The 138,053-nt window shown below is 40.0% G+C and overlaps 6 protein-coding genes across 8 annotated transcripts; 3 read left to right on the top strand and 3 right to left on the bottom strand.

Annotated features, from left to right (window-relative positions):
• The first annotated feature begins 32,844 nt into the window (after nt 1–32,844).
• metrnla (meteorin like, glial cell differentiation regulator a) lies at nt 32,845–42,691 on the top strand. Of its 2 annotated transcripts, XM_079455581.1 has the most exons (5): nt 33,143–33,300; nt 33,380–33,529; nt 36,560–36,948; nt 40,105–40,164; nt 40,334–42,690. In XM_079455581.1, exons 2-5 carry the CDS (start codon nt 33,432–33,434, stop codon nt 40,645–40,647), a joined length of 861 nt encoding a protein of 286 aa, XP_079311707.1. In that variant the 5' UTR covers nt 33,143–33,300; nt 33,380–33,431; the 3' UTR covers nt 40,648–42,690. The 2 variants fall into 2 exon arrangements, with proteins under 2 accessions (XP_079311706.1, XP_079311707.1); XM_079455580.1 differs by having other exon boundaries at nt 32,845–33,529; nt 40,334–42,691.
• Nucleotides 42,692–51,362: 8,671 nt separating this feature from the next.
• Nucleotides 51,363–56,415, bottom strand: atp5pd (ATP synthase peripheral stalk subunit d). 2 transcript variants are annotated; one of them, XM_079457463.1, is made up of 6 exons: nt 56,348–56,415; nt 55,566–55,697; nt 55,258–55,354; nt 55,089–55,160; nt 54,605–54,667; nt 51,363–54,293 (listed from the first exon to the last, which is right to left on the bottom strand). In XM_079457463.1, the coding sequence occupies exons 2-6, from the start codon at nt 55,685–55,687 to the stop codon at nt 54,162–54,164; spliced, it is 486 nt and encodes a 161-aa protein (XP_079313589.1). In that variant the 5' UTR covers nt 55,688–55,697; nt 56,348–56,415; the 3' UTR covers nt 51,363–54,161. The 2 variants fall into 2 exon arrangements, with proteins under 2 accessions (XP_079313589.1, XP_079313590.1); XM_079457464.1 differs by having other exon boundaries at nt 52,421–54,293; nt 56,352–56,394.
• Nucleotides 56,416–58,398: 1,983 nt separating this feature from the next.
• slc16a5b (solute carrier family 16 member 5b) lies at nt 58,399–66,833 on the top strand. The gene is made up of 5 exons (XM_079457676.1): nt 58,399–58,515; nt 59,863–60,325; nt 62,242–62,385; nt 62,485–63,330; nt 65,948–66,833. The coding sequence occupies exons 2-5, from the start codon at nt 59,899–59,901 to the stop codon at nt 66,193–66,195; spliced, it is 1,665 nt and encodes a 554-aa protein (XP_079313802.1). The 5' UTR covers nt 58,399–58,515; nt 59,863–59,898; the 3' UTR covers nt 66,196–66,833.
• Nucleotides 66,834–69,777: 2,944 nt separating this feature from the next.
• ndel1b (nudE neurodevelopment protein 1-like 1b) lies at nt 69,778–79,503 on the bottom strand. The gene is made up of 9 exons (XM_079456223.1): nt 79,348–79,503; nt 77,528–77,622; nt 75,568–75,721; nt 74,080–74,228; nt 73,754–73,890; nt 73,510–73,680; nt 71,835–71,926; nt 71,567–71,712; nt 69,778–71,094 (listed from the first exon to the last, which is right to left on the bottom strand). The coding sequence occupies exons 2-9, from the start codon at nt 77,611–77,613 to the stop codon at nt 71,004–71,006; spliced, it is 1,026 nt and encodes a 341-aa protein (XP_079312349.1). The 5' UTR covers nt 77,614–77,622; nt 79,348–79,503; the 3' UTR covers nt 69,778–71,003.
• Nucleotides 79,504–80,620: 1,117 nt separating this feature from the next.
• LOC306894566 (RING finger protein 222) lies at nt 80,621–81,214 on the top strand (the record flags this gene model as incomplete). Its single annotated transcript, XM_079457225.1, has 1 exon — nt 80,621–81,214. The coding sequence occupies one exon, from the start codon at nt 80,621–80,623 to the stop codon at nt 81,212–81,214; it is 594 nt and encodes a 197-aa protein (XP_079313351.1).
• Nucleotides 81,215–87,226: 6,012 nt separating this feature from the next.
• On the bottom strand, nt 87,227–135,086 carry arhgap44a (Rho GTPase activating protein 44a; the record flags this gene model as incomplete). The annotated part of the gene is made up of 22 exons (XM_079457409.1): nt 87,227–87,378; nt 90,673–91,050; nt 91,577–91,722; nt 99,303–99,821; nt 102,786–102,974; nt 103,853–103,873; nt 105,719–105,902; nt 105,986–106,077; nt 106,554–106,667; nt 107,371–107,451; nt 108,884–108,965; nt 109,239–109,350; nt 110,712–110,839; nt 110,989–111,070; nt 111,202–111,270; nt 112,502–112,619; nt 112,704–112,780; nt 112,958–113,069; nt 114,576–114,652; nt 115,820–115,939; nt 116,185–116,224; nt 135,034–135,086. The coding sequence occupies 22 exons, from the start codon at nt 135,084–135,086 to the stop codon at nt 87,227–87,229; spliced, it is 2,946 nt and encodes a 981-aa protein (XP_079313535.1).
• Nucleotides 135,087–138,053: the final 2,967 nt, after the last annotated feature.

The raw sequence follows: 138,053 nt of genomic DNA, 5'->3' as shown, positions 1-138,053 counted from the left end.
ATCTTTCTCTGTGTTCATCAAACAATTCAACTTATACAGTTTTGGAAGAACTACCGAGTGAGGAATTCGTGAGGAATTCGTTCTTTGGGTCCTTTACGCTTTCAAACAATAATGTAAAACATGAAGGTATCTCTGTGATGGGATTATAAATGCCAGTTAAGCCGATTACGTTCATAAATGACACCTGCGCACAGAGAGGTACTATGACCAGTTATAAAGAGCCTTTGTTGGTACTGCCCTCCTAAAATAAAGGGAAATTGAGTTTAAAGAGATCGTCTGGGACACGATTACATCATCCTTAATGTGTCTCTAAATTACATCCATTAAATGCACAAGACAGTGTAATGGAAAACAATGTACACCGTCTCCCACAACGCCATATGACAAACGTCTTTCCATGGGCTACAATGGCACACACATAGAACCCAGTCGACGGACATGTTCCTTCACCGCTAAACAAGATTTGCAAGGAACAAATAGCTTTTATAATTTCTTATAACATCGCATCTGCTTTGAATTCGGTACTGGGCACTACTGCTTTTTAATAAATGGTGCGTTTATTAAATAGCTTCTGTGCAGGCAATCTCGGCGCACCTTACCCAAACCTTAGATGTTTAGTTAGTATGAGATTTCAGCCTCTCTTCTCCTCTAACCTTTTGTAATTCGAATTTAATTAATTTTGGAGGGAGAGACGGAAAGTTCTGTTAGTAATTCTTGTGTTTTTATCCGGCTGGATTACCCAAATACCAAGGGGCTCTGCTACAGTGCCGAGAGTCAAGAAGAATGCTAATAATTCTGAAAGGCTTACAGTTGGCCGACAGTAGTCATGGCAATGCTTCACGTACAATGGAGGTCTTTAAAAGAGGCCGATGGCGGGGGGGGGTCTCGTTCACTCAGCTCTCTTGTGATATTGCGAAATGGCAGATTGGGCTCTCTCCTGAGCTGTTTGTTATGGGATTAGGTGCCGCCCATAGTGATCTACACCATTACAGGCGCTCTTTTAATGACGCTTTAATAAAGTACAAACTATAAACCCTCTGTCTTTACAAGAGGGGAATTTAACCAGCTTAGTTTGAGGGACTGTTTAAATGTCTCAAGATGCTCTGTCTCTTCACTGAAATGAGTTTTGCTTTGGCATATAGAAAAAAAAACGAATGCGAGGAGTGGATTTGCCAGCCAGGCCACTGTTCTCTTCATAAGCATATAAGTAGTTGAGTATTGTAAACGTATCCAGAAAAACTGCAGCTCCCGCATTCACATTGTAGTGTTTTGAGGACAATCTGGACCTCTGTGATATGGTGGCACAGTGGTGTAGATGGACCAAAACGCTTGTTGCATCGTCTCTGCGTGTACAGATGAACTGTAGCTGTCATCTCTGCGCTAAGGAAAGAGCTCAGTTGTCTCATATATATTTTTAGGGGCTTTTGCCTTTAATTTGAAAGGACAGTGGAGAACAGGCAGAAAAGCTGATGGATAGAGACAGGGGAGTGGGACCGGCAAAGGACCCTCGAGACGGGAATCGAAAACGGGTCGGGCCACAAGTGCACTGGCACTTTGTTGCCGCATTAACCACATGGGTATTGGCGCCGACCTCATTGAGGTTTCTTCTTTACTCTTCTATACTTTACATCTTCTTTACTTACGCAGGTCTTGTGATTTTGATTATTATCTATTTCCATTCAATTTTCTTTTTGTGGAGAACAACAAGTCATCTTGTCACAGGAGCATTTGTGTTCTGTGTCTCAGAACCAGTATTCCAAGCAGTGGCCTTGTTAAAACATTAAAGGACAAGAGGTCTAATTGAATTTCATTATCTCACTTATCTATACAATTAAATCTGTAAACACACCTTACCCTGGTAGGTAGGGATGGGCAGTAAGAACAAAATAATATATATTATGTAATGCCGAATGTTGCATGGCACCATGTGATATACCAAAATTAAGAGACAATTTCAAACTCATTTCAAGTTTTTTGTTTCGTTCTGTGAACTACTAACAACATTTCTGCCAAATTTCAATTGAACAAATATACAATTTGCATGTATTTGAAGAAAGTGAAAAGTGGAGAAGCAGGTGAAAATAACAGAAAAGATGCTCTGTATATTTTTCAGACTTTAAATAATTCAAAGACAAGTTCAAATTCACTTTTAAGCAATACAACAGTGATATTTCAACATTTAGGAAAAGTTCTGAATTTTTGTCATAACCGTTTCCATGTGTCTTTCACGTTGCTGTTGGATGACTTTGTCACTCCTGAGTTTTGATTTTGTCCAACTTCAACAGACACTGGACTGGAATGACCACAATACATCTAGAAATTCGCAATGGTCTCTTTTTTCTGCGGCTGTATATCAAACCTTTTAATGCACAATATGCATATTACACATCATGCTTTTGCTCTCCTTATCTCCTATTGCTCCATAATCAATAAACAGTTTAGGGACTGAACTTTTTAGGTAATGTGTTTATTTTAAGAGCCAAGGTTAAACAGCAAAACTTATATAGACCACCAAACCCTAGTTGCCACCAACCAGCAAAAGCAAAGAACCGTTAGTCTCTGTTTCTACCAAGGTGCGCAGTTAACTTTATCTAAACAAGACTGCAAGACGACATGCAAAAACAGTTTTCACCACATGTTCCCATTGTGTGGCTTGCGTGTGTAATGATTTTCCAGCACATACCCAAACCACGAATCCCACACGGAACATTAATTTGTAATTTTCCTGTTTATTTCTGCAGCTTCTAACAAGAATGGTCTCTACTGTATCTCATTAAAAAAGGGGTTGGACAGTGCTTCATAAATTCATCCCTGCTGGACACAGCTCTTGGTATGTGGAGGCCTTTGTGTGTTGGTATAAATATTGAGGTGTTTAACTGTGTCCAAGTGGTGTCCCGAAGCTCTTAACACCCGGTGGGAGGGAAATGACACCCTGAATCTTAATGATGATGAGCAGGATTTCACGAAGAGAGATCCTGTGGAGGGTTGGCACATATTGGAGCATAAGTCTTGTTAAAGATGCATTGTGTACTTTTTTCAAAGTCCAGACAGTGTCTTTCTCAGCTTGAAAAAGTGTAGAAACTGCAACGGTGTGGTGCTTACCGATCATTGTTTGTTTGTTTGAGTAACCTGATACAGGAACACGGGGTGGGACTTTTGTTATGTTTAACCAAAAACAGGAAACCTTTTCGAGAAAAGTCATTAATTCCATTTGTTGATGCTAATGCAAAATAAACGAAACACTTCTTCATGTTAAAAGTAGTTGCTTTGCGTGAAGGGATTGTTTGTATGTGTTTAAGGGTACACGGTATGTTGGTGGGGACCAGTCCAAACAAATATAAATGTAACGTTAAATGTAAAACTACAGAAAGTGTTATGTGAGGGTGAGCTTTAGGGGTCAGGGATACAATAGAAGCCATTATAGAAAGTGTGTGTGTGGTAAATGAAATGAAATGAAACAGTTTTTATCATTGACTTTCATTGGTTTTGCACGCACAACAGAAGTGGATTAGTCCCGCCGTTGTTGGCAACATTCTTAAAAAAATCAACTTTTGTGTTCTGCGGAAGAAGGAAAGGTTTGATATGAGTGAAAGATGACAGGATTTTCATTTTTGGGTGAACGATCACTGTAAATAATCGTTTTGTGTGTTGGTGGGCGCATCTGAGGTTTTAAAGTATTGCCTTGGCTCAGGCTCAGCACATCATTTTGATAAAACACAGCAGTTGTCTCCTCTCTTAACTTAAAAAAAACAATAAAAGAGACAAACAACAGTATTATCTCGCGAAGTGGAAGACACCACTTTATTAAAGTGACCATTTTTTCCATAAACATGAAAGCTATCCGAGACAACTGTGAGAGAACTGTGATTTCATAACACTGCTCTTGTAAAACTAATGGGCTATTGTTTGTTTTGAGATAGGGATTTCGGTTTCAAAAAGAATCTGGCTGTAAGATCTCATGCCCTGTGTAGTGGGACGAGAATCCACAGGAAATGTTTTTCTCTCATAAGCTGTAGGAAAATAGATATATGAACCCCCGAGCCTGTTCATCATCATGTTATCATGTATCGGGGCTTGCGGCCTCTGCTTGGAACCAGAGGGCCAACTCAACATTTGTCAAGCGAGAGGTCCGGATGCCAAACGCGTGGCTCTCTCCCAGATAAACATCTGTGGACATCCACAGATATTTCATTTTCGAAAAACACAGAGGCTTGCGAAAGGGAATCTTTCCGTAACAAATAACCAAATAATGTAATTATAGGATTGAAAGGCCAGATATACTGTAACTATATGATTACAGTAGAAATAGCCGGGATGCTATAATTATGAATATGACAGCTGATGTGGTCATTCTCCAGGAAACCACAATCCTTATGTCTTTCCAGAAGGCTTTAATGAACAGTTCGAGAGGCATGCGCTCCCTGCCTCAGAAATTGCCACGTTGTTGTTAGGAATTATAGTCATTTGGGGATGGAGGCTGCTGGATCCCGTGGGGAATGTGCTTTTATAGACCACAGGTTAATGGGCAGGCTGTTTTGATATAGCGCGTGGAGGGACGCCTGTAGATTATCTCATTAATCGAATGGAGAGGTCACGTTCAGTTACTGACTTCGAACCTAAACTACGTAATGATGTCATACATTAGCATAATTGTCATTTTTAGATTCACAGTTTTTTTGGTGTATAGCATTGCAACATCTTTTTGGTGAGACAATTAAAAAAAAAACATATTGAAGAACATTAAAGAGATACTTCAACAGAAGAATATATTTTTACAAACACAGATGAAGATATTTTTAGAAACGTATCAGCAATTTGATTGACAGGCGATCTGATCAATCATAAAGCCGATATTATGTGCCCCCCGTGACAGACCGCCATTTCGTCCGACAAACAAACTAGTCTAACACCTGTCGTAGAGCTTTGCTGATGAATATAAAAAAATAGCTTTTTAATTATTGTAAGTCTCTTGAATAAGGGGTTAGGTTTGTACATTTTATATGATTATGCTGAGGTGGATGTTGCGTATTGTATTGTTATGTATTGTGGTGCTGTATTTGTTAATTGTATCGTTGATGGTATAGAAAGACCAAAGGCAAATTTTCATCCAAGGCTGTATAATAAAGTATAACTGAACATTTCAAATCCTGAGCCCACATTGACTGCTGGCATTGACATATTGAGATGAATAATTATTTGGAGGACCGATCTGTGGATCGTAATGGAACAATCACTTTGAGAACTTTTCCTGCAAGCACCCTGAACTAGACAAGTGGAAAACGTATTTTGAATAACACCACGTTATAACCTAAATATGTGTTGAGCGCTTTTCTCTCAATAACATAAACACACAACAATAATGACAGCGGGGTAAAAAAAAGGAAAAAAAGAAAGCGTCTGGTCTAATCACAGTGATGTTGTTCGATATGTTTATACCAGCTCTTTATTTCAGCACTATAAGTCACGTCACGTTTATTGTTTTTAAACAATATAGCATATTGCTTTTAAGCCACAAAAAAAACTGTAAAATAGCCTATCATGACTTTCTATAAGCCTACTGTATAATTGAGACAGAAGGCAGAAAGACATAGGCAGCGGAAACAAGGTCCTATAGTGGGTTTGTTTGTACGCACTTCAATCCACACCCGACATTCTTGGTTTGCTTCTTATTTATTTAAGCGAGGAAATTGTTTGATTAAACATTGATTAAAATTAAGATACAATTTAAACAAAACGAAATTCACTTTCTTTCTAAACAAACCTATGACGTGGTCATAATCATGTCTGACATGTCATATTGCGCCTCTTAAAATGCTGTTCAGTGTTTACTTTTCATAACCAAAATAGTTATTATAATAGTGAACATATATATATGAACCTAAATATGTTTTCTTTAATGGAAATAGTTGAAATTGCATGTATTAGGATGTTTTTATAGACTTATTATCGTTTCTTATTCAAAAGTGATATACGATAAGATACCCATCTGTCACGTTCTGCATCCGCCACTGTCTGTATATACAGTACTTTACTGTGTTTTGCAAATACTTGGTCAACACAATCCAAGCATGAAGTGTATATACATAAGTGTGTCTTTTTGTGTGTAACAAACCTCAATATTCAAGCGTGTGATAGAGTAACCTTCATGTTTTAACTATTACACCTGACAAGTCTGACCTGTTCCACGTTGATCTGTTCCACGTTGAGCGTTCTGCAACATCGTTGACTAGTTCATTAGTTCTCACTACATTTCTACTCTAATTTTTTTTTATTCTGGCCCATTGTACCAAAAAATATAGTTCCAAGTTTGTGCCTGAGACGACAAGTCTTGTCAGCTCTCTTCAAAGCCAAAAATATGCAGAGATTGACACTGAAAATGTTTTTGTATCTTCCCTTGACTTTCTTATGGGACCTTCGTCATTCATGTAACGTGACCAGGGTCTTTCATCAACTCCAGTCCCCTTGGCCCGGTCTCTGTGTGTTTCAGCGGTGACCTCATAAGGACAACTCGAGCTCTGTCTGGCACGTGTCCAAAATGATCTCATCACAGTTAGAGCAGCCAGCTGGTGATGGGGCCGTTGCTCCCCTGACCCCGGTCTGCTCTGCTTGTCTTCTGGTTGTCCTCCCACCACCTACTAGGTCCTGCTTCTCCGTGGGCCAACGGCTGCCGCATGGCCCTTCGGCGCCTGGATGAGCGGCAGTAGAACCGTATGTCACATAGAGAGAGCGAAACAAGTTTGGACTGGCCGCACTCCAGCACCGAGCAGCCAGACACTGGGGTCAACCCGTCTTACGGGTGGTCTGCTAAGGAACGGGAGTCTGTTGTCCTCCATTAGATGCACATAATAGAAGACTGTTATGCTTTTCTTTCTAGGTTGCAGCGAAGCCCCTTTCATGGTCAGTTCGCTCTATCTGTCTAGACTTTCTCAGCGTTTTGGGACCACGGATGCAGACGGAATGCCATGCATCATGGACGTGATCGCAACACATCCAATGAAGATGAATGAGGCTGGTCTGGTATTATGTTGTATGTGGATTTGACAGTGTCCTGCGGTACGTCTACTGCTGAGCACTATTGAATTACCGCTATTATGTCTCAACCACCAAAAGTTGGACTTTTGTGCACATCTCCGTTCACGTGAAGTTCTGTGACCAAATCAGTGTGAGTTCAAAGGTCGGTACTCTCAGGATCAACGCACCGAATTGCAGAGATATGGTCTGAGGCGTCGGATAACGCCGTTAGGGTCAATGTGATTCCATCGACCTAAATGTTATTCTGGATCTCAGCTCGCAGTAACCCGCTTAACCTGGAGCCAGTCTGCTGGAGGCGTGCACACATGCGCGGGGCCAGCCAGAGGTCAGACTTCACCACAGAGCTATATCTTCTTTCTCCCTGCTGCCCTTTTCCAGCCTGCACCCTGCATTTGGATCTCATTATGCAATTCCCTCAAAATTCTCCAATAATTAAAAAGACGTTCTCGAGTAGATTAACAGCTGCTCCCTTGGATCCGACTGAGCCAATCCAAACACGTACAGAGAGGCCTTCGCAGAGCCGAGTGGGGTCAGTGACAGGACTCATACACTGGGACTGTTTGCCAGCTCCGGACACCTCTAGGTCCCAAGCACAGCTGGTTACTGTATAGGGTTAAACACAAAAATGGATAAAAAATAGTCTCTCATGCTCATACCGCTTGTCTGATTCATTTTGCAGCACTCCATAAAACGAACTATGACAAGGTTAACTTTTTACTTTAGCGTTCATGGCAGAAACCTTTGTTTATGTATGGTCTTTTATTTCGTTCACTGTTTATTTAGGTTGAAATGTTTTTATAGGCTTCCATTAGAAAGACAAAAATAATAAATCAAAAGGAATCACATCATATTTATCAGATGTCATTAGTTTAATAGTTTTGAATCGTAAATCATTGAAATAAAACTCCGGGTGGTTAAAGGGGATTTTCGAGAAATGTAGTCTTCTCATAAAAACCTTTGCATTTAAAGTTAGTATTGTCTTATTAGGGTAGTAAATGTATGCCTGGTGATCTAATTCTTTCTCAAAAAATTTCAGATTTCTATGCTATTGTTTGACAATACGTTTTCAGCAATTCATTTAATAAAGCATTTCAGTAGCTCAGCTGGTTTATTACTAGAGAACACAGGAATTCATTGGATTTACAATATTGTGAAAAGTTATTTTACGACAACCTGCTTTTAAAGCTACCTTAAAGGGATAGTTCACCCAAAATAACAATTCTGTCATGAATCACTCACTCTCTAGTGGTGTGGTTGGCTTGTGACCAAACAGTTCTTGGCAAACCCATTGACTACCATAGTAGGAAAAAATATTTTATAATATCTTTGTTCTGTTGAACACAAAAAAATATATTTTCAAGAATGCAGGACTGCAAACTGTTCTGAGGCACTTTTGACTGCCATTGTCATTTTTTCTACTATAGCAGTCAATGGGGTCCAAGAACTGTTTGGTCACAAGCATTCTTCCAAATATCTTTCTTTGTGTTCAACCAAACAAAGATATTTATACAGATTTGAAACAACTAGAGTGAGTAATTCATGACAGAATTGTTATTATTTAAACATTGTTTGCAAGTTGTACAAAAGCTTTCTTTATCTGTAATCGCATATGGACTTGATGATGGTGAGATCAGATATCATATAGGAGCCCATATAGCCCATATATACAAAGGGTGACAATAGTGCTGTAAAGCATGTGTTGAGTAGGTGCAAAAAAGGACACCAAGTTTTTCAGAAGGATGAGGGCTGTTTCAAGCCCTAAACTTGTGATCGTAACAAACGGAAAGACGCACCCTCCACTGATTCAAATGCACATCACAGGACACCCAAATTAAATGATGTCCCTAGTGTTTCACTCTTTCTCCGTGTTTATACTTTATGAAGTTATCATTTTCTGTCATTTGATGCAGGCGGGAGGGAGGGTTTATAATTTAACATTTTCTGAGGGATCTACATTGCACGAGTTGTGAATTTCAGTGAAACCAAATACCTCTTTAGTGCAGTGCCTCATTATTATTGTTTTGCTGATAACAGGAAGTGATGTCCAACCACACAAATGACCAAATGGAAAGCAGAGAAAGCATCTGTTCTCCACACTTTCCTTCTTTGAACATTAGAGGTTGATACGAGCTCTCTGCTGATTTACTTTTATTGTATGTGGTTCGAGTAAACATTTTAATAACGTGAAGGGAATTTTGTCTTGTCTGGTTAACCTCTGATGACTGGATGTGTGTCAAAGACACTTATAATTACCCGAACTGACTCGGCTGTGTGCATTCGGCTCTCTGGGTGATGTGTTATGTGGTCTTTAACAGCAGACTAGATTGTAGCGTAAAGGTATTTATTTTCAGCTAATGGCTTACTAAAATAAGTAAGTTCTTTTAAAGTAAGTACAGTAGTGTTCAAACGGGATTATGAAAATTAACTTGAAGATTTATTGGATCTTTGTGGCAAAATGATTAACTAAATACATTTTTTATTCAAAAATAGCAAAATCTTCAATCGGATTGGCTGGATTATATATATTTTACATTTAAAAAAAGGCGCTTAAAAGGTTCTTCACAGTGATGCCATAGAAGAAGCACAAAGAACCTTTCAGATCTCTTTCTTACCCTTATATAATCTGAAGAACCATTTTTTCTTCGCTATAAATATATTTTTTGATGATTTTTCATGTTAAAAGTTCGAAACCCCTTAAAAAAGTTTCTTGGCATCACTGAAAAGCAGCTTTCCTTTTAAGAGCGTATCCGTCTGCTGCAAATCGATCCACTGGTCTTTTAAGGTCCACTGTTTACATTGTAAGGATATGAAGAAATATTTAGGAAAGGAAAGTTTGCAGGGCTGGATGGCATGTGTGTATGGCCTCAGGGGGTGGGTTGCGTGTGGGGGTAGGTGGTTGGGCATGCAGCCATGCTCGTGTGGTCCCAGCCCCCACATAAGAGCGCAGGAACAGCCACATCCGCTCAACCCCTCCATCACACTATTTTAAGAACCGAGACTTGGGGAGTTGAATTAGACCCAGACATTTATAATCACTTCCATCAGCGGGCCCGTGTAGAGGAGGGTCTCCTTCTTTAAAACAAACCCTGATTATGGACAACAACTTCCAAAAAGCCAACAGCTGAGTCAGCCATGCTTCAGTTTGAGTCACTGTCACGGGTTGATGCTATTCAAGAGGTGTTGTTCATGTTTTTTGAATGCTGGCATTGTTCTGTCTCCAGCCGGGCTGCAATGCGTTCTTATTATTGTGTGTGAGGGACTGTCATTGAGAATCAATGTTGAACTCGACAACAGGCTTGTGGCTGTGGTTTCTGTGGACATCCATACTCTGTCATTGTTGTGGAAAGCAATGATCCCTCTTCAGAAGGAACTGCGGGATCTCCATCCCAACCACTTCCTCGTTGTCATTAGTGTTTCATCTGAACTCCTTCATGTTACATCTCGATGTGTCAAACCGGGTTATTGTGTTTTCTAATCTCTCAGGGCTCAAAAGTTTTTAAGTTTGATGACAAGTGGATCTTTGTATGCCAGTTTACTTTTGACCAAATGAGCAATGTTTTGTTTAAATTAGCAGCAGTTATGAGAACCTGACACAGTCTTATCCCTGTGCTTTCCAAGGCCTGTTTGTGTGGTTCTTTAAAGGAAGGAAGGACAGGGCAACGGGCTCAAATCAGAGACTGTGTACATGCTGTCTTGTGTAAAGGGAAGCCAGAGCCGTGTGTGATGTGGTTAGCCTCGTGCACATGGAGACCATCCTTTGTCCGCTGACTGTTGAGATCAGAGCAGCGCTAGCCGGAAACAGGCCTGTCCCGCTCTGCCCGCCACAAAGAGGCTTTGAATTCTGTGGTTATTTGCTGCGTGCCTGGCAAACAGCTTTATTGTGAGCCCGCCGTCTCCATTCAACAGCTCGCAATTCACATCATTATGATGCATACTACGCATATTGCTATATATTAAAACTAAATAATATATAGTCTCTATGAAAATCCTCTTTTAAGTTTGACTGACAACCTTACATTTTTAAGGCTCATGAAAGTAACATCTGCACTGTAAAAAAGTTTTGCTTAATCACGTTTCGTTTTGTGCCGCGTCAAGGTGCGGAAATGTCCCAGCAGGATCAGACCGGTGTACATTCACGAATGTGTCAAAAGTTAACAGCAACAACAATGATTATCAGTTTATGCCGTGAAACTTGCATACTTTTAAGAATTACACATTTAGTCGAGCATGATGAATTCTTATTGCTACTGTCGTAAACACCTACAGCCTACTTCTTAGATCAGACGACTTTGTGTTGTTTCCAGTCGGACCTCAAAAGAACGCGACAGGCACGTCTCCCGGGAATACTGTGAAATTCAACCAATCAGATGACGACTTTGAACGTGCTGAAGTGTTTCCAGAAACGTGTGCCTTATGCATCAGACGTTCAGCCAACGGTCCTTGGGCGTGACGTCTGAGGCTGAGACTACCTTCCAGTAACAAGCTGTTTTTTTCAAAAGGTACAGCTGAAGCATGACAAATTGTTACATCATTGTTTATCAGCATTGCTTTGTTCAGACAGGTCAATTCTGATGTTTTTCATAAATTTGCAAGTACTTTGGTTTTAATAGTATGATGTAAATGTATTGGTTTAATCTTAAAGCACTTAAAACACATTTTGTGTTCGGTTACGGACAACACACAAAAATGTTCCCGCATTAGTTTTAAAGTACTTTTACACAAGACGGATGGAAGAGAAAACAGAAAGGTTAATTTGTGGCTGTTTTAAAAAGCATGTACACAACAACGTTGTCAAAACGTGTAACATAACTAGACATCTAGTCCTGTGGCAGCTGCCGTAGGGCCTTGAAAGGGAGCGGTGGAGTGAGCCGATGGTTGTGATTCGCAACCTCACTGCTAGATGCCGCTACATTTCATACACTGGACCTTTAACTGAAAAACAACAGCATCTAATATAATTGAAAACGTATTATATACAGCAACTTTGTTTTGTGAAAGGATGGTTGAGTGTTGTCCACTTTTAAATTATGAGTAGTTTGTACAGATTGACAGGATTTCCTCTACCAGTTATGTAGTCTATGGTGAATTACAGTCCACATATACACGGATGACAGAGGTTATTAGAGGAACAAAGATCCACATTTTGACTGCAGCTCATGTACACTTTATCTAAAGACATTATTTATGATGCATTTTCTCGAAGTGCTACAGTATGCCCATTCAGAAAAGCTTTTGTATATCTGCAGGCATCACTACACATTTACAATAGAGGCATGTGTACACATAAAAGAAGAGTATTATGAATAGCGAATAAGATACTTGATGATAACAGTTCAGTTATTCTGATCAGCACCCACGACAAACATACACGCACGCCCCTGCGCCTCTGCTCGTGTTTACTAAGAAGGGGTGGCCGAAATTTAGGAACAATGACATGTGTGAATGTTGTGGTGGGCAGAGATCCATAGTGATAAACAGTGACACAATGGTTTAGGCCACAGACAGGGTGCTCTTCCCTCCGTGCCTGCCTGACCTGTTGTTTCAGGACCAGGATGTGCGGCGGACCCCCGTGCGTGAGTGGCCCTCAGGGGTCAGTGTGGTCCCGCTGAGCTCTTTAGAAACAGGATGTATACCCTGTGCTTACGGCCCTCCATCAGGACAAAAGAGCAGAAAAACACTTACCGTCTCCTACCGCAGCTGCAGGTTCAAACTCGTACGGTGCAGTAACAGCTCACAGCCTTTCTGTGCCGCAGGTGTGGGGGTTGATGTTCTGTGTCAGTCATGAGGTGAATACAGCTTACTGAAAGTTTGTGTTTTTAATAGGAGACGCCTTGGCCGAAACCCAGCCTTGTCTGGGTCGTATTCTCCCAAGATTTGAGCCTGTCGACAGGTCACATCACTCCTCGAGAGAGATAAACTGTGAGCATGGCTGTTCAAAGCCAAAACATAATCCTGTGTTATCTCTGTCACCTTATGAATACAATGACACACTTTGATATAAGGTTACTTTCATTAAAACGTCAGATTCAAGCATTAGACATCATGCGCTATATTTGTACATAATTTCAATATATGCTATAATTTACATAAATATGCATGTACTGTAACTAACACATTTAACATTGTAGTTATTGTATTATGAAAGTCATGTGGACTTTGCCATACTTGATAGAACCTTGACACATTGAGTTACTACAAACTGTGTCCTTGATAAATCCTTGATATTTATTAAATATCTACAATAATTCAAATATTTCACAAATATTTCAAAATCTTCACGGATTTTTTAAATGTGTTTGAAATTACTTTTTTATGGGATTTTTACAGTGTGTCGGAAAATTACTATTTTTCACATCATATGCTTTTCATAAACTTAATATATTTCTAGAGGAATATTTATTATTTTCACTTGCCAGGCTAGATTAACATGGATGTACCAGTGGTATACTGTAAATTTAAGATGTACAGTTTGATCAATGTCTAATGGGGGGTAACCAAGAAACATGCATACAAAAATGTTAACGCATCTTTAATATTCATTGAATAAAGAGCGACCAATAAGATCCACCGAAAAGAGTCATATATCAACCATGGAAACAGGAAAGTTTTTTTGTTTGACACTAGTTGTATATTTTGCTTCCTGGCTGTAGGTTTATCCATAAGACACTTTAATGAACTTGTCACTGAGACAAATCAACAGACCAGTGCGTGTACCAGAGCTTCTCAGATCGATCTATAGTTAGCAGCGAGCCATCGCTCCTCAGTTGAACAGAAGTAATGTTATGACTGGCTGTATTCTGTGTTTACATTGAGTTTAAGCTTCATACGCTATCTCTTTCAGTCAAGATCATTTATTTATTAAACACTTCAACACGTGTCCCCGAGGAGTGGACAGACCGTATAGCTGCACATTTCCTCAATTGTCTCAATGACCACTGAGTGTCCTCCTCTGAAGACACAGAGCTGACGCGAGGCAACAGTACCACAGCTCGTCTCTCTCTCGAGTCTAGATTTGTGGTATTGCTATTATTCGTCACACATTTCAGTTTTTGTTTCATTGGAGGTGTTTGTGGTCTCTGGACTTGGTCAAGTACTAAAATAGCTCTTGATTTTATGTCTTTCTCTAATTTCATTTGACTCATCCAGTCAAAATTCCCATTTCAGCCACAGCTGGAGCAGAAATCTCCCTTCTCTCTCGCCCAACTCTATCTCCACTCAAATTCCCCTCTTTCTCTCTCTTCCTCCCCTGTTTTTCACTTCATCTCTGTCTTTCTTTCAGCCTGTCTTTTTCCAGCATCAGTATTTCTCCTCAAATCATTAAATCTCTCTTTCCAGCTTTTTTTCATCTAAACTCCCACAATCCCCCTTCCTCCGTGTTCTTTTTCTCCTCCCTTGTCTTATAAAATCATCTTGTGGGGGTGAAAAAGGGGAAGTTTTATCAAAAGTAGGAATCGGCTGGTGCCAAAGCCCACAGTCTTATTCCACAGCGCACAAAGAGTTGCTGTGGAGATTGGATTACAGCATCACATACAACTAAAATTAAGTTTGCTCTCCTGCTTTTATTTTCCTTGTGAGGGCCTCTCCTCCTTAGGACTGTCTGTCTGTATTTTGGGCCCTAGTTTTGTTTTTACTCTCCCACAGAATACTCTCCCAGATTTGCTTGTGCTGTAGGCATTTTTGTCTCATTGTTTCTTACAATTACTGGTCCAGTGACCAACATCTACGCAGACAGAGAGTTCACCCACTGGTCTGACCTTGTATAGTATTATTCATAAATAATAAGAATCACAGTGAAGCAGATAGAGAGAGAGAGAGAATAACTGTTTTTTAGAATTACGAAGAAAGCTCATTTCTAAACCCGATCTTGCAGGAAAATTTTACAATTTTTTTAACTAGGTAGCCATTTCATGAATGCATATGATGTAAATAATGCAAAAACACCCAATTATAAGAAGAAAGCAAGAATAAGTCCCCTTGCATTAATTTACTTCATGTTCCTTTTATCAAGTATACTTTATGTAGTAACATTTTGAATATCGAAGTGCAGTGTACTTGTAAGTGTACTGTTTTAACACTTATTAGGACTAAATTATTCTTGGGTGAACTAACATTTTCAAGAATAAAATATATATTTTTAATAATTAAAAGTAGTACATCAAAAAAACTTAGTTTTATTTAAAATTTTAAGAAGTATACTAAAAGCACACTAGTGTGAACTATTGTAAGGGGACCCCATCCCTATCAGTGGCCAAAAGAAGATCACAATTCACAATCTGAGATCATTCTGGGATATTCATGGGGTTGTAGCCTTAGATGAATGCTAACACATTCACTCACCATCTGATCTGATAAAAGAGCTTTCCAAAATCATGAGCTCAAATGTACTTGATATTCATTTGAAGGTATAGTCCGGTTCCCAGTTTGTATGAGAAAAACAAGTAAACAATAATCGTGCATGATGCTTCTGATGAGCAACTGGATCTGCAAGTTTACAAGGTTTGTGCCATCAAATCTTTCAAAGATATTGTTCTGTTTAAGACAAAAGGTAAACAACAAGCTTGTGCAATATATATTTTCTTTTGTTTTAAGCGTCACGTCAAGTACGTCAGCATGAAAAGAAATTCTGACGGCATTAGACTTACATTTTCACTACTTTCCATAACAGGGTTCACATAAACTACTGTGCAAATATTTGAATATTTACTTAATTACACGTCAACCTATAATTATGGCACCCTTTCAATATTTACCCAAAGTGTCAAAGTGAATTGGGGTTGCCTGCTGTACCACCCCTTACTGTTTCAGATCTTGACCAGAATAAACTACAATAAATGGCATACGTATGCAATTAAACGTCTGCTGTTTTCAGGCAAAATCAAACGTTTGAGCTAAAAATGTCTGCGTTTCATCTCCAAAGACCAGCACAGCTGTAAAGTAATTGAGAGGCGGGTTTAGATTTATCTGAGTACTGTATTGAGCACAAGATGAAATAGAAACTTTATGTAATCCAGGAACGAGGCTCAGCTACTGTCCACACAGCGCACATTTGGTTTCAGAGCAGCGCACCAACTATAAAAACCCCAGAGACTGATATCCCATAAGCCCAAGAGGTAAAACTGCACCCAAATCTGTGACCCATCTGCGTGGATTGATTTACAGCATGGAACAGTAATACTGCCGTTTTTCCTTGGAATTACCAGTGGAACAAAGAAATCTCTGTTTCGTTCAGTGAAATGGTACAGCGAGCAGGGTTTTAGCAGTCCTTGCTCTGCCTATGGGACTCCTTTAAAGGTGAACCTCAATGTTTTACATGCGTTTGGAGGGCTGCTCCTGGTTTGACAGAGTACATACACAGACCTGGCATTGGCTGAGGCTTTGGCATTTCTTTTCACCTTCTGCTGCCTGAAATTGAAATATACACTTTGGCTTTGACAATCTTAACCGAGTGTGACTATAAACACCATATGCATTCCTTTCCTGTTTTTCTCTGATCTCGCTGTTTCACACTTTCTTCTCCCCTCTGCTCAGTTGCTGTCAAATATACACTAAGGTTGAACTGTGTTGTACCAAATGTTGTTTCAAGGTTATTCTGTGGATCTACAAATCAAAACAGAAATGTTTAATGCTTGTATTTGTTGAATTGGTATGCCTGGTATTATTTCATCAGTTGTGAGGTTGTACATATGTTGAATGTAAAGTGCTCATTTCAAACCATATCCCAAGTTTACCTTTGCAAAACGGTTTCTCACTGCAGTACCTCCTTCTTAAACAAAACTATCTTACACATAATTGCCGTGAGTGTCTTGATCTGCGCTTTGCATTTTGGAGCTAGAAAAGGTTTGAAGCGGTACGTTCCAGCTGCACCGAGTCACATTATGTAGAAAACATTCAAGAAAATTCATCACGAGTTCCTGTTTTATTGCCGGCTTGGATCACAGTCCACAACCCCATTTGGAGGAGCACTTGAGTGCATGAAAGTAACATGAGGTCTAAATAGTGAAACTGGGCTATTCCTGTTCCTTCAATAAATATGGATAGTCATTTCATTGATAAATAAAACATTAGCCCTTAAACCTAAAAAATAATACAATAAGGTAAGCGTATTCATTTAATCTATTGCAACACACTCCCTGCGCATCTAATTCGCTGTGTTGCAGTGCATGTGTGTGTGTGCATGTGTGTGCATGCTTCTGGAGGTTAAAGCTCACTGGGATGCTGGAGCTAAAGTGAACCAGATGTAGTGAATGGAACACACTGCGTTTTTGCGCGCTGAGGTAACTCTCTGGTTTATGGCAGAACGATATATCCACGCTCGCACTTGTTCGCTTATGCAAAGCGGCGTTCAGGCAATCGTGTACCACAGAACAGCCTTAGAGCAAAACATCATAGTTTAACAGTAGTCCAGATGACCATCTGGCAATCCTTATTCAACCCCACTGCCGAAGACCAATATTCAACATTTCCATATGCAACATTTGCTTATAGTTTCACATATATGGTACAGACACACAAAAGTAATGGACAAGAATTCGAACGTACTTATGTGTAATGTATTGTACATGTGGGCAAATGGCAATACACTTAACCAATCTAAACTAAACGTGGTCGTTCTACAAAACAAGTTTATGAGGTAGCTTATGTGTATGATGTGAAGCCCCGCCCCAAAACCTTGACCTTCTAAAACTACAACCTACAAATAAGATTGTACGAATGCGTACAAATTAGCCACCTCGTAAAATATGTATGAATCCCTGTGAGGTTGTGTTTGCCATTTGTTAAATATGGTGTTTTAAGCTTAATTCATTTTCATACATGTTGACAGTTATGGCTTAGCAGGGTCAGTTCCCGTTGAACTTGCCATTTCAAGCCATTTGATCACAAAGAAGAAGGAGGGTTGCCCAACTGAAAAGGATTGACATTTTAGGTCCCTAACTGACAAACATAATAAACTCTCTTTTAAAAAAAAGCATTTTAGTTTAAATTAAAATCTCATCCAGCTAAGCCACGTCCGCTCTCATACAGCTAAGGTAATTTTCCACCAAGTGATAATGTGGTGTTTAGTAAGAAAATGATTGCATTTCAGCGAACCGACAGCACTACAAATAAATAAAAGTACTGTTTTAAAAGTACAAAATGATCACTTTTAATAGAAGATGGCTGCAGAGCTCGACCATTTGATGTGTGCTATTAAACCAACTGGAAGATCTTTTTTTCAGTTGGATTCAAATTATAGATTAGATTCACATTATTCATACATATTATGAAATCACAATTGTACCCAAAAATTACTTTTTGTCAAAGTTTAGCATTTCTTTACTGAAAAAGATCATTCTTTCAATAATGTTACATTATGATTAGAATCAAACCTGAGCAAGATGTTACAAAGAGAAAAGTTGGAGTCTTCAGAGTTTATCATCTGATTTCCATCTAAAATTATATTTATTAAATTTGATCTGTTTGATCTAAATAATCATTACTAACTGTAAGAGAACTGTGTGTCTGTGCAAAATTCATCCTTATCTCTCTCTCTCTCTCTCTCTCTCTCTCTCTCTCTCTCTCTCTCTCTCTCTCTCTCTCTATGTGTGTGCCCGTGTGAGCCTGATCATTTAGCATTTGAAATGCTTCTCCTTGTTGGTTGTCAGTGTATGACATAGTGTATGGATAATTTGATTCACGAGGCGACCTGGTAAAAAAAACGCCATTGTTCCCTATGGATGCCACGAGCGCATGATGTTACCTAGCTAGTTGAGATTTAAGCAGAAATAGGTCATTGCTCCGTGTGCATATACCCCATTTGTTTTAACTTAAAAATTAAAAGACAGATGAAATTGGAGAATTATTTACAGTGTTGGTAAAAGTTGCCAGTTTTGGAGCATATACTCCCCTTATTCAAGTGGAATAATTCACGGTATAAACCAGCACTTCCTTCTTCAACGCCCCATTCCTATCCTTATGAAAAGCCTCTGTCATTCACCTATCTGCCACCCTCAGTCACAAGATATAAATAACTTCCTTTTAAAATTATACGTTTTAACTTGATTTATACTGACTGAAATTGTCTCGAGAGACAGTAATTGGGTAATGGAGATGAAGTGCTTGTTAACGGAACATTTTGGCAGATCTTGTATCTGTTGGCCTTAGAGTATGATTGAACCCATTGGAGCCCAAATGAATAGTCACCAATCTAGAATCACTCCTTCTATTTTCTCTCCATCCATTTCATTTTCCATCGTTTTCTTTCCCTTGGCCCTTTTGCAGCCATGTACCACTTGGCGGGACTGCGCTGTATCAGCTTCTCCAATTTTGAACCCAACATTTTTCCGAGACTTGTGAGCGAGCTTGTTTTGGCTTCAGAACAGAGGCAAATGGTCTTGGGACCAGATCAGCAGAAAAAATATGCTCTCCACACCTCAGTCTCTTCATCCGTGTGGGCCTTCTCGCCTGAGGCTGTTGGGTCACAGAAAGAATCGCTTGGTGAGTAAAATCCTGCTCGCTATACCGTGTACGATGGGTGGAGGGCAAAACAAAGAAAAGAAGTAATCCTTTAGGTTCAGCGGGCAAGAAAAGCCAACAGTGGCGTTACGCTGGGGCCGTGTCATTCAGAGTGCACAGCTTCATTCAGCACTCTCAAAACAAACACACAAAGACCTAGTCAGCGACCGACCTTAGGGGAGCAAGCTGTTGGAACTTGTTGTTTCCGCACACGGACGTATTAACACCGTGAACACAGACACATTCCATCGTCGTCACACTACACAGAAATTTCTACCCTCTATCTATTGGACTCTAACCACATGCAAATCACGAGGGCAGTTGTTTTGCATTTCCTAACGTTTCCAGAGACAGTGGGTGAAATCAGAGATTGGAAAGACAGCTAACGTGCATTTTCAAGTCCACTTCATAGTTTACATAGTTCATACAGAGCTGTTCACCTGAAAGTCTTCTGTTAGGAAATAACAACATGTAAAATCTTGGTCAGATTAAAAGTCAATGCTAACTGAACCCATGAAAACAACATGGTTTCATGCTTTAGCTAGCCAGACCTGAACTAGAGGTCAGTGGCACGAGGTATGAATACGGCTTTTGATCGCCCATCTCCTCCCACTTCATGCCAACCACATCCAGATTCTTCCAAGTACTCCATCAGCAGCAAGTAGTGCATGTGTCCTGGATGAACCCACTTCTTGCAACCTGACTTTTTAGACCTTACTCAGAGCAGATGACAAGTTAAAAGGATGCTAATGAAAGAAAGTCTATGGGGGATAGATGTACAATCAGTCCGTGTTATATTGTTGTGTACCCGGAAGTCAGTTCAGCTGACAAAACATGAGCTTTAGCAGAACACTGACTGGAACTGTTGGTCAGTGGTAAGTGACATGAATGGGGCTTTCAGTCGCCCAGCCCGTGCCACGTAAAGCCAACCACATCCCAAATGTTCCATCAGCAACAAGTAGAGTCTTGAAAGAAATTGTGAAAACCTCTTGTAAGAGGTCAACAGCTCCAACTCAAGACTTTAGTCAAAGTAAATGTCATGTTTCTTTCCTGTTGCTCAGTAGTATGAGCATTGCGTTAACAACGCAAGGTTGTGTGTTCGAACCCAGGGGATTGCAGATACCTATGTAAAATGTATAGGATAATGCAATGCAAGTCGCTTTGGATAAAAGCGTCTGCCAAATGCCTAAATGTAAATAGTAAATGACGTAAGCTGTCAAAACGTACGCTTTTTCACAAATTTGCAGAAGTAAAAAAACTTGAAAACACTTTGAGTTATTAGACTGTGACATACGGTACATCACATGAAATGAACTGCACAGCTACTCAAAATCTAGTATTCATTCACATCAAATTAAATATTGTCTACTTAAACGGTGGTTTGTATAAGATGGGAAAGAAAACTGCTGATTGGGATTTGGGCATTTCTATGGAATTTCTTTGCAAACATGTTTCGCTTTATATTCTAACCTCTCGCTCTGATCTGGTCACGTAACTGAATTGTCAGAAGAACAGCTGGCTATGTCTGCATGATTGTGGGATGTAGACTCATACCCGTAAGAATCTAAGGCTGCATTTACAGTGGGAGGCATAATGTACAGATAAGATATTTTGACACATATCAAATTTTCTGTCCCACCTGTTTACATTTACTTCGGACATAACTAACTTTCACTAAAACCCCACCAGACAGTGCTACGCTGTTCTGGACAAATTGATCTGCGCTGTGCTATCAGTGGAACATGGATTTGCTAAGCACTGTCTACCAGGTTCTCACAGATATACTTTATGTGTGTATCATTATATTCAGCTGACCTATTTTAGACCTATATTTTCGTGAGTACTTGCTGTGCTGATTCATCTGCTTAAACATTATTGACATTAATAACATAACAGACACTCAATCTTGACAATAATTGGTAGCACACGTGTATGTGTAGAAATGAATCAGATGAATCAGTTAAAGTTGAATTGAATGTCTAGATGTAGGCTAAATGATATGTGATATATACAGCATCACCACATCGAAGCATCCCAAATCATATCTTATAGATGTTTTGATTTTTAAACGCATGCAACAAGGTCCCATGCATGCTTGACGCCTTTGATGTAGGTGGCGTTTCCACATGGGTTAAAATAAAAATCTCATGACCATTCAGACACGCTGGGCATGCACAAACAAATGTAAATCATTGTATTGGCATACAAAAGTTGGCTGTTGATGACAGTTGGTTGGAGGACAGTACACTAACTCTCTCTCTTTCTCTCAACAGGTAGTGGTTTAGCTTTTGTTAAAACTAGTAACTTTGTTTTAGCACCGATCATACTATGTCATATCGCTTACTGCTTCCTGAATTCTTTGTAAGTCGCTTTGGATAAAATGACTAAATGTAGTCACAGACCCTCCAGTACAAAATGTACATAATGGCGGGGAAAAGCAAGGACGTTTTCGCATGGATAACGTAAAATGATGTAATCCATGTTATTGAGCTTGTTTTGTTTTCATCCAGGGCCACTGAGTGAGCTATTTAAAAGCATTACAGCCCTCGATTCTCTCTCGCGTAGCGATAATGTCCACGTTTTTTCGTGTACACAGTGCAGCTTGAAGTTAAACAAGCCTGAGTTTTCAAACTAAAACGTTTCCAAAAGTCTCAGTTTTCACGGGTAGAAAACTCAAGAGTAGCGTAAATGCCAGGCGTAACCTTAGCAAGAGCTATGCGTTTTTAAAGGATAATGCACTAGTATAAACGTCGCCTTAGTTGGCGCCTTAATGTGGCCTAAGAAAAAGACAAAAGCCTTGTCTTTTTTCCAGGCCTCTGTCAACAGTGGGTCTGCTGGAGCGTCGGTTGGGGATCAGGCAGGGCTGAGATCCACAGCACCCATTGACTTCAAAGTGTGGGGTGTCAAGTCGCATTAGAGGAGATGAGAGACAGTGGACGCAGAGAATAGCAGCAGTGAACAGAGGAGCTCAGGAAAGCAGAGCTGTTGTCTTAACTGGCAAATCAGTCATGCAGTACTATGAAAACATCTCACACGCGGCACAGAGATACAGTATAGTGAGGGAAAGATGGAAAGTGGGAACGTGGTCTGGCTGCAGGTAGAGAGGATGGACTGGGTCAGAAGTCGACTCGCAGGAAGCAAAACATCCTGCCAGCAGCTCAGAAAAATCATGTCTCCACTTCTGCTGTGTAGGGATTGTTCGATTGGTTATTTTAATGATCTTGTTTTGTAACTTGTTGGGAGGTCTGATCAAGGTTTGGAAGCGTTAATCAATTATTCACAACTGTGTCGACTGGCTCTTCTTTAAAACCCAGATTTATGCACAATAAAACCACCAGTGTTAAATGAACACTCACAGTGTACAGTGTACTGTAAATTTAATCCACACTCTGAGCGTGTGGATTACATATAGACTGTCAGAGTTCATTTGACCTATTTTAACACTGGTGATTTTGCATACCTCAAATGTATGTTATTGTACAAAAGAAAAGAAAAAAATAGCTTGAAGTCAAACCGAAACCGACAATTCTTATTGTAGGAATGTGAGGAATATGGAGTGTATTCTAAATTATTTATCATTATTATTATCTCTTTTCTGAATGGTGTATGTGTTATCAAAACACACCCGGGACCACTGATTTAAAACCTCTGATTTGAAATATCATGAATTTTAAGGTTAACTCGATAAAGAACAGGTGTTGTTTTGTCATTTCTCGGCTTGTCTTTGTCCATACATCCATGAGGGAGAATTGTCTGTTCAGACGGGTGAATTATCAGCAGGTGTGACCTTTGATCCCAGTCTATCTCACCTCTGTCAACACACCGTGCCGTTATTCTTCACTCAGACACAAGGTTGAACGCTACAACTCTTCTTTGTCTCCTTCACCTGCTGGTGGACAGACAGGCCGTGTTTCTTCTTAAAAACAACCCAACCCTTGTCTCTGCACATCCAGCGATCAGCATCAGTAGATCTGTCTGCGGTGACAGACAGGTGAGACAGAGACACTGGTGATGAACGATCCACAGAAATTGGATAACATGCATCTACTACAGTAGTTGAAAGTTGAAACCAAGGGTGTTTTTCAACCTGGAAAAAAGTAACCACAGTATAGGCTAAATATTACTAGATTTCTAGTCATTGTCATCAATTATTAATCAACAATCAAACATTGAGGACAGCACAGGAATGTTTATTAATATAAAGTTATACATTTTCAGTTTTTTTGGGGGGTGTGGCAAAATTCACAAACACAAGGTGTTCTCATTAATCTATGAAAAAATTCCATAAACTCTATCCTTACTACTGAGGGATGCATGCCTTAACATTCCACTGACCGCCTCTTCATCCACAGGCACGCAGCCATGCGTCTCCATACACACACACTTTCACTCACACAAATACTGTACATCAGACCAGGCCATTGGGTGTCCAGATGTTTCCTTAACGGATAAAAGTTAGAGAAGCTCCCTCGACGGGACGCTGGGGTCAGGCTGAACTCGCACCAGAAACCATCCACGCTTCCAAAGGGTTTTCCGGCCACTCCACGACACGCTTTGCCAATATTTGTGATTTACTCCCTCAGGATGTTGTGAGGGACTCTTAGAGGAAGTGTGAGCTCACATGCATGTCATTAGGTGTGCTCCTCTCTGATAAGAACCTGGGTGGAGAATAATAAATCTCATAACACCACAATTTCAAATGTGATGGATGGTAAAGCTCAAAAGATGTGGATGTCAAGAGCTTCGAGGGATGATTTGCAAATGTTCACGCTGAAAAGTAAAACACTACGTTGATATTAAAGGGGCCGATATTCTACATTTTTAACCGTTTATGTTTTTTTCCCTTAAGTCTACTTATAACGGTATATGTTAATATGTGTATGTCTGACCTAAAAACGAATTTAGTTGTAAATTACTTTTTCGACCCTTGACTATTTTAGCTGTTGTTTATTTAAAACTCATTTAGTACTTGAATGTTTTTATGGAATTTTTTTATATATATATATATACATTAATAAAGCTATGGTAAAGTCAGTCTCAAGTTCAATTGTTTGTTGGCAATATGTTGTTTAATTCTGATAATTTTAAAGGCATTTTTATTCCCCCTTGAAACTTGGTCCTGTATGACTAAAAAAACTGCCTGGAGTTTGCTTATATAATGTTTTGATGAGTTTTTTTAAGTTTGAACTTTGGTTTATATTCACATGAAAACATCATTGATAAAATATGATTGAGTGGTTTAAAACACTATTTAGTCCAAGATGTCTGTCTGTGCCTGCAGGTGTAATCTGTGTAATGTTATCCTATATAGATTTTTTTTGCTTTCTGTCTCCTCACATCTGAAGGAAAATAAATAATAAACTGTGGAAAGCTTTCCACCTGAGAGTGAGAGAATAAGTGAAAAATGACCTCAATGTGAACAAAGAGTCCATTATCGGCTGTGATGGGTTTATGTAAGCGGGGATGCTAGACAGGAGAGAGACAAGAGCGCAGAAAATGGGGAATGAGGTGATAGTAAGGTGATGAGCACTTCTGAATTATTGGCTTTGTTTAAAGATATATATCCTGGGATTTTGATTACACGCTTGAGGTAACGGAAGAAAAAGCCTCTTGGCGCTGCCCATGTGATGTTTTACATGCTTTTACAAGTATGCAACAGGGCAGAGCACAAACATCTTAAAGGGACAGTTCACCCAAGAATCTAAATTGACTCATCATGCCATGCCAGTGTCATCACTTTACATGTATAAATTGCATTAAAGCAGTTTTAAGTATGATTTTATTTCGATAGTACGTTGCTCACTGGCTCTGAAACGTACAGACCATGGCTCACAGAAGCGGTGGGATGTTGATCGGTAGTGGTTGGGGATTGGCGTGCCCACGCGTCTCAACCAATGAGAGCATTTGGGGTTGTCCTAAGACTGCTGAAGCGCGCACATGAACCAGGAACACTAGAATTGAATTGAAAGGTACCCAACTCTTAAATCTCATCATGATGACAGAGTTGATAGAACAAAGCACTCCATTTCATCTCCCTTCCTTCAGCCATGCGCTTATCAACCGGTGCCCTCACCCACACTAAGACTTAATATGCACGGTTTAAAGAGGTTTATTTAATGCTATTAATGACAAAGGGGAAGGAAATCCATAGCCTGCAGAATGCAAAAATTCCCCCGCTTAGCTACAAAATCGGCAATGATTATGAATTGTGTTGCATGTATTGTGTGCAGTGTGAGGCTAATGCAGAAAACGTGCTTAAACACAGTCAGAGCGTAAACTACTAAACTGAGTTCACTTTCACAACTGAAACCCAAATAAACACAAAATTACATTGGTTTTTATATAAACATTATATTACATTAATGTTTGGAGTGAACTATTCTTTTATTATCTGCACTTCTTTCCAGATTCTTTCATATCTTTAGTGCTAGGAAAGCAGAAATGTTTTTTATGATATATAATAATCTTAAACAATTTACTATTGCTTATATCATTTATATTGATCCAAACACTTTTTTTCAGAACAATATCTGTTAGCATCTTAAAGAGGCTGTAGAATTAAAGTCGAACACATGGATGAACAAATTTGATTAATGAACCAAACACATTCAAATAAAAAATATAAAGCATTGGGATGAAAGGCAAGTATCGTTTCTTATTTCTTAAAGGGCGAGTTCAACCAAAAATCTCCACGTTCCACATTCTTCTAAATATCTCCTATTGTGTATCTCTTTGCTGAAGATATAAAGTCATACGGGTTTGAAATGACAAGAGGATAAGTAAATGATGATTTTTGGGTGAACTATCACTTTAACGGGGAACAGGCATGCAGAGTTGTTGTGTGAAGATTTTGTTTTGTCAAAGTTGGAAAAAATTGAAAACTTGACTGCCTGATAAACTTCACCAGCTGAACGAAATAAATGACATAAATTACATTGTCACTGTTTTTAGTTATTTAAGGAAAATTTAAGCAAACAGCCTGAGCCCTCCTCCGGCACACGTCTGTTTTGAGGCACCTGTCAGCTGTCTCTGTCTTTCTTCTTCACAGTTCACCTGCGCTTACTCATGTCTGGTCTTGCATTGATGCCTCCGGTGATTAATGCGATCCAACAGGTGTTTGCAAAAACAAACCTCTCCACACGCTGCAATAGAAATGAGCCTCTTAAGGCCAGCGGGCATTGTGCTGTCACTATTCATCAGCATGCAGGTTTCCAAAAGCTCACCTGAAGGAGCACCTCTCTTCATTTTTTCAAGAGCACTGTATAGTACTAACACCGGTGTGATCATCCTGTGAGTTTGTGAAGTTTTGCTTGTGGCTGTGTGTGTGACTTGAAGCATGACGGCGTGTGGCTGCGGGCGTGCGTGTGCCCGTCTGACGACGTCAGTGTGTAAGGAGTGTGACTTCGTGTGCACGAGGCGGAGCAAAGTCCCGAGGCACTGCAGCCCACAAACTAGCTAAGCGACTTTTTAATTTGTTTAACGCTGTGATGATCCTCATGTCCTCATCATGCAGCATTGAATCAGACCTGCTGCGGTCTAAACATTGTCAGCACATGAACCTACAGTATTTTACCAAAACAGCAGAGCAGCTGCCTTCATTTTACATTTTACATTTATTCATTTGGCAGACGCTTTTATCCAAAGCGACTTACAAGTAGTTTTATACAGTGGCACATTACTGCAGAGCAATCAGGGGTAAGGTGCCTTGCTCAAGGGCCCTTCAGTCATGACCTGCTGGCACTGAGATTAGAACCGGCAACCTTCTGATCACAAGCCCAACGCTCTAACCATTAGGCCACAGACTCTTTTTTTCAGACTCTTTAGCTGTCCTTCATGTCACACACACATGTTAATGTTTATATAAAGCATCAATGCCATTTTTTACTTCACTGAACACTGGAAACTTAAAATAGCTAATTTTGCCGAGGTCTGTCTTGGCACAGATTCCTTCCATGACAAATCCTCTCCGGTATAGTCTCCACAGGTTATGCATTTGTCACTTTGATATTTAATGATCCAGGCCTTGGCATATCACACTTGTTTTTCTGTGGGACAGCATAACGGCAAATGAAGTATTTTGCAAGGGCTTGGCAGTGATTGGCTCAACCTCCGCCTAGTATTTGTTCACTCAGATTTCATTAGAAAGACAATCCCTGCACTGACGCCAACACATGAAATGATACGAAAATGTGGTTACATTCTATGTAAGGCTGACAGAGTTTACCCCTTCCACAGAGTTCTGAAAAACTTCTATAAACCTCTGAGGAATGCCCATTTTCAAGTGACTGCTGAGGGATTCTGTCAAAATCTCAGAAAAAAGCCCTGCTATTTTCTGCACTCTTGGGATTTTTCTGCTTATGTTAAATATGAATGATAAAAAGAAACTTGCAGAATTGTTTTTTGTGGCGTTAAACACTGTGATAATCCCATTGAAATGCCATGTCTGTTTATGTGAGAAATCAGCACTGTTGTGCAACAGTCAATTGAAACCAGAAAGAAAATAAGTAGGCCTTGTAAAATAATAGCTTATTTCTTTACTGAAATGACAATTTGGAGTAATGTGGAGGAATTAATTTGAGTAAATCACACCAGCAGGTACCAGTAATACAGTCATAAATTATAGTCAAACTGTAGATAATTTAGTCATTTAGCATTATTTAATCTGAATAAAGATAACACATTAAGTACTTACCCACAGATATTTTTAAGGTGTTTTAACTTTTAATCATAAAACATATTAATCTTAATACTAAATTAATACAAATTAAAAAATGCTTTGAAAACGTTTTATTACTTTTTTATTTCCTTTTATATCTACTTAAAAAATATACCTACTGTTTTGAATCTTCGTGGCCAAGCATGCCAAAATATCTTTAAGACACAATTGGATTCATATACACATGGACAAATGGGCTACAAGACAATGAACAGGATAAAAATCGGGGTTATGTCAAAACATTTCATTTTGAAAGCAGAAAGTTGAAGTGAATCTTTGAACTTGTATTTAGTCGACCTTGATCAATACCATTTGCTTCTGTCTTTCTGCTGCAAATGAGGCGATTCTGTAATTTCACATCAAGAAACTATGATCTAGTTTCATTGCATGGATCCTTGATGTCAGTGATGAGTAAAAAGCCGCTCAGCCAATCTCAGTTCGCTCTTTTCAAATGAGACAGGTGTTCAGCCACCTGCATGACAGCAGCAGACTCACGGTGAGTTGAAAGCATTGCAGCATATGATCTTTAAAACAGGAAAATAATTGTTTACATTGAAAAACCCAAGGAGGAGAAACTTTCACTTCTATTCGATATGGATCCGTCTCACAGAGCTGCTTCTTTAGATGTAAAACATCCCTCAAGCTACATATCTGATGCAGTATTCTGTTGTATTCAACTACATGAACCGACACTCTCTGATTTTTGTAAATTGTAAAAGGTAAAGTTGACAGCTTCCTTCTGACAAACAATCTTGAAAGCGTTATAAGAAATTACAGACCTAGAGCACCAAGCTGGCTCTGGAGTCCTGTTTGTGATCTAAATCCATTTGTTTACAGTTCCTAAGACTGAACCCTGAATGTACAATGAAATCACTGTTCTCCAAAATGTGTGCATGTGTGTGTGTGTTTATCTGTCATCTGCTCTTCAGGAGGGCAGGCCGCAGTAACAGATAGAATAAAGTACCAGTTGGAAAGAATGATGCATTTTTATGTTGGTGTACATATACACTCTTGAAAAACGTGGTACTTCGACTATACCATAAAGAACCTTTAACATCCTTTCTGTTTCACAAAAGGTTATATGTGGCAAAATTGATCTTCTATGGCATCGCTGTGAAGAACCTTTCAGCACCTTTATTTTTAAGAGTGTACAGTGGCACCAAAATGTAGTAGATTTATTTCAACTTTATTTTATTTTTAAACCCTCTGACGGAATTTCCAGTCCACAACAGTATGACTTCATCAGGTACTTGCAACGTATTCTGTGGTGACGGATCAAAGCATCATTTGAGAACATCTGCTTCAGTGTTTTGAAGGAACACTGCATCTCTTGTTTATGGTTAAGTTGTCTTCACTTCTTTTAAAGTCAAACTGTTGAAAATGACCATAGACAGAAACCAGACATTGTTATACCTTTATCTTCAAGTTCTTATTTCCTCAAATTGAAGATGTTCTGCCCAAGTATCAAAATGAAAACACACACATCATCTGTTAAGCCAAGAACGCCTAGGGACTTTACAAGGAACTCCCACATGGTACTAAGATATCCACACTTGTCTGCTGCCATCATCTGCACCAATGGCTATTTCTTTTCATGCTCTGCCCACTTTGCAGTTCAAGCATATCTAAAATTATTCTTCAACAATCAAATTCTGATCTCTCTTCCCACACCAGGGTTGAAATGCCGGCCAAGAGGTCTACACAAGCTCCGTATCAAATTGAGCCTGTTGATAGTGATCTGAAAAAGAGGAAGAGCCCCTCCTAAAGATGATGAGTCAAACTTAGATTACTGATGTTCCCCCATTAGCTTAAAACCCTCCTACACCCAGATGTTACTAATGTAGTGTTCTTTCTCTTAAGACACGTCAAATATCTGGAGCAAAAATGACATAAGTTGGAACTCGAAATCGATGACTTGTGCCAAGAGTGTTTGATTCTGTTTGATTTCCTTCGGAGACTTAAGCCATAGGTTCGACTGAATGTATTTTATCAGTATTTTTGCTATAGAGACAGCTGTGACTAATGTGGCACTACCACCATAAAACAAAACACCTGCTAGAGCGAGTCTCTCATTGGCAGTGAATTCCTCTGGAGAGGGGGTTTATGGAAAAGAGGGGAGCTTGCTAATGGATGACTGACAGCTTGAAAGCATTTAAAGTCTGAGGGCGAGTGATATACAGCATACACACACATACACATCCACGCATGCAAAATGTCACCTCAGACGGTTCCTGTACGATGCAGCCATCTTGCATTGTTTAGATTGGTGAGCGATAGAAACTTCTTTCGGTTCATTTCATTCTTAAAGTATTATCTTCCGTCCTGGCAAAAACACACAAATACCTATTTGCACATTCTTCCGCGTCGGCCCACTTAATGGCAGTTTCACCAGAAGCAGTAACAGACAAAGCTGCGTCATGTACTGCACTCTTCCAATGAAATACTAAGAAAGCTCTTAGTTTCTCCCTTACAAAAGGTAAACAGCTGTTTTTGAAGAATTGCTGAAGCATGTCAGGTATCTGCTTATAGATACTGGCTAAGTGTCTGGGATATGCCAGGTATGCAACGCTTCTGTCCGGGTTCTATCAGCGAGCTTCTAGCAACGCTTTATCAAACGCAGCTGACATTGACTGTGATTGCTGGTATTGTGAAACTTCGCTAACAACACCACCTGCGAACACATTTGAATAGGACAGCTGGTTGGTTTATTCCCTCCCTCATTGTGTTGGTATGTTTATGTCCAAGAGGGCTTGGTTCTCCTTTTACAGAGTTTCTTGTTACTTGGAAAAGTGAATCAGTGATGATGTCACACTATGATGCAAGACTCTCTCCCTCGCTGATTTCCGTCTTCACGCAAACACGCAAACACACAAACACATGCATGCACGGCACACGTATACACTTTGACTGACAGCTCCACCTTTGCATTAGTTATTCACCTCAGGGACTGGCCGCGCACAGCTCGTGACTCATTCCCTTCATGCTATTAGGAAATAACTCAGAACCGAAAACAGCCTGAACAACGTACACCTACTCTAACATGACCAACCTGATTTGTTTGTTTGTTTTTACTTAAGACACTAAAGTATAGCTAAAGGGAGTCATCATGTTTTGTTCAAATAATTTAATATAAACACGCTTGATATTCAGAGACAAGTGTCAGTATGATTTCCTTAAATCCGTAAACACTGGTATGCTGTAGGAAAATCATAATATTGCTTTTTTTTGACGTTGTGTAGCATCACTAAATGTGTTTTGTTTTTCTGACCAATGAAAGAAATGTTAAAGGGCTCATACCACATATACGACAGAGAAAGTTCTGGCATGAAACTCTAGATGGTGCAGTCCTGTAGTCTCCACTTTCTTAACTTACGTTGTTGGATCACGTATAAACATTTTCTGGGTTAATTTAACCAAACGGTTGGGTTTGTCTCTTTTTGACCCAACACTAGGTTAAAAAGAACCCAGCATTTGTAAGAGTAATGATTGGGTGACACTTAGCAGATGAACTATAGCAACCAAAACATGTTATGTGTGACCTAGAGACTGATCCCAAATCTGGTATACATTCTATCCAAACACTGACGTAAACAGGTACATCTCTCAAAGGAATAAAGCGAAATTCAAGTAAAAAAACAGAGGGGACTAGCCGTCAGCCAAACCCCCAAATAACCCAATGTGCTATACAGAAATCAAAGTGAGATGTTTTGAGTTTTGCTTGGGGATTATGTAAACTGAGATGACCTGTATGTATTAATTGTTTACACATATTATTGTCTGTATGGAAATGGTGATCTGCTTGTCCTCTTACAAGACATATATATACTGTGTGTAAACTGACATGGACAGGGCATAATACGGGAAACATCTGCAGGTGGCTCTGCAGGACTTGTGCTCCACTTGTCCTGACATGCACACTGTTCTTGAGGAGGAGATGTATTATTATCCTGTGAGCCAGCAGTGTGCCTGTATCATAACAATACCTACATCATTTGTTGTGAAACCAGTGTAACTGTCTCTGAGATCTCTAGTCTCTCCTGTCTAACGGGTTTTTACATCGCAATGGAGGATGAACGAAGAATACAATAATACATTTTATGTAAAAAAAAGTAGATGATTGTAACATTGGGGATATGTTACATACCTCATTTTAACATTAAAGGATGAAAGAGCGTTGGCTTCTATTGGTCACATTATAGATTAAAATGGTCTCAATGTCAAATGAATAGATTGAGATATAAAACGTGCCCCTGTATTCATGAATTCATTCTAGCACAGAATTAAGTTTAATAAGACAAAAAGTCAAATGAATGCAAACGTGCCACAGCGTAACAGCTCGTCTCAGTGAGCTTTTGAAGAACTGATATGAATATAAAGTACAATAGTTTTACAAAACGATAAGGTGCTATTGTAGTACTTGAGTAAAACCATGCCACAAAAGAACCATGGTTTTATGGAAAAACCCATGCACATAACCATGATTTTATAATAAATAAAAAATAAATAAACCAAAAGACATTGTTACAGCACTTTTACTACAAAAACATGTTTACTTTTCGTATCATTTTACATGGTCTCTTGCGTTTGCGCATGCGTCAAGCGTCAGACAGCTGTGGCCGTGAAACCCTACAGTTTCCCTCACAGAGAGCTTTCATCAATACTTTGCTCTTTTTCTGTTTATATTGAGATGTGTATATAGATAATTGTAAACTTTTATTAAATTTTAATTAATCTGTATTTGTGTATGTCTATATGTAATTTTCCTGTGCTTTTGCAATTTTTGCAATTTGTTGTATCATGCCAATAAATATTCTTTGAATCTTGAATCGCTAAAGAGTCCGAGCAGCAAAATCGCTCTGCGGCGTCTCCGCGGTCAAATAAGAGCCGACGCTTCTTCAATGCGCATGCGCGTTCTTTAAAGTTCAGCGCGGCTCTACTCGGATTCCTCGGCGCGTCACCGCCGTCTTCACTTCACTGAGCCGCTCGCGCTGAGCTGAACATGGAGTGAGCGAACGCGCGTCTCGGACTTTCGGCACTTGAGTAAATTCCGACCGTATAAAGTGAGTCGATACTGAAGAAAAACACGATGTAGTGAAAAGAGCGACAACTGGACTGTTTGATTTCGTGCCTGTGAAGCAGATCTTTATAGTTTCGTGCCGGGGAGAGGCAGACAGCGCCCGGACGGACAAACATGCTCTCGCCGCTCGTGGCGTGCTTGCTGTCGGTTCTGGTTCTGTGTCGGATCGCGCGCTCCCAGTACTCGAGCGACCAGTGCAGCTGGAGGGGAAGGTGAGACGTGTCTTATTATATCGAGTTTGTTCAAATGCATTGACCTTAACATTTTGGTTAATGAGTTAGAGTCTTAAAATGAAAAGTAAACATGTTCTCATAACCACCTGCAATATCCAATAACTTGTTGTTGTAATATTGGTAACGTTACTTGGAGTATAATTGTAAACGTCTAATGTGCTTTTTTATTTTTGCATTAATATTAAGGTTAGTCTTGTTGTTGTTATTATAGTACCCAGTTTAGGCAGTTTTCTATATTATGGGTGGTGGTCGTTTTTTATTCGTAGCGTTTGTCTACAGTAATACATGTTATTTTGACCTGCTAAAATGAACTTTTCTTAGTTAGAAAAGTTTACTAGTTTAGATTTGCAGTACACTTATTTCAATTTTTGTGTCTAACATCACTCTGGCGTTCCCTTAAAGTAAAACACACACACACACACACACACATATATGTATATATATATGAGCAATGATTTATTTTCTGCTTGTTGGTTGTTTTAAATAGCCCAAGCTTATAACAATAAAAACAGCTCATTTTTTATAGTTATAAAAATATGGGTACAACACTTTACAATAAGGTGTTATGTGTTAACATGAGCAATACTTCTATTGCATTTATTAATAATATTTCATGTTAATTTCAGCATTTACTAAGTCATTGTTTAAAAATGTTTTTGTCACTGTTAACGTTAGTTGAGGCACCGTGAACTAACATGAATAACTATTGAGATAAACTAACATTGATAAGGATTAATACATGCTGAAAAAATAAATTGTTCACTGTTGGCTAATGTTCACTGAAGCATTTACTAATGTTGACTAATAGCACTTTATTGTAAAGTGTCATCAAAATATGTTTGAATAAACAAATAAGAAGAAATAAGCCAATACACTGCAATGCTGCTGACACCATTTCAAGGCTTTTTAACAGTTTGGTGACACCAGCAAATATATAGAGCTTTTTAAGTCCAATAACAACCTTAAAGTTCAAGGAAGCTTTAGACCCTCCTACTATAATGGTCAATTGTATTTGAAGGCTCTGTTGTTAGTCTGGGTTGGTGATAAATCTTTAACTAATGAGGAGTTTTGTTGATGCTACCACATAACTTCGTCCTTGTTATTATTCCTCTACAATGCCTCCCTTCCTGCAAAAAAAATCCTTAAACGTTACATATTTCTGGCGTCTGTAGTCTCTTCACAAAAACAAGGGCAAGCGTGCTGTATTCTGGGTGTGCGGCTATATAATCTGGTGTTGATTTGCCAAGTCTGAGTTCAGCCTCTCATTACAGCTGAATTTCAAATGCTCTTATTTAAAGAGGAGTCATTATAAATGGGGAGCCTTCTGCATGCGAGTCTGCTCCGCACATGTGTCACCCCGGGTCTGTTACCCCGGCTGCACGTGATTTTTCAGTCCTCACCTCTCATTTTGGTAAGCTTTGAACCGGGAGTCTGCCCGGCCCGAAATCATCTCTGATTGAAGGACCGCTGCAGGGTTTATGGGCAGATGGCTCATTTTCTGCCTAACTGACTGGGAGCCACAGTCTCGAGGCACAGAACCGCAAATGATGTCTAAAAGTAGAGGAGAGAGGCTTTTGTGCGGCCAGTGGACAGCAACGGGGCTGCCGCCCGGACATGCAGCTCCTCGTCTTTTTGAGGAGTTGAAAGCGATGGGAGGGGCAGTGCGTGACCTGCATTTGCACTTGCATGCTCCCGGTTCGGCTACTGTCTTTTCTCCTGCGAGGCCTGTGTGTCCAAGAAACCATTGACTTAATTTTCAAAAATCCTGCTCGAGGCAGTATGCCAGTGTCGGATGTTGCCAGAGAGTTGGAAAGAAGGAAAAAGTAGACGGTTGATGTTTGAATATGTGTGTGTGCGTGCGTGTGCACGTGACGGGTCACGCAGCAAGCCTTGCGCGTGGGTCTTAACACCTTGTGTGAAAGGACATTAACTTCATTCTTGAGAATCTGAGAAAAGCTTTTCTTTGATATGGGCTTCGGCTTTGGACTCGACTCTGGCGCGCTAACTGTTCTGAACAATTGCCCCAATGTTTGAAGTTTCCTTCACTGTGTTTTGCATTAAAAGGCCACTAAAGTGAAGCTGAAAGGATATCCAACCGCTATTATTAAGGGGATTAGCCTAGTGTTAAAAGTTGTAGAATATACGTTAAAAACTAAAAATCTGAGTTGCTTTGACTAAGCAAAAGAAAAAAACAACCTGTTATTTCATCCAGATGCAAAATACTGAGTAGGCGACTATATCTAAATTATGTACCAATTATCAGTCAATAATCGGTATCGTTAAAAGCAATTTTTCACACAGTTATATATAGAAAATGTTAAGAAAAATCACCAGTTTGGTGTTCATTATACGAATTATTAACCTTCCAAAAAATTAAGTAATATTAATTTAATCTCCAGAATCGGCATCGCAGATATCGCTCTAAATAATCCGTATTGAAGGAGATATTTTGTATCGTGCATCTTTAATCTGAATCGCTACCTAGTTCGGCGCCCATAAATAGAAAAGAAACCCCTCATTCATTCATTGTTAGTGTTAAATATTTTTGCAAATCCCAGAGTACATTGCGATTGAAAAAATTATTTAAGGTCAAATCAAGGTAACATTGAGTTTGAATACATTTGGTGTAGTTATAAAAAATATATCAATTAAAATTTTACTTTATTATTATATTGGTTAGGCTATTAAATTATATTGGTTTATTTTAAGATGTTTGACATTGGCTGGTTAATGCGCCCACTTGGCCCATGTGACATCTGTCCTTTAGAAGCCTAAACCAGAGATATTTTTGCTTGGAAGTATTACGTTGTCAGCTGTGTGAAACCACATTTTGAAATCCTCAATGTATGGAGTTCCGTCCTTTATGTGCTACTTCAGTATTTGTACATTTCTGCCATTTCAGTCTAATTTCTTAAGTGGATTTATTTTTGACTAGCATGTTGGCAGCTCCTAATATCCCAGCTTTAACTTCTAATATCTTTATTTCTCCCCCTCTTTGTCTTCTTTTAGTGGGCTGACCCATGAAGGACACACCCGGGATGTGGAACAGGTGTATCTCCGCTGCGCCCAGGGTTACCTGGAATGGCTTTACCCCACAGGGGCCATCATCATCAACCTACGGCCCAACACTGTATCCCCTGCGGCCTCTCTTCTCTCCGTCTGCATCAAGCCTACCAAGGAGTCCAGTGGAGCCCACATCTACCTGGACCGGCTGGGAAAACTTAGATTGCTCCTCCGTGAAGAAGATCAGGCCGAGGGGAAGGTGCATTGTTTCAGCATCCAGGACGGGGCACTTTTCATCGAGGCCGTGCCTCAAAGAGACATCAGCCGAAAAATCACAGCCTTCCAGTATGAGCTGGTTAACCACAGACCAGGAGCAGATCCACATTCATTGTCTGGTACGAGTTTATGGAGTTTATCTATGAAGAATTGACAAAATAAAATATACAATATTGTTAATAAAAGACACACAACTATGATGATTGATATGAAAAATTAAAAACCATGAATGTACACATTTCTTAAACTGTGTTTTTTTTGTTTTTGTGAAATACAAAACAAGTGTTATATAGCGTAACACCAAAATTGTAAAAAAAATACCACATATAATCTTTATGATTTGTTCAAAGCTTTCTAAAGCCATATGTTAGCTTAGTGTGAGGACCAGACCAACACTTAAGTCTTTAACTCAACCCGCATGTATCGCATATTCAATTGCATAAATCGCAATAAGTATTATTATTAACTTTCCGTGATTCCACTGGTCTTGGGGATAAATGGTTATTTGTGCACGCCATGGTGAGGGTTTGTTTATTTTAAATAGCGTGCTGTAGCCAATATTTTCATGCCCGCCAACAGATGATATCTTCACCTCAGGAAACATCCACCCCTCTGCGATGCTTCGAGCGGTGGATCTCCGTTCATATTTGCACTGGAAAGCGATACTGATTTAAACCTTGTTTGCCATGTGATAAACATTGGCTTTTCCAGGACGTGTGGCACAGTTCCATATGTTTCATGCTGGGACACCATGAACGCCCCGTTTGCTTATATGTGATTTACTCTGGAAAAGCCTGTTAACAGTCGACCTTTTAGAAATTAATTTTCAAGCGTTGCACCTGCCAACAACGAATAACTGAATGGCCTCAAGCAATGTAGATGCGGCTCATAACGGGCGTGTTTTTCACCTCCCAGACAAAGCTGAGGTATTATTCGCTGCGTCTTTTCCTTTCGGGGGGTGTGCGTTCATAGCTGGCATGAAAATCTGGCTTGGATAAACAAGAGCGTGTATTTTTGAGGTTTAAAGCTGCGTAACTTTAAACAGTTTCTGAGTTCGGCGTCTGTGTGGCATTAACATGTGGTTTGATGAGGCCAGTGATGTGTGCGCGGATTGCTCTGAAGAGCTTGTGTGTTTGAAAGGATGTTGTGAGTTCAGCAATCCGAGCAGGCAAATCTGTAAGTTGACCAGTTTTTTTTTCATTTCACCTCGAGAACGCTGACCTGCTGTGCTGGAATTGAGTTGCTTTCCATCATCGTGGAATGTGTCTTAGACCAGCTGTTGGGAGGACATATTATCTCCATCTTTTTTCCGACTCCCTTCCTCTTCCTTTATTTCACAGTCTCTCTGGCTTTCCCTCCCTCACTTTTTCCTTCATTACTTTTCTCTCCGTGTCTCTGAAGTGGTTGGGATGCAAGCGAAGTGGCATATGAATCTTTCCTCCATTAGCGTGGAACGCTGAGGGGACCAGATGTAGCCGGGACACTATCTTCCCCTTTGGCCCTGCCAGCGTGTGAAGTGGTCGCGATCCCAGCCGCGTTGCATTAATTTTGAGGTTGCTGACTCAGATGCCAGTCTATTTCTGCGGTTCTGTTTCAACTTTTGCATGTGAGCCGCCAAAAGCGCTTGAAAAACCCATCTGCAATTCAAGTCTGGCTTTTGAGTTGGGGACGTGTCGTGAACGCTAGCAGTTAACATTCGCACCGATTTGTTCTGAAGAATCACCAGCTTTGAAGCGTAGGCTTGTGCCAGCTGTTGCTAAGTCAACTTTTTTGGATGACCTATGGCCCCGCTGGTGGTGCATTGCTCATTGTGTTGCAATAGCGGTTGACCTCTGGTCTGTACTTCTCGCACACAACTTTTACAACAGTTTGACTAGATCCACCCAAATGTGAAGGGTCAGAGTCTACAGTTTTTTCCAAGACATTTTCTTAATGTACTTTTGTGCCAATATTGGATGATGGATATTTAAAGGAATGATTCAACAAACAAAAAGACATAATTTATTCACCTTCATGTTGTTTAAAATCTGTACATGACTCTTTCTTTGTGTTCTGCAGAACAAAGAAACTCATACCGGTTAGAAATGGAATGAGGGTGTAAATGATGAATCAATTTTCTTTATTGGGTAAACGATCACTTTTACAAATTTAATCTTTTAAGATGGCAACACTACAAGGACAGAGGATTGCGTTTATAGCAAAGAAAACCTTTCACATGTGAGATGACGTGTTGAGCCATGTCAGTCTTTCATTGGTGCTATAAGAATTAATCCGGTTCACAGTATTCCCTGATCAAATGTTCACCTCTTTAACTTTGAATGTTAAAGTTCAGATTTTTCACATGATTGGGAAAATATTCAATTAATTTTTTCTGGGAAACGTTTACAAGTCCTTAACCAGACAGAGTAAACATTTTGGCTAGTAGCTCCAAATCACACCCAAACAGGAGCGTCGTCCTCACCTTACCTTTCCCACCCCCATAAACCCATAAAAACACCCATAAACCCTTTCACCCACCCAGCTGAATCAACCAATCACACACTCAGCTACGGATTTGCACGAGTCCAATGAGCTTGAGAGCCTCCAGACAAACCGATTGCTGGATTGCATCTGAACGGTGGCCTAAATGACCCTCAAGCTGCGAGACCGCGTCCTGATTTATTTGGAGAGAAAACCCACAGATCAAAGCCGACACGCTTCTGCCAGTGTTTGGGTTACACTGATTGCCTTGAAAGTCAGTGCATGTTTTTTCTCTTGTCATGTGTCGCTATGGGTTGTAAAATAGTACAAAGTGTTCGTCTCACCATAGGATGTTGGCACAGGTGGAAGTGTGCAGTGGGTGAGGAGGTTTTTTTTACAGGCATAATAGTCCCTGGAGTTTCTGGTTCGTGTTTGTTTTTATCTCAGATGGTTCTCATTTGTGTTGGGGTGTGAGGACACTGTGTAGGTTGGGTAATTTTTGTAAGGGGGAGAAGGTCGCGATGTGTCCCCCACTCTCCACTAATGCAATGTCTGACGAGGCATGACTGTTATGTCAATGCGGTCAATAAATACCCATCTTTAGCAGAAATGACAAATGTGCCTTTGATGGTTTAATGTGTCTTGGGAACACGTGGCGGGTTTAGATGGATCAGTCTCCTTTAGGGAGCATTAGGGAGATAACTATAGATAACATGCTGTTTTATTCACAAAGCATGCAGTCGGTTCTTGTTTTGTTGCATTTGCGTGAGTGTTAAGTGTGTTTGGTCTGATCTGGTATTCTGATTTTTTTACAGGAGCCTGCCAACCCTGTACAGATGCTGAGGTCCTCCTGTCTGTTTGCACAAGTGACTTTGGTAAGAAAAGCTACATCTGTATTTGTATAGGAGCCTATGCAGAACTCTCTTTGCTAAAATAAAAACAGTTTGAGGATCTGTTATGGTTATAAAGAACTTACCAATGTTTCGAAATAATGCTATTAATAATAATAAACATAATTTAATGGCTCTCTCTGCTCTTCTACAGTGGCTCGAGGAGGCATTCTTAGTGTGTCACAAGAAGAAGATCAGACCTCTGTCACAGTGTCCTTGAGTCGCCTCTACAGACAGAAAACGCAGGTGTTTGTGTCAGGGGGCGGCCGAGCCAAACGCTGGACGGGCTTCGTGAAGATGCCCAGCCAATGCAGAGTTAAGCCAGGGGACGGTGCGTTCCTCTTTACTGGAACCGTGCGTTTCGGGGAGGCCTGGCTCAGCTGCGCTCCGCGGTACAAGGACTTCCTTAGGGTGTATCAAGACGCTCTGCAGCAAGGGACCAACCCATGTCATTTGGACACAGACTGAATTCTTTCCAAGAACCCGCACGGTCCACCCTATCGAGAGGAACTGTGACCTCGCGAGCAGCTGTCTGTCTTTGTCAATCTGCCTGTTTTTACAGACAGTTGCGATTTATAGATCTGTAGACTGCAATAGCGCTTCAGAATCTGCTCATGTGCTGTCCCAGCATTTCTTGAGACAGCGACTCCCGCTCTTAAAACAAGCAGCAGAGACAACTGAAGTCAAATTGGACTTGAGAAGCCAACGACGATTGACTGGTCTTAAGACATTTTCTTGTGTTGTTTCTCTAACGTCGCGACTCGCAATGTAGCAAACCTCGCTGTTGAATGTGTAAAAATGTGAAAAGAAAATTCTAAAATGGAAGTCCCTGATGCTTTGTAAAAAGCTTGTTGTACAGTTTTGCAGTTGTTTCTATGACAGAAATATATTGAAGAAAAGCCTGCTTTTTATTTTTTAAGGACATTTTAAAGTGCAATTCCTGCCTGTGTTTTGTCTTCAGGCTGTTCAATTGCAATTGTGTCTTTCCAAGGATTAAAAAGATTTTTTTCTCTTTGGAACCAAATCATGTGCCCGTTGTTTATGTAAATGAGGTCACACTGCAGATCTCTGCCATTCGCTTTTAACTATTTCCATGGTGAACTTGTATCGTTGTAATGATTTGAGGTACTAGATTCACTACAAAGTGGATTATTATCGAACAGTTTTCGTTCGCACATTTCCAAACGTTTTACACATTTCACAAACGCTTCCTGAAACACTTCCTTCTTGGACAAAATGCTTTTGTCAGTGTTCAGCCTCATGTTTGTCATTATCTTGCCATCCTCCCCCCTTCCAGTTATTATTAAATCAAGAGAATAATGCACAACAAGTTTTACTCGTTCCGCATTGAGCTTGATTCACTTCCGTACAGATTCCCTCCGAGATACACCGGGTTTTGTCAGTGGTTGGTCTATTGGCCCGTTCCATATGAAATGCATTACTTGTGGTTTTCCAGGCGTACAGGAGAGTTATCATTCATTGGAGGCAGACTGGGGCAGATTCCTCTCCACGGGTTGCTGTGGTGCCCAGGGAGGCGCTCAGTCAAGGTCAGAGTGAAAGGACTCTTTGTGTGCGGCGCGCTGGGCTCCGGTCTGAGAGTGTGAGACTGCTTCAATAGAGCCCTGTGATGCCACACAAAATGAAGCAACGGACCACGTGGGCTATGAATGTGACCGCTTCAGATGCTTGTGGCTTACTCTGAGGGCGTTGATTTATTTTAATGTATCACATTTGTAAAAAGTATTTATTTCAGTTTCCTTTCCAATTCAACATTTTGCTTCGCTGCTCCTCGTCGCTCTGACTGAAATACACCCATAACGTCTCTCGGTGAGTGGCCACGAATAGACAATTGCTTTTCCAGGCCAATCTGTGAGCTGAATGGAGAGTCTGAATTCCAATGGCAGCAGCTCTGGAATCGCTCACTGGGAAATGCAAACAATGTTCCCATGACGACGGCGCCGTGCGGCAAACCCTCGTATGAGGTGAATGAGAAAGAAAGCAAAAGAAGCGGTCGGCCATTCGCACCGGGACTTTACGAGCGCCTCGTTGGCGGCGCGCTGTCTGGGTACATTCTGACCACATTTGGCATGCTGACCGACTAAGTTTGGATCTTGGAAGAGGGTTCATGGATAAGATAATCCCTCGGAAAGAGACACTGACCCCGATGCAAGGCCGTATTGGCACTATTGTTGATGCAGACTTGTTTATAAATTGGGGAAGTGGAACCTTGTTTCCATAGTCACCGAGATAAAGTTGCTATGTCTTGCTGTGTGACCTTCCCCAAAACTGAGACTTCATCAGACTTATCAGTTCTCCTGAATTTAAACTCGAGTAAAACTTGCAAACAGTTCTCGTGGCCCAACATTCATTTTGAAGTTCCACGATACGTTTTGAAAGATTTTAGATAGTTTGACTGACTTGGTTTTGCAAGGGAAAAACATTCATGTGCATTCACATGCAAAAATATCTACAAATCACTAATAACAAAAATAAAATGCATTTAGAGTTTAGTAAAAGTTGGGTTTCAATTCGCCTACTTATTCTATGTCCTTAATGTATATACTCTGTTTTTGTAATGGGAAAGTACGTACATTTTAGTGCGTAACAAAAGAGTAAGCAAATACATACTGACATGTACCTGACACTCATCAAAATATCCCTTACGTTCCAACTTTTCCTCATTGATTTCATTACATTTATTATTCATGAAGGCAATTGATTTATTAATTACTAAAGTACTCAGTTTTGCAGTAAGTTTGGCGAAATATCCGTTGCGAGTGTTCGTGATTCTGCACCTTGAATTTGCACTGTAAGACTATACGGGTACTTTAGGAGTAATCATTTCAACATACTATGATTTGGGACGTACTAATTGGACTGTTAAATACTATTTAGGACGGAAAGTATGCGAACTGGGACATAGGATGGATTTACTTTAAGGTGAATAAGAAATGGCTGTGAGGAATACACATATTCTGTTCAATGGGATGTATCATTTTAACACCCCATCATATTTCTTTATAAAAAAATTGTCAATATTGACAGGTGAGCAAAAATGTGTCTCTCTCACAGCTCCAACTTGCTTTCGGACCACTGGGTGAACATCAAGTCCCCAAGCAATATGCATATAGTCATTGGTAACCGTTCATACTCATCATTCTTATGGCCGTGACTATAACTGCCCTGGCTCGCCTGCTTCAGTCCAAGGTTGAGGTTTCTGTAGGCAACCCACACACACTGCTTCCTGCTGCCCAAATGCTTATAATCACAATAAATGGTCCGAGTCATGTTAAAACATACATCAAACCATTTTCATAATGAAAATACGGGAAACTATTCATTGAGGACATCCTTGGGGTGGACCGAATAAACGAAGATATTTGCAGTAACAGAAAATTGCACAGAGTCTTGGCTGCAACCGGGGTAGGAGAAAGAGCCGGGGGTCCCGGGGGAGAGAAGATGGGCAAACGAACAAAGCGAGTGATTGGTGCTCTGCAGACCAGTGACATCTCTCCTGGAGGGGAAGTGGAGGAATGCTGGGAATGTGTTGACTTCACTCACGTGCGCCCCCCACAGAAGCCAGGCCTTGGTGAGGGAGAATCAATAGGAGCTCTGTGGCGGCTGCACGTGGCGCTTCCTCCAGCACAAACACTACGCCTCGGCCGGAGGACACCCACCAGCAAATCTGACAAAAAAACACACATCTCTCTCATCCGCATGCTTGCAAACATCCCGAAGGCTTCGTGAACTATTTCTTTTTTGCTGAAAGTTGGCTGAGCGTTTAACACACGTATACTGTGCACAGCTGGGGTTTTTTTTTTGCTTCCGCTTTTTTGATGACTCGATGCTAAAATGTGCAGTATACTAGTATATGGGGAAAAGTACAATGCTTGGTATGGCTCTCTAGCAAACAGAAGCCCCGCCTTTTCACTGAACCAGCCAATCATCAAACATGAAATACAGAACAGCCCAGCACCACCAAAACAGGTTTGAAATGACAAGAGGGTGAGTAAATGAATCCTTTAACATTGTTGTTGAATTTGTTGTTTCACTATCCATCTGCTTACATCTTTCATGAATGAGGTCGATAGCCATGGTACAGTAGTAGGCTTACATATAATATAGCCTATACTGTAACATATCGTACTATGAAAAGAAATACATTTTATCAACCAAAACAAGTGGATGGACATTCAGATGAGACTCTGGAAAAGCCTTAGACGTTGATTTTATTTCAATGACAATGTGGTATAAATTATAAATGGTTCCTTGAGTCGTGTGCACACAGTAAATGACAGACCTAAGGGATACAATGTTCTGTAACATTCAAAGACAAGTACTCTGAGACCTCTCGCTCCAAATCCTCTGATTTTATGAGAAATATTTATTTGTATACAATCTGGAAGTTTCATTTGTCGATTGTAAAACACACACCGAATGCAGTTGCCTTGTAGTAGTTAAATTAAGTTCAAGGCCTTAAACAGTGAATTAGAAAAGCCAAAACCTAAAATAGAACTGTGTGGTGATGACTGACCAACAATTTTATGAAACTTCGGATGAAATTGCACAATTTGTACAAACAAAGCTTGTATTCAAGATAGACTCTTAATTGTCCCATATTGTCATTAAACCGGTTTATTTCTGTCAGAATAACCTGGAATACATAGCGCACGTATACTGACAAAAGTTTCTTTAGATCATGATAACTGGCTGCTGTATAATTTCTTCTATTATTAGGCTTATATGGATATAAGCCACTTTAATTTGCATACATGTTTATATGTACACATTCATGTATGTAGTGAACATTATTTAAAGACCCATGAGATGTAAACAGGTTGGACGTATCAAAAACGGTGTTTCTCTTAAAATTTTATATCGGCGTGTTTCATAAAAGATTCACAGTCATTCATTCACAGGTTTATCAGTTCACACCTGATATTTGCACCAGTCTGTATATCAGTGATGTTTTTATTGGGACCGACCGAGTTCCCAAAGATTTGATGATAAATATGTACAGGACTATATGAAATCAAACAAAGACCATATTATGGCATGAGACTGGATTTACAGTCTTCCCCTTCTGTCATTCTCTCGCAGCAAATCTCACTGTGTGTTTAGCGTCTGTCAGTTCACATGACTGAATGAAGCCGTATACATGGGATCAGTGAGTAAATACACACAGGGACCTTCAGAATAGCCCACTCGACGCCCCCAAAAGAGGCCATGTCTCGCTGCGAGAAGAGGAAGATGTTGGACAAACACGCTACCAAAGGCATTTCTGTTTACCCACCCCCACCTCCCCCAGTCACCATTTGCAAAAAGTTGGCATTGCCATTTCAGTGGCCGGGCCCCATGGCAACAGGAGAATATGTCACTGGGGTAAGTACTTTCTCATGATGTCATGAATTCATTATCATGGCACAATGAAATACTGCATTGTCCGATCCTTTAATAAGACGACCAGTAAATAGGATAAATGTATAAATGCTGGAATGATGCGTCTTTAAATCAAGATGGATTTGTCAAAGACAATTATACCGTTTACTGAAGATGAACAGAAGTCTAACGTGGAACCAAGTTTAACTAAAGAACATAGTTAGGAAAAGGGTGAGGAGACATGTCTTGAACTGGGACACACTGGGTGGAGGATTACCCATGTGATTCTTTTGTGGGAGGTCATGTATATCCTCATCCTCAAGATTAGTAGGTGATTTTGGTAACACGTTACAACAAGGTTCTTTTCGTTAAAATACACAGGCCTAAGATCTCATCACGTTTTCACTTCTTTGCCGAAGGAGATAACTTATGAAATGAACTAGATCAGTTTAGCAGTTTGTCTGTATAGGGCTACTGTAGTCGATTTTCATGCACTGAGATCCGCGATGTATGTAGATAGAAGTAGTTCATTCTAAGGTAATAAAGGGTTTTATACACCTTTGAACACATAGTTAGCTATATTATATTGCATTTCTGTCAACAGATCCTCCTAAATATTGCACATTGGATCTTTATTTCAAGCCTTGGCTATAGCTAGCTAACTCATAGAGCAACTTGCAATGAATTACAAACTATAGCCTGTAGTTGTTTTTCTAAAAGATCAATTGTTAGCTGAATCGCAGAAAGGCATTTTAGATTTAAGCATCTGTAAATCAACGTAAGAGACAGCTTTACCTCCCTGCAATTTCCTGAGAACCACAAATAAGCTGAACAGCTAAAACCGTGACATTTGTTCGTAAATTGGCAAGTCACACCTTGTGAAACTGGGAGTGTACTGTGGTAGGTAATGCTTTCCAATTAGATGTGATTTAGTCATTTTAAGACAAATTAAACCGGTTTCTTAGTTCAACTGTTCAACAGAACTCATAGATAGAGATAAACAGATAGAGGCCTACAGATATAGTATATACATATATATATATATATATATATATGCAAGTCTGAAGTGAATTAACAATGGCTATTTGTTACTATTTTATGCAGTTGTTCATACAATCTCATTCGCACCTTTTCTGCTTATTTCCTAGTTACGTTACGCTTCATTTAAGCTTTTTTCTTATGCATTCCCATGAGATCAGGTTGATACATTTTCATTTACTTCTAATTCTACCACTAAACAGTGCAGTGGTGCCGGGCTTGAGCTAGTAAATCTGATGAGTGAACAGACATTAGCATTTGTAGAGGAGCCATATCTTCATTAATTCAGAAGCAGGCCTCCATTGATTCATCTCCCTGGCCTCTTCCACTCTTATATATCAGTATCCCAGTCTAGCTGCAAAGCGTCTGTTTGTTCAGAGTGAAGGGCGTCTGTGGTGTTAGTGGAATCCCTGGCAACCATAGCGGCCCACCCTGACCCAGACCGCTTCATAGAGGCTGTGAGCGGACCTGAACTAACCCGGGGTAAATTGAGTCATTGGAATGAGGGCAGACAGGGTCGTTCTCCTGACACAGCAGAGTCCTGCAGACAACAGCCATTGTGAACTGACAATGTTAGTTTGGTCTCAGCAGGAAACAGCAGGCGGACGGGCTGTGATGATGGATGGACCTCTCTGGGGCACAATGGACGAGGAGATTGATAGATGGGAAATGCTATTGGACGACCACACAGAGGCGGATGTGAGCTGTTTACTGGAGGACAAAGTGAATATGATGGCGGAGAGGGGGTTGAAGTCATTGCCAGAGACATTGATTATGTTTCACAGATGTGTAAGCATGATAGTCGTGGAATGGGTAATATTGGGAATCTATATTTTCAAAAAATATATTTTTAATGTATGCGTATTTGTTTTGGTGCAGATATTGGGGGAATAGGTACAGCCATAACCAACTAAAAGCTTACATTTAGCTTACATGCCACGATGAAGGGTTAATGTGAGACCAGAGGAGATGCAATAAAAGACACAGTGTTTAATACATAACTACTATTCTCTACTACTACTGCTACTATTAGTATATATTACAATTAAACAAATATATATAACATATATTAATAATAGGTAATTTATTATACAATTTGTTACTAATAATAATAAATGTTCGTTCTAAATTACTAATAATTAACTGCTAATTATTATGTCATATAAAAAATGTGATTTTTTATGCTTATTAATTCATTAATAAACTTAATATGAATTATTATTAATTATTAATTAATAAAAATTATATTGTCTTTTTTATACAAAATGTTGATATTTTGGAGAATGTAAGAAGGCAAACAGTTCTGGGGAACCTTTGACTATAACATTTAAAATTTTCCTACTATTTTTTCCTATTTATTCAGGTTTGGAACAATTGGGGAAGAGTAATTCTTGACAGAATTTTCATTTTTGGAGGAGTATCCCTTTAAAAATGATCAATTTAACCTTGATTTAACGTGAACTCAATAATCTTTGCTGGTATCTGGGTGTGACTGTGGGTCTGTTCATATTTCTCAGTTTGTTTGTTCATACTTAACCAGCTGACATACACTGTGGGTTGAACCAACATTGCTAAGTTTAAACCGGAACATTGTTCTGTCCAATGGTAAATGCATTCGGGAAACTAGTTTGAGAACTTGTTTTTGCAATCCGTTTGGTGATACTGGTGGCACAAAATTACAATCCCAACTATTGGCTACACCACATCCACGTTCTAGATAACTGGACAATAGCCAATTCAGAACATGCACACCTTGAACCTCACATACAGTAAGCTCGATTCCATATGAATGAAATATGAATCATATTAATAAAGAACTATTTGTATGACTTGTCCCCATGTGTCATGCCGATGAATTTATCAACACATGGTCGCTTATGGGTGTTGATTTTTTTACAAACGTTGTTCAGTTGTGTCTCAGCTACAGACAGACAAACAAAAAGGGTGTCATCTCATACAGGAAACTACTCTTTCACTGCCTCACCTCACTGCCAGGAAAGATTACAAATTACTCCTGTTAGTGAGTAGGCCAGAAGCCAAACGCAAACAGGTTCATTGACCTGTGTGTCTAATCGCTTGATCACCTGATGGAATTCAGGCTACAACAAAAGAACTCTGTCTGTAGAAACTGTGAATCCAGCCTTATGAAACTTATGCAAGAAATGAGACAGGGACAGGGTTACAGAACAGATACATTTCTGTACATTTCTGTTGTAAACAACATCAAAAGAATATAAAATATATATATAGATTTTATTGAATTGATGAATGTAGTTTTTTATTATGTTATTTACAAGAATTTGTAACTACTTTGGCACTAGAGACGGGGGCGGGGGGGCATGACCCCGTCAGATTCATACTGTCCCTACGAAAGGCAACAAACATCGGTAAAACTGAGGATTAATCAGGGTTTCCGCTATGTACATTAGCCTAAGTACTGGTGGACAGGCCCACCACTCATGAATTATTTTGCCATCACTGTTTCAGATAGGTAGGCTTATGTTCATTGTTGTTTATCCATGATTTCAAACAAGAATCCTCCAATGGCTTTTTGGTGCCAACCATTAGCCCAAATTATGCAAAGTAATTACTTGCACGCTAGTTAAAGACCAAATTACGCAAAATAACTAACTGGGTTGAAATCATTTGCTGACCGCTTGGTCCCCTCCAGTAAAAAAATCCCATTTGCGCCCCTGGGTCTCAAATAGAGCCTGCTGGTGAGGCTAAGTCTCGAAGCGTGGCAGAACTGCTACCACTGACAAGAGAAAGAGCGAAGGCAAGTCGAGTAGATGGGACTTGTCAGCCTGGGAAGGCCACCCGTCTAGGGCAAGGTAAACCTTGATTCCAAACCTCTGCTGCCTTGCGGACACCCGGTCACAGGAAGACTTCGGGAATAAACCCTAAAGGAGGAAAACTATAGCTTCTTTTGGCAAGGGAAAAGTGCAGATAAACCCAGAGAACATGGAGTAGGCATTGCTGTGAGGAACACACTGCTACAGAGGATAGAACCACCAACAGATGGCACAGAGAGAATCCTCAAGTTGCGCCTCTCAACAGAGGAGGGACCAGTCAACATCATCTGTGTTTACGCTCCAACATTTCAGGCTACAGCAGAAACAAAAGACCAGTTCTACGAGGCATAATATACAAATGCTCTAGGTCATCGTGGCGTTGGCAAAATGAATGACAATGGTCAGAGACTCTACGCAACCTATGCATGACCAACACCTTTTCCAGAACACGGCGTGCCATAAAGTATCCTGGAGACACACCAGGTTAAAACTCTGGCATCAGCTGGACCTGGTCATCACCAGGCTCGACTCTTCGAACAGTATCTGCAACACCAGAGCACGACACAAAGCCCAGAAAACAGCACACCGCTGCGCAAACAACTACTGGCTTCAGCTGTCAGGCAACATCCAACAAGCCTCAGACACCGGCAACATCAGACGCAAGTACGGGCATCAAGCAAGCAACAGGAAAACAGTTGAAGAAGAGCACGACCCTGAAATTAAATGAAATCCCTCATTCTTGAGTGAGTCAAAAAGGCCGTGGAGAATAGGAACCTTCAGCTGGAGAACAAACGACAATGGAGGAAACAGAGGCAGCAGAACAAGACCTCCTACCAGCCATTCGATTTCGTGTGCAACATCTGTGGCAGAGACTGCCAGGCTAGAATCAGTCTGCTGAGCCACATCAGACGCTGCTCTCAACAAGATTGAACAAACCAGACAGGGCGCTACCATTGTGACAGACGGACTACTAATAAAACTTTATACTAATAAGATTGTATTTATGATATTGAATGATAAACCTGTGTCTAAAAATGTAAAAGGTTAAAGTTTGAGAAGGCGAATAGATAGATGTACCAGACAGGACATGAGTAAAATGTGTTAGAAAGCGGCAGTACTGAAATGTGTCACTTAACAGGAACTTCTCTGCAACATAAAGTCAAATCATTAAAATGACATTATCTATGGATTGCACCGGAGTGATGACAACCCTATGAGCAGAGACAAGTGTGTGTGACAGCTGTATAGGAAAGAGCTGAACACAGGGAAAGTAGATATTAAACAACAGTCACACACACGTGTGCAGACACACAAACTGTCCACATTGGTTGCTGCACAAATGCACATAGCTGACGTTAATATTTTTCATGCAGGCAACACTATGGTCTCTGTAGGGTCAGGTCCCTTGCCCCTGAGCACGAGGTCGAGCAATGAAAACAAAGAAAGAAAGCAAACGGGGATGACTCAAACACAATAATGAGTATGAACAAGGTAAATAAGTTGTACTATGTTGAGTTCACATAAATGTCAGTGTTGTGCACTCTTATGACAAGATAATTCACCTTCTGTATTTTGAGTGTTTTGTTTGCACTTCATAAATCATTTCTAGGAAGCATGTGGGTCTTTTGGAAATGAGAGAAAAAAACGAACCCGCTCTCTTTCTCTCAACAGGTATTGTTCTGGCTTTTGTTGTAACTAGTAACTTTCTATTAGCACCTATTGCATTATCGCTCTTGTATGACATATAGATTTATTGCTACCTGAACTCTCTGTAAGTCGCTTTGGATAAAAGCGTCTGCTAAATGACTAAATGTAAATGTAAAAAGGACATTGCAAACCCACGTGAGGGCTGTTTTCTTCTAAGCTTTTCATAAAAGAGAATAAACAACAAAGAGCATGAAAAGATCTGCATTTAAGGGGACAAAGGTTAGTTGAATTCAAGTTGTTGGCAGTCAAGACACAACAATAATAAATGTAATTAAATACATATTTTTTTTATTTGAGAAAACCACATATTTGTAGTTGAACAAAAATTGTGCCTCGTAACAGCTACGATAAACTAAAATGATACATACTATTACAGTGAAATATTCTGTACACTACTTTTATTTTATAGTTTTGATTTGAACTTTATTCTTTACATAGTGTTTCTGGGTTTGTGGTAACACTTTACAATAAGGTATTTGTCAACATTGATTAATGTATAAGCTTACATGAGCTGACAATAACAACACTTCTACAGCACTTATTTTTTCAAAAACTCTTAGTTCATGTTGATTTATAACATTAGTTTTTGCACGAACAAAGAAAATCTATATTGTTCATTTTTAGTTCATTTTTTTAACTGATCGTCTCGCAGATAACAAGGAATCTGTCCATATTTCTAATGGTGTTGACTGGGGGTCATGGTCTTGCACAATGAAGTCAGCGTCATATATATTAAAAGACATTCCATCCGTTAAGGCTTCATGCCTGCCTGCGAAACAGTTGTTGCTGTTTGCTGCTGTGAGCACTCAGATCAATGATGGGTGGACAGACGTGCTCTCTTGACCCGAAAAGTGCTGACAATAAATTCCCTCCACTTCTGCTATCTATAACATGTAAGGCTGCTGAGGATTGTCGAACGCCATGAATACCACACATGGAAGTACATGGAAATGATCTCTTAGTAAAAGCTTTTAAGAGGGTAGCAAGAAACCCCCCGAGGTCACAAAATCCTTTTTTTAAGAAGGGTTTTCTTAACTTGGCATTCTCGTAACTGGACCCTTACTCTCAAAGTAAATGGTTCCTGTTTGGTTATTTTAGAAACCGATGTTTCCAAAGTATCCTTTTCACTCTCAAACGTTTATGACCACAAACCTAACCTCGACATTCACTCTCAAAACCTGTATATGACTCTTTCCTCCATGGTAAACAAAGGATGATATTTTGAGATAAGTCAATGGGGGCCAATGTTGTTTGGTTTGCAACATTCTTCAAAATATCTTATTTTGTGTTCTGCTAAAGAAAGAAAGCCAGGTTTGAAAAGACATGAGGGTCCAACATTTTTATTTTTGGGTGAATTAAACAGGATTTACACATTTCCATGTGTTTAATGGTATTTTTGTGTTGTCTGTTGTGTTAACTTTCACAGACCGTACTGTTGCCATCTATTAGAATTGATGTGCCTGTTCAGACACAGCACTGTGAATCATTATTGGATATAAAGCAGGATTACTTTAGTGGTAGGCAAGGTTGAATTATAATTTACTGTAGATTTGGGTTCATATAATGCAAAACCTTTATGAGTTATGTCAGTGAGTCAAATTAAATCTCGTTTTTAGGTTTAACGCATCTTGTGTTCCAGGACTTTGCATGCATTCACCTCAATAGTAATATATAGATGCACTGCGACCTCTAGTGGATAAGGGCGCACAAGACCAGCTCTGATGTTATACCGTAGCTTTGGAAATTACAGTGATCAGACACAAAGCAAAACTCTTTATCATATTGAGCATTAAATCTTGATATTTAAGTCTTGAGCATGAAAAGCACAAGTGAAAGTGACTTACGCACACATATACACAGAGGGCATGGGCTTTCTCAAGTTTCTGAGCATGACGAATGAAGGTTTATGATGTGGTCCTGAAGATACCAGCCGTGACTAAATCTAAGCATCACATAAAAGACACTTACTGTGAAGCTTAAATTACAGCCATCCCACATGAAAAGACACTGTAGTGTACTTTAGTATTTATAACAGTAAACTGTAGTAACATTCCTAGATGCTTGTTACAAAAGCATAGAAATAAACTACCCTTTTTACTAGATCATCAATCCACAGTAGTGTCTCAAACTACTTTAGTATACTTTCATGAAGTGCAACAATTCTTGTAATATACAATGTATTACAGTTTGCTATATTCAGGGCGAAGGACTTTTTTGTAACAGACTGCAGAAATCCAACGATGTGTATTTATAAAGTTGTGTTCAAAAGATCGGTTTTGATCTTGAGTGTTTGCTGCTAAGAATTTATTTTTTATCTGGCTAGTGATTTGGCATTGTTAACACAACATCTACACATGATTCTCAAAACTTCACTCACCGCGACCCGGTCCAAAGACTCATAGACCCCCCTTAGCCCCCATGTTCAGAAACTCATAGAAATCACAATAATGACCCATTTTGGATCCAAAACAGCAGATTTTGCCAAAAGCTGACAAGTTTGCATCACTGGAATAATGATTTGAATTGCTTTCATCTTTTAGATTGGAAAGCTAGTTGAGTAATGCATGCACTGTGCTTTGTTGTATACTAAACAATTTAGCTTTTCCGTGCATAACGAAAACTTAAACAAAAAAGGCCAATGCTACATAAAGCAATGACACCAATCCATGAATATTTTGTCTGATATACTGTATGTGGAGTAAACATAGATAAAAAAATTGTAAAATGATACTCTACAACATTACAGCATGCAATAAAAACACAACAGACAAATTATTTTTTTTTACACTGAAATACAGACCATCTTTGCTGGTGTTATAGTCAATGAATGAAATTATTTTAAACTTACTGCCTGAAACCAAAGAAACTTATACATTATGCAGCATTTGCCGATTCGAATGAAGTCGATAAGTCATTATTTAAACAATTTATTTTTATTTTAACCCACATAAAATTGTGATGTGTCATTTCACAATTGGAATCAATTCTGTGGTAGAAGCATTTAGACTATACAGAAGAAGCATTCAGACTCATGGAGATGCATTACATTGAAGCTCTGGGCATAAATTACAGGTCAGCAATAGGCTTGTGTGGCCAGTATGGATGTTTGACCTTGTCCAGCTTGGTCTCTGGGAAGGTGTTGTTGAGATCTTCTATGGTCATCTGATCGAAAGGAATCATGTTCCTGAACTTCTCCAGCTGCCAAGGATACATAATTGTTAATGTAATATATTGTGAATTTCTTTATCAATGGAAAACTTTGGGGGGCAAGGATTTGGAGATAAGGTGTGTTAATAGAAGAAAATCGGGGTCATCCAATATCTTTAACTTGAATAAATGGCTCACTAAACACTAGAATGTTTGGCAAGTGTGCATTTCTGTATAGCCAAAAGCTGATACACTGGACACAAGTTCCAGACCATCTGCAAAAAATTTACTGTCCAGATTGGCTGTTACACAATAAAATGACTTTTATTCATGCTCATAATACAATTGTTTACTTTACGTACCCCCTTCTCGTACTCTGCAATACGAGCTTTAGATGCTTCCAAATATACTGCTGCATTTTTGTTCTGTAAGAGGACAAGAAAACATAAATGTGTGACACACAAGTGTGCTATCATTAATTCATACAAGAAAAACAAACTGAAACTTTGAATTAAATCCTCATTGATCGACATTACACAGAGATTTATTTAATAACCATTTGTAAAGAGATGAAAATAACCGAAATCACCATTCCTTTGCATTGAACCTGAACTTTAGTTGAATATTTTGTATTCAAAATTATTTCATCTAATTGGCAGAGTATCTACTGTAAGTTTTTGCAGCACCAGCCCTAAAACTTCTATGATGCAAAGAGTAATTCAGTTTCTCAAAGGTTCATAGCTCCTGCAAACATTTGAGGAGATTGTTTGCAAGAAGATCGCTTTTAACTCATGGATGGCACAGTCAGAGCGACGTGTGAGCTTTGATATATTGTAAATAACTCACAGCTTCCTGCTCCTGTGAATCAATCTTTGCAGTCTGAGTGTCTGCTGGTTCAGGGACCTTCAATACAGAAAACTGCAGAGGAAAAGACAGGCAGACAAACAGAAAGAGAACACTATAAGACACAATGCAACAGAAGAAACCCAGTCAAAGACAAATGACCACATCTCACCTTCTTCTCAAACTCATCTACCATTCCTGCTTTGGCTACAACACTTCTGTAGAAACTCCAGTCAATGGTAGCTGGCTTCTCTGGCAAAGATGCAAGTCTGTAAGTACAAAAATACATGATTTAAACATCAACATCCTGCAGCAAAAGCTACACTGCCTAATAAGCTTTAACGTGACATACAGCGGATTTATCTAGGGACCATTTTAGATTTTATGCTCAAGAAAGTATTGACACCTATTTTATATTTCAAAGACGACACGCAGTAACAACATCAGTAGTATTCTTCTATGTATAGAAAGTAGACGCACTTTGCTGCGATGGCATCGCCGCGGGTCTTCAGGCTGTTGAACATGGCTCTCTGGTTCGGTGGGACCCTCTCTGCAAAAGCCACCCAATCAATGGCCTTAACAGCTGCACGTCGTCCTGCCATCTTTATTTTCCTGTCAAAACATTTAGAATGACACCTAAATCACACCTAACTCCTACATTTTGCTACGAGGATTAAATACATGCACATTGATTGCATTTTTTTAAATATATTAGTACATCAAAAATAAGATCTGCAAAACTTATATAATATTATTATAATATAGCTTAATCTAACTTATACTGCAGAATTCATTGACTACAAGTGATTCATTCATTACAGTTAATAATGATGAACAGATAAACAAATGATATTAATTACAAAAACCTACTACAGTTTACTACAACTTAATTATTAAGAGTAGTATAGGATTGATTTCATGTTAGATGTCACATAACCATTATAAAAACTATCCACATCGAGTAATTAAGGCCACATCGAATGTTTGGATTCTTAATTTAAAACAACTATTTAAACTTTGACAGTTAAATAAAATAATTAAACAATATTAAGTTAAACGGGTAAAATAGACGAAATATCTTGTGCTTTTTCACAGAAGTCAACGAGACAAGGTCAGGATATGACTTTTATAAGCTAAATCTGTTTATAACCACCCGAATAAAGCATCGTTTCACATTAACAACAACTAGTTTTACTATTTAATTTAGGTTAAAACGAGTAGACGCCGAAATATATAAGATAATACTGTATGTCCATACGTACTTACTGTCCGAGGATCAAGCCGATGCAATGACAGAAGCGTGATGGCCGCCGGAGAGCGGAAGCGCTGTTATGAGCGCGGCGTCTCTTTACTGACACCCAGCGGACTGGAGACGCACTGCGACACATTCAAATATACGGAGACTGCAGCGCGTCTTCTGTACACTGGATGTCAAGAGCCACAGCTTCTTATTTTTGCTCATAGGCAGTTTGCATGAAACTTTATATTTCAACAATACACATAGGTGTCTAGAGAAAGCTGTTACGTAACTGTTTAAACATTGCAAATATTAATGCGTTTGAGTTTGACATCAATCAAATACCTTAATGTACGTAAACTATCTTAAAATGTTGAACACAGTGTACTAAGCATTCAAAGGATGTTACTATAATACGATTTTGAGGTGAAGTTGTAATATAGATAATCCAGTGGCTTGCGAGTTCATTTTCTAGTTTCATGTCAGCACAACCCAATGGTTACTTAAAACCATAGTGTGGTGTACAAAGTCAAACATCTCACTACGGCAGGCGTCTCCAACCTTTTTGTAAGCGAGGGCTACCAAAATATCTAAAATCCTCTTTAGGGCTCCTTGTCGATAACATACTTTCAAACTTTAAACATGTGATGCCTTATTTTTACGCTCACAGAACCAAATTCAGTTTTCTTTCAGATATTTTTGCATTTGAATATAGTAAAGCTTATAACACTTGCAATAATAAATGAATTTGTCAACTGTCTTGAGCATTATTGGTGAGCCCTGTGTTTAGCGGGCACCTTACAGAGTTCATGCGGGCTACCAGGTGCCCACGGGCACCACGTTGGAGACCCCTGCACTGCGGCCTCTAGACAAAAAAACAGACATTTGTAAGGACAGAAAAGACTTTAAGAAAGTCTTTAATCTGTCAGGTCATGTCGTACGCCAGACAGAAACCTTTTTAAAGCATCAAATAAATATATGATCATTAGAAATGCTAAATGGCATCAGTTCCAAAATATTTACAAACAGCCCATAGATGAAGACCTTACACCGTTGCACTGTCCTTGTTGACATGTTTTCTTGCCTAATTTGTTTTCTCTGTTTAAGTATGATGATGCAAAGGTTCCTCTCTGCGTGTTTACTATTTTAGGCACTGCCATTTTGATCTGTGTGTTCTGGTCTTGAATTTCATCTGTGGCCATCTGCCTGTCTGTGACTCATGTTTTGATGATTTGTGTCACTGTGATGTTATGAAACGTGTGTTTTTTTATTCTGATCATGTGATGTTGAGACAAATTATTTAAGGAATTCTGGCATGTAGGGAAAAAATATCTATCGAATAGCCTAATGCTTGACTTATTTATATAAATGTAGTGGCTCAGTTTGTTAAAACGTTTAAAAAAATGATCAACTTTTAAATATTGTCAACAATAACAACCTCAAACCAATCTATGACCTCGACCGTCACAAATAAAGGATGCCATGCTTTGCTGTAAACTACTGTATTGACGTGGGAGGGGTGGACGACCCACACACTGCACCCCTTATTCCTCGCTCAGTCCACGTCACACCTCAGTAGCTTGCGGTGTTGGGTTTAACTAGTTACTAAGTAATTAGTTACTGTTATTTCATTACTTTTCCCCCTAAAAAAGTAAAGTAAGGGATTACTCTTATTAGTTCTGTAATTTAGTGGATGTAATTGAACTAAACATTGTGTGAAGGATACAATAGTGGAATTCACATTAAAATTCAGTCTAACTTTAGAAACGCATGCATTAATGTATCTTTCTCACATTTGTCAGTTAAAACTTAGTGTAGTTTATATTATTTATTTAAATGAAGAGTGGTTTGGTGTCTATCCTTGATTTAATGGAAATAAGTGGTTAAATCATTCTCGGAGAGGAGTAACATGTGCATTCATTTCATTTCATTTATTTATGTTGTATTTGTAGTACAGTAATCTAACACTATTGAATATGTAATGAGTAACTAGTAATTCATTACTGTTTTCCTCCCCGACACAGGTCGCTCCTTTCACTGTTAGCGCGTTGACGTCATCTGTTCTCTACGCTCAGGGAGGCTCGCCGTGCTGTTCACTCACCCGGGTCACGCAAGGGGCAGCGGGTGATCAGCATCCTTACAGACGAAGGGCCATTTAACGTCAAGCACAGATGTCAACTGCGCACGCTGAAGGTAGGAAAAACATTTTATTCCGCTGAAAAAAAGCGCAATAACCTGCCGGGTGCCTCATTGAGATTAGAGTGTGACTGCAAGAGATTGATGCATTAAACTGTTTTTCTTTCTTCATTAATGTGGGCAGCATGGGTTGTGTCAGGAGATGCCAATGTACAAGTTTGATGTAGTTTTACGCGCTCCAAATGATGAACTAACTTCGATAACTTGTGCCGCGCGCAGGTGCAGGAGAGTCAAACCGTGGAGATGAGCGAGAAAAAATGAAATAATGAATTAAAACTTCATCTTTGTGCAAAATTTCTGTGCTGTTATGCAGTTACTGCCTAGAGAGGATTACTGTGTGGTGTTATGAGCATGATGGGAAGATTACGAAATAATGAATCGTATTTCCTATAATAAATCCCATTTCAAAGATAAACTGCAGGCTACTGAAAGAAAGGTATTTCCGAATAACATTCTCGATCATAATTCTGCCTCCAATACATTGCATTGTTATAGAGACATTAGATAAAGAAATAAACGAGATAAAACGTGTAAGAAAATTCTTTCCCACACTTTCCTTGTTATTATTTGATATAACTATGATTTTATGTGTGTGCTAAATTGGTGAGGAAGAATAGATTTAGTCAAGTGGATAAACCCAGGCAGAGGGGTGCACATATACACCCAAACACTCATAATGTAATGTTATATTTAACGTATAATGTAAAATAAATATTGCTTTCTAATTATTATTCGTATTACAATAATGTGTATTATATATATGGTAAATATTCTAATTATTTTTTATTGTATTTGTTTTCTCTTCTTTTTGCTGGGCCTCAGGAGATTATGGCTTTTCAGCACAAACAAGGTTCTAAAGAGTATCAGGTTTCTCAACATTCATTCCCACAATACTCAGCAAATAAGGTTGTCTGCAAGTGACAATTTCTATTGTGTACATTAAAAAAATGTTTACAGCTGGTGAGGACCATCTGCAGTTTAAATAAATTTATATTAATAAACAAATTATTAATCAATTCTCTTCAGTGAGCTATATATTTACTATGCGCTCTGGGAAACATTATGATGTTTATTCATCCAGTGTGCTCTAAATGTAGTTTTTGCATTTTATACTGTTAGATAGTTGTATATTTTGAGGTATTATGGCTTTAATCAAAACAAACCAACTTCAGTTTGATTGATATTAATTGGAATGCGCAATAAAAGAAAGTCATTTTTGAAAAAGTTAAAAACTGAGTTATCTCATTTTGGAACCAAACACTTCACATACATGAAATATGTGAAAAGGTGGTATTACGAGGTTGTCTCTGACTATATTTGACTGGTGTCGTCTCATCTCTGCAGACCAGTGAGTGAAGCGAGGGCCCTCATCTGAACACCATGACGGACGGTGTGGAGTATAAGACTCAGCAAAACAATCAAAGCAATGAACACAGATCACTCCAGAGAGGGGACCGTACTGATGCTGTCACAGGGACCAGAACATCTTCTCTGCAGCCCGTAGAAGCACAACCTGGACCGGAGGAGACAGCCAGCGCTCAGCCAGAACGGGTTAATAAATCTCTCTCCTCTACAGAGACGCAGCATCATTCCACCAGTGAAGCAGACGGTCACAGTGGGCAGGTGGTGCACAACGGTGACTGGGGTTGGATGGTGCTCGCGGCCACTGTCTTGTTGTTGGCGTTGACTCTGGCTTTCCCTTCCTGCATCGGGATTTTTTACAAAGACTTGCAGAACGACTTTCAAGCCAGCAACACTGAGACGTCTTGGGTACCAGCCATCATGATGGCCGTGCTGCATGCAGGCGGTAGGGAGATGCTCTGACGTCACCGATCCCCTTATTTATGCATTTGGTCTTTTAGTTCATCCACGATTTGTGATGTTATCTTAACCGATCTCCCGCATTCACCTTCATCACAAAGCCAGATACAGTATCTGAAGCCTCCAGAAAAACACTTCTATCAGGTTACTGTAATCCATCAGGCCCGTTGCTTCTCAGTACACTCTCAGGAAATAGTGAGATCTGTTTCCAGAAAGAAAAACACAGGTCACAGGACGATAGAGGTGGTCTGTTTGCTTACAGATGGTCAAAGTTGAGACAAGTTCTTTAACAAAGGGGATGCCAAATCACATCATAGTGCCCTGCAAAGTGAGTGGACATCACAGGTCATTCAGATAGATTTTTCTCTTTTTTTATGGATGGGATAAATAATTTTTCAGCATAAGAATAATTCATCTCATTAGTGGTTACTAGGCAGTTGTGCAACAGCCCAAAGCGCACCAGATATGTGACAATGCATATCCATGACTTACACAAAAGGTAAGAAGCCACATACAAATATACAGCATATGTAAGATATAAATAAATACATAAAAAACTAAATCAAATTTATTTTGAGATTATTAATTATTTATTACTCAACGTATTAGGTCAGTTATATAGAGTAGATGATGATATGTAGCCTGCTTTACATGATGTCATCAAACTTCCCACAACACAAAAGCAGTGAATGGGGGGACACAGGTTATTTGATGTTTGACCAGATTTTAGGCAAAAAATGTTTTTAGGACTGGCTCTGGAACATGGAACAGTCGAGAGACCATTGTTCCTCCGGGAGACATGTTTATTTGTCTTTCCAACCCTTTGTCTGTGCCGCCAGCTACACAAGCAAGTGCCAGAAACAATATTAAGGTGATCCCACAAGTTAATTTTCACGCAGCGTTGTGACGCCAAACATTCATTTAAGCAGGGCCAATGTTCAATCCACTTGAGATTTAGCGAGATAAAAAGTCATTTCTCTTCAAGTCATCTGGTCAGATCTAAAGGTATTTGAAGAACCTTTCTGGAAACATGATTTCTTTATTATGTCCTGCAATTTCATATTTAAATTTCAAGGAAAATTTTTACTAGTGGGGATGTAGCCTATAGTCAAGCCATTATAACCAGAGAAGGGTTCCTGTGGACAGAAACATTACAAAAAAGTCAGGAAAAGCCTATCGCTCATTGTTATAAACAAATAATATGCATTAAATAACCCAAAATACAAATTAGTGACAGTGATTCTCAACAGGGGGGCTCGAGATGACAAACAGTTACTTAGACAAAAAATAGAAACCAAGATATGAATGAAATGCAGTAAATGTCAAGCTGTAAAATATTCAATTGGGTAGAAATTGTGAGTTTTTGTGAGTGGGGGGGCTTTGAATATTGTTGAATACAATCCTTTAAAAGAACCCCTGATGCAGAATCTCAAAAAGTTATCTGTTGGATGGTGGTCTGTGGTAGCCAATTAAAACGCTTCTTTATTGTGATGTAACTGTAAATGTGTGCCCCTTTAATTCTATAATTAATTAATGTTAGAAAATCTGACCAATTAAATAAATCATTTGCGACACCTTCACATCCCGTAAAGAAGGGATTACACATTGTATGTAATGGTTACTTGCAGAACAAAAGCTTTCCTGCAGCTGTTTTTTCATGCCCATATGTGTCAATAGCCTGCCATTCACCATAAATTCAATGGAAACGTAGAGTGCTTAGACTTTAATCGGCTGCTGCCGTGTTTTAGTACGAAATGTTAATAGCTATCGTTTTTTATCTGCATATGATAGTGAACATTAAAAGGGATAATCTGTAGATCAAATGCAGCTGTTGTGTGCACAAGTGGCTGTTTTTCCGACCAGCTTTGTTTATCATAGTACAATGGCATTGTCTTTCCGCAGGCCCAATATGTAGTATTCTTGTGGAGTGCTGCGGTTGCCGTGCGACTATAATTATTGGCGGCTTTCTGAGCGGACTGGGAATGGCGGCCAGTTCATTTGCACAGTCAATGGTGCAACTGTATATCACTGCTGGCATCATCACAGGTGGATATATATAACATAAACCCGATAAAGTGGAGCAAACATGATTTGCTTTCCGATGGTTCACCTGAACTGCACTGATTTTTATACTGTTATTCTTAGGAATGGGGCTCTCTTTGTCTTTCCAACCATCAATCACCATGGTGGGCCACTACTTTGAACATCGCAGGGCGTTTGCCAATGCCCTTTCTTCCACCGGCACTGCACTTGGTCTCAGTACACTCCCCTTGCTGGCCAACACTCTCCTCAGCAGGTTTGGTTGGCGAGGAAGCTTTTTGATACTAGGAGGAGTTCTGCTGAACTGTTGCGTGTGTGGGGCTGTCATGCGACCTCTCAAGGCCAAACCAAAGACACAAGAAAGAACCAAACAGACAGACAATCGCATCTCCATCCATCAGGAAAGAGAGGGTCTTAAGGGGCGTCTGCGGACCACTCTCTCCACCTTCATGCCTTTCTTGCGCCGGCACATGGCTTTTGACCTCCTGTGCAGTAACCTTCGCTTCCGTGCCTATGCTCTCGGGGTGTCTTGGATGATGATGGGCTTTGTGGTGCCTTTAGTTTACTTGGTTCCGTACGCCACCGCATACGGTATGAACCAAGACCGAGCCGCTCTGCTGATGGCTATACTTGGCTTGGTGAACATCACGGTTCGGCCAGCAGCTGCGTTCGTGTTCGGCCTGCCTCGTTTCCAGGGCAGTCGTATCTTCGTATACTTGTTTGCCATAGCGGTGCTGATCAACGGCTTGAGCAACTGCATCTGTGGGATGGGGACAAGTTTTTCGGTGCTGCTGAGTTACGTTATTATCTTTGGATTTTCCATGAGTCTTATCGGGTGCTTGTTGTTTACCGTACTGATGGAGACGGTGGAGATGAGTCGCTTCCCATCAGCCCTGGGCCTCATCAGCATTATGGAGAGTATTATGCTGCTCATCGGTCCACCGCTAGCAGGTGATGTGCTATGTGTTTGTCATTTACAGTATATAAATATCAATACTGTTACTGTGTGTAAACGTTTGAATAGTACATTCAAAAATGATGGGCCAAAAATCCTTTCAATTATACAGAGGTCAAAAGGTTTATAGATGGGGTGACACACGCAGTTTCTGCCTATCTCATATTAATCTTGAGTACCTATACAGCATTATTGCCTACGTCGCAGGGGGACGGAACTACAGCACCAGCACACAACATCATCGCATTAATCCATCCCGCGTGCAGTTCATGTCCGGCATCTTTTCGCACTGCGACTGCACCCTCTATCAGTTTCAAACAATCTCAAAATCCAGCGTTATAGCCACCGTTCATATAACATCCATCACTGAAATGCCGTGAACAAACAAACTACTGACTTCTCTCCCTATTGCAAGCATGTGGCCCCATCTTTAGGGGAAAGACTGGTTTTGTCCAGTTTGAGTGTTATTGAGGTGTTGATGCTGTGAGGGTGAGAAGATCATCAGGTCACCAATAGGCCGGTCTCCAGAAAAGCTGTAGAGAGACAGAACTTCATGCACTAGGGGTGTCCTCTCCAATTACCAGCGCCTTGGAAACTCAAATGTCAAAGCACACAGCAATGCCTGCCCTCACAGTTGTGGTGCTGATTGAGCCTCAGAGAGTGGATTATGCTATCCTTGCGTCTCCTTATTACCAACAGGGATCTGGACATAATCACTTTTGTTTTGTTTCATTAAATCTGCAATCCATAACGTTTTTTGGTTTAAGCAAGCATATTAAAATAAATCAGTTAATGAAGGCAAGGGCGACTAATAGTAATGATTTATGGCAAAAGAATCACAAGATGTCTAGATAGATTCAGATGGTCCTGTTATTTTATACAGGTCTCAAAATGGCAAAGCTTCAACAAGCACATGCATAACCGCTCTGGAAATGTTCCAGAGAACGTTCTCAGAACTCAGAACGTCCCTAATGGTGTCCAATACATTCCCAGAACGTTCTGATATGATCACGATATGTAGATTTTTAAAGGGTGTGGGGACTACTTGGATTATTTGGTGGACCTTCACAGAACATTCAGGCCATTATCTGAATGTATAGGTAACCTTTACTATAGGATATTCCCATAACATTTGCAGGACCTTTAGGGGACCAAACTACAATGTTGCCAGCCAACAAATGACAATCAGTTAGGTTATGTATTTGTCCATTGGTCATTTTATGACTTACCATCTGGCAATGTAACTTATTGTCATGTCCCAGACATGTAATTTTATTGATTTTAAATGACGAATTCTCTTTCCTCTTTTGATGCATATGGTGGGGTTTCAGTTAGAACACTTGTGCGTTGGCAAAGAAAGAGAGATTTATCATTTTCATGATATGTGCAATAATAAAGTTAAGATACTTATTTAATTCATCTTGAGGTTCATGATTCCATGACTAATGACAATTTATTGCAAAAAGGTACGACACAACAATAAACCATTTTCGTCAATACTTATCATACAAACATCAACAATGTTGACAATCATCAAACTAATTCAGGTTCTGAATTAGATCAACTGCAATGAAAGCTGGGAGTCAAGAATGAGTTTTGTACTAGCTTACCCAGCATGCATTGCAGAATGAAGCTTTCTTTTGCTGATTGTCACCATTGTCATGTTTTGCGTGAAGACTGTTTATGCCCAAATGTTTTTTGCATTAATCATGAAAGTATGAAACTCAGCATTACTTAAAGCATCTTCATTTTATTATTGCACATATCATAAAAAGCAATATTGCCAGCTTTTCCATTATGTCCTTTGGCAACCCATAAGTGTTCTTATTGAAAGACATCACACGCATTGAAAGAGGAAATTTGATTGACAAGGGCCCAACTGAAGCAAACACTGATCACAATGGTGGTTTGTTGAAATAAAACAAAAATCAACATTAATAGCGGGTGCAGAAGTGATACTGATTCAGTGAAATTAACATTGACAAATCAACAATTTTTAACATTGACTCAATGATTTGTACCTGTTAGCATGCTCTCTGGGGGTCCCCTATACGTTCAGAAAACGGCCTGAATGTTCTGTGAAAGTCCACCAAATAACGTCCCCACACCCTTTAAAAACTCCACATCGTGACCATATCAGAATGTTCTGGGAATGTACTGGACACCAGCTGGGACGTTCTGAGAATGTTCTCGGGACAAAACCCTTCTAAGTGGGGTAAACGCCTCCAGTGGATTGAAGGGATAGTTCACCCAAGAATGAAAATCCTGTCATCATTTACTCACCCTCAGATTGTTTAAAACCTTTGTCTTTGTTCTGCCGAACACAAAGGAAGATATTTGGAAGAATGTCAGTAACCAAAACAGATCTCATCCCCTATTGACTCCCACAGTATTTATTTTTCCTACTATGGCAGTAAATGTGGATGAGATCGGTTTGATATTCTTACAAATATCTTCCTTTGTGTTCGGCAGAACAAAGACATATAACAGGTTTGAAACAATCTGAGGGTGAGCAAATGATGGAAATGAGAAATGTGGTCGTATTCTAGTAGCTGGTTGCTTTGTTCAATTTAATACTCGTAAAAAAGAGTGTAATTTGTGTCTTTTTTACAGGCGTCCTGGTCGACAGCACTAAGCAGTATACCTACGTGTACTTCGCTTGCAGTGTTACTGGGTCCACAGCTGGCCTCTTCATCATGCTGTCCTTCTACTGGCTGGACAGAGAGAAGGACACAGATGCTAAGAGATCATTCTCTCTTAAAGACACGAATTCTTTAAAGCCAAGTATCAAGATCGACTGTGATTATAGTCAAGTGCCTTTATATAATACGAATGTCAGAGATATTGAGACTGATGTATGAACCAGGAAACCACCTTTTGTGCATTAAGCATACTTATTTTATTACTTACTGATAAACTCCTTATTATGGGTTTCCTGTCCTCGTCATATTGGTGGAGAATCAGTTACTGCCATTATTATATCTGTATTATATCATATAATACACACAGTTTTTGTTGCATTGTAGTGTATAAAATAGATTGGACCAGAGCTGCAAGCCTAACTTTTCACAGTTCCTCTCTGTCATTTATCAAACATTTTGTTATGTTTAGTATTTTTTTTTTTAGTTCAGTTGTACTTAAACCTAATTCATGAATGACAAATGCCAATTGAAACTGACATTCATATTAGTTTTTGATTGCAGGTAGATCCTTGGGAACAAAACCACGTAGAACATTCGAGAGATACTGCAGCCTTGCGTAATGAATGCCTTAAATGTAATTATTTATAATGCTGTATTATTTGTGTTTTACTGTTTGTAGACGCTGCTTTTTAAATCAGTCATTTATTTATATATTTGTAAAGAAAATGTATTGTGTCGTCTGTCATTTTTTGTGGGTCTGGGTCATACTTCACTGGAATCGAGGCAAAAAAAGGTCTACACTGTGAAGCTCATATAAAATACAACTTTAAGTTGTAAATAAACATCTATTTTATAGTATATCGATGGTCGGGTGTGATATGATTGATAAACACTTAAACTTAAAGGGATAGTTCATCTAAAATAATGTCATGCATGTTTGGAATGACGTGTGGCCAGTAAATGATGAAAGTATTCATTTCCGAGCGATTGCGCCATCTGGTGGTGATAAAAGAACAAGTTGTCAAAAAAGGTACCTGTGGAATTGATCATTAGTATGAAATGTCAATGCGGTGAAAAGAATGATTATTAGGGTTTCGAGCACGAAGTGCTGAAAACCTATTGTTTTTGTAAGGATTTTTATTCTTCTTATTATTATTCTTCCGCCATAAAACGCGTCGCCCAGCCCAAACCGTAAGTCGTAGAAACTCGAGACTTTGTCGGATGGTAGTAGTCTTGCTCGCTACTCAGATACTTGGAGCCAGCCATGTCGGTCCATAGGTGGCGCTATAGCGATGGCCAATGCGTTTGGGCTCAATGCTCGTAAACCGGATGTCGCACAACAAAGTGATTGGTGTCATTGGAATCCTTGGCTCCAAACTTAAAAAATGGCTATCTCCGATTTCATTTCCGGTATGCAAATTTCTCCGCTAATTTGCATTTTATGAAAAAAAAAAAAAATGAACTAGTCCCTGGATTTTTGCCCGATCGGAACCAAACCAACGCTGATGAATTCTGTGGAGTGTGAATGTAAATATTCATTGAAAAAAAGTTGAAATTTCGATTCACCGTTGCTAGGGGGCGCCAAAACGTCTGAACCGGAAGTAGCCTATTTCACTAAAATGACCATAACTCGTGAACCGTTTGAGCTATCTTCACGGGGCTTAGACCGTACATGTAGACCCTCAGTCCAGGGTCACAATAAAAAATACTCGGTGTTTGGCCACTAGGAGGCGCTATAATAGCAAAGAACTCGAAAAGGGCTATAACTACGCAACCGTTTGCCCGATCGACTTATTATTTGGTATGGTGTGTCTTTGTGTCATGCACCGTGACTGTATAAAAGGACTTTGGTGTTTCTCAAAAAACATGGCCGCCATCGGCCAATGAATTTTGAGCACTCATTAGACAGGGTTAACGGGGGCAGATCGAAACGACACTCGCTGGGCTTGTTCGACTCGTGGTCCTGAAGGTCTGTAAGAAATATGAACTTATTCGGCCACTGGGGGCGAAAAAACGTTTTTGCAGTGCTTAAACAATTGTGTATGACATGACATTTGACACATACTCAAACTATTTACATCATATGATATCTCTTCTCATTCTGAACAACTTTGCCTCTGGACACGCTTCTGTCGATCGAGCGGTTCGTGAGTTATCGCTGATGATGTCAAAAACCTACTTTTGCGAACTAGTCCCTGGTTTTTCGACCGATCGGAACCAAACCAATGCAGATGACTTTTGTGGAGTGTGAATGTAAATAATCATTGAAAAAAAGTTGAAATTTGTATTCATACACGGTAGGGGGGGGCCAAAAACTGAACTGGGCGGAGCCTATCACATTAAAATGGCCATAAATTCAGAACGGATTAACACAACATCATGGGGCTTGGAACATATGTGTAGACCATCACTCCGAGGTCACCTACAAAAGAAGGTGGCGTTTGGACACTAGGTGGCGCTAGACGAGTAGAAATGGCAAAATTGACGCGTATTTCAATACTTAAACAATTGTGTGTCACGTGACATTTGACAAACACACAAACTATTGATATCATATGATAGCTCTTCTCATGCTGAACAACTTTGCCTCTAGAACCATTTATGTCGATTTAACGGTTTGTGAGTTATCGGTGATAATGTCAAAAACCTACTTTCGCGAACTAGTACTTGCTTTTTCAATTGATCGGAACTAAACCAATGCAGATGACTTCTCTGGAGTGTGAATGTAAATAATCATTGAAAAAAGTTGAAATTTATATTCATACACGGTAGGGGGGGCAAAAACGGAACTAAGCGGAGCCTATGACACTTAAACGGACGTTGTTAGAGAAGGATTTGAGATAGCTTCACGGGGCTTTACACATATGTGTAGACCATCGCTCTGAGCTCACTGTAAAAATAACACGGTGATTGGACACTAGGTGGCGCTATAACATGAACAATGGCACTAAATACTGTAAATATGCAACGGTTATCGTCTCGGCCCAGGAACTTCAGACTTCTTGAGTTTGAAAGCACCTTCTCTTCAATTTAAAAGCCAACAACAATGAAAATCGGATACTCATTAACGAATTGTCCAAATGATTTGACAGTCAGAAAATAACATTCTTGTAGTATACGTGCATGTTTCTGTAAGCATGCATAGTTTCTATGAGTTCATACCTGTCATTTTTCTGTGTGTGTGTGTGTGTGTTGGACTTTGATCCTTCACGCGTGTGTTGAGGTGTGACCCCCTAACCTGTTCATGAATGCACGACTGCTTTTGACTGCCTTAAACCTCGAAACCCGCTAAATGCTGCTTGCAGCTTTAATTATTTGTTAGATCCACTAAAACGCAGACAACTAACGTTACATCAATGATTTTTACTCTATGGAAAACTCACTTCCGGCAATGGCTTAAGCCGAAGAGTGATTTATACGTTTTGCTAAATTAATCCAAATAACGTTGAACGATCGGTACCAAAGGTACGATTATAATGAACATATCCACTGTGTTTACAGAAATAAATCAAATTAATAGAAAAATAAACTCCGTTCACCTGGTATTAATTCTTTCATCCCTCTTAAAGTAAATGTTTTGATAACACAAGCCTTTTACTGAGAAAATATCATTTTTTACAAAGCTTTACCCAAAATACTGTTCCAGTAAAACACACCGGAAAAGATTCGTGCAGACTTTAGCACAAGTATTTTGTCAAACAACAACACGTGATCGAATGATGCGAGATGTCGAAACAGCCTCAAGGGGGCAGCAGCGGCACCCCTCTTCAAACTTATTTTGAAAGAAACTTGACACATTGAAACATTCACTTGACACCTTCTCCCCTTTATTTATTTGCACATTTTAGACAACCGATTTTACATCTCGATATATGATTTTAATCCAAAGCACAGTATGTAAAATTCACTCCTTGTCAAAACATGCCATAAAGATTCTCAAATAAATTAAACAGCATATTGGCCCAATTTCCGTATCTACAGACATACACTGGGCAACGCTGTTATGTTTACAAATCTATGTACATAAAATATAACAAAATAGCCAACAAAGTGCATGATAACTGTGAAATAAAAGACTACAGGGGTAAATGAACTCTAGCAAGTGCTCTTGTAGTTCATGTTAAAGAACCTAAACACTGTGGAAAAACACACATTGGCTAATGTGAAATAAATAAACCGTGAATTTTAAACTCACCAGCAGATTCAGAGGCACATGGGAGAGAAATGAGGTTCATACATCCACTGACAACTTATTCGCGACCACGGTCATGTTGCACAGATGTTAATATAGTCCAAGCTGAATTCTAAAGTTCGTCAATGTAGGTTGATGTCATCATAACTGTTGCAGCTTGACAAATTGAAATATGGGATGTTTTTCATCTATGGAAGTGCAGCTTGTCACAAATAGCTTGATAATGTCCAAATCTGGTGTTTCATAAGCACTCAATTACAGACGGCTTCCATGCTATATACCGTGATCTATCTCCAGCAACTATCCCGCCCTCCACATACTGTGCCTGAAGAAAGGTGAACATCGAATCCAGGATAGACTGAGGGAACATTCAGATCCATGTCTGATTTCCCCCACGCCCCGAGTACACATACAACACACACACACACATACACACATTCACTTGCATTGTTAAACATACAGTGATGTTCACCTTAAACAAACAAAATCCCTTTTCGTTCTTTTCAGCCTTTTTTTATACATCTTTTAACTGTGCAACACACTAAAAACCACTCACGCAGAAGCTGCGGTCTGACGCAGACCTTTGTCGTTTTGCTGGCTTTAAGTGAGGATAAAACTGAGAAAAGCTGATCTGCAGAACAGAGATCGGCAGAACCATGTGGTCACAGGAACGGACCCTCACACCTGACATGCATCTGTCAGACACACTGGAGGCATGGCATTCTCGGCATTCTCTCTTACACACACACCTGCGCTCACACACACTATTTTTAAGTGTCCTCTCTGTTTCCATAATGTGCTGGGACTTTTGTGTGGAGGTAGTTGGAAACGTCTCTCACACACTGAGAGGGAGCATGCCGGGGGGAGACACGGCCCGCGGAGAGCCCAGGGTGGTCAGGGCACCGGGATCTAGTCCATTCATAATCCTGGGACAAAAATTTAAAGCAATCGGTCAGCAAACATGAACCATGCTGATGATGTCATGACAACATGATGCTAACCCAACAATGGTGGTCTCCATTCACTTCTATTGTACGGACACAAAAGAAATGCAAGTGAATGTTCACCACCGTTGTTTGGTTACCACATTTCTTAAAAACATCTTCTCTTGTGTGCTGAAGAAGAAAGTCACACAGGTTTGAAATGACACAAGGTTGAATCAATTATGACAGAATTTTCCTTTTTGGTTGAATTATCACTTTAATAGCTTATATTGTTGGTTGCACGGATAGTCCACCCAAATGTATTCCTTTGTGTTCAGCAGAAACAACTAAATGTATACAGGTTTGGAATAATCTGAAAGTAAATAAGGACAGAATTTTCATTTTTGGGTGAACTTTCCCTTTAATGTTGCTTTTTTGTTATTGGGCAGACAGAACAGAAAGACCAAGCTCTTACGTCTTGTCGAAATACGTAGTGTGAAGCGAATGAGAGAACTTTGTTGCGTTGCTGTTCATGAGGTTTCCATTTCCTGTGGCGTAATTCTTCCTCGCTGCCTGGTCTTTAGCGAAGTTCCTACAGGCGGCTAGTTTGGACTCCAGAGCCTGTAATTACAAACACAACATGTTTTTCCATTAGAAAATGTCCAGTGGTAAAATAAGTCAGCTGTGTTTCTGACATAAAGAAAATGTGTGTCATTGACACAAGGCAGAATTTGAAGAATTACCCCAACTTTCCGTAGAAGGTCACCAACGATGTTAAGGGCTGAGATGCGTGCAGAGGGTGTCAGGGGGGAGTTTCCACAGCCATTTGTTAATGCTTTGAAAGGAACAGAAATAAAAAGGGAAAATTGGTATGAAAATAGACGTGACTGCAGACAAGATAAACGTACATTTACCTAAGATTGACAGACACAGGTTTTTTCTAAGGCATAGTATATAGATCAGTCATCCTCAATAGGCGGACCATCAGACACAACCTAATGAACCATTTAAAACTTTTGCTTGTTTAAATTGAGCCGCGCGTCTTCACAACGTAGAATCACATCATAAGCGCTCTCAGGAGAATTAATGTCATTTATCTTTGCCGCTATATCTTCTTATATCTTAATTTTTAACCTTTCCGCTCCATGCACGCTGCTTGAAGCATGAAGAGCAGCAGACACGTGTATTTTAACAACACTTGTGCAGACATGCAGAGCAGGTGAATGGACACACAACAGTAAACAAAATGCAGAGAATATTAAAGCATTTGTATCCGTCAGTCTGTTTACGGTTTGCTTTTAGTCTCCAACCTTTCAACCAGATTTGTGACATTTTATGAACCGTAACGTTTTTATCTACATTTAGCATATTAGCATTATTGGTCAGCCTTTAAACAGTTGTGACCCTGTGGGAACCCAGGCTAACGTCTCATAATCGAATTGATTATTATAATTAACATCAAAGATTAATTTCAAGCGTTCATTTCACTAAGATTTTGGTATTATTCAGTCAATATTGAAGATATTGTTATATTTTCACAGAATATTCTGTAGGATGATTTTATGAAGGACTTCTGGGTTTTCACAAGCAGGTTCACGTTTTGTTGATTTTAAACATTACAACTGCTGTTTGCATGTTGTCAGTAGTTTTTTTTATTGACAAATATTAATTATCAGATTTCTATTAAGACCGATTCCTCTAAATCACAGAGCCTATACATAGGCTACATATATCAAAATATAAAATAAATGGACTGATAAAAGATCATATCTTTTATACAGTATATCAGGGCTAGTCAACTGGTGGCCTGCGGGCCAAATACGGCTCACCTATCATCTTTATCTGGCCCACCTTAAAATTTCAAATAAGCGGAGAGACTTTAAGAATGATGCGCATTAAGAAATGCACGTCCGGAGACGCCACATCTTTGAAAGTCCAAAACTCTGCTGCATTCAATCCGAAAGCAATTCCCGCGGTTAATAACGATTGACGTCTTTTAAAGTGATTTGATGGGTCTGTCCAAGAAACTTGAGGTAGTAATCGGCAATCCACAGCCACGTGCAGTCCTAAACTCGATAATAGCGGTCAGTTTCTTGCAAAGCGCAACCTATTTATACTTTTGTAATCTGGCCTTCAAAGAAAAGTAATTGAAGACCTCTGCAATATCCAACTGGGTTAAATTTAAAGATCGGACCTCTTGGAACTTTAATTGAATACCCCTGATAATAACAAAAGCAAATTACATATTCAATGAGAAAGATGTTTGTAGATCTGCACACAGAATGAGACTACCACTCCTGTTTAATTGTCCAAGGAGGTGTATAACATCATGCATGCCTATAATGGCCCATTCATCATCTTGGTTTATATACACTAGTCACTTAATAGTGCAGAACAAGAAAAATGGGGAGGCTGTACCTTTCTGTCCGATAAAAGGATGTTCAATATTCATCCCCACAGGTGTTGCAGGGAGGGACAGGGAGGCCTGTACAGCAGAGTCAGTCTTATCAATGTCAAGTGTGGGAGAGCTGGGAGCCGACATTCTGACATCCGACGTCCTCTCTCGTACAGCCAACTCCTGCCTCAAATCTACAAGAAAACAAACATTAATAAACAAATATAAATGGTCACTTTCTTTCAGCACATCCGCAGTTAACTCTACCTCTAGCTTCATCCTTAAGCCTTTGCACCGATACCAGCAGCGACTCCTTCTCGTCAAGTTCACTCTCCAGGAAGGCGTTCCTCTCTATGGCTTGGTTTAACCGCTGTTCAAAGTCCTCCAGAGATGTGATAGTGGCCCTGCACAAAACCAGCCCACCATTAAACAATTTTTAGCAGGACACTCGTGCCATGTATTTCGGTCCGCCTTTGAGAAATATAGGCTCACTTTGAGCTACATATCTAAACAGTAAAGCAGTAGTTTGGAAGGGCAGGAACTCATGGCTAGGTTGGACTAGAAACTGTCGCACTCGGCATGTGTGTTTGTACCTCTTGGCTCTCTCGAGGTCATCGTTGGCTTGTTCCAGCTCCCTGACATATTTGTGCAGCTGCTCCTTTATGCCGCGTGTTTGGACCAGGTCGTCCTCCAGCATAGAGATCTGCTTATAGCTCTGAGCGTACTGCTGTTCCAGTTTCTCCTGCAGTCGGAGACACGGGGGGGTCACAGGGTGAGACACGATCCCTCGCAATACAACATTAAAGCAACGGTTCACCCAAAACAACATATTTAGAAAATGTAATGAGCATTAAAGTGAAGGAAGACTGGGGTTGACGCAGAATAATTTGGCTTCATATAGAAAACTTTCATGTTCATTGTTAAAGCCCCGTTTTCATTTATTGTCATGAAAAACAAACACTGCGAAATCTGCTTAAATAAGACAGAAAGTCATGTGATATTGGAATGATATTAAAGGGACAGTTCACCCACACATAAAAATTATTTTGTCATATACTGTTGTTCCAAACCTGTATAAAAGTCTTTGTTCTGATGAACACCGAGAAATATATTTGCTTTTAACCAAACAGTTGTTGGCCACAATTGACTACCATAGTAGAGAAAATGACAATGGTAGTCGATGGTGCCCCAGAACAGTGTGCTACATTCTTCAAAATATCTTCTTTTGGGTTCGACAGAACAAATAATTTTATAAAGCGATTTTCCCTCCTGTGGTAGTCAATGGTGGCCAACAACTGTTTGATAACAAGCATTCTTCCAAATATCGTTCTTGGTGTTCATCAGAACAAAGAAATGCATACAGATTTGCAACAACTCGAAGGTGAGTACATGATAACTGAATTTACATAATTGGGCGAACTATTCCTGTAAGGAGAAGCAGGACAGCATGGTGGACAATGGCAACTCTTGTATAGTAGGTAACCCACTATCCCCACCGCGCTCCATTAGTCTAAATGAGCGCATTGTTTTAGACTGAGGCGAAATAATGAGCGTCCCATATTTTCCAGAATGCCAGTTCAGTCCGCAGAGTCGAATTCAGCAATTCCCTGAACGATAAGCAGTATAAATCACAGCCCTCGTGTCTCTGAGTCCAAGCCATCTTGAGGATATTTTTGTCTGGATTTTAGGAGAACAACTATGCTGTACGTCAACTTTTCTGCTGAGTCATTAGCTTTCTATTTTCTCCTTCTTGATCCTGACATCCAATTACGGTGCGCAGGGGATTAACCAAGACCCTGGACACTAGCTCACACGCTGGCCGTGCTTCACAACACGGTGTTGTTCTTGGCCAAGCACAAAATCTACACTGGCGATCTTTCGAAAGGAACAACCCTATAAAAGCAGGATGTCGTAGCACCATGCTTTTGAAAAATTGAATCTTGTCAAATTGTGTTTTTGTTTATGTCATAAAGAACTTCCAGGTCACACTTTAAACCAAAACCAAGCATAAATACACAACACGTTGAATTCTTGTTTGAAAGCAATAAAAAGCCATATGTTCTGCCTATGGACCGTCGTACCTTGAGTGTGTCCACCTCGTTCTTCAGCCTCTGGTTCTCTGACTGCAGGTCTCGGATACGATGCTCCGCCTGACCGAGCTGAGCCTCCAGCTCGGCCTCCAGCTCCCGACTGCCCTCCTGGAACTCCTGCAGCTCCTCTTGAGCATCATGAGAACTGCAGATATATCAAACATCACTCTCATCAGCCCCCAGTAACACATCAGCAGCCATCTGTGACCGCGACCGTGCAATCATCACATCACTTATGCAATACAAATTGACACCCACACGGGGGTGACATGCTTCAAGTGTTCAGACCGTGACAGCTGCTGCAAGAGCAGATAATACATGTCGGTGACTCAGGATTGTGGCCATTCAGACCAAATCTACTTTGGAGGTCCGAGGTGACGGATCAGGGCATCCTGTAAGTTAACCCAACATCACAACTCAACCACTATACACTATTTGATTAAACAGCATTAATGTCATGCTCACATCTCGAGTTGTGATGAAGATCTACTGAGTGCATTTGCACAATGGCAAATGTAGCCAAATGTTCAATGTGACCCCTTGAAGGTCAGAGGTCAGGGGACACGGTCAGGTTGGAGATGAATAGAGAGGGCCGGTAGCAGGAAATGAGCTTTGCAGACTGACTGGATGGTGTTGGTTGTTTTTAGACAGCATTTCCGAAAAAGCAATGTGGTTTGGTTTGACAGGACAGGACTCTTTAACCCAGGCCATTTCCCCAGCCTCCAATTTTTGTGTGCTGAGGGAGCCTTATATCTGTCACCTTATCCGTTCTTTCCTGACATACAAGACAAACCATTCAATCGACAACAGGAAACGGTTTTCAGTTCCTTCCTATAACTATCTGATAAAGTTAAATGAGCATTAAATCAAATTGAACATTTCAGAAGAATGTGCGAGTGGGTCTTTATGCTGAATTAAATCTGGAAAACTCATAAGAATGACCTACAAGTATCTATGATAGAACACCCTTCTTCAAGTGTACTTTTGCGATATTGGTTTCAAAGAACGTAAAAGAAATGAGAAAACAACTTTGGTTCTCAACTTACGGGACTATAGAAAGTCTTGACTCCCTTTCAAGTTAAAAGGCTGTAAGTATTCCATGAAAGCATGTTTTGCTCCTTCCTCAGCAGGAAATTCCTGGGATTCGAAAACTTCCTGTCCTCCACCAAACTTCTGGGGCAGTAAAGCCACAACCCACAGGAGTCTGAGCATGTGTTGAAAGCAGTGTGAGAGCTCAGAGCGGCGCTGCTGGAGAACCAACAGAGACCATCACCAGACACACATTCTGCGCCAACTGTTGGGTCTCTTTTAGATCCCAAACATTCCTTTTCACGTATGGTCAACACAGTTTGGGCTAAATGCTAACACCTAAACATTGTGACGATAACTGCAAAATGGGAGACCAATGAGTGACGGAGATCCTTTAAAATCAATTGGTTTTACAAACAGCAAAGGGTGCCACATGTTACAAAACACAAAAGCAGAAACTGGACAGATGGGCCTATTGAGCATCTTTACAGTGTTTCTGTAGGTCTCTTGTGTCAGGGGCAATGAAAGCTTCTGTGTATGTGTTGTGGTATTTTCTCAGTTTTTCCATGACAAAAGGTGTTGTAGCAACTTTAAAGCCATTCATCACCTGATGCTTCTGACTGTACACATGAACACAAAACAACCCCCAAATGACAATCCTCTACATTACATGTTTAGCTTTGTGTGGAAAACATTTGCACCCATTTACTTAAAAAAAACAATGGTTACTTGTCACTTAGCACAAACCAACATGACCGTAAATCCGATTTGAGACCGAGGCAGATATCAAGATTGTGTGAGGAGCAGTCAATAAAACATCTAACACCTACAAAGTTAAGACAAGTAAATGCTGACTGTTGCAAACACAAATGCTCAGCTGACCGCTGCCCTTATAGCCAAACGGACAAAGTTCATTGTCTACCTCTTCTTGTATTTGAGAGACAAACTCTTCCAGTAATCGATTTCCTCGTCTTTTGATGAGAACTTCTGCATCATCTCTGTGTCCATGTTGGGGACCTGTGGAAGGGAGAGAATAAGATCAGTCCTGAGATTCTCACAAAGTCTCATCAATCGTACCTCTTGCTGCAGTTTTGCCGCTGAACAACCCCACAACACATCTAAAGCAAGAGGGCTCATGGTGTGTGTCCTCATTTGAGAATACATATTTTTACAGTACCACGGTTTAATACAAAGCACACATGACTTGAAAGACCTTCGACGTGGAACGCTTTTAATCACTGACTCCACATTCTTTTCTCGATTTGGGTCATCATTTGTTTGAGCCGCACAGAGATCCACCTTTTCAGCCTCGGTTTCATCTCACTTATCTCTTACTAGAGGTCATTATATGTCAAGATGATCATTACATCAGATCATGATGAGGAGCAGAGAGATGACTCTTGCAACGTGACCTCTGACAGTGACCCAACCGGCAGCAGAGAACCACCTGTTTTGAAATATTTCACATATCCGTGCTCTGGATTCAGAGGAGTGTCATGTGCCCAGCACTTCAGTTTCAGAGCAAGATCAAAACACTACCCAGATTAGCGAAAAAATAAATGTACATCATGAGACACGGATAGATAATATCATTTTGTGTTTTATTTGCATTTGCATGACAACTTTACTATTTTATAAAAATCCTGCAGGGCAAGAAAATGACAGAAGATATTATCAACGAGGCTATATGAGATTTCCTTTATGTACATTAATGCATGACCATCCTAGAGCCTTGCAAAGTGAGTCCACAAATATAAAGACACAATATTTATGGATTATATGCAGAACAATTGAGCCACAAAAACAGTGCCGGATTACTATAAAGTCAATGCAACAGTTTGTTCTCCTGAGGTCAGTCAAAGCTGATGTCATTTCAGTTGTGTCCATTTATAAAGTCTTAAGCTAACTATACAGTGTTCCTCACTTCACCCACATCCCATACCTACAGAGAGGCCATCTGTCCGGCCACAGAGTGCTAGTCCGCACCACAGGACAATACCATCTGCTCACCTAAACTCTGGGCAGGGTCAGAGGTTCAGAAGAGAGGCCGGACCCTACTGAGCAACAAACCAGGTCTAGTGAAGAGACCTATGGGTTACTTCAGCTTTTAAGCAGCACACATGCTCAAGGATGTGTATAACGTCACGCGTTTTGTTTTGTATGTCATACATTCAAGCAGTGCAACATTTGTTATTTATTAACGGTGGGAACATAATTTATACGATTTATATTAATGTGCAGGACATAATAAATAAAGTTCGTATTAATTTGTTATGGACGTCATGACGCAAGACCGAAATTACGTAAAATGACAGATCGCTTGACCGGAGGTCACCCAATGAATAAAAACATTACTTTTGGATTTCTATTTACAACACATTTTAACAGCACAACCCCATAATGAGAATGCACCGGTGACAGTGTCCGAAGGCTTGTAAACGCGATTATCAGTTTAAATTCGCGGCGATTCGTCCGGGTTGATGTTTTACTGGGCAGGCCAGCGTGACGTGAACAACTAAAGGTCAATATCTAATATTGTCTGTTACAAAATCACTATGAAACCAAGCGACATCGTATCAGTTTCTCTCCGTTATCATCGGCTAATCGGAAATCACGTTGACAGTCTGACAGAAGAGCCCAACACATCACACGGCCGCTAAACGATGAACCGTACGAGACAAAAGTCAGTGGCGTCACATTTAAAAATATATATCAAATGCGTTTAGAGGCGTGAAGTGTTACCTTATCATGTCCTGCTCCTGAAACCAGCTAACAGACGCGGCTCCTCCCGTGCGCTTCAGTCGGCGGATGAAAATGCCAACGCGACTCCGCTGATTTCCCTCTTCAGCTTCCGGTAAAGATGACGACACAGCGTCATTGCGTCACGATGGCGTCAGCGAAACTTTCGCAATGCATAGTTTACTCTTGTGTATTGTGCCAGTAAAGCTGTTCTGATTCACAAACTTACCGACCCGTTACTTTCGTGGACAGACGATTATTTCATTAAACACAGAGGAGAGACTGTCTATCTATTTTATTAAACGGACGAACAATGTCGTATATACACAATAGACACCACCAGATGGCGCTATCTATCTATCTATCTATCTATCTATCTATCTATCTATCTATCTATCTATCTATCTATCTATCTATCTATCTATCTATCTATCTATCTATCTATCTATCTATCTATCTATCTATCTCTCTCTCTCTCTCTCTCTCTCTCTCTCTCTCTCTCTCTCTCTCTCTCTCTCTCTCTCTCTCTCTCTCTCTCTCTCTCTCTCTCTCTCTCTCTCTCTCTCTCTCTCTCTCTCTCTCTCTCTCTCTCTCTCTCTCTCTCTCTCTCTCTCTATATATATATATATATCATCATTATATATATATACACGCACACACGCACACACACACACACACACACACACAGATATATATAGGCTATATATATATTGTTAGTTAGTTAGTCAAATGGCTGTTTTATTGTATAATTGTTTTATTACAAATATAACTCAATATTTAAATGTCTAATTCATCTATAAAATATCCATGTATCGATGGTTAACACATACATGTATTGTCACAGTATAAAGTTAGTCGTTTAAATATATTACAGTCTCAAAGATCCATATCAAAAAGACAAAGAAAAAATACCAACAACAAACGTAATATTTAAACATTTATATAAAAATATATAGGATAGTATATTAAAGCATTCAAAATAATACATTACTATAAAACATGTTACAGCATTCACGTATATTCGTTATTATCTCGCTCGCACAAACATCAAACAAGACTACACTTCAACTTTTAGTATTCAGCAGTAAGTGCACTTGTGATGTTGATCTCGTTTCTTACCGCAGCTTTATCAAGTCTAGTAACATTTTTCACATCACAGCCCAACACGCCGCCGTCACATGTTTGTATCTATGGGAGGATCCGGCAGTCCTCTGTTACTTCGACGCAACCTAAAACCAGTCAAAGGGACCCATCCGCGATTATTTACCCCTGAGACATGGATGACGAGGCTCAGGACAGCGAGTGTCCGGTCTGTTACGAGAATCTGTCAGACAGTGTCAGGACGCTCAGCTGCGGGCACCAATTCTGCCACGACTGCCTCGTACGAACCCTGCTGAATGTCAACCTGAACGGATCTATTAAACGAGACAATATCATCTGTCCGGTCTGTAGACACCTTACATTCATCGCGAAGCACCGCGGATTCGCAGCCTCAGTTGCCGAAGCCCAAAACACCGGGAAGACTTTAGAGGTGCCATCTGCGTCCACTGCTGTGTTGTCTAGGAATGCTGCTGGGAGATCACGAGGTTTTGGCTGTATCTGCACGTGTCTGAGGAAGATCACATGTAGACTGTGTAGAAGAAGGCTCATCTGTCCTAGAGACTCTTCTGACGTGTTCATCATAAGTGAGGCTGGTCGACCCATGGAAGAGAGTGATGTTATAGACATCGGAACGACATCAGCCACGCAACACAGCTACAGCCGTGGACCCAGATTTTGCACAATCTCCTGTTGTCTTCTCATCTTAATGATCACTTTCACCTTGCTGGCTTTGGTGGCCGCCACGCTTCCGTGGGTTCTGTTAGCTTGAACAATGTGGCATTTTCACAGATGTGATCCATGGAACCGGATTAATGTGGTACATGTGGATCCACTTTGAAACCAGTCTGGGTTTTTGTGAAATTACTGGTTTCACAAGTCACAGTAGACTAAATGTATGAATAACAGAAGGTTTCTGGTGAGGCTTGTTCTGGCATGCCTTTGAATGACTTAGGGGGTGGATATATGGCAACATTCATATTGTTGTGTGACACATGTGATATACACAGCAACCATATAGAAGGAACTCAAATGTTATCTGAGCCCAACGCAACTCATCTTAACTTGCGAAGATGAGCTGGTCACCTGGTCGTCACTTGATCTCCGAGAAACCATTGTGAGAATCATTTACAATTCCAATGGACATGGAGTTTGAGAATGTGGAACGGCGGCTTTCAAGTGAACCTGTTTTATTGTACTGCTCGGAATGATACACACCCTCTCGCTTCTCCAGAAAGTCTTGTCACACAGGCTGGCAAATGTCTGTGGTTTCACCCCTGAAATGATTAATGGACTACCTCACATTCTACTGAACTTAATAGTCATACCAGATTGAGATGCGCACCAGTGCTTTATCAATGCACGCGTAAACCTATAGGAATCTGCTCTGTACATGTTTGCTGAGAAAATGTTATTGCTTGAGCATTGTGTTTTCTCAGCTCAGGAGATTTTTCAATGGATTAACTGATTTGTGTCATTCACGTGTTTGTTTTGAGATATCTTGAAACAAAAATTAGGCAATTGTAGACAGACAAGAGAATTGAGTTAAAAATGAATGTGAATAAGAAAGCATTTTGACGAAAAGAAAAAGAATGAGAAACATTTTAGTTCAAACAAACATCTTTCATTGAGTGATTTTCCTACTTGTAACTTAGCTTTGTGTAATGTTTATTGTTGGCTTTTAAATGAATAGTTTGCCTTTTGAAATGAAAATTCTGTCATCATTTACCCACCCTGTTGTCATTTAACACAAAAGAAGATATTTTGAAAAATGTTGGTAACTGAAAACAGTTTGTCACCATTGACTTCTATTGTATGGACACAAAACCAATGCAAGTCAATGGGGACCAATGGTTTTCTTTGACCAATATTTTTCTAAATATGTTCTTTTGTGTTCAGCAAAAGAAAATATGTCAATCAGGTTTTAAGTGATGAGAGCATGTAAAAATGACAGGATTTCAATTTTGAAGGTGAACTATTCCCTTAAGGCAAAATGTTCCCTCATGTAAGTCGCCTTGGATAGAAGCGTAATAAATGTAAAATGATCGCAGATGAGATGTGTTGAAACACAAATGACTCACCGAAGTACAATGTATAATGTGAGAATGTAAACATTTTTATAAGAGCAGTTTAAAAACACACACAAGCAAACAAAAGCACTTGCGCCAGAAGTATTACAAATGTAGAGTTTAATATATATCTATGAATTTCTGACATTCTGATAAGGATTGCAGCAGGCTTCACAGTACACACTGTGTTCTTCCACTGATATGCTAAGCTGAGGAGGGTGTGATTTGTACATTTGACAGGCAGATATGTACATTAGTTGGGTAAGCAGGTGTGAAAAGGATTATACATTGTTGGATAATGCGCACTCATAATTGACACCTGTTCACACATCCCTGCTTCATTTTTCTCTCGATTGATTATTGGCTGGTAACGTTGCATTGGAAACAGAATTATCTAAAGGGAATAAGTAAATGCATGGTCTTTTCTGCCACATCCACTCACTGGACTTTAACGCATCTTTGTCCATTCTGTTCTAAACATGTTTTTTTATGTATCACCAATAAATTATTGAACTGATTTATCTTTAAACATTTTTCATTTTAATTCGTGTATTACATTTTATTTACTCAAAACACAACACCATCATGTTCCTGCATTCCAAATAAACGAGTGTTAAGAGAGAAATGTTTGTAAATCATATCAAGTAATCTCTAGGCCGCACACAGAAATCTCCGCAATGTTTGGCATGAAACATATTTATAAAGAACCACCAATTGCTTCAAAGCAATGAAAAATTTATTTTCTCTTTATTCTCTTCATTGCTCGGGGCATCTTTAGGGTAATTTTTGTTCTCAAGTTATTTTCATTACTGTAATAATTGTGTTCTGTACTGTAACACCACATTGTTTTAAAGAAAAGGCCAAAAATGAAGGCAAGTAAGTATGATGCATAAAATTATATTTCAATATTTCAATTTTTTGCATTACAGTAATGAGAACTGGGGTGAAAATGGGATTAATTATCATAAAAAATGGCAAAAATCTTGACGGTCCTGAAACAGACTCGGCCAAAATATAATTTCTAATTTCTTTCCTTTTGGGATAATAAATGACATGGTCTCCCACATGCAGATTCTGTGTGGACCTAAGTTACAGAAAATTCAGTCTGGAACTGTTTACACTTTTCATGGCTATTACATCCACTCTGTTTAAAACACTTTCTTAAATATTTCATTTACTGGACAAAAATATAGTAACAAACAAACTAAGAAATAAACCCGAAGTCAAACACTGGCTTAATTTAAAGATGCTCTTTTGATGTATACCATACCTTGTGCATTTCATCTGAAAAAAAACAGTACAGAACTTAAATGAGAATGCGTATACATACTGTATAAAACCCTCCCAATAACAATTACGTAAGCATTCGGTATGATCGCTAATAGAAAGACATGAGCTTGAAAGTGTCACTTTAATACAGAAAATAAACCATGCGTCTATTGCAGCTGCTATAACGTATCAATGTGCTTTTACCCCAGTGCACATCAGAGTAAAGGCCAAATCACATTCAACCAGCGCACGCAAACACACACGTACACACACACGACTGCTTCCTCACAGATCAAAGCAGAATCGGCACAAACAGAACCTCACGTACGCACGAAACTCACCGTTAGCTTCAGGTTATAAATACTGATAGTGAGGGCACTTGCAATTATTATTGTGTATTCACTACAACTAGAACTCAGTCACCAATAATCATTAGACTATATTTCATCAAGAACACACACCGAGGCATATCACAGATTTCAGCAAAACGAAAACAAAAAAGTCCTCTTGTCCCTGACGTACACTAATGCTTATTCAAAGAGAGAAAGTAGAGAAGTAAGCCATGGCTATTCTACCGCCGGTCGAGATGTTCGTACAGAAGTTTGTTGTGCCCACTCCTATCACAAGCTATAGACAAAAGTTAACCAACGTTGTTTGTTTGATCTTAATAAAGTCCTAAAGTTTAGTACGAGTTCAGATATTAGAAACTGCAGCATCCGGTTGTCTGAGCAAACAACCGGTCAAGCTTGTGCCATCTCGGTTCGGCATTAGATTAGTTTGGGGAACAGCAATGAAACTAAAGGATTTGTTGGGGTTGATACCTTTAAGGTAGGATTTAATAAAAAAATGATATCTGTATCTTTACATGTGCAGACACACTTTACAAAGGCCCCTAAAAGGATTTGGACACTCGAGGCACATTTAAAAATGTTTAGATGTTATTTGAAAAAGGAAGAAACACATTTTATCTGAGGACTTTGTGAGAACAGAATTAACACACAAAGCGTTTTATAAATTGTGGCACATGTCTGTAATTCATTTCTGACTTCATACCTCCCCTAAAATGTCTGTGACACATTGCATTATAGCTTACAAAGTTTAAAGGTTTATTATCTAATCTATTCATGTTTTAAAGTGTGACTTAAGTGTCCGACTACTTTTAAAGGGCCCACGTATCTGCCGAGTCATTTTCTCTTATGTGATCCACCAGTTGCTCTAAAATATAAAGATTTGAAGAAATGTTATACATCTAGTAAAATCTGTTGACTTCATATATAATTTTGATCTATACAGTTTCTGTTGTTGCTGTCGATTAAGGCTGTTATCGATGAGGTTGCTTTATGGATAAAATCTCTCGGGAGTACAGTAACTCTACCTATACGTCTGCATTCATATTTCTACATACTGTATAGTTCATGGCTTACAAAAGTGCAAAAACTCACTTGCTATGTGAACCTGACAAAAAGTGCTCAGGGACAAAGTAATACTCAGAACATTTTCTCTATACAAGATAAATATGGCATGTCACATTTATGAATATATAATTCATATTAGCCTTTACATTGTTCTCTCATTGACACATATCTACACATCTCTATACAGTTCAGGGTATATACATAAGGGATAGTGTGGCACGGCATGAAGCACTTTGGAGGGCATGTGGCTGCGTAGAGACAATAGAAAATGCAAGGCGGTAGTCTTGGTAGTGTCTACTAAAAGTATGAAAATATCTGGGAGAAACGTCATTATGATATGACCCGTGTTAGGGCAAGAACGATATCTTTTTATGGATCAAGACAAATTAAATAGCTCCAGGGATCCCACACCTTTGGATAAATGAATTACTATGACTTCCATTTTTCCATTCTTCCATTCTTAACATATAATCTCAGCCTGACAAAATATATCAGAACCAAACTACAAATATTTGTGTAATCATTTGTATTACTACAGAAATATAGACTTTCCAAAATCCTTTTCTATGACATTTAAAGACTTCCAGTTTCCCCCTGCCTGGAATTCACACATTTACATTTTCCTGATATTTCTAAGTCTTTCGTGATCGTGGGAGCCCTGGATTTTCTACCACCTACCTAACTTGTTTTCTGGGACTGTTTAATATTGTACCGTAGCAGTTTTGTCACTGTATTATGAGCTGTTACAGCAACTGTATTACCCAACTATTAAAGGGATATTTTAGAGGCAAAACAAAATCTCCCCATGTTTTACTCACCCTCAAGGCATCCTGACTGAATATGACCTTCTTGAAGAATAATGCAGTTGGAGTTATAATACCACGGATAATTTTTCTTCCAAGCGGTAGAATGTTTTTTTAAGCTGTCAAAAAAGTACATCAATCAATCAAAAATCTGCTCGACATGGCTCTGTGGTCATAACAAAGGTGTTCTGATGCAAAGCGATGCGTTTGTTTAAGAGAATCCATATTGACAGGGCTATTAACGATAATGTCTAGCTTCTGTTACCCCTCTTCTGTGCATGAACCAGAGGCTTATTTTTCTAGCAAATGATAATGACGAATGCTCCCGCACAGAGAAGGGGGTATCCTATTGGAACAAAACGAAAAATGTTGCATTCGTCACCGTAACTTACGGAGGATAATGGAAGTTAGACATTAACACATCAATAGTGCTGTCAATATGGATATTTCTCTTAAACAAACGCATGGATTCGCTTCAAAATACCACAGAGCCAAGTCGAGCTGTTCTTTGATCGATGGATGCACTTTTTGGAGCTTAAAAAAGTTGCCCCCCATTCACTGCCATTCTACCACTTGGAAGAAAAATTATACGTGGTATTATAACTCTATGCATTATTCTTCAAGTAGTAAAACATGGGGAAATTTAGTTTTGCCTTTGTTTATTGTACTATCTTTGCTAAAGCGATATAGCGTGTAGGTTAGAGATATTGCGAAATCAGAAAGAGCTGACGTGACGGAGAGAAAGACCACATATGAGGCCCCAGCATTGCAAAATTAGACACAAATAAACCTGCATGCTATATGCCACCATTGTACATCTATAAAGAGTATATCCTTGGACCCTGTAGGGAAAGCAAAGAAGGCCTTAGATCCATATCCTCCAGCACAACAAAGTGTGTGAGGTTCCTCTGAAGTCAGCGAATTGCTTCCTATGTGCACTTGTATTGTAACTGCAGCTCCGATAAGGCAGAAATAAAAACATCCAAATAAAACGAAACCAACAACACAGACAGACACAATCGTCCGAAGAGAAACAGGAACACCAAACTCCAGGTTCCTCCAGTGGCGTTTTGAGCGAAATCCATTCTGTTGCGTTTTTATGAAACCTGTTGTGCGGTTTGCGTCTCCCATGTAGTGTCGTTGACCAGAAGAGGCGGGTCTCCGGGGTTCAGTTAGGGCGGTGTTTCACTTGGGGCGAGGCTGGCAAACTGCTGGGTGGGCTCAGGGGTTAAAGCGTGGTGCTCTGGCCCTCCTCCTCGGACTCCCCCTCCGGAGAGCTGACCGCGGCAAAGGACCTCCGACAGGGAACCATCCTGAACTCGTCCAGCAGGCTGTCCAGATTGACGTTGATGGAGGGGATTTCCAAACTGAAGTAATCTGCTAGAGGATCATGGGAAATGAGAGCGATGGCCAAGATGATGAAGCAACAAAGAGACATTAAAACATAGAGACGATGGAAGTGGCGATGAAGAAAATGTTGAAGAAGACAAAAGGAGAAAGCAAAAAGTAGATTCAGTTTCCAGGCCGCTGTTAGAGGCAAAGAAGCGAAGAGTGTTGCATCTGTTGCGACAGAGGAGCATATTAGAGCGTTTTCTGGGATTCTACATTGTTGGGCCATTGGGGAGGAAGATCAGATTTTTTTTATGTGAAATGTGTAGTGGTCTCTGGATATTGTGTAGCGTATAGAGGTCTCTACAATATTTCAATGTGAAGTTCACCAAAAAATTTAATTTCTTTTTCACAATCATTTAGCCAACTCGTCCTCATGTCATTCCAAACCTGCATGACCTTCTTTCTTCTGAGAGCACAACAGAAGATATTCTGAAGAATGTTGATAACCAAACAACACCTGCCCCCATTGACTTCCATTATGAGGACACAGAAGCACTGAGACACATCTCAAAATATCTTCTTTTGCGAAAGAGCCATATTCAGGTTTTGAACCACATGACGAATTTTTATTATTGGGTGAACTATTCTTTTAATATCAAGCACTATCGGTGTTGGGGAATGTTACCTTTATGGTTTGATCAATTAATGTGTCCTATACACAGAATTTGGAGGCAGTAAGTAAATCAACCATTATGTTTGGGGGGGAAAGAGACAAATAAAACATTTACAAAATAACAGTAACAGTAAAACATTAAGGTCAGTATCTAATGTGCGTTACCACAAACACTGACCACACTGACCCAAAAAACACCTCAACAACAAGATAACAAGATGGGTGCAAGGTGAACGTGAAAACAGCTAAAATATTGTCATTGGACTATGCAGACTTGTGAACTGTATTCTGATTGTGATGACCTCCCCTTTGCAAGAATGAAATGGACGCAGATGGAGTATTCACGGCTGTGTGGGGTGGGGGCAGGGGTAGAGAGTTTCACTGGCACCATTTTATGAACTCGAGTCACTGTTTACCTGGGCCCACCTATATATGAAGGCGGGCCTTTTGGGGCGGGGCATGAGAATATGGAGCAGGATATGAGGTCGGGCCGAAAGGCGTTGAGATGAACTTCAGAAGCGACGACGTTGGGATGCGCAATGCCGATCCGGGAGATAAGGCCGTAAGCCATGCACAGACCAGTCTCACACCATGCACAGACTACACTGACAAAATGGAGAAGCCCAAGACAGCCCTATGACCGTGAGAGAATGAGAGAGCTGGAGAGGGGAGTGTTACGATATGAGACAGAGCAAGGCTGCAGTAGGCCGCAGATTCAGCGACAGCACCAGCCCAGACGGCGTGTGTGAGATGAAGCTATGGCACGGGCACAGCAGGTTCTGGCTTACCCTAATGTCCCCCTCACACTCAGCCCAAACTCAGTCCCTGGCCTCACACAGCTGCAAGGTGCACAATGATGATAGGGGATAAAAGAGTCATACATCAATCAGTGCTCAGAAGAATGACTGACAGACAGGCCTCACATGAGAGAACATACATTCATAGCCACACAGCGGCCGCCAGAATGATACAAAGACAACTGAATCGACTTTAACTGGGGCAGGTACCCAACTTTAAAGGTGAAGCGTGTAGTTCGTGCATGTTAACATACAATTGACATCTGACGTGCTATCTGGCACTTATTATCACAGTGCCAGATTTAACTATTGTGATGTCCTATGGAGAGTTCACCCAAAAATGCTTTGACATCATTGACTACCATAGTATAATTATTGTATAATGTTTTGGTTCTTTTCAAACAAAATTAAAAGAATTTAGGAAAACAAACAGTTCTGGGGCACTTTTGACAACGTCACTTAAAACTAAAAGTTCTTGTTGTGAGACTATAGTAAATTTGTGGTTGCTATTGTTTTACCTAAAAAAATTTTTGCAATAAAACAATGGTTACATTTTGGAATTGGGGTTAACCCTCTGGTACTGTTTGGTCACCTCTGAAATATTGTTTTTCGTTATCGGAATTGAGCAAAAATTTGCCAACAACTACCAACTAAAATTATTTTTTTAGATTCGAAAAGACTAAATGGTCTTAAACAATTGTCAAACTTGTAGTCTTTAGTCAAAAATGACCCCCATAGGAACTGAAAATAGGGGGGAAATTGTTATGACTGGTTTTTATTTGATCAGAATGGTACATTCTTGTGACACATTTATGGAAACAAAATTAATGAATGTCTTAGGCAAACAGGTAAATTGGCATTTTTGCTCCTGACTGCTAGAGAAGATTAAAAATATAGGAACGATAATATATATTTTTTTATAAAAAAAGGATATTAAAAATATATACTTAAATTATTATTAATTATATTTTCTTCATTATTACATATAAAAAAATGGTTACATTGATTTATTTTTTTAAGATTCTTGTGTTCTGTCACTTTTGACCGGAAGGACAAGCCTATGAGTATGACCCCTAAACAAGGAGCACCAGAGGGCTACATATTTTAGTAACATTCAACCATATCATATTCATATCAACCAATAACGAATTATCACAAATATTGAACTGATTAAATCCTGACTTTATCGAGACATTTATGTAATAGTTCACCCCAAAATGAGAATTCATCATTTATTCACCATCTTTTCACTTCAAACCTGTATTACCTTCTTTCTTCTGCAGAACACAAAAGAAAATATTTTGAAGAAAGTTGTTAGCCGAACAGCACTAGCCCCCATTCATTTCTATTGTATGGACACAAAACGTCAATAGGCGCCAGTTACCGACATTCTTCAAAATATCTTCTTGTTTGTTCTTGAGAAGAAAGAAAGTCATTCAGGTCTGAATTGACAAGAGTAATGAGAACTATCACTTGCTACTCGCTGTAATGCTACAGAAATAGAAATCAAAAGACTGATGAAATGCTCTGTTTGTCAGTACCACAGTTATTGCATTTGATATTCTGTTTGATGGCACTGGAACTACACCGTTCACCTTTAAATGAACTGTACAGTTTGCCTCTAGGCTTAGCGTGAATTCCCTTTGTTTCCTTTTTTTGTACACACTTGTGTTGAATATGTTCTTAGGGATGCAACACTAACCATAAATACACTCAAGGATTATAGCTAAGGATTCCCCTGAATCAAAGACAAAAATGTCGAAGAACTTTTCATAGGAGACCCAGTTCCTTAAACTCCATCGTCTGAGTAGGACGGAGAGACAGACAGTTTGAGAGAGGGACGCTGGACCTCCATTCCTGAGGCGTGTTTACCTGTGGACATGCTCTCCCCGGGGGACAATCCGTCAAGTAGACCCTGCTCCAGGGGTTGGGGGACTGTAGGGGGGACGGTGGGTGGCTGGGGAGGAGGAAGGCTGGGTCTTTGCCTGGGCTTTGGGGTGGGCCTGGACTTTGTGAGTGTACCGGTCAGAGAGGGCGGAGAAGATAATGTATGGGGTCCCCCTAATGGGGTCTGGCCTGTGGAAGAGGCGGGCGCGTGTCCAGGAGGACAGCCCAGACCGTAAGGAGAAGGAGTATTTGGGGGAGTGGGGGACAGGCTAACCGGAGACGGCTGACCTGTGGATTGGTCTGACATCCCCCCTGACTGGCCGTATGGAACCTTGGGTGGCACAGGGGCGAGTTTCTTAGAGGCTGTAGAGAGAAAGAGAGAAAACAAAACCAAGATTGCATGACTGTATTCTTCAATAATTGTACAATTTTACAATTAGTACAATTCAGATCTAGTTGTAAAAAACAGGTTGTAATGTAAATGCATGTGTAAATAAACTAACTAAACTAAGTTAACTAACTTGACTAACAATGAGAAATATAGTTTTCAGCATTTATCTTTGTAATGTCAAAACGTTTGATTTTCAAAATAAAGATGAATAAATGCTGAAAAACTAAGTTCATGTTAGCTAGTCTAACTTTATTGCGAAATGTTACAAAAATGTTATGGAGAATTGGCTAATGTTTTAATGTAGTTTTTTAATGTTGGTTTTAAAAAATAATGTGAGGCATTTGAATCATTTATTGAATCAAAGGTATTTGTACTGTTACACTGCTACAGATTACTGCACAGATGGGAGTTAAAATCAAGTAAAAACAGGGCCAAAACAATCAATTTCCGTATATCTAATGATCAATATGATTAAACATAAAACCCGATGAGACGAACCATTGCGTAATGTGAGGGGGCTCTGCTCGGCCGAGTGGGGTGACTGGCTATTGCTTTGCTGACCGCAGACAGGGGGCACTGTTGCTCCTGAAGCCTGCATTGACTTGTGACCAATCACAGGAGAGAGCTCCTTGCTCTTCAGAGTGCTGAGGACAGAAAGACAAGCATCACTGCCAGCCATCAATCTGCACCCACGGTCTCATTAATGACTTACAATGTGAAAGGACCCCTCATGCTCCCCCGTTCCTACTACTGAGAAAACACGCTGCTGCTTTATTTATAGCTGAATATATGATACACAATAAATATTTAACATGTAGACACTACGACTTCCCCAATGTTATTACAGCATTTAGCCAAAAATGGTTCGTGCTATGATTCTGGGAAAACACAGACTGACAAATGGTGCATTAAAAATTATTCTTAAAATTTCAAATATTGATTTAATTAAGAATGAGAACTAGTACGGTTGAACTTTAGAGAATAGGAGAATGTTTTGTGTGTTTTTGAGTTGTGTTTCTTAGCTTAATGACAAACATTTGAAGATATATTCTCTCATTACCTTATTTTAATTTCAATTAAATGTGTCTTTTTAAAGATGTCTAGACATGTTATTGAGAAACAATATTGATGAAGAAAAGGATTGTAACATTTATAAAGTGTAATAGTAAACGTCCAAAGTTGCCAGCATCACAAAAACTCCCATTTGCTCTGGTGTGGGTGTGACAATCATGTGAAGGTGGATTTACAGCAAGTGTCTTTCTCATCCACGTCAGAGATTGGGTGTCCTTGCCTAACAAGCATGTATCTTTAATAAAACAGAGCGTTTGGAGCTTGTTTTTCACTCTGACAGCTCTATTCAGACACCTCTCTGCTATACTCTGGGGATGATAAATGTGTTTCTCTGTGCACACATGGACATATGAGTCCTCTACATCTATATCTGTGTAGACAGAGAAACATCCGCTGTATCTCTGTGGCTATGTTTGGAATGAATCCACCACATCTATGACTCAATTATATCTCCTGCATTGAGTCTTTTGAATGAAGGCTCATGAGGTCAGATGGGGTTAGGGAAACCACACAGTCTTGACCTGAGACGCGGTCAACACAATTAGTATAACAGTTGACACTGTACATACTGATGCAGGGCACTCCTAATAAAGATCTTTTGTGATCTTTATTACATTGATGGTATCTGCATGTGCGCGGCAAGCGATGGGAATTCGTTTCATTCCAGTGACATTTCTACAACCCTTTCAACAAAGAGGAGATCCAAAAGCAAAGCACTCATATACACAATTCCTAACTCAATTAAATGTTTGGCCCACATTACTATGCTGTGAGTAGCCTGTCTTGAAATTCTAGTTTGATAAGTAAATGTCATTTGAGCCTTATGGAAATTAAAATACTGTACATTTTCATGTGGTCTTAGAGTACAAATTATAATCAATAATTGTCGTATAAAAAGTTTTAAATATCGATTAATATGAATGTAAATTAAATATAAAATAAATTGTTATATTAGAACAAAACACAGATCGGAAGTTAACTCCGGGCCAGGTGCGTACGTCTGATGAAACCGTCTATAGCACCAAAATGTTGACATTTCAAAGCTAATTTCAGAGCTTGAGAAGTGTGAGTTCCCCTTCAGTGGGCCTCTCGACAATGTGTTGAGGAAGATGGCGGCGGTCATTCACTTGTCCTTTGTTCTTCGGAAACTGTTTGACACATGCTGTCTTATTTTTTACGTCTTCGAGACTTCAAAATTCCTGCCGGATTTCCGATGCAGAGCAGCAGACCGCTGACCACAATATCCTCCGGACGTTGCGTTGGACAGCCGAAAGCAGGTAAATCAACAGAGACGTAAACCTCCCCGGGGGTCTGCCCTGTGCGAGGTGACCGCACTGTCAGCCACCGAACCGGCCTCCCCCGGCATGGTGAAGCAGATGTCCCTCTTGTCCTGCTGTCGAGGTTCTTGGGTGCTTGGCAGCGCACCAGCCCTTCACGCTGGCTAGAGAGGCGATCTGTCTCGGTTACATTTACATTTAGGCATTTGGCAGACGGTTTTATCCCAACAACCAAGATGTCGGCCGGGTTTTACAGCCCGTACTTCTTCGTGCCCAAAAAAGGGGGGGGGGGGCTGCGCCCCATTTTGAATCTGCGCCTCCTGAACAAGCACCTGCACAAGCTGCCGTTCAGGATGTTGACGCAGAGGTTCAGTTAGTCACCAGGATTGGTTCATGGCAATCGACCTAATGGGAAATGTACTTTCATGTCTCTATTCTCCTTCGACACCGGCCGTTCCTGCGGTTTGTGTTCGAGGGAAGGACGTATCTGTACAGGGTCCTGCCCTTCGGTCTGGCCCTGTCTCCACAGGTTTTTACCAAACTTGTGGAGGCTGCCTTAGCTCTCCTCATCTCGACGACTAGCTTATTTTAGCACACTCGTGAGATGTGTTGTGTATGTACAGGCACTTGTGCTCCGGCACCTAGACCATCTGGGCCTTCGGGTCTACTGGAAAAAGAGCAAGCTCTCCCCCCTGCAGAGCTCCTCTTATCTCGGTATGGAACTAGACTCTGTCCATATGTCAGCACGTCTCACAGTCGGTGCTGAACTGTCTGAGGTTGATCAGGCGGAATCGCTCGACTCCGCTGAAAAACTTTCAGAGGCTCCTGGGGCACATGGAGTCCTCGACAGGGGTAATCCCTCTCAGGTTAATGCGGCCGCTTCAGCACTGGCTTACAGAGTCGGGTTCCCTGGACGGCGTGGCACGCCGGCACCAGGCAGATTATGGTAACGCCTCAGTGCCTTCGCACTCTCAGACCAATGGTCAGATTTGAACTTTCTGATGACAGACTCCTCCCTGCAAGGGTGGGGTGCGGTATGCATTAGGCACGCAGTATCGGGTCGGTGGACGGGTCCCCGACTGCGGTGACATATCAACTGCCTGGAGTTGCTGGCAGTCCTTCTGGCTCTGAGGAGGCTCCAGCCCCTCATTCAGGACAAACAGAATCAGAACAATCAGAACAAGCTTTATTGCCAGGTGTGCTTACACACACAAGGAATTTGTCTTGGTTACAGAAGCTTCCAGTACACAAGTAAGGTTACAAGACAAGTAACAATCAACAAAGGCAACGAAAGTACAGAATAAAAATAAAAGTTAAGCACACAAAGGTGAAAGTGCAGTGTGACAGAAGAGCTCCAGAATTTTTGTTTAGAATATACAAGTTATAAGTTTATATACATGAGTTTATATATGTGAAATGTCAGAGGGAAAGTATTGCACACATTTATTGCACTGTAGGGTGTATGATATGTATATACAGATTCTATGAGATATCTACAGGTGTTTAAAATATACACATTTTAAGGTGCTATATACGAAAAATCTGGCACAAAAAATATTGCACACATTTATTGCAAAAGGTGAACATTTAACTGTTCATGAGGTAGATGGCCTGAGGAAAGAAGCTCTTCCTGTGTCTGGATGTTTTAGTGTCCAGACACTTGCTAGTCCGGTCTACAGCACGACTGCTGTGGCATACATCAATCGCCAGGGCTGCATACGCTCACGGCAGTTGTCACAACTTGCCCGATACCTCCTCCTTTGGAGTCAGCAGGTCCCTGCGGGCCACGTTTCTCCCAGACAACCTGGACCAGACAGCCGATGCTCTCTCTCATCAGGAAATGTCCCGCAGAGAGTGGCGACTCCACCCCCGCGCAGTCCGGCTCATGTGGGAGCAGTTCGGAGTAGGCACAGGTGGACCTGTTTGCCTTCCCAGACTCCACCCATTGCCCGCTCTGGTACTCCCTGACCGAAGGCCACCTCGGCACGGATGCCTTAGCACACAGCTGGCCGCGGGAACTTCCTACAGCAGAATCTAGAGAGTAATCTCTCCCCATCCACGCTGAGAGTATATGTAGCCGCTATTTCCGCACATCACAATCTCGTGGAGGATAATTCTTTCGGTCAGCACGACCTGGTCACCAGGTTCCTCAGGGGCGCAAGAAGGTTGAATCGGTACCCTCTTGGGACCTTAACATGGTCCTGCAGGGCCTTGGTACGGCCCCGTTTGAGCCCCTCAGAGATGCCAGTCTTACTCAAGACTGCACTCTTGAAGACCCAACCTGCAGTTTGAAACCTGCGCCTCTATCTGGATCAAAAGCTCAGAGCAGCTCTTTGTCTGTTATGGGGTGAGGCATCCGGGGAGGGGGAAAAGATCGCCCGTGCCTGCTGGCAGTGAGAGCCCACTCCATTCGGAGTATGGCCTTCTCGTGGGCACTGGCACAGGGCGCGTCTCTGGCAGACATTTGCAACGCTGAGGGTTGGCCTACGCCCCATACCTTCGCAAGGTTTTACAAACTCCATGTGGAACAAGTGGCAGCCCATGTCCTGAACGCCACCGCCATTTAGGATGGGCTCCTGGTTTGGGCGTACACCTGCGAAAGTGCCTTCTCACCTCCTCAGGTGAGACTAGTGCGCTATTTTAGCCTCCCTACTTTCCCCCTCTCAGGGCGAAATACAGGCATTCCATCCATCACTAAGCATTGGCATTTGGTAACAGACTGGGCGGAGCTGTCTGTTGGAACCAGGTCCAGTACTGGTAGAGTCATCCTTAGTCAGGTAGACCCCTATACTAGGACAAGTGCCCCATACGTAGTGACTCCCCTCTGGGTCCTCACTCCTGGTTTCCTGATTGGTGAATCTCTGACCTCCCCACCGGTGATGGTCCCACCTAGATTTGGCCTCCTACTCGGGCTGACACCTTTTGTCGCATGTTGTTCTTCCCACCGGTGAGACCATGTTAGTGTCTCCACATGTAACCTCCCCTCTGGGTAGGATGTGGCCTCCGTAAAACACTCTAAAAACGAGAAGAGCAGTATTTCCCCAGTATCTTGGAGATGATAGGTTCTTAAGATCAAACCCAATCAGTCTCTCAACACAACGTTTTCACAGTTCCTTATAGACTGTTCCATCGGAAGCGCACACGCCTGAGCCCCAGTAAACTTCCAGTTTATGTTTGTGTCTAATAACACAACTTTTAACAATTTTATTTACTTTTTGTTAATATTAATTTGTATTATTATTTTATTGAATAATAATTGTATTAAATACAAGATTTGTTGAATTTTATTGTGTGTTCATTTTATTTAATGTAGTTTAATAAAACGGTTCTTGTTTTCAGGCATTTAAAGAAACCGGTACATTGTCATGTGAAACTGTCTATAACAAAAATAAAAAAATTCGGACAATAAATAAGTAAACAGAAACTAGGCTGTCAGACGATTAATCGCAATGAATCGTATCCAGGAGAAAAAGTTTGTGTTTACATAATATGTGTTTGTCTACTGTGCATATACATTTTGTATTAATAATCATACATATTTAAAAAGATTTACATTTATGCCTTTGTCAGACACTTTTATCCGAAGCTACTTTAATTGTATTGCACTATACATTTGTTTCAGACTGTGTGTAATCCCCTGGGATCGAGCCGATGACCTTGGCGTTGCTAGTGCCATGCTCTAACCACTGAGACACAGGAAAACACTAGCATCGAATCCGAAATGTAAATGTCACTGTGCTTTATATCCAGAAAAATGCAGATCTTTTATTTATTTTTGTGTTTATATTGCAGGCTGGCCCTCCCCATTTTTATCACATACAATTCAGTGGCTAAACGTGTTTATGTATATCTATAGGCCTAAACGTCTCGGTTCCCTGATGGAGAGAACGAGACGTTGTGTCGAGACTGACAGAATGGGGTTTGACTTGAGAACATATCTACAATTCTACTTTGAAAAGGCCAATGAACTTGGCGAATGTGCCCATTCATTCACCCTTTTGGGCTGAGGAACTTGAGATGCACTCTCGTTCGCTGCAGCGGGCCAGCACATCGCTCGTGGCATGATGGACACAATGTCTCATTTCCTCCATCAGGGAACTGAGGTTACATACTTAATAGAGACGTTCCCTTTCTGTCGGTCTCTCGACGTTGTGTCTAGACTGACAGAATGGGGTCCCTGTCGAAAATGCCACTGTGCTGCCCCAAGTCACGATTTATGGTGGAATGACACTGACCGGCCTAGGTGAGTCACGAATGACCGTCCTCGCGAATCGTAACCATCCAGTGGTGTAGTAAGACATCAATTTGTGTAGTCACGACGAGAGGTTGCTCCTCTATAGGGGAGTCCCTGTTTAGGTGAGCTTGACGTGCACTGCCGGGAAACTGGCACCAGGGCGAAACGCGGTTCCCCCGTGTTCCGTGTCCAGGAATCCGGCCATGAACTGCGGGGAAGGTAGTGCAGTGCACCCCGGACCCCGATGTTCACGGCGGTCCGGGCAAGCACGGCTGACATCTCCACGTCGGCCTCGTCCTGGGGACGACCGGCCGTAGCTGGGAGCTGCAGAGAGTCCTCAGCGTCTGATGTCAGGAATCCTCCACCCGATTCTACGGCATCCGATTCTACACCCCATGGCGTGGATCCGCTATGGGACTGTCTGGCGATGCCCATAGGAGATTCTGTGAGGGTACGCCCACCGGGACTCCCATATCGCCACTCGCCGCCGGCTTTTTAGCCGCTGTCGGGCAGGAAGCAAATGGTGTCGTCGCTGTGTCCAATAATACCATTAACACGAACGCTACTTCAGTATGTGAGGTCTGGCTCGAAGATGGTGCGGTCGCACCCAAGACTACAGCGCGAGACATGCCTGGCGACATGTGCACGCTGCAGGGGAATTAGCTCTTTTAGAAATATTATCTTTTAAGACACCTCCGACCAGCTACTGAAACGCCCAGGGGAATCGCAAACGCCAGGACGAGTTCCGCTGCTCTGCGTCATAGATCCAGTAGGAAGAAACGAAGATCGCTCAGCATAAGCCTCGCAGGTTCAGACGAACAAAAAGGTGAATGAATGGGCACACCATCTTCCCTTTTATTCCGGTATGTACGGGGCAGAGTCTGGCATGCCGTCCCATTCGCCAAGTTCATTGGCCTTTTCAAAGTAGAATCGGAGATGATAGGTTCTCGAGTCAAACCCCATTCTGTCAGTCTCGATACAACGTTGAGAGACCAGCAGAAAGGGAACTAGTGATAATGACTGATTTTAATATATACTGTAACTAAGCTCATGACGCAATACTCTAATAAACAACACATCGCATTTTTTATTTAGATGGAACGTTCAGTAGTGAGTCAAATGTGCTAATTAACAATCAACATCCCAAGGGTTTACAGTATTCCTCAAAATGCATTCTGGGATTTCCTGTTTTCCAAAGCTATTTTTAAGAAAAGTAACATTTTGTGTCTTCTTTTTTGGAACAGTTTTCATGTTGGGTACAGATCAGTAGTTGCAGGACAAGAGCTCCTGTCTATGTATGTGCACATCAGGATTACTATGACACTAAAGCAACAGAACTGATGATGCAGCATTTGACACAACATCAACTATAAATAAATTCATAAGCATCTATGTAACCATATGAATCCCTATTTATTTCTACTTGAAGGATCCACTTTCACTAATGCCAGTACCATCCTCAGTTGCTAAGCAACCTCAGGTTTTCCTTGACAATGAGAGTGTAAGAAAATCTGAGGTATGGGATTGAAAAAGCAATAATATTACAAAGAAAGTTCAAATCAAAAAGGAGCCAGCACAGAGATCTCTAAGGTGAGCACTCGGACAGTGTGGGGCGGGGTGGCTGCAGGCAGGTGGTATTTACCTAGTCAGCCTGGGGGGTCCTCTGTCGCGGGCACACGGACAGGCAGCCCACGGTGGGGGGGCGGAGGAGGGGAGGCTAGGGGGGTTTCCGAGGGACGTGTCGTGGCGGGTCAGCACTAGAGGAGTTTTAACGTAGAGGGGCGAGGCATTGGCATCAGGCGGCGCGGCATGCAACATGTCACAGAGGGGGCCATGTCTGGGGAAGTGCAGGCAGCTAGGTTTGGGGTTAGAGTTGATATCAAGTGAGGAAGAGGAAGACGAGGAGGAAGAGGATGGGGGTGGCTGGGGTTGGGGCTGTGGGGGACTGAATCCGGCCCAGCGCAGGGGTTGAGGCGGGGAGCTGGGAGGCTGGGACTCAGGGCCGGGGGCTGCGGGCCGAGCGCAGGGAGGTGGTTTGGGGTAGAAATGATGAGGGGCAGTGTGAGAGGAAGAGGAAGGGTAAGGGGGAGGTGGCCGCTCCTCCACCTGGGACGAATAGACATGTGAGGAATCCGGCCGATTGGGCGACACGTCGTCTGAGCTGCAGATATTGAAAACAATAAACAGCAAACACAGGAGAGAGAGCTCTGGTCAGCTGCACACGCATGACAGCGCAACAGGAAGTGGATTTTTTATAAAGCTCCAGCTGAGGCTCTCTAATGTTACACAATATTTAAAAAAAATCTCAGGTTCCTTTTGTCTTTGCATGTTCGCCCAAGCTGATATGAGCCAGTTTAGCACGCAGCAATGAGCGGCAGGTTTAGCAAACAGCAAGCTTAGCAACGGAAAACAGGCGCAAGGAAAGGCTTCCAGTTCCATTGCGAGAAAAAGCAAAGCAATGCATTAAAACCAGAAATGAAATTACACTGAAAATTACCTTGTGTCTGCGCACTGCACCAGGTCAAGAAACATGTCTAATAAAACCCCCAAACTCTAATCTGAACATCGCAGAGAGAATTTAATGAATACAGTAATCCAACTAAAGCTAGCACTAAAACCGAGGTCTCCAAATATGATATCCCAGAGCAGTTAAACACAGACACAAAAACCCTTTCATTGCCTGAAAGAGTCTCATAGGGGGAAGGTAAGCCAGTCAAATCATAAGCTGTCACATGACCCTACTGCAATGACTGAATCATGGTATGACCTTCACATCAATAATGCATCACCTCACATATAAGCATATGGTTGTATTATTGGTGACATTACATGAATGGCACACAGCAATAGTTCTTTACATTCATGTGATGATATCAACCCTCTCTAAATATCATACAGGCCACACACACACACTTCGGAATGAATTGGAATTAGCTAGTGTGAACATGGCCATATTACTTTTGTAATAACTAAAGAAGTATCACTGCTATTATTTAGTGATATACAGAAGACAGTTTAAGCAAAATGATAAGTTTAAATAATAAGTAGAAAAGCATGAAAAAGCAGAGGTAATGATGTCATTAATATGCAAATTAAAGCAAGAGATGAAACAGTTACTTGCTGAATAGAAAACATACATAGTTTTATTCAATGGCGGTTACACTAGACTTTTCCTTCCACTAACTTACATGTATACATATGTGAATGCGGTAGACTGGAAACCAAAAATTGCATTTCGCTGTGTTCCAAATGTCAAGTTTGGTGAAGTTTGACCAGTGAATTGATGATGTGTGACCCATAGATCTAAATAACTAGATGCCTCATTAAACGTTCCAGACATGTAGACATGTCCGCCATCTTGGAACGGCCCACTGACATCACTCACAGTTTGCGAGAAATCCAGAACACTGCAAAGCCATGTAAAATGGGATACCCCACACTTACAAAAAATGGGATACCCTTAAGTGGTTCTCATGTGTTAGTTGAGCAAATACAGTGTTTGAGATTACACTTCAGTAAATACGTTTTCATAATCATACACACATATAACTATAATGGCAAATGCACAGTCAGCTTGCTCCCGAGTGTTAACGGACCGGAGTGTCATGGTTGCCAGATCATCACGAGACTAATGTCCCTAGTCTAAATAACCGAACTTAACTTTCATAAATAAAACTTTCGTCTTTAAATTGACAGCTAAATAACTAAATTCTTCCCCTCCTAACGAGTAACCCAATTCCACAGGAAATCCACAGAATTGACAACGCAGACAGGCTCGCACCAACAGGCTCGCACCAATATTGCAGACGACTTACGTATATCGGCTCATAGAAACAGTTGCTAATGTGGCATCAAGGTATTTATATCTTTGGCGTGACTAATAGAAGAGTAATACAAAGTTGTAATAAAAAGTTACAACAGTAATGATAATAGGTTGAAATCCTTGATGTGTAAATAAAAACACATTCTATTAAGGACTAGGAGAGAGCGGGGACGAAAGTAAAATTATTCAGAACAATTTCATTTTAAAAGAGAATTTTTCAGAAGGAGATGTATTTGTGCTGTGGTCCGTAACTCAAAAGTGTGGTCTAGCAATACCAGGTGGTATGTTGTTTAAATGTTGAATGACTTTTGTATAATTTCACTTTGAAGATAAATTGCACATTGTTACTTTCGATCCTATCAGTAGAAAGTAACACACATGTGGGTCAAAAGCACCAATATTAGCTAGATTGTATTTCTTTTTAAATCTCAGTTGTATTACACGTTTAAAAAATAACCCGATAGTACAAACTTGAATTGTTTCGAACATTTTATGATTGGCAATGTCGATGCATTTTATACAAAATTTGAACACTATGAACAATATGAAAATTTAATGAAATTAAATCAGAAAAATCTAGATACATTAGCAAAGGGCTTTCGTCCCGACAAAAACCCCTGACATTTAAATCCGATTTACTTTTATAATGAAAAACTTCAGGATGTGTTACGACACTGAATCACCTGTCGATTGATCATTACTGTGACACAAGAAACGAGAAACGCAACTTGTAATTAGAAAAAATGAACAGCTTCCGAAATTCCCTTTCCGTTCTCGAAAACTGTTCTGGACCTAACCATGGAAAACGATGACGGTATCACGTGATATTTGGCAGCAAGGACAAAGGTTGGGTGCTGAACGTGACGTCAAAGCTAGGAATGCAAATGTAGTCAGGGCTCTGAGTAAATCGCTATGTTACTTTCGTCCCTGCTCTCCCCTACTATGGACACACCCATGTAAACAAGCCTCTGCCTAGAAATTACGCTTTTTGAAAGTCTAGTGTGACCGTGGAATTACAGTTACAGCTGCAATCCGTAACTTTTGGCTCTATATCGCCATCTCTATGTGAAATTGTAGGTTACTTTACAAACTTATGTCAAATGTGGTCAAACTGACATAACTGATATAAACATATAATACAACAAATGTATCTCCTCAATAACACATGTCTGTTCATTTATGACCAAAAAGTTACGGATTGCATCTTTAACTTACCTTGTTCTATAGCTTCACATGAAATGTCTTAATATATTGAAATGAAAATGAAAAGCGTTAGAGGATGACATGAATCATGTGTCTTACCTGCCCCTGTCTCCGAGAGGAGGAGTGGGGGTTGGAGATGTAGCCAGCTCACCGGACTGTTCTGTGATCAGGGTGTCAGCAGGAGAGCCGGGAGGCTGCCCGCTGGGAGGGGTGGACGAGGCTTTGCGGGCCAGCGTAGAGGAACCTTTCGTCTTTACCCAAGACGTGTCCATCACTCTGACACCGACACTGCCCATAGAAAGATTACAATGTAGTCAGTTACTAATGCACAAATCAACTACACAACCACAAAACACTGGAAAACAAACAAAATAAATTACAAACGCTCTGAGCCATGATGCTAACCACAAAATTACCCACTCAAGGTATGATGTTACTTCTGACCCACATAGGGAGATAAAACATATTTCCATAGAATTGTCCCTTTATGTTGCTGTGTTTTAAATAAAGTATGAAGTAACTATTGTTGTTACTATAACTAATGTTATTACTTTAGGCACTATTCGGTAGTTAAGTGGTGACCTAAGAAATACAGTTTCCGGGTCCAGGCATCTGTTCATTTCAAGCTGGCTACACCTTAAACAGCTGTTAATGAGCACTGTTTACCCATATCGCATATTTAAGCGGAGCTTTTATTAACTGACAGTATACATTGCAGTCTCCAGGCTTATGGTATGTACGACATCAATATTTGAATAAATTATGAAAAATGAATCACCATGTGGGATTCGATGATAAATTTCAGGATTGTGTTTTTCAGATAGTTTTACGGATCGCAATGAATGTATATTAGCATTTTTTGTTGTTTACCTACAGCATCTTATTGAGCGTCTGGAACCGGAAAGAGTATATGACCTTCCATACAGTATATGGTGGTGTGTGACGTCTGACTAACCAACCGTATAGGCAAATTTAATACAAATAAAAGTCATCCTGCATCACCCATTCAAGGACCATGGTTTCAGAATATAAGAACTAGCCGCTAATCTGATACATGATCGGTGAATTGTTAAACATTATATATGACGGGTAGATTCATATTGATAAGAGATATAAAAAATGCAACTAAAACAAAGAATATATAAAAAAAAGGATGAGAACCGTACCTTTGAATTTTCCTAATGCTGCTTTAATGGGGTAAAAGTTTAGAGCAAACACAGTGAGCACATGTAACATTACTGTGTGTTAACAGTAAATGAAACGAGGGGGAAAGCAGCTGAATAAGAACTCTACTCTATCATGCTGTGGTGGGCACATGTAGTTTGGGGAATCAGGGCGGTCCGGAGGTGAGAACGTGTCAGCCAAAATGAGCAGCCGGCACTCTTTCCTACTGTGAGACTAATGAGCCTCATTAACTCTAATTTTGTTTACCCGGAGTGCTTTGGACATAAACAACGAGACGCCCAGCCTCTCCTTTAACACAAGCCTTTAACCATGAAATCAACTGATGCTTCTTTAAAGCCACAATATGGAACATTTGCTCACGGTTCCCCCATGTGGTAGATAAGCGCAATTGTCTGTTACCAGTGTCGTAAACACTGGCGCTGTATAGGCTTCCCCATGGGCAGTGCAATACGCGCAAGTTTGTTGACTAAGCTGATGGAACAGAAACGATGAACGAATGCAGAAGTGTTGTTTGGGAACTCTTCCTCAGGCAGGGGTGGACGGGGCTGTGAACTGAAATCATTTTAGAGAATTTTTTGAAGCTCGGATAAAATACTACAAAGTGTTGCTTTAAATGATAGACCATGTGGAAACAATTTCTCTCTGCTTATGAAATCTGGGTATTATTGACAATCTGAAAGATGTATATTATAAATCACATTTTTCTTACCATTAAAATTTTCTACAAATGTCAAATAGAAAAAGTCACCGTTGGCTGTTCTATACTAATCTTAATGTATAGAGAACCGCGATATCTTGGTAAAGAACTACACCAGCACTACATTTGCCAAGGCGGTTTTGCCAGAGAGCAATATTTCTGTCAGGGTGTCTGGATTAAGATACTGACTAACAGAAGTTCCAGCCTCTTCCGCCGTATGCTGTATTTTTCCACCTGCTGGAGCATTGCAGGTGGCATGAGTCAGAGCCTGGCACATCTGCCACGTGTCTCTGTCGATAGCAGCAGAAATCCAGCCCCCTCAGTGAACGAGAGCTGCGGCCCTCCTTCAACACTCCTTCCACGTTACCATGGAGACCGTGGCAGCCCATCAGCCTGAGACTAGCTCTATTTAAATGAGAGCAGGTTGTGGGAGTCGGCTGAAATGTTCCCGGAGCTGCACTCTTATAGAGGACTAATGATAGCAGAAGGTCATTGGATAAGGATATGATTGACAATCCAACGTCTAAGCGAATTACTTGCCGAAGACATTAAGTCTCTGTCACTGTCTCATCCGACACCTCTAATTTATTGAAGCAGCGCCGTTGAACCCTGCTGGTAATGGTCAGTTAGTACAATGATAAGAGTGACATTTCATTTAAAGGAACAGTTTATCCAAAGGAAAGAAATTGTTGATTCAACTTCATGTAGGCACCTTTCCTTCTTCTGGAAAAAAATGTCTATACATCTATATGTATGTAAACATGCTTTCAAACGTTGGACGATCCCTGTGGATACATTTTCAAATGTAATGGATTGCATAATGAAAGTGAATAGGGGCTGGGTTTGTAGTTCAGAAATTAGGTAATATTATTCACCGTAAACTCTCTGTAATGAACTACAATATTGTATACTATGTACATGTAGCATTTGGACTACGTTTTCACTGTTTCATGATGCTTTGCCATTCTGCGACCTGACAGTCCCCATTCACATTCAGGAGACCTTTAAACAGTAGGATGAGTAAGTAAAGATATTTGTTAATGGTGAACTCTTTCTTTAAGAAGTAAGGATGGCATGGAAAGGGAATGGAGGAGTGTTGAATAGGAGAAGCATAGAGGAGAGACAGAGGACGCTGACAGGAACAACCCACCCATCCTTCTTGTAGAATTCCAGCATCATGTTGTCAGTGGCAACGCTGAGTGGGCGTCGGCCCTGGTCATGCTGCTGCTTGCGATCTGATTGGTCCATTTCTGGAGAAGGCATGGAGCTGTAGTTGGAGTTGTGGTTGGTGTGGACTGGGCTGCCGTAGCTGCCTGTCAAGTTGAACTCAATATCTAAGAATAGCAATGAAAAATTAGTCCAAATCACACGGGAGAGCGCAAATAAATGTGTTAGAATATGTTTTCATGACTCGAACCTCCAGGGAAGAACCAGTCGGCGTGTTGGATAATCGGCTCAATGATGCCAACGATTTGCAGGGACATGGTGGTCATCATCTCCGTCATGTTCCTGCGGAGATCAATGACCCATTTGACCTAAACACTTCCTATTCTGAAGTTAAAATGCATGTGGGTGAACGTTCAAAACCTAGTTATATAAAATAACAAACGCCAGCCTATTTAGAATAATGTTTGCATGGTGATAGTATTTGTTAACACAAATGTGTTTCAAATGTTAGTCATTTGTCTCCAAAAATAAAGCAGAAAACGTCACTGCCATATTAACCAAAAATAATGTATTCAAAGTCAAATAAAAAGACATGTTATATGTATTCTCAGTGGTTGGATTATGGAGCTAGAAACTCCATGTAGACATGGGTTCGATACCAGGGATTTCACATACAAATTTACAGTCTAATGCAATGTAAGTCACTTTGGATAAAAGCGTCTGCCAAATGCGTAAATGTAAATCAAAATATCTTCATATTTTTGTATTACTTTTACTTATGTGAAATGTGGTAGTGCAGATGAAAGACGTGCACTCACCCTTCAGAATGCGTCCACAGCAGGTTGGGCCCGAGAACTATTGCTATGTTACCTGGTGTCATTTTATTGGCATCCTGATACTCTGTGAGCTTGGCTAAGAATTTTATTAAATATCTGAAAAAAAAAACATCAGTTTCCATCTCAGCACTAACCAAGGGTTGTAGCTCTGACATTCATTCCTCTGCTTGCAATTCCTGTACTTGTATTATTAATATTTCAGAGAGCTTGACACAGGAGACTGAGGCAGGTGTAGACAAACACGCATGAGCTCTATATAAAACCACATTTAACCTTCAGGCTATATGTGGAATCCTTGTATGATCATATGGGTTGGTGCAAAGACTTAAGCTAATAAGATATATGGTGAATATTTATTCATAGATATATATATATGTGCATAATTAATAGATATTGTGTATGGCTCACTAACAGAATGCGTGTCAGGGTAGATTTTGTTCGCGTATAATCTTAAATTGATATATTATCCATTCATTTGGCTCTTATCAGACAGAGTTGTTGTTTCCCAAATCAGTTCTGGACAAACTGAAAGGCTGCATTTGTCCTTGCCAGATACAGCGTCTGTAGAGTTGGCACGCTGAACGGGTTGGACTGAAGGATGTTTTTCATCTAAAAACTATTCTCGGTAAGGCTGGTGAGCTGTGCTAACACCACGGTCAGAATATACAGCTCACTAACACAGTCTGGTAATGTGAAATAAACAAGTGGAGGTTATATCGCTCTTTACGCTACAGACATTTCAGATAAGCCATTGGTTTATGCCATTACTTAAATATGCAGAGATTTAAAGATCACACACCTGAAGTTGTTCAAATTATCTGCTGGTAGTTTCTCACATGTAGACAACAGGGCTTGAAGTCTTTTATCCATATCTTGAATACTAGAGAGGAAAAGATTGTTTAAGTTAAATGGATCTAATGCATGTTTGTTTAGATTATGGCAATTTTCCAAAACCCAGTGTGCCGCCTTACTGTCTAGGCATCTACAAGAGTGACAGGGTGTGCCTGGTTAGCATGGTGTGTGTGATCTCATTCTGCTCCAAAGACAACAATTTGAAAGTATTTGTGTAATATAATGAAATATCATTGTTCCATCATAGAAATCATAAATATGTAATTATTTCGTTATTTATTTCACATTTCGCATCTAAACTAATGAAATCTACCATTACTTGCCATTACAGTGCTTTTTAATGCATACTGTATGTGTGATGTTGCCTTAGAATAATACATAGTGTTGGGTCCGAGTCTACCATGTCGAGTCTGAGTCAAGACTAAGTCCTTATTAAGTAAGTCGGAGTCCAAGTTCAATTCCAAAGGGGACTTAAATCCTTAAGTCCTTAACGTCGAGTCCAGAAGGTTTATATGATTGGAAATTGCATTATTTTACATCCCTTCTAGTTGCACAAATTAAACATGAAGGAACATTAGAACTGTGGAAATATGTCAACGCACATACATTATCTACTAGAGTATATCTACTGGCTTTGTTTGTTGAATAAAAATGACACATATCTGCATTATGATTGGTCAGATTGCCTGTCAATCAACCTCTTGTGAAAGTTCATTTGTAAACACTGTGCTCGTAAATAATTGTTTTGATCTTTACAACCGTGCATTCAGAAGTTGTGTACACTCTTCTTAATCTTTCAAATGTTAATATCTTATTTAGCCTCTGCTAAACAAATAAATGAAATAAAATAAATCTGTTTAATAATGCTGAACACCTGTTTAGGGCAAATACTGTGCATATGCCGACCTGATGCCAACCATTGAAACATAAATGTCAGCGATTGCCTATGCTCAATGATGCGACAACATAATGTAATTAATTTATATATAAGTCATTTCTTTTTGCTCATCCAGTGTCTGGACTCGACTGTATTCCAAGTCCAAAATGTCCAGGTCCGTGACAAGTCGTAGTTCATAAAAACTACGCGTCCGGACTCGAGTCTGAGTCCAAGTTTGAATACCGCAACTCTAATAATACATTAAATGCATAATTTTGCAGCGATGATTTCATTAGTTCTGCATCTAAAATGTTGCCAACAGTAGGTAGACAGCTAGGGAATAGAGCTATAGACAGTTTAGTGATAACAACATAAATAAACGTTACGTGCGCAAAACTTAATCCACAAAGAATCAATGAACTGTTGAGTTGCTTTAATTCAAATTAATACAAATTAATTCCAACACAGACTGTAGGTTTACTTTGGGCCAGCATGGTTGTCCAATGAAACTGTCTATATAGAGACAAGACATCAGTATGGCAGACTTATAGAATGTGTGTTAGGATAGACATTTGTTTCTTACTTTGAGGCCTGAATCCACTCGTCATAGAGGTCAAAGGTCATTAGAGGTTCGGGAAGTTCACGCAGGTAAGACTTCAATGCCCCTGAGGGAAGCAGAGGAGAAAGGGCAGACATTCATGAGAGAGACAAAGAGTGTAAAGTCAAAATCTGCTACCTGCCGGCTGCGGACACCTTACATGGTGGCACTGGATCACGCCACAGGTCCACTATAATGAAACCAAATTAACCTGGCACAGAATTGAGTGGAAATTGCTGTGCGGTCTGACCTTTTGTAGCCGCAATCTGCTTTAAAGGATACTGCAGGTGAATCAGTGAATGTTAAACATCAAGAGAAGAGAGAGAGCGGAAATGTTCACCTGCAATGGCGTGCGGATCGGCCGAGTACTCCTGCACGTCAATAACCCCGCAGTCCAGCGACGCCTTGAGCTTCTTCAGCTTGGAGGCTGAGGGGGCCACTCGAAATAAACCCTGCGAGAGACCGGAAACGTTAAAGTGTAAAGTTGACTTTTTTAGTCATGATATTTCACTTAGAAAGACTTACTAATAACAGCATAATGACCACGGTTTGTGTTGTTTGAACGTGACTTTTAGGAGCAGTTTTCCAGCTAACACGAGTACGTTCTGACGCCGTCGTCAGATGGTCTCCACTTGGTCACCTTGACATATTTTGTGACCGCATTCTGAGGACGTCTTGTCAACGTTCCATTTCTTAGAAACATTCCGGAAACATCCTAGCCACGTCCTCAGATAACGTTGTGATTTAATCCCATGGATAACATTGTCGCGACGTGATGTCTGGTCTTCAGATAATCTGGACACTGGTCATTTGATTAATGAATCCGGTTATTTCTATTTATTATGTTATTGTATGGAAAATGTAAGATCAGAGTATAATCTTTTATAATGTCAAGACGAATGCTATTAATCCGACTTCTGACAGCTAATAAACTGGTGTTTAATTCGATACCATAATAAAAATTGCGTCTCTATTAATTTAGTGCGAAGGTTTTATATGTGCACGCATGTGGCTTCTCTGTTCTGCAAAGGGCCGAGCGCTTGCGTCAGTTAAACCTCATTTACCTCACTGCCTGATGTATAACTTTAGCGGTTTATTAATATTCTTTCTTTACTTTACACCTTACAGATGTGAGAGTTAACACATACTTTTGTGATTTTCGAACAATTTGGTGCGTCTAAATGAACGGACCCTGATGTTTGTGAGTGTGACTAAAGAAGCTTTTGATTGTTGTTTCTAATAACGGACAACCTGCTAATGCCGTAAAACAAGAATATAATGTTAAGCTTAAACATAATGTTTATTAATCTCTGTCAATAAATATCTGCTTTAAATCCTCATTATTGCGTTGAAGTCCAAAGTTACGTCGTCACGGCGAATTTGGGAATCACAAAGTTACGTCGCTGGAACGTTCTTATGGTACGCCGTGGCAGCGAATATGGTCCGGTCTAAGTACGTCGTCACAACGTAACTGTGTTAGCTGGGTTATGCCTACGTATAAAACAAAATGGCTAAATGTTTTGCACAATGAAGATGGATAGCATCTGTGCCGTCCCACAAAAAAACACAATTTGCTGGCTAGGTATGTTTTGAAGCAAGGTAGATGGTTTAAGATGGTACCAACCAGCTCATAACCAGCTAAAACCAGCTACCTTGCTTCTAAACATACCTAACCAGCATGTTTTGTTCAACAGGGATTGATTACTAGAGACACTCATTTCGACATGTTCCTCGGTTTGCAAAAACGAGTGTGAAATATGTCAGCGAATATAAATAATGGTGTTGCGATTGGTTATTTCCAGCAGTCTCGCACCTCTTCCTCCATGCCACACTCCAGCAGCATGGTGACGCAGGCTTCAATGGGGAAAGCGATCTCCCGGCCACTGAGGGCCAGATGTTCCTCTAAAGGTTTTCCATAAGATGGCTTCTCTATCCAGGCCTCTGGAACACAACGCGAACACACTCACATTAAAATATCCGCTTTTGAAGCTGTTCAAACTAAATTCAAGAAACAGGCTTACTGACAGAGCCACACATGCACATAAAAGACACCACTTCACCACACTCAAAGTGGAAGGAGTGAGTCTCACCCTGTTGAGCTTTGATCTGTGGCAGCACAGCCTGCAGAATCTCCAGAGACTTCCTGTGATACTCCGCCTGAACCTCGATGAGCTACAGAAAGAGGAATATGATAAAGTTCAATAATATAGAGGTTTCTAAAAGTGATTACAGAAACTCATTTGCATTTACTTAATCGATTGTGAAGCGTCGAAGGAACAATGTTAACATGTAGAGATACTTGCCGTTTGAAAGTAGTTTGCATAGTCGATTTCTTTGGCCACAAAGTTGTACATGTCCGCTGAAAGCTGGTCCTGTAAAATATATCATTACCATTTTTTTTGCATTTTTCCAAAATTGGGCAAAAACATGAAACAAAAAGAGTACGGCCTAGCTGTAAGTGTTTGAAAGAAATAGCATATAATAAAATGTCCCAGTAGTCTGACATCTACCGTGCGTTTGAAATTGCCTACTTCCATACTATATAGTAGGCGAAAATGAGTATTAGGCATTAGTAGTATGTCTCGAATCAGTAGGCTAGAAATACCCGGATGGTCTATTGTTTCTGCAGAGATTTGTGACTGTGCATCAGATGGACACTACTCTGTCCCATGATGCATACGAGTCACAAACATTGCGGATGCAGTACGTTGAAATCTATTCATACTAGCCCACAAATACTATATATAACTTTTTAACAGTCGATAGCTAGGTACTTCATTTAAATCACTACGTACTGTCATAGTATGCGATTTCGGACGCAGCGATAGTAAATTACTATAGCTCTGCTAATATTAGGTTTAACCAATTGAGAAAAAGTAACACATTACCGGAAGGTGGGATCTTGGACTAATTTGGAGTAACTCATTTTGGACACATTTTTATGTTTATAAAGGAGTGAGAAGCTGTGTCTGAATTAGCGAACCTGTTCACCCATTCACTATTTCCTATAGATCGGATGAAAATAGTGAACGAATAAGTATATAGCCTGCATTGGACAGCCGCGGACATTCGTCATAATGCTTATATTACACCTGTGTGGCTTTATGGATTGTTTTGTAAAATGGTCAAATGAATTTTCACCTTATTTGTCACGTTAATTGTATTAGTTTATAATAAAGAGAACAAAACGACTGTTTGTCACGTTTAGTTACTATTATGATTATTACGTTTAATAAAATATTTAAAATAAAACACTAGTGTATGTAACATTCATTTAATTGGCTTATTTTTCAAAAGTTAAAAATAACCGTGACCGGGAACAAACAGAAGTGTATAAACGTGCATTCGTGGCATTAAAAGTCGCTCTCCTACAGCTGATTCTAATCACTTTGTGATTCTAATTCCCGTTGTATCACGGGAAATTGTGAGCGAGTAAATACATTGGATGTACAATCAAAATCAGAGAGCATTGTGGGTAAAAACTAGTGTACGAATGTAGTGAGATGGGGTAGAGAACAACACTACAACAAAGGCGGACACCCGATATAGTGCACTATATTGGAGAAAGGGGGCAAATTCAGACACAGATTGTGAGATCTCTACCCTGCAGATCTCCATCCGATTGGCTGTCTCCTCCATCTCCTCCCTCAGAGAATCAGCCTTGGCTCCGCCCTGCAGTGCATTACTGGGGTGACCCGAAGATTTGGATGACTGTTGCCACCTACAGACCAAGAGAACAAAACAGCACGGTTAGCACATGTGTAAAAATACAGAACAGTCAAACCTCCAGGGTGATATCCTGTACCGTGTCCTTGCAGAATCCATGTCCAGGACAAGCTTGGCTAAGTGTTTTCTCTGTTTCTGAATGTTCGGAATTTCTACCTGAAAGGGTATGCACAGAGAATCATTAAGCAATGTTATGTACAGTAAATATTCAAGACAAGAGTTTAAAGGAGAAACCATTAAATGAGGATGATAAGGGTCACATTGTAAGAATATTATAGCATTGAAAGTTCATTATCGTGGATGCAAGATATTTGACTGAGAAAACATGCTCACCTCAGCCAGCTCATACAGAGGCTCCACAACATCTCTTTCAATCTGAATCTCAAAAACAAGCAGCTCTTGGGCCAACTTCTCCTCTGAATCCCCACAGAGTTTGAGCATTTTGCTGTTGGAAGACACAAAACAGAAATACATCTGTCATTCCAAAGCATTTATACATTTCACATATAAAACGGCAGTGACATCGCTTTAAATTTACTTCAAATAAAGATTTGTACTACAAAAAAAATAATTTTGAACAACACAGAGTAAACGGTAAACTTTAACATTGGAAGAAAATAGTTCCTTTATGGTCGATCATCAAAATATATTTTTCTCTTTTCATTTTCCAGTACAATGCATGCTTCTGTACATAACGCACCTAAAATAGGTCCCTATAAAAGTATGTGTACTACAGCAAACTGCACCGTACTGCATGCTAAAAGTAAATAGAGTACATCACTGGTGATGGAAAGTGGTAAAGCTGTATTCCCACATTAGAAAGTGCTATTATGTCATACAATTGCATTTGTATAGCCTTTGCATATTGTAAAGCACATGACTGAATGATTGTGTTTTAAAAGCTGCAGGTATAGCATTTCAATGCATTTTCTAGATCTGAAAATGTTAAATAAGTAAGAATGTTGAGCATGCACATCTATGCATAAGCATGAGCACATGCACGATTGTACACAATTGCTGGAAAAGATGCAGCATACCATCATCAAGACACCTGATCAGTGTACAGCATGCTAGAGAGTAGAGTTGAGCCGGATACTCGGCTGAAACGAGTATCCGGTACGGATAAAGCATATTTGCCGAGTACAAGTATTATACGAGTAATACGAGTCAATATCTGTGCTCGGATAGAATAAAAATCCTCATTGGGTAGCTGACTGTGTTCTGTGTTCTGTGATAGGCTAGTCACAGCGCCCTCCCTTACACATACAGATTTGCTCACTCACTCACACACAGAACAGCTCTCTTTCTCTCTCTGTCTCTCCCTCAGTCACTCAGGTTTGCGGGTCTTTTCCGTTAACGTTTAGGGTTTCTTCAGCTTCAGGTTTGTTTTTTATTTCGTTTTTTTCTGCAGTACTTATTAACCAGTAGAGTTCTGGTAAACGTGGGGTTTGTTCAGACGTGGTGCTTGGTAGAACGCGACTAGCGTTGCGTCTCTGCCTGTCTGAGATTTTTTTTTCTTTTTTTAACCGTCTGCTGACTCTAACCAGTTTTTTGACTTCACGTATAAAACTATAATATTTCAAATTAATTAGCTACACACACTCTCTCTCTCCCTCCCTCCGCTGGTCATCTAATTTTTATTAACGTCTGCTAGCAATTGCATGATTAAAAATAACATACTGGTTAAAGCCCCGCCCCTTTCAAGACAACCCGACCACTTCCGGGTTAAACCCCGCCCACTTCCAGGTTAGGCCCCGCCCAGTCCGAGTACAGATACGGATACAGATAATTCATATGGTTAACAGATACAGATACAGATACAGATAATGCTGTACTCGCTCATCCCTACTAGAGAGTATAGAATATGAATTGGACTGCAGCCCAGGAGAGAAGTGAAGGTGATTAGACATCACAGGACAACAGCAAACATTTACAGTACGTGATCTCTCACCCGAGAAGAGAGTCGTCTCCTAACACAGCCGCTCCTTCAACCATACATTGAGCAAGTGTCGTCAGCGGCAGTTTTTTCTGTATAGGGACATATTGAATCAAAGAGTCATGAGTGTGAGAGTGCACAGTTGAAAACGTCTTGATTACGGATGTAACCTCAGTTCCGTGATGGAGGGAACAAGACGTTGTGTTGATCCGACAGATGGGGTTTGATCTTGAAAACCTATCAACTCTGATTGTACTTTTTAAAAGGCCAATGAAATGGGCAAATGGTTCGGCACGCCAGTCTCGGCCCCATACATATGGGTATAAAAGGAAGATGGCGCATTCATGCCCATTCATTCTCCTTTTGGGCTGAGGAACCTGGGAACCCGGGGAGCCTACCGACAGTGAGGTGATATTTGGAAATTAAACTGCAGCAGTGCAAGCGCTCGACACGAGTGTCGAAGAACTTACACACTTTGGAAGGGTTGGTCGGTCCCTCCAGGTGTAAGATCGACCTGGGGTACATCTACATATCCCTAGCTGCCAATGCCAAGGAAAGTCAAGGCAACGGAGCTCGTCTGACGTGAACGTGCCGAAAAGTGGGAGTACCCTGTCTTTGTGAATTTGTCATGCACGTCCTGAAGAGAGCTGCGGGCTACCAATCCAGCCGTGAATGTTTCGGGAAGGCGTTGCGATGCACTGCAACCCGACGCTCGTGGCCGCCCGGGCGAGTATGACTGACACTTCTGCGTCAGACTCGTCCTGGGCTCGACCGGCCAAAGTCGGGAGCTCCATGGAGTCTTCCGCGTCTGATGCCAGGAAGTTGCCATTCAACGAAAAACTCATACTTGTCAGAATCTTGTCCGCTATGGGCCGGTCAATGCCGCCCATTGGAAGTGCATATTGGGGTATGAACTTTCATAAAATCACACATCACCACCGCCGCTGCAGATGGCTCGGAAGCCGCCACAAATTTCTTCAGATCTTTAAGAAAATTTGTTCTTTTAGACACCGTATACAGGAGGCAATTCCGCTGATAAGCGTTGGATGATGCAGATGGTAAATAAAAAGAGCGATAAATTGCTTAGCATAAAGATGATGCTTCACAGGGTCTGAAGAACAAAAGGTGAATGAATGGGCCTTTTAAAAAGTACAATCAGAGTTGATAGGTTTTCAAGATCAAACCCCATCTGTTGGTTCGACACAACGTTAAGAGACCGACAGAAAGGGAACTGGAATGTGAGTTGAGAGTTGACTTACTGAGGGTGATTTAACTGATCTCTTTTCTACATCAGTGCCCTGCTGACCCTGCAGACAGGCGGTGAGCTTCTTGTGTGTGCTGTGAGAGACCTGCTTTACCAGGTCCAAACGCTTCTCCACCTGAGTATAAAATAAACCCTTCTGAAGAGACAAGTTTGCATACACACACATTATAAAACAGCAATGCAGAGTAAAATCAAGTGAAATGCGAAATAAGCTGAATTTACATTGGATGCAACTAATGAGATATGCAAAAGTGTACAAATTCGTCAAATCCATTCAGTCCTTTCCTTATCGTAAATGCTGCAAAGACATGTTCCTTTCAGTGTCAAATGTACAGAATTTCTGTTTTGGCATCATCTAACCTGTAGCAGATCTTCACTCAGGACCTCTGTTTTTTCTGCCCTGTAATGATGGAGAAACAGTGATTATGATGTTAGACCAGCAGGAGACTGAATAATTTGGATGCAGATTTCCTTCACCGTGGGAGTGTCTTTGAAATCCCTTCAGTAATTAATTAAACAAGCTGTTTAAAGCATTTATATGTGCATGAATAATAGTTGGTAAACAGATAAATCGCCGGGTTTATAACGTTTCATTGATGTACTGTTAAGTACAGTATAAATGGAAATTATTGAATCACTTTTATTACAGGAGATGTATAGTAAATTATACTTTTTGTATAAGATTTTTTCCAAATAAATATTGCTTAAATTTTTTTTGTTTTAGCAGACAGTTAAGTAAATCCTTAAAAAAATTGTGATATCGAGTAAAAAACCGTGATGAATTAATCGTGATGAATCGCATCCAGAATAAAAATATGTCTACTGTGCATATTCATTTTGTATATAAGAACACGAAAACATACAGTACATGTAACATACTAAGTTATGTATTTATTTATATTTACCAATAATTTAAATGATATACAAATGATTATTCCAGTTTTTTCTGAAATAAACATGTTTATAAATACAACATTAATATGCACACCACAGAGACACATATATCATGTAAACAGAAACATGTATTCTGGACATGATTAATTGCAATTAATCGTTTGACATCTTTAAAATATATTTTAATCTATCATACTCAGAACTCAGCCATCAACTGATGTGAAAATCAATAAATTAACACTCATGATCCCCTTTGATGACCTCCGTCAATTAGAAAATTCTTCAGGAATCACAGCATGTCTGAACCAAGGAAACAGAGCAGGATCTCTCTTTTTTACCGCACCTCAGATAAGCAGCATGACCCATATGGTGCTCACATACATACGGAAGAGCAGGTTGCCATGGCAGCAAATGCCAGCGAATGAAAATAGACACCAGAACATCTCCTACTCATCCACGATGATAGAAGGGTTTGATGCAGTAAGATGAGCACTTTATATCTAAGGGATAGACAGTTGCGCGTGCTTTAAGCGAACGAGACAAGACGATTGCCGGAGGGGAAAATAATATCAGAAAACACTCAGAATGTGATGCGTGTGCTTATGATACTACCTGCTCTGTCATATTTAGAACCTTATGAGTTTTCAGGAAACATCATTTTCGGTGACCCTTAGCTAAACCAAAGTATTGAAATCAGTAACGTATTTTAAAAGGGTTTTTGACAACATCAACGGTTAAACAAATCATATGCATATTTGAACGCAAAAATGCACACATTGTAAATAGAATACTAGACTCATATTTCTTCAAAATGTTATTTATTAATATAATGACTATTAATATTGAACCTCTTTGAACATTTTCTATAAACAGAGCACAAATTCATTGCATCCTCATTTGATTGACAGGATATATTGGCCCATAGTTTGACAAATGCCTTTTATCGACCGATAACGATTATTGGCTGATATATCGGTAAATCTTCGATTTTTAGGGTAACGTTGCATCAATAAAGCTATATTCTGGATACATTATGCACATATGAATACCTGTATCTTCATCTCAGTGTAGAAAAACAATTAAAAAACTTTAACTATATTGGACCGCCTAAAAAATGAAGTTGTATTTTACAACTCGATTTTTTTTAAGTCAGTTTAATATAATTAAGTTCAATTGACTCATAATGGAAACATCCTACAGCTTTTACCCTCTATACGTCTTAGTAAAAATGTGTTCTCCCATGTGTTCTCCCGTCCTGAATTGAAGCTGCAGTCTTCAACAAAGATCAAACAACATGCAAGCCGCTTGCAACTGATGCTTCGAGCACTACGGCTCTCCTGCACTGCACATTTCCCCAGGCAAAGGCAAAAACAAACAAGAAGACTGGCAGCGGAAAACAGATGATGCATGTGAATGACCTGGTGCTCAGTGAGAGCAGGCCTGCTGGGGCACAGACCGGGGACCACAACACAGTCCCACACACAAGCACTCCACAAGTCATAAAAGCTCTCCTGTAGACACTCGAAATGACCCAGGGGCGAGCGGAGAACACTTACACCCTGTCTACATCAATGCGACACAAAAAAAGAAAGCATTCGAAACAATTACAATTTTAAATTATGATTTGTACAAAAATCCCATAAGAACAAGCCGTGTGGTGTTGTGCCGGTCGCGTCCGGTGTAGACATGGTGTTACATGTGACAATTCGGTTGATTTAAGCACTGCTTTTGTTCTAAAGTGTTAAACTTCTGTGATTAACGCCAGACTAGTTGTTTTGTAGACAATTTAGGCCTAGCTACAGCGGCCTATGGAAACATTTGGATTATACGTCTATGTGTCTATGTTCCATGATTATGTGATGGATACATGAAATGCTGCTATAGTGTTTTGCCAAAATAAGTTCGGGTGCATGTTTATTTTCATTCAAGAGTTTAGCTATAACACAAGTTTCGCGGACTCTTACACACATCCAACTAATTTCTATAACACAGAGTGACTAAACTGCAATTTATGTCTTTATCATTGGGATTTGACACCCTGAATCCCAATGACTGCCAGACCCAGTACATGGCACTTGAGTGTGAGTGCAGCTTTTATCCGACACTAAGAGGACCGTCTAGGAACAATGTACATGTGGACAACCCACACCGCAGACCGCAGACCTCAGAACAGTTAAGACAGCAGCCCCCCAGACTCACCCTCAGTCCGTCCCTCTTCCTGTCATGTCTACAAAACTACTTCCGTCTATTGTGACTCCATTGGAGCCACGTTGCTCCCGGGCCGATCCACATAATAGGCATTCTGCTGGTTTTATTTAAAGACAGAATCAGACTTGATCGCTGCACAGAAGAATAGTGCTGCTTATCTGATGCCAACAGTGCCCTGTGGTGGAGCGACTGTTTTTGTGCCATCTGGTCCTTGGCTGTACATCTTCCTCCATCTTATATGAAGCAGTGTTCAGATCTAAGAGAGTTATTCTGAAGCGCTATGCATCCTTTTCAAGGACTAGATGAAGAGATAATGATGCATTTAGACAGTTTTGCTTTTGTTTAGTGTATGGGGCTGTGGAATACTTGCTTCTGATTGGTCAGTTATGCTTGGGCAATATTTTTGTAGACTACAGATCTAGTTTTTACAAAATAACAAAAATATTTTGAAGTCAGTACTTATCATTAGGTTTTATTTATTCATACTCAGGTAAGTAGCTATAATGTATAGTCACATGGTCATGATTGACAAATAAACCTCCTCAAACAATCCAACACCCTCATGATCTCCCTGCTGTTTTCTTTTTTTTATTTGCAGTAACAGGCGGCTTGAAACGTACAGTATTTCTTAAGAATATTTTCTGAATATTGAATCCAGCCTCCAAGTCTCATATAGTTGGATATAAGGGCACAGTTAACTGGGACACAGAAGTGGACCACTTGGGTCTTAAAGATGCTCCACATGCAGCCAACAAAAGCTCAGAGATGACGAACGAGAGCCAATGGAAAACTCACATTTTACATGGCAGAAGACTAAAATAGCAGATAGTAAAAATAATAGGTGTGCACACAACACTACAAACACATACATCTAAATATGGGGTTTTGCTTTACCATGATGCATCCTCTGCAGTACACAAAACACGATGCGGAGAGCAGCTGTGTGTCTGTCATCCTGCATGTGTGCAAACAGCCCGTGGCAGTGGGGCGGACAAGCAGAAATAGGCTGTTTACAGGGGCTTTCAAAGATTTGACAACATCTGGGGCTTTGGCCAACGCATAAGAGGCTTGAAGGGGTGGGGAAGGGGTCGGGGAGTATACCCCCAATTATTTTACATATATTTTTACATCTTTACTCTTAAAAATAAAGGTGCTTTATAAGAAGCATTTGGGGTTCCTGGTTCTTTAAAGAACCATCTCTTTCTTACCTTTTTATAATCTGAAGAACCTTTTTTCGCCACAAAGAAGCTTTTGTGAAACAGAAAGGTTTTTCGGATTTTAAAGGTTCTATGTGGTTCTTTCTATGGCATCATGAGTGTTCCAGAACAATCTTTAAGCATTTTTAGATTACAGTGAAGGTTGTAGATCAACTCAGATGTACGTCTTTATTGACACAGCTTATAAAATGACTAACGTGAACGCAAACATGTACTTGACATATAAAACTGAAAGTCCTATTGTTTTTAAATTTAAAGAGAGTGGATCTGGGCTATCCAGTCGGTTGTGTTATCCATTAGGTCAGGCGGATAAGCATTTATGCGGTTCAGTTCGGCAGTGCAATTTCTTTAGCCTGACGTAAGCAATTATATTTGAGGGCCGGGGCACAAAACGGACCAATCAGATTTTAGTTGGGGAAACTTCCAATGTGGCCAACAACTAGCTCTGTCTGTGCTTGGCAGTTTAAATCATTTCGAGGTGTGTGTGTGTGTGTGTGTGTGTGTATGTGGAGGGATGGCGAGAGTGAGAAATGTTATCCAATGAACTGTCCATTTTCATCAGACACTGACTCAGTAACAATAAACAACATTTACTCAATAACTCCCATTAGATTTCCACTCAACTCCTGTACAGTTCCTGGCAAAAATGTTCAGGGCTAATATGATTTGGGGTTTGAGAGCAGAAAGTTTGTCCTCACAGTCGAGCGTTACCCAACTGACTCAGATTCAAATTGGTCAATGGCTGTATAAACCAGTGTGCCGCATAAGGGAGCATAACTTTGACAGAGTCTTAAATTCCCAAACATCATTGCAACCATCCTCATTAAAATCAAATGATTTGGTGAACACAGTCTAAGCACCAAAGGGAGAGTCATTTTTTTACAGAAGAGTAGGTCTGAATGAGTCAAACTGCATTGCAGAAAATGCTCAAATTAATAATCTATTTCGCTTTATAATCTGATGCCACTTGAAGCATTTCAGAGCCTGAAGCTTATGTTTTTATCAAATATGACAGCTTTTCTAAAATATAGGAAGTGCATTTTCAGAATTTGACTAAAGATTGTGAGGGCATGGAAAAAACCCACAGAGATATATTATTTATATTAAACACTGTACTATTCCATAAAAAATACTGTGGCGACTTAAACATTCAGAGAATGTTGACTATAGATATTCAGGTATATATTCACCTGAATGCTTTGACAAATGCAAAATTCAGAAATGGCTCTATTAATTGTAATTGGTACAGACAAAAATGACAAACCATAATCCCAATGTTTTACATTTGATGTGAGCAAGAGAGAAACACCCTTTGAAGAATCTAGCACACAGGTTTCGGATTTTCTACATATGTCCACCCTATCTGTCTCAAAAAGCCATTTGAGTCCGACAGGTGGTCATCCCCTGCTGCCATGTCTCAGTGCAGAAGACGAGCCCCAGAGAAGTAGCGAGATGACAGGAGCATATGTTTAAGAATACACTCAACTGTCTCCCGCAGGGGACTGTTTCCAGAACCAAGATGAAAGCAGGGAGTCTGTATATCACTGTGCGTCTTTAAGAAGAGAGACGGGCGATTGGGCTCCTCTACACTGTTTATCATCATGGGGGGAGTTTCCTTCTGATAAATCTCACATGCACTCAGTCTACCTATCAGGTCAAGGGCTGAAAGTCAATGTCATTGGTTGGCTGTGGGCAAACAGAAAGGGCAAAACAGGTACAGGATGTGACAGTGAGGACAGAGGATGTACGTGTATGAGTATTTGTGATTTGTGTAAATTATATTAACTTTACAAGTGGATTAATACAGAGGTGTGTGTGTTGGCAACAGTGTGGGTGAAATCCCCAGGGTCAGTCACATAAAAGCAACCCATAGTTGAATGTGTCAGTGATCAACAGTAAATAAGGATGCCTAAACCAAATCATCCAAATCATTAAAAACTTTTTTAATAGTTGGATATTATGAGATATCATGTTTGTACTGCGAGAATACATCCGAATACATTCAGACTCGAGATGTCGAAAGGCCTGTTCACACCAAGAATGATAACTATACAGATAACCAAGGGTACTGTATGTGCGTCCACATAAACAGATAATAACGATATGTTTGTTATACGCACACGTGCTCTTCATTTAAAGTGAGCAAGCCTTTAAAATAGGAAAAGATTTTGATTGGCCCCAATGTTTTATCATGCATCAGCTGAGAAAATAGCTCAATACAGTTCCCCCGTCCCTTTCGAAGCACTACGGTGGCTGACACAGAACTAAGATGTCATCACGAAGGAGAAAACGTATTTACAAAACGTGCTCTGTAGAGCAGTTTGTCGCTTTAGGGCTACTGTAACAACATGGTGAATTACATGTAAGGGGACCCGCGGAGCATTTAGATAGAAACAGCTCATTACAAGGTAATAAAAACATAACGCTTCATTATGTAAGGTCTTTATACACCTCTGAAGACATAGTTGCGCATATTATATCATATTGAATTTCTGTCAATAGATCCTCCTAAAAATACACACAGGACCTTTAACTATTGTTTAATGGTTTACAGGAAGAAATTGTTTTTAAACTGCATTAACAACGTGCTTCATTTCATACCTGCTATTACACATTAAAATATATAAACAATCATACATCACATTTTATCACACCTCGGTATCACATGTGAGCTTGACATTTTACCTTCCAGCATCATGAAGTTATGAACCTATGAATAATTCATGTTTATTTGATCAAAAGTGAAAAAAATAACAGCAGCAAGCATGCAAAATGAAGCAGAACCCTGCTGAAAGTCATCCTCATTTTCCTCCTCCTCACTTTGGACCTGACATGAATATATCTGAACTGGAGAGACTCACCCACTCTGCCACCCACCCACACTCCCTCTTTCTCTCTCATTCTCACCCTCTCACAAGAGATACTACATTTTAATAACAGGGAACAGAGAGAACGAGAGTGTGAGATTAAGGAGGGAGAGAGAGATGCCTAGAGCGTTGGCGTTCAACTGAAAAGCCTTTTTATGCAACTTGCTTTTGGAGTATCTGTCTGCAGCGTGTGTTTTTCAATACTGCTGCCCTAAATGCAAAGAGAAACATAAACGCTACTTTGAAATGATAAGAGCGAGGGAAGGAAATGACACGAGGCCACTTAAATGGAGAAACCCACTGTGCGGTGAACTGGGTCAGCGCTTTGTTAAATATGCAAGAATTACGGCAAGGAACGTACACTCAAATAGATTGCCAAGCATCGTTCAGTCAGGCAGCGTAAAAAAACAGCCAGTGCAAAAATAGCATTGAACCATACATTGGGCATTGAGTTCTCTAGAGCCCACGACATATGCCAAAGATTTGTGACCTAAAGATGCACCACGCAAAACACATTAGATGACACTGCGCTTTATGAAATGTTACACAGTACAAAACATCTATCCCAAAGTGTTTGCCCTGAGGATAATGTTATTGCTCAGGGGGTGCTTTCGTAGCCCGGCAGATTTTATTCAGTTTTCAGTTCAATTTGATCAAGTACTACAAATAAACAGAGAATAAACACAAATTAAACAACTAGAGAAATACAATAGTATAGCACTACAATATGAATGTCCATCTACTGGCAATCCAATGAGAAATGTAGAGAAAACGTTAAAGAAAATAGTAAATAAAGGAAAATTGGTTTATAATATTATCATCTTCCTGTCTTTCCAAACATATATGACTTTCTTTGTTCTGCAGAACACAGAAGAAGATATTATGAAGAATGTTGATAAGCAAACAACACGATCCCCATTGACTTCCATGGTATGCACAAAAAACTTCTTATGTTACCCAGAAGAGTCATATGCAGGTTTTGAGCGACAGAATTTTTGTTTGGGTAAACTATCCCTTGAATTGCAGATTTTGGTATCTTTTAACAGGTTGTGACATTGTTGAGATCTATTCAAGCCCATAGGACAAGCTACTACAATCTTTTAAACACTTCTTTTTATTTTTTGCCTATAGGTGGTAATTTAACGAAACTGTATACTCACAATTAAATGATTTTTTATAGCTATGCCACCCAGAACACAATGTAACATCACTTACAGTAATATGTGACTTAATTACCGCATATTGCTGCGGGATGCGTTTGGACATTAGTACCACGTGTACAAAACCCTAAATGTTTCAAAACCTTTTCATCTTTGTATGATTAACAGGATGTAATTATCAATATGAAGTAGGTAGCAAGCTACAGATACTGATATTACCTAAAAAATCAAGATGTATGGTTACTAGGCAACCAAATGTGTGATTCCAATATCATTAACAGCCAAGACAGAATCCTGAAAAACAGGGAGATGAATACTAATCTACGGAGGAAAAGTATCATAATAAACAAAATTGAGTCAAAAATGAGATTGTGTAGTACAGTGGTTCTCAACTGTTAAGTACAGTAAATCAATCGCAACTCTGATTGTGTATTTAAGATAGCAAATAAACAGCTGGGTAGTAACTACAGGCAGACGCCAACATGTAACCATTCTTACAAAAATTCTTCTTTAAATCATGTTAGGGCTGCTCGATTATGACACAAATTATTTAGACCAATATTGACATCCTGATTATTTAACACGATTACTCTTTAACCTTTAAAACAGCATAGAAAATAAAAAAACGTGGCTTTTAAACTCTGAATTGAACTGAAAAATAAATGTAAGGAAACAGCAATGCTGAACGACTGTAAAGGAAAGGTGTGCGCTGTGGATCTAAACTACAAGAAAAGAGAGGATCCTTGCAAAATGGCATGCGTCACAATAATCGTGTACCTCGATTATTTAGTTTTTGTAATTGATGAAGGCCAAAATTGACGATTACGATACATTTTCTATTAATTGCACAGCCCTAAGTCATGTTCAACTTATAGAATGTAAAACAATTGTCAAAAGTGATTCCTTTTTGTTTTATTTACTGTTATGTTATTAATTAAATCAGTTTTTACCAGTATACATATACATTACATTTATGCATTTGGCAGACGCTTTTATCCAAAGCAACTTACATTTCATTATCCTATACATTTGTTTCTAAGTATGTGCGATCCCCTTGGACCTAACCCATGACCTTGGCGTTGCTCTTACCACTGAGCTACAGGAACGCACGACCTTGAGAGGAAAATCTTTACTTTTTTGAGAACGCAAATACCTCAGCAGCCTGTCCTCCAAGTAAAAACAACTCACAATGTCATTTGTGCACGTAGCTTATTACGACAACAGTTCATGTTTTCAAAAAAAGCCCCCTGTCATGATTCAGTTGACGTAACTTGCGCCAGATTTGAAAATCGGGAAACACAGCAGAATCCAGCGGATGGTGATTACTTTCGCATCTGTTCCTCATAAAAATCGATCGTTTGATCTCGGTACACTTGGAATATTTGTACTTTTTAAACATTTTAACTGTTTTGTATCTGTATCATGTGTTTTTTGTTATTTAATAAATAAATGTGTTACGTTTCTGTAACGGTGGTCATATATAAAACGCACAACGAAGGAGTAGAGTTGCAAATAGTAGTTGTTTTAATAAATCCACTGGAGAGAACACAGGAACACAAACCACACGTAATGAAAACAATACCGGGTAAAGGAACTCAAGAAAACAAAGAGGGAACATAATCAAGGGAAACAGAAACATGTGCGGGACTAATTCACATGCAAAACGGGAACACAGAACTTAACCGAAAGTAAACATAACAAAACCGTGAGAGTTCCCCCCCATCCCGGAACGGGGCTCAGGGGGTGGATGGGGGCAGGCAATAGGGAGAGGTAGCAGTCCGTGGAGCCAGGGGAGTGAGGACTACCAAGCCCTGCATGATCCTTAAGCCATCAAAAGCAGCTAAAAATAACCTTTTTTCGCCACAAAGTTCTTCAGATGATAAGGTTCTTTATGGCACCAAAACGTTCTTCTATGGAATTGAAGAACCTTTTGAAGCAACTTTTTTTAAGAGTGTACCAAGGAAAGCAATTTTGCAGCTATCCAAATTATACATGCTCAGAATGAGGGATGAATAAGTCACTCCAATAATGACTGCTTCAGGTAAGAAAAGTCTTCGAAATTCAACCAAACGTCCATTCATTCAAGATCCTGCTTAAAGCGGCCTTGTTACTTCTTGAGAACAGTCCTGTGGAGTGATTTCTCAATGACCGCTCTGCTGGAAGCCATGAATCACACACTCAACAGATGATTGTTGTCTCTCATGCACACGCAGAAAACAAAACATGTGCAGATTGTCCTTCACAACGGTTCAGGCGGTCCGGATGCTGCATTTCATTTACACAGAACCAAAGGGCCACTCAAGTTTGGAGGCGGCAAAGATCCATGCATCAAAAATGTTGTCATTATGATATTAACTATTGTAAAAGTGGCCTATATAAGGAAGTAATGATAATGAATTGACTATTTCTTTATTATTTTTGAAACTATATTTTGAAGTTATATAGCAGACAGATATTTTATTTGGTAACAGTTGGCCATGCTTCTAATTATTTGAGTAAACAAATATTTAAAAAAACTCGAAATGGTGGCTAAGATGTCATCACATTTTTGCTTCTTTTGCTGAAGGAGATAACGTATTTACAAAACGTGCTTTGTAGAGAAGTGGCCCTCGTGGCCAGTGCTGTTACATAAACAACCCGCTTCTGACAACCCGAGTTCGACTCCAGATTAAAGGTCCTTTTCTGATCCCTTTCCCCTCTCAAACCTGTGGTTTTCTGTCTACTTAATATACACTCTTCTATCCAATAATGGCCCCAAAATGGCCCTTGTGAACTACAATTAGCCTAAACAGTCAATAAGCGCAATACAAAAGGCACTGGTTTTACCAATAAAACTATTGGTTCTTTAACTGAAAAGTAGGACGTTCTCACACAAACCTGAGAGAAGTTATAGACATTCCCTTGCACAAACACACATGCAAAATCCACTTCTTTGCTCTCAGTCAGGCCACTCTAGTCAATCTGGGTTCGATAAGCGACTTCACATGTATGCGTGTGGTCAAAGACACAAGGAGCCCGTCTGCCAGCTCAGCTGCAATGTATTGTGACTTGAGCAGAGGGTGTTCTTCGAGGCTTGAGGAAAAGAGATCGACAGAGAAACAGTGACAGGTAAAACAGTAGACCCCCCTTCATATTTATAAGAAATGGTCTTTGATGTGGAAAGTGCATAGCGCCACGTCAGGGTCTGAGACTTTGGAATGTCCGAGTGCTGCAGGTTTTTGTAGATATAAGTCATTCGTCTTGTAAAAGGCGGAGATCTGAAACTGTTCAGCTGCACGCAAATTCACGATCATTTTGCGATTTATAGATTTCATATCTGAAAGAGAGGCGTACACATGTTTTCTGTGCGTACGTTCGTTCTATGAATTCTTTAGGTTTCTACACAGTATTTTATAAATTGGGCCCCTGGAATTTGGAACAAAAGTAGCGGGAATGAGAATAAAGTGTAAAGTGTCTCTTTCAGAACATTCTAGACATTTAGCTTTCTGACATCATTGCTTTGAAAAACTGAAAAATTCAAGTGGCGGCATTCAGGAAGAAATACAAATTAACAGAGCGCTTTATAGTCATGAAGGTCTGTCAGGATACATCTGCGGGTCACACTTGACTTTTCGCTCCACTGACTTCCATTCATACACATGCAAAAGCGACAGACCGGAAAATGCAAGCCCGCCCGAAGATACTTAGCATTTTGCTGCGTAGCAAAGTTAACGTAGCAAAGTGAACTCTGACCTACGAATTCGCGTCACGTGAGTGCGTGAGACCAATAGAAGATCAAAACGTCACAGCGTGACCTCTTGCTACAGAAATTTCGTACCCGCCCATTTTCGTACCACCATCGGAACAAATTTCACATGCTCAAAGTCAAGTCTGACTGTGGCATAGGTGAACATCCTATTTCTTTTCTTCACAGAGTATATTTTTTTCAATGCTTCTGTAAAGCCACAAAAGTGGGATACAAATCTATTTTGCTTTGAATCAAATGTTGTAAATCTGTAATTGATTCGAACTAATTGGAATCATTCTTCCTGAATCAAATTTCCAGTAACATTATGGTCACCAAACCAAACATGTGATCACTTTTGCACTCAGCAGTCACCGTCAAACTGATATCAGACAATTAATGATCCTGATGCCTTGTTTCCCAATGAGTGGACTACTAACCCCTATCTCCGTGTGAACTGTTGAGCACTAACAAGTTTGCATGAAGCATTTATTCGAGTATAGCCTCCACGCTGCTGATACTGCACATCTGCACGGCCCCAGAGACACAAGGGAGGAGGCAGAAGAGAAGGAGAACCTCTTTATAGAAGCATTTCCCATCTAATTAAAAACTAGGCCACTGCAGATAGACGAAGAGATGCCATGATGGCTGAAAAAAGACACCGTACTTGTGACTTACATCAAATAACGGGTGTGCTAATGATAGCGTGACACTAGCAGGACTCGCTTGTGTGCCCTGCGTGGCACACACAGACCCTGTCTGTGCATTATAAAGTATAAGACTAAATGTTAGGCAGCATTTACTAATATCTGATAATAATTAGTAATAATAAGTCACATTCTCTTTAAGGAATACAACGATAACCGCAACCAATGTAGCTGCTTTCTGTTGTGCTTCAATAGAGTCTTGCAAGGAAACAAATGAAAAAAATCCCATTACTGATTTATGTGAAAACCTACAAAGAGGCAGCAGTGACTTTTTAAGTTTCCTAACTGTTTTAGCCTATTGGAGATATACATCCTCGAATAAAATTAGTTTGATCTCTCTATGTTCCTTTAATAGGATGCCAGCTCCTTCCTTTTTACTATTGTATTAGTAGGTTTACCACGAGCAAGTTTGTAAAGTCTTCTAGTCTTTGCTTTGAAAAAGCTTGGTAATATTAACTTTTGCGCAAGTGAGACCAGCATACACATGTTAAAAATGACCCGTGACACAACCTACACAACTGTGTTAGACACTTGCTATGCTTGCACGCCAGGCTTGACTCCAGCTAGTTATGGTAGGTTTTGCAACCTAGTAACTATTGAAGTAAAACTACCACCAATACTAAGGGGGGACAGCAGAAATACATTTTCAGAGTAACTGGACTTACAGATCTGTCATTTCATAACTTTCCAAATACAAATCAAGATACAAACATACATTTTTCAGAATGTTCAGCCATATGGAAGTATCCAGTAAACAGTATTTTGAATTCTAGAGTATGTATAAAGTCGTTTAGGTGAATATTCTGAAATTGTAGGTAGATTTCTGTGCGAGTACATACTGTACATTATGTATCCAATGAATCAGTGCACTGAGCTGTACTGTATGTGATAATAACAATCCCTGGATGTGTCAAAACAATTAACGCTTTCTCTCAGAAACGTGTCATTTTTCTTTAGAAGACCTGTAATGACCCACCTAAGGCATAGGGGTTGCTTTAAAGGGGACCTCGGATGCCCATTATATCACAAGTTGGGATGATTCTCTAGAGCAATTGTTCTCAAACTGGGTGCCCCAAGATGGATCCGGGGGGACTTGTAGATTTCGTGGCATTTCATGAAATATAAAAATTTGTCATACATTTTTTGCAATCGAACATGAGAAAAATAAGCCCACCAACCAAAATAATTTATGTTCCAGGATTGTTTAACTGAATATGTTTTTGGTTTAGGCTAATTCAAATTCCAAGTCTTTATTTGGGGCTGCAAAGCGATGCACCCCCCAAAAAGGGGTGGGAATTCACCAATAGCCTATATGTAACACTTTGGTCAAATAGTCAATTAAAACAACACCCTTTAACCCTGTGAAAAATAGCTCTGCTCACAGTGATCCGTTTCAATGCATGTTCCTTTAAATATTAATGAGCTGCTGCTCACCTCGGTGTTAGGACGCCTGCGAGTTTTTACAGCTGAACACAGAGCAGGTTATATGTCAGGATCGCCTCGTTGTCCCTAACCCTATAGCCTTTGTTAGCTAGCTTCCTACATGTGTATAAAACGGGTGGGAAGGGTTGCGGTCTACTGTCACATAAGGAGAGCTGCCAGAATCTAAATGAATGCAAAAAAGGCTAAAGTTAACATTTCATCCAAAGTCCAAAATGGAGGTGCTTTTTGGAGCTCCAGAAATGGTGAAAAATGTGAAAGGCCCCAAAATACCTTTCCAGGCATCGAAATTCTCTCTTGCACATCCATTTCTGACCTGCAGCAGTGAAACTGGTGTGGCCACAAAATTTAGGTAAGGTCCCCTTCTACATTTGTTTCACGCCCGAAAAATTTTAACATTAGCCTTCATTGCAAATACATTTCACATTTCCAGTTCATGAAACATTCTGAACTATCAACAAACCACCATATTTTTATATAACTAAAGTGACATCAAAGATTTATGAGGCTTTTTTCTATATATTGATTCAAATAATTGCTACGTACAGTAACAGACATTTTATTTGTTACTTCTAGCTGTTGTTTAGCTATTATTAATAATAGCCACCTTCTTTTCGGGCCATTAGTCATGAAAGCCATGGGAAACATAGCAAGTATAATGAAGGCATTCACAGAGGTGAAAAGAGAGACACTGTCTCTATTTTAAAATGTGTCTACTAAAAATTGTGTATGATTGATCACATATTTTGTCAAAGTTGTCTTGCATTAATTTCTGTATTGTCCATTATTTTTTCTTGTGCTTTTTAAGAACACATTATCTCGCCCCCTAAAATAGATGGGTGAGAGTGTGGAGGGATGAATGGATAGTCAAAATGAGATTTTAATGAGAACATCATTTGCTTCTCTACGCTACAGGGGAACACTGACAATATTCACGAGAAAATATTAGACAAACGAACTATCTCATCTTTAAACAGCCACAATAAACATCAATAAGAGTTAAGTAAACAGCAGATATGAAGCACACATGGAAGATTGCTCTCGGAGGTATAAAACGAACTGATGCTCTTAATAAGAAAGGATTCCCCTGCAATGTGTGGCACTCCCTGAGCATATCACATTTGTCACGCAGGGCCATTTATCAACATACACAGTTCCCCGCCTCTCTGCTGACGGTGAAAAACACACACAGCTTACGTACTGCGTCCTGTAAACAAGCTGGCATTTCTGAGAGGACGGGCAGCCTGCAATACTTCCTGAGACATAAAACAGCACAGGCAGTGCACAGCCCCACCAAAAACCCTCACTGACACAAAACACAAATGAGTTGGGACTATAAAAGAAGAGTTTGGTTCCAAAATGAGATAACTCCTTATTTAAATCATGTTTTTTATAATGTTATCATGTTTTTATTGTGTTAGTTTGCTGTATTGTTTTGTTATTATGGCTTAAATCAAAAAGTTATCTCATTTTGGAACCAAACTCTTCATTTATAGTCCCAATGAAAACATAGTGAGGAACACAACAAATACTGTCCTGACAGCAATTAGGACAAATGTGAAAAGTAAATTATACTTTTACTACACTGTCTACAATAGATGTTTTTATATATTTTGTTAATAGTTGACGAGCGATGTCAAAGATACATATTGATTTATATTCTATAAAAGCTTGAAGGGATTGTGAAACCACATAAAAGATTCTGTGATCATTTACTCATTTACCTCTTGTCATTCTAAACCTGTATAATTTTGCTGTTAACTGGACCCCATTCACTTGCATTATTATTAACAGGACTAATATAGAAAATTCTGAACTATCTGTTTTCATTAAGTTTAGGCTAACTGTATGGAGAATTCTTATTTTAATTTCAAGTGTTGACATATTATTGCCTTAAAGGGGTGGTGCATTCTGACTTCTTTACAATGTTAAACGTGTTGTCTTCTCATGCTTAATACGGTCAACTTGTCAAAAAACGAGTTGGATGTATAACGTAGTATTTCTGTGCTCGATACACTCCCCCAGCGCTTACGGGTTGGAGAAAAAGTAACAACCTCTCTTTGTCCCTTATTGGAAAATTCTCCCGAAAAAAGCATGCGGCATGCACACAAGTCACTATCACTTGTGTGCAGGAGGGAGAAAGAGAGAACTATGTTCGCGAAGTTAAGCTGTGTTGTTTGTTCGCTGCATTTGGGTGATGAATGTTATATAAACGGTGGATATAACGCTGGATTTTGAGATCGTTTGAAACTGATAGACAGAGCGGCGGTCCCAGCGCTAAAAGATTCTGTACATGAATGCATGTGGTAAGTGAAACTGATGTCTGATGTTTCTTGGCAATGTGTGCGCCCCCTCCCCCAATCGTACAGCTGTATCTGTCTTTTATAAATGTGATCAAACTAAAGACTCTGTGGATATTCGAAGGGTGCAATACTATTATGTAAGTACTCAAGATTAACATGAGATATACAGAAATTGTCAGAGTAATGGCCGCTTTAATACACTGACCATTCAATTAAAGGGATAGTTAACCCCAAAATGAAAATTCTGTCAAGAATAAACTCCCCCCAAATTGTTGCAAATTTGTATACATCTCTTTGTCCTGTTGAACACAATGAAATATAAACAGAAGAATGTTAGCAACTACATTTCTGGGACATCACTGACTACCATAGTAGTCAATTTTAGTCAAAGGTGTCCCAGAACTGTTTGCTTTCCTAAATTCTTCAAAATATCTTCTTCTGTGTTCAATAGACCTAAAAAGCTACCATGGTAGTCAATAATGTATACCAGAAATGTTAGTTGCTTACTTTTAAATATCTTTATGTGTTGATCAGAACAAAGAAATGTATTCAGGTTTGGGACAACTTCAGAATTTTTCTTTTTGGGTGGAGTATCCCTTTAAAGGATTAGTTCACCCAATATAAAAATTCTCTCATTATTGACCCACCCTTATACCAAGCGTATGTGACTACCATCCTTGAATATTTATATTAAGAGACATTCATGTTATCTTCTTATATCATTGAAGTAATCCAAACGACTCCAGTCGGTCTCCTTTTTGAAGCTTCACCATTTTAATCATTGTATAAAATGGCTAAAATGAGAGCATTTGAAATAAAAATGAATCCTTTGTGTTTAACTAAGGAAAGAAATTCATAAAAATCTGGGATAGCAATGTAAACTGTAAGAAATGTTTCATTTTTGGGTGAAGCTCTTCAAATAAAGACATTTCCTCAATCTTATTTAATATACAAATGATTTGTTGTAAATTAAGCAGATATTTATAATAAATAGTTATATTTTTTATATGTTATGAAGTCTTAGTGTGTTCAGACACGGGTCCTGGGCAAAACTTTGAAATCAATGACATTTTATTAGCTGTATATGTGACAGCATCCATAAATCATTCCCTCTAAGTTGCTATCACGTCCTCTGTTTAATGGTTTATAAAGCAAAGAAAATGAGAAAGTGGTGATAATACACGAGAGCAGCGACGTAAAGAGTCATGGATCATCTCTTACACTGCATTACCTCTGCATGAGTCTGTCAAGGTCACAAACACAGAGTTTAATCGCACATAGTGCCACTTTCAGCTAGTTTGGGCAAATTTGACTCTGTACTTGTGATCGTACCCGACAAGAACATGAACATCTATTTTCCAAAGCAAACATCAGTCCAGCGTGCCCCTTCCTTGCCCTGGAACGTAATATTAATGAGTCAGGAACCTGCGCTGTTTAGGAAACATGTTGTTTCTCATTACCGCGCCGCTTCAGACAGCATGCCACAACGGCCCGCTACCACTGTTCCCTGGACGTTGCTGAAGAAAGGAGGGGAATACTAATGCAGGGTTTACGCACACACGAAATGTGATGCCCTGGGCCGGGGTTGCCATTTTCCAGTGCCCTGCAGATGCCAGCCAGAGGCATAGGAGGAAAGCCGCCTTGGCTTGAAATCTCCTGCAGAGAACGCACTGGTTTGGAATTCATTTGAGATGACCCACAACACTGACATAATCTCCCAGCAAGGAGCTGCCCGATAGCAGAGTGCACCTTCTGGTCCTACGCAACGCCTCGTGCGTGACAAGCTGCCCTCCTTGCCAGGTGGAGAGAGAGGTGGGGTGGGCGAGAAATGTAACAAACAAACAGAGCATGTTAAAGGTCACTCGAACACACCCACTCGCACAGACTACACAGACAATGCGATGCAGAGATGCACGAACCTATGTTTTAGGTCTACGTGTCATAAATGACGTGACTACTTATCTCCTCAAACTTTCTTTAAATCTAAAATATATTGCATTATACATCCTGCACGCACGGAGATGTTAATCCATGCTGTCTAAAGCAACGATGACCTTCTCCACTAGTGACACATCTTGCTGCACCCAACTCCTCCTTTTTTGCGTGATGAAAACATTGCGCCTTTGCCATTTCCACTCACCCGCATCTCTGCATGTCTCTGCATCAGCTGGCACTGGAGACATGCCACCCACACGCCTACTATTCAAATCAATGTGAGCTGAAAGAGCAGTGCAACATAGAGCTTTTGACGTATACATTCGCCAGGGGTGTAGTATCAGTGCAATGGGGAACCTCCGAGAACCACTGCGCTGGAAGAACTGCCTCTGCAGTGAACCCGTTACGCAGAAGACGCGGAGGAAAAATGCACGCAGAACCTTCGAGCAATCAGTTAAAATAATGCATAATATTGCATGGACGGGGGGCTATTTTAAGATGCATTACGCAATGTAGATCACGCTATTAGTAACGCATCGGACCAACACATGCGTATGTAAATAAAAAACGTTATACGTGTTTACAAAACGGCTAAAGTTTGAATGAGATAACATGTGTATCTAAAACAGCTACTGCGTCGGAAAACAGGGCTGGTTTCCCATTCAAACTTTCACTGTTTGATAAATATATAAAGAAAGAAAATAGCAAAATCAACTTTGCCGCGTCGTAAAATGAGCAAAATCGCAGCGCTCACCTGCCAACGGTCTGGTTGGCGAGCTGTCGCATCCGATTGAATTGCTTCTTCATTTTTTAAAGATATCTATTTTCTGCGTTAACACCTCGAGCGCAAAACAATCCGCATTTCTCTCAAAATAAAGGCCCGTATTCCGGTGCGAACGTCCACGTTATTCCCGTCACACGCCCTCATGGCAAACAGAAGATGGATGGAAATGTCCAAGATGCATATTTCAGTGCATTTTGCGCTGCGCTCGACCGCTCGAGATGCTGCTGGGCGATTCTCGCATCGGCGGACTGACAGCAGCGGCGACGCGAGCGCGGTGCATTGTGGGAGATGGAGTTTTACACCTCTTGAAAGCAAAAGCATCTAGTTTCGTCTGTTCAGAGGCAGGACAACTAACTAACACGTCAGTTTATCTTCAAAACGTAGGCGACCAACCAGTGCGTTTGCCAAGAGTTTTGCTATAATTAGTCTGCAACTGTATAATCGAAAATGTTATTAGTGTTTTTGTTCATTTTTATACATTTCAGATTGCATTAAAATGAGTGATATTTGTGTATTTCTAAGATGGTTTTACAGTGTGTAACAGCCTAATGTAACACGGGGGGTCGGTAAATAAAAAAGAAATCATACATGAATGTATCGGTAACACTTAAGATACCCTTTATGAAGTATTTAGAGATGTGTCCATTTATGATTAATACGCAATTAACAAATGCGTTATAAAGCAGTTATAACTGCATGAACAAAAAGAGGGATTCTAATACATTAATTAAGCTTTTATAGCATGTGAGTTAAACATGGCAGGTATTTTGTAAGAATCCGTCTTTTAATTCATGCAGTTATAAATGCTTTATAATGCATTTGTAAAAGACTTTGTACACATGTTTAAATGCTTCATAAGGGGTACCTTAATGTAACGTGTTGCCACTAAATTATGTCCACTGGGAGCTGAATGTTAGCTGAGCTCTGGAGCTTTACCAAAGATAACACTGCCGCCCTGTGGCTAGCCTACTGCATTGAAAAGACTTTTAAAGCCACAGTAATGGATTTTTGTGCGTTTTTTGGCATCTAACAGACACACACGGACACTGCTTGTTCTGTATTATGGCTTTACACATTTAACAATAGTAAATGAACTATGAAACCAGGAAAAAATAAGAGTAGAAACATAAATCACATACATATAGTGAGACATACATCACATATAAGACACATATAGTGAGTCTGAACTTCGGACTGTGTACATGTAATGATGATATCATGTGATGATAATTGAATCATTTTAACAGTAAATTAATATTATATAATTGACAAAAAATGGATATGAATAGAAATGTCATGCTTTGAAACAATGTATAGGCTACAGTACTGTGAAAATCGCTATACATATAAAAATGACTTGACTGTGTTTCTACATCAGGCGGCATCATTACACAAAACTGTTCTCTGTCTTTATCAGTGCAGAAACTGTTATTAAAGAAATTCAGTTAATAAAAACTATTAAGAAATGATTGACTAAAATGTAATAATGCAACAAAGAAGAGAGATACAATTTTTTATTTTAGATGACACACCGAAGCATTGTGATAATTCTGAGCTAGACATTGTGTAAAAATAGCTGATGTTAATAATGCACAGGGAGGTGTTGAAATAGTGATGACGGGGGACCATATGGTGTCATCCTAACAGTATTACAGGCCCTGGTAATCCTGTGATTCACACATCTGAAACAGAAGCTTGTTATCGTTTCTCATTTAGCACATGCTTTTGTTCCAAAACCACTTTCAGTACAGACTGCTGCAGTAACAGTCCCACTGGAGCCACATGAGGTTAAATACCTGATGAAACCTGACTTACACTCCTGCATTGATACACTTCCTATTAAAACAAAACTACTGGTCATCCAATACAGGCTTTTTGTAAAAGCAGTTTGCAATATGATATACGCTTAAGAATATTCGTAATGCATCAAAACTATTTGACTAAATACGTTATAGACCTTCGGAAGAGTTTGGACAGGCGGGACACACAGAATCTGAGCTGACATTGAAAATAAATAGCTTACAATTTAAAAGTGTTCCTGGGTTAGTAAAATAATTTTCCCATTCCAGGAGAAACAGCATTTCAATATTTCTGTATGCCACCCAGAGATTTCAAAAGATGTCTGATGTGCCCCTAGGAATGTCACATTCACATCTGTTTACATTGCGTTTACAGACTAAGCGCTGGCTTGCTGCACAATTTCAATTTGTTCGTTCTCTTATTTATGTGTTCTTAAATTAAAACTCTCAACTAGACGTTTTGTTTGGATCTACCAATGTATGGACCGTACTATGCAAAATAAATCTGCCTTGCCCCTGGTTGACCTAAACGGTAAAACTGATCTCAAAATCGGTGGTCACCAAAAACTCTCTGTTGTTCTGTCCATTAGAAGTTAATGGGGCAACAGGTGGGCAGTGCACTGAGGCCTAAGGGTTCATGTGCCTCGTTGAGTAAGTGATCCTGAAAAATGTCCACTCTCTGCTCTTATCACAGGGGCCTCATTAATCTAGATTTCTGGAAATTGAGAGGAGATCCACTGAGCCTTGATCTCGAGCCTCTGACCTCCAAACTGTCATTCGTTTTTATTAGTCTGGAGTCAAATGTTAATCACACCCAAGTATAGGATCTTCAAGTGCCGCCTGAACTGCGCAGGAACCACGCATCTGCCAACAAGCCGTTTTTGAGGCTCTCCTGACTACTTTAAATCAATATGGAAGGGGGTCCACTCATCTGCATTCCCCAAAAAGACCCCTGCCTCTAGATTTCCTCCCGAACAACTCTTCATCATGCTCTTGTCATACTGAGAGAGACAGGAATGTGAAAGGTCAAAGGCGAAAGAGCGTGCTGTGTATCTCCTGCGATGGAGAGCAGGTAGCTCATCTCATGAAAGTTATGCATCATTGATGTGGAAATGTTTTAAAAATATTGCGGTGAAAAGTAGTAAACTAATCATACTCTCTTAAAATCAAATTATTGTTGTGTCTGCAGCC

This window comes from Barbatula barbatula (assembly GCF_947034865.1).
Source record: "Barbatula barbatula genome assembly, chromosome: 5".
In the NCBI taxonomy this organism is placed as follows: Eukaryota; Metazoa; Chordata; class Actinopteri; order Cypriniformes; family Nemacheilidae; genus Barbatula; species Barbatula barbatula.
Note: the sequence above shows the minus strand (reverse complement) of the source record. Positions and strands in the feature narration are given on the sequence as shown.

Bases quoted from the DNA above. Each gene is read 5' to 3' on its own strand.
- slc16a5b (XM_079457676.1), top strand. From the start codon at position 59,899: ATGACGGACGGTGTGGAGTATAAGACTCAGCAAAACAATCAAAGCAAT. The intron at 60,326-62,241 runs GTAGGGAGATGC...GTCTTTCCGCAG, and splicing joins GGCCGTGCTGCATGCAGGCG to GCCCAATATGTAGTATTCTT. The intron at 62,386-62,484 runs GTGGATATATAT...TGTTATTCTTAG, and splicing joins CACTGCTGGCATCATCACAG to GAATGGGGCTCTCTTTGTCT.
- metrnla (XM_079455580.1), top strand. From the start codon at position 33,432: ATGCTCTCGCCGCTCGTGGCGTGCTTGCTGTCGGTTCTGGTTCTGTGT. The intron at 36,949-40,104 runs GTACGAGTTTAT...ATTTTTTTACAG, and splicing joins AGATCCACATTCATTGTCTG to GAGCCTGCCAACCCTGTACA. The intron at 40,165-40,333 runs GTAAGAAAAGCT...GCTCTTCTACAG, and splicing joins TGTTTGCACAAGTGACTTTG to TGGCTCGAGGAGGCATTCTT.
- ndel1b (XM_079456223.1), bottom strand. From the start codon at position 77,613: ATGGACACAGAGATGATGCAGAAGTTCTCATCAAAAGACGAGGAAATC. The intron at 74,229-75,567 runs GTACGACGGTCC...CTCCGACTGCAG, and splicing joins ACGAGGTGGACACACTCAAG to GAGAAACTGGAACAGCAGTA. The intron at 73,681-73,753 runs GTAGAGTTAACT...GTTTTCTTGTAG, and splicing joins GCTTAAGGATGAAGCTAGAG to ATTTGAGGCAGGAGTTGGCT.
- atp5pd (XM_079457463.1), bottom strand. From the start codon at position 55,687: ATGGCAGGACGACGTGCAGCTGTTAAGGCCATTGATTGGGTGGCTTTT. The intron at 55,355-55,565 runs GTGCGTCTACTT...TTGTACTTACAG, and splicing joins GGCGATGCCATCGCAGCAAA to ACTTGCATCTTTGCCAGAGA. The intron at 55,161-55,257 runs GTGAGATGTGGT...TTTCCTCTGCAG, and splicing joins TAGATGAGTTTGAGAAGAAG to TTTTCTGTATTGAAGGTCCC.